General features: G+C 32.8%; 7 protein-coding genes and 2 long non-coding RNA genes across 13 annotated transcripts; 5 read left to right on the top strand and 4 right to left on the bottom strand.

Moving 5' to 3' along the window:
- The first annotated feature begins 21,199 nt into the window (after nucleotides 1–21,199).
- SSTLE1 (sesquiterpene synthase 1) lies at nucleotides 21,200–24,211 on the top strand. Its single transcript, NM_001247126.2, has 7 exons — nucleotides 21,200–21,323; nucleotides 21,409–21,682; nucleotides 21,768–22,149; nucleotides 22,232–22,450; nucleotides 22,600–22,738; nucleotides 22,922–23,173; nucleotides 23,738–24,211. The coding sequence occupies exons 1-7, from the start codon at nucleotides 21,237–21,239 to the stop codon at nucleotides 24,029–24,031; spliced, it is 1,647 nt and encodes a 548-aa protein (NP_001234055.1). The 5' UTR covers nucleotides 21,200–21,236; the 3' UTR covers nucleotides 24,032–24,211.
- A 7,027-nt stretch (nucleotides 24,212–31,238) lies between these two features.
- Nucleotides 31,239–33,531, bottom strand: LOC101268480 (uncharacterized). Its single transcript, XR_182880.5, has 2 exons — nucleotides 32,561–33,531; nucleotides 31,239–31,565 (listed from the first exon to the last, which is right to left on the bottom strand). It is a non-coding gene; the product is annotated as an uncharacterized lncRNA (long non-coding RNA).
- Nucleotides 33,532–34,645: 1,114 nt separating this feature from the next.
- On the top strand, nucleotides 34,646–37,575 carry LOC112941693 (uncharacterized). The gene is made up of 2 exons (XR_003247225.2): nucleotides 34,646–34,786; nucleotides 37,003–37,575. It is a non-coding gene; the product is annotated as an uncharacterized lncRNA (long non-coding RNA).
- A 3,369-nt stretch (nucleotides 37,576–40,944) lies between these two features.
- Nucleotides 40,945–43,672, top strand: LOC104648119 (terpene synthase). The gene is made up of 7 exons (XM_069299248.1): nucleotides 40,945–41,043; nucleotides 41,184–41,457; nucleotides 41,534–41,918; nucleotides 42,005–42,223; nucleotides 42,344–42,482; nucleotides 42,571–42,822; nucleotides 42,968–43,672. Exons 1-7 carry the CDS (start codon nucleotides 40,945–40,947, stop codon nucleotides 43,265–43,267), a joined length of 1,668 nt encoding a protein of 555 aa, XP_069155349.1. The 3' UTR covers nucleotides 43,268–43,672.
- A 6,341-nt stretch (nucleotides 43,673–50,013) lies between these two features.
- Nucleotides 50,014–61,255, top strand: TPS12 (caryophyllene/alpha-humulene synthase). Of its 2 annotated transcripts, XM_069298703.1 has the most exons (8): nucleotides 50,014–50,116; nucleotides 58,455–58,466; nucleotides 58,807–59,080; nucleotides 59,157–59,535; nucleotides 59,622–59,840; nucleotides 59,913–60,051; nucleotides 60,376–60,627; nucleotides 60,704–61,255. In XM_069298703.1, the coding sequence occupies exons 1-8, from the start codon at nucleotides 50,030–50,032 to the stop codon at nucleotides 60,998–61,000; spliced, it is 1,659 nt and encodes a 552-aa protein (XP_069154804.1). In that variant the 5' UTR covers nucleotides 50,014–50,029; the 3' UTR covers nucleotides 61,001–61,255. The 2 variants fall into 2 exon arrangements, with proteins under 2 accessions (XP_069154804.1, NP_001234766.1); NM_001247837.1 differs by lacking the exons at nucleotides 50,014–50,116; nucleotides 58,455–58,466 and adding an exon at nucleotides 58,626–58,712 and having other exon boundaries at nucleotides 60,704–61,000.
- Nucleotides 61,256–62,924: 1,669 nt separating this feature from the next.
- On the bottom strand, nucleotides 62,925–86,633 carry LOC101252999 (histone-lysine N-methyltransferase ASHH2-like). 2 transcript variants are annotated; one of them, XR_002027939.3, is made up of 19 exons: nucleotides 86,401–86,618; nucleotides 83,235–85,052; nucleotides 82,918–83,125; nucleotides 81,379–81,545; nucleotides 81,183–81,262; nucleotides 79,504–79,635; nucleotides 79,298–79,414; nucleotides 76,500–76,592; nucleotides 76,166–76,243; nucleotides 75,178–75,234; nucleotides 72,540–73,413; nucleotides 72,402–72,457; nucleotides 71,827–71,906; nucleotides 71,630–71,712; nucleotides 71,465–71,544; nucleotides 70,230–70,309; nucleotides 69,505–69,731; nucleotides 65,215–65,260; nucleotides 64,088–64,178 (listed from the first exon to the last, which is right to left on the bottom strand). XR_002027939.3 is itself a non-coding variant. In XM_010324640.4 (18 exons), exons 2-18 carry the CDS (start codon nucleotides 84,922–84,924, stop codon nucleotides 63,102–63,104), a joined length of 4,998 nt encoding a protein of 1,665 aa, XP_010322942.1. In that variant the 5' UTR covers nucleotides 84,925–85,052; nucleotides 86,401–86,633; the 3' UTR covers nucleotides 62,925–63,101. The 2 variants fall into 2 exon arrangements, 1 of the variants encoding a protein (XP_010322942.1); XM_010324640.4 differs by lacking the exon at nucleotides 69,505–69,731 and having other exon boundaries at nucleotides 62,925–64,178; nucleotides 86,401–86,633.
- Nucleotides 86,634–93,035: 6,402 nt separating this feature from the next.
- TPI (floral homeotic protein PISTILLATA-like) lies at nucleotides 93,036–96,156 on the bottom strand. The gene is made up of 7 exons (NM_001247146.2): nucleotides 95,882–96,156; nucleotides 95,734–95,800; nucleotides 94,636–94,697; nucleotides 94,447–94,546; nucleotides 94,315–94,344; nucleotides 94,147–94,191; nucleotides 93,036–93,416 (listed from the first exon to the last, which is right to left on the bottom strand). Exons 1-7 carry the CDS (start codon nucleotides 96,067–96,069, stop codon nucleotides 93,264–93,266), a joined length of 645 nt encoding a protein of 214 aa, NP_001234075.2. The 5' UTR covers nucleotides 96,070–96,156; the 3' UTR covers nucleotides 93,036–93,263.
- A 9,434-nt stretch (nucleotides 96,157–105,590) lies between these two features.
- Nucleotides 105,591–121,500, top strand: LOC101267715 (protein EMBRYO SAC DEVELOPMENT ARREST 30). Its single transcript, XM_004242002.5, has 10 exons — nucleotides 105,591–106,199; nucleotides 106,526–106,610; nucleotides 109,749–109,819; nucleotides 109,911–109,999; nucleotides 110,089–110,332; nucleotides 110,755–110,867; nucleotides 113,784–113,874; nucleotides 118,877–119,005; nucleotides 119,546–120,096; nucleotides 120,193–121,500. The coding sequence occupies exons 1-10, from the start codon at nucleotides 106,038–106,040 to the stop codon at nucleotides 120,617–120,619; spliced, it is 1,962 nt and encodes a 653-aa protein (XP_004242050.1). The 5' UTR covers nucleotides 105,591–106,037; the 3' UTR covers nucleotides 120,620–121,500.
- A 298-nt stretch (nucleotides 121,501–121,798) lies between these two features.
- LOC101267417 (cis-prenyltransferase 6) lies at nucleotides 121,799–123,419 on the bottom strand. Of its 3 annotated transcripts, none has more exons than NR_189164.1 (3): nucleotides 122,963–123,408; nucleotides 122,594–122,649; nucleotides 121,799–122,449 (listed from the first exon to the last, which is right to left on the bottom strand). NR_189164.1 is itself a non-coding variant. In NM_001425297.1 (3 exons), the coding sequence occupies exons 1-3, from the start codon at nucleotides 123,392–123,394 to the stop codon at nucleotides 122,002–122,004; spliced, it is 597 nt and encodes a 198-aa protein (NP_001412226.1). In that variant the 5' UTR covers nucleotides 123,395–123,419; the 3' UTR covers nucleotides 121,809–122,001. The 3 variants fall into 3 exon arrangements, 2 of the variants coding, with proteins under 2 accessions (NP_001412226.1, NP_001412225.1); NM_001425297.1 differs by having other exon boundaries at nucleotides 121,809–122,449; nucleotides 123,302–123,419; NM_001425296.1 differs by having other exon boundaries at nucleotides 121,809–122,449; nucleotides 123,041–123,419.
- Nucleotides 123,420–132,015: the final 8,596 nt, after the last annotated feature.

Here is a 132,015-nt window from a genome sequence, read left to right on the forward strand (position 1 = left end):
ATATTTTTAGCTTATAAGAATATTTTGTATCATTAGTTATGTTAGCTTGGGTGTATTCAATTTATTAATATTACTTTAAACACTTTTAACGAATTTGTACCAAAATTCATAATAGAAGTTAAGTACTTTGACCTTTGTACTTCAAATAAATGGAGACAAAAAAAAAGATATATCTTCCTCTATCCCTTTTAACTCAAATATAAATTATAACATTTTTTACTGCACATTAGCTCTTCGTGTTGGAGTTCTAAAAACGTGTAATCATAATCAATGTAGTACAAATTCTTTTTTTTTAAGTTTTCAAATTTAATATTAACTATTTGAACTATAATTCTTTTTTATAATTTAAATTATTGTATTTGAATATATATTATATTATATATTTTATATTATATTATTAAAAAAGTATTTTTTGAATTGTTCTCAAATTTAGGAATTTAAATTATAATAACTTATATTTTATAAATTAAAATCTTAAATAAAAAATAGATATATATCATCAATTAAAACAAATAATTACAAATATCAGCCTAAAAAAAAGATAGAATGCGAATTAGAAATTTAAAATGTCAATTGACAAAAAATTACATATATAAACAAGAAACGTGGTTGGTGAGAAAAAATAATTTATATAACTGCACATTATTTATTTAGTAGTAATTACAAAATATAAGACAAGTAATGTGGTTAGAAAAACAAATTTATACAATTCCACATTTATTTTATAAAAAATAAGATCCACTATTGGTACTTATGTTGATTTGAAATTAAAAATATTAAATTAATAAATATTAAATATCTTTATAGAATTACTTAAAATTAATGTAATATAACCATTTTATAATTTTTAAAATTTACATAAGATAAAAATTAAAAATTTTAATTTTAGTCTCTAATTTTACTTTAAAAACATCAAAAGATTAATTAAATTCAATTTTTTATTAAATAAATGACAAATGTCAACATAGAAATATATTTTATATTAAATTTCAAAATAGAAATTCTAATTTTTGTGGTTTTCAAGTTTTAGTCAAAGAAATTAAACTTCAAAAATACAAAAAATAAAAATAAAAAACACACACGGAAGTTTTATGTCTAAAATTTAGTTTTGTTTGGACATGCGATATGAAATTCTGGTGTTGTATATTGTCACGACCCAAATCTCGCCGCGACTGGCATCCACACTTACCCTCCTATGTGAGCGAACCAACCAATCTAATGAATGAATTAATGAAAACTCAATTAAATAAACTTCAAAAAAAAAACTCAACAACTATTATTCCCCAAAATCTGGAAGTCATCATCACAAGAACATCTATCCTCAAATTACTAAAGCTAAGAGTATCTAAGAAACTAAACATAAATAATAGCTAGTCTATGCCAGAACTTCAAGGCATCAAGACATGAAGAAGAAGATCCAGTCCAAGCTAGAAGATTTAGCTCACCCTGAAATCTGGTGTGACGAAGACTGGCTAGAGTTGCGGTTGAGTTGAAGATGACGGTACGTTTGCTGCATTCCACAATGAACAAAAAGAAAACATACAAGTAGGGGTCAGTACAAAACACAAGTACTGAGTAGATATCATCGGCCAACTCAAAATAGAAAACAGTATATATCAGATAATATCATAAAATCAACTACAATACTCAACATGCGGCATTTACAATTACCATAACCCTTGGTCACAACACCAAGCTCATCAATGAGGACTCACGCCTCCCCATCATACTCATTTGGGAATTAGGTTCATTAAATTGAGTATATTAACATATTTCAAGATTCATTTTCTTTGCTAATCCTGGTGCCGGAACGTGGCACTCCGATCCTCATATACTATCCTGGTACCGGAACGTGGCACCCGATCCATATACTATCCTGGTGTCGGAACGTGACACTCCGATCCTCATATACTATCCTGGTACCGGAACGTGGCACCCGATCCATATACTATCCTAGTGTCGGAACGTGACACTCCGATCCTCATATACTATCCTGGTACCAGAACGTGGCACCCGATCCATATACTATCCTGGTGTCGGAACGTGACACTCCGATCCTCATATACTATCCTGGTACCGAAACGTGGCACCCGATCCATATACTATCCTGGTGTCGGAACGTGACACTCCGATCCTCATATACTATCCTGGTACCGGAACGTGGCACCCGATCCCCTAATCTCACTACTTTCGTTCATCAAGCCTTCTTTTATACCAAGGCATCATCATTAACAAAGTAGATTAGGGTTTTTTTTTCAAGGTTTAGGATTCAATAGCTTCATCATGCTTATTTTATCACAATTATATAATCACAACATGCAAACACATAATTAAGCATATAGAAGGGTTTACAACACTACCCACTACATATCATTCGCTATTAAGAGTTTACTACGAATAGTATAAAAACCATAACCTACCTCCACAGAAAAATTTTGATCAAGCAAGCAAATTCCCCAAAGCTTTTGTTTTTCCTCTTCGTTCGTCTCTCTCAATCACTCGTTTCTCTCTCTCTTGTTCTTTCTATTTTTCCTATTCAAACCCTCTTTCTTTTACCCTAATAAGAATATAATTAAGTATAAAAGATGGCAATAATAACCCACAAATTAACTCAAGGTTACCTCTTTTAACCCCCCAGTAGTTAGACTTATTAACATTAACCCACTAACTTTATAATTAAAGCAGGAATAGTCCAAAACGCCCCTTAAATTACTTAACAGAAATCCGACCCAGCCTGGGATTACGCAGCCTGTGACGGGCTGTCGTGCCTGCGACGGTCCGTCCTGCTGCTCCGTCACAGAGTTCAGAGACTCCATTCCATTAAAGGGTCTGTGACGGTCCGTCGTACCCACGATGGTCCGTCCTGCCATTCCGTTACGAAGTTCAAAGAGTGGATTTCAGTACCCAATTTTCAGAATTCTAAGTATTTTGGAACGAGACACCCTCGACGGTCCGTCGTGCCCATGACGGTTCGTCGTGGGTTCTGTCGTCTCAGCCAGTTTTTTCCAGAAATAAAATCTGCTGCTCAAAATGACTAAATAGGTCGTTACAATAGATACCAATTTACCCATCGTTCGTCCCCGAACGATCGTAAGAAGAAAAACAAGGGCGAAGAGGAGTACCTGAATCTGTAAACAGGTGTGGGTATTTTTCTTGCATATCTACCTTCTTCTCCCAAATGGCTTCTTCGACTGGTCGATTCTTCCATTGAACTTTGATGGATGCAATCTCCCTTGACCTCAACTTGCGAACTTCTCTATCTAAAATAGCCACAGGCTCCTCCTCATAAGACAAATTTTCATCAAGCAGCACTGAATCCCAACGAATGATGTAGTTTCCATCCCCATGGTATCTTTTTAACATAGACACATGAAATACCGGATGTACGCCGGACAGCCCTGGGGGCAAGGCTAATTCATAAGCCACCTCCCCTACTCGCTTAAGTACTTCAAATGGTCCAATATACCTTGGGCTTAACTTACCTCTTTTTCCAAACCGCATCACCCCTTTCATGGGCGAAACCTTCAGCAAGACTTGCTCACCCTCCATAAACTCCAACTCTCTAACCTTTCGATCCACATATTCCTTTTGCCTACTTTGCGCCACTAAAAGCTTTTCTTGAATAGATTTCACTTTCTCTAATGAATCCCTCAAAAGATCAGTACCCCAAGGTCTAACCTCAAATGCATCAAACCAACCAATGGGAGACCTACATCTCCTCCTATACAATGCTTCGAAAGGAGCCATATCAATACTTGAGTGATAGCTATTGTTGTATGAGAACTCTGCTAAGGGTAAGAAGTTATCCCAATGTCCTCCAAATTCTATCACACATGCACGAAGCATATCCTCCAACACTTGAATTGTTCGCTCAGACTGACCATCGGTCTGAGGGTGAAATGCAGTACTAAGGTCCAACCTAGTACCTAATTCAGCATGCAATGTTCTCCAAAACTTAGAAGTAAACTGCGTACCTCTATCTGATATGATGGAAAGTGGAACTCCATGCCATCGAACAATTTCTGAGATGTATAGTCTGGCTAACTTCTCTACATTATAAGTCACCTTGACCGGAATGAAATGAGCAGACTTAGTTAATCTGTCCACAATTACCCAAATAGAGTCAAACTTCCCCAATGTCTTTGGAAGACCAACCACGAAGTCCATTGCAATTCTCTCCCACTTCCATTCAGGAATGGGTATTTTTTGAAGTGTCCCTCCAGGCCTCTGGTGTTCATACTTTACTTGCTGACAGTTTGGACATTTGGCAACAAAATCAACAATGTTGCGCTTCATTCTACTCCACCAAAAGTGTTGCTTTAGGTCACAGTACATCTTGGTTGCACCAGGATGTATAGAATATCCGGAACTATGAGCCTCTGTAAGAATAGTGTGGATCAAATCATCAACACGGGGCACACATACCCTTCCCTTAATTCTCAAAACACCTTCCTCATCCACTATTGCTTCTTTAGCCTCTCCTTGCAACACCATATCCCGAATCCGGCTTAGTTTCTCATCATCAAACTGTTTTCCCTTGATCTTGTCAAGAAAAGAAGATCTCGCCTCCACACAAGCCAACAATCCTCCCTTCTCATTTACTTCTAACCTCATAAAGTCGTTAGCCAGAATTTGAACCTCTCTAGCCAATGGACGTCTAGAAACTTGTAAGTGAGCTAGACTTCCCATGCTCCCTGCCTTTCTACTTAAGGCGTCTGCCACAACATTAGCCTTTCTCGGATGATACAAGATGGTAACATCATAATCCTTCAGTAGTTCCATCCATCTCCTCTGTCTCAAGTTCAAATCTTTCTGAGTAAAGACATACTATAGACTACAATGATCTGTATAGACTTCACACTTGACTCCATATAGATAATGTCTCCATTGCTTTAATGCAAACACTACCGCAACCAACTTCAAATCATGGGTCGGATAATTACGTTCGTGCACCTTTAATTGCCTTGAAGCATAAGCAATTACGTTCTTCTCTTGCATTAGAATTGCACCCAAACCCGAATAGGATGCATCACAATAGACAATGAAATTCTTACCTTCCACTGGTAAGGTAAGAATTGGTGCGGTAGTCAACAAGGTCTTGAGCTTCTGAAAGCTTTCTTCACACTCGTCCGACCATACAAATGGAACATTCTGTTTAGTCAAGTTCGTCAATTGGGAAGCAATGGAAGAGAATCCCTTGACAAATTGACGGTAATAGCTAGCTAAACCAACAAAGCTCCTTATTTCTGACACATTAGTAGGTCTTACCCAATTCTTTACTATCTCAATCTTAGAAGGATCCACCATCACCCCATCCTTAGAAACCACATGCCCCAAGAAGGACACTTCATCTAGCCAAAACTCACACTTGGAGAATTTGGCATAAAGCTTTTTCTCCCTCAACATTTCCAATACAATTCTCAAGTGCTTCTCATGTTCTTTCTTGCTCTTTGAGTGTACCAATATATCATCAATAAATACGATCATAAAGAGATCCAGATATGGCTTAAAAATCCCATTCATCAAGCTCATGAAAGCAGCAGGGGCATTCGTAAGCCCAAAAGACATTACTAAGAACTCATAATGCCCATACCTGGTCCGAAAAGCAGTCTTGGGCACATCAGCTGCCCGTATTTTCAATTGATGATAAGCAGATCTCAAGTCGATTTTTGAGAAGGTACAAACACCTTGTAACTGATCGAACAAATCATCAATGCGAGGAAGAGGATACTTGTTCTTAACCGTTACCTTATTTAGTTGTCTGTAGTCTATGCACATTCGAAAGCTTCCATCCTTCTTCTTCACAAACAAAACAGGAGCACCCCAAGGAGATGCACTTGGTCTAATGAAGCCTTTGCTCAACAACTCTTGAAGTTGGGCCTTTAACTCTCTTAACTTCGCGGGAGCCATTCTATAAGGAGGTATAGAAATGGGGCGAGTACCCGGTTCAAGATCAATGCAGAAGTCAATCCCTATCTGGTGGCATACCAGGAAGATCTGCAGGGAACACATCCAGAAACTCACGGACTACCGAAACCGACTCAATTGAAGGTACTTGGGTAGTGTCATCCCTGAGGTGTGCCAAGAAAGCTAAACACCCTTTACTAACCATTCTCTTAGTACGAAGAAAGGAGATGATACGAACCGGATTGGAAGTGTAGTCACCCTCCCACACTAACGGATCTTTCCCAGGCTTGGCTAACGTCACAGTTTTAGCATTACAATCCAAGATTGCAAAATTTGGGGAAAGCCAAGTCATACCCAGAATTACATCAAAGTCGACCATTTCTAAGATAACCAAGTCTACATAAGTATTGCTCTCCATAAAAGTCACAGGACAAGACCTATACACCTTCTCAACTATCACAGACTCACCCACCGTAGTAGAAACACGAATAGGCATGTCAAGCAATTCACAATTTAATTTAAGACCAGTAGCAAATGAGGAAGATACATATGAAAATGTGGATCCAGGGTCAAATAATACAAAAGCCATGCAATCACAAACCAAAAGATTACATGTGATGACAACATCTGATGTCTCCGCTTCTGACCGCCCAGGGAAAGCGTAACAATGGGCCCTATCACCTCTCTGCCCGTTGCCTCTACCAGGTTGCGCTGCAGTAGTTCCCATTTGTCCGTCACCCCGGCCGTTTTGGTGACCACCATTACCTCGGCCACCACGCCCTCCAGAATGACGGCCTCTTACATGACCACCTCTACCTCTGACTATTTGAGGTCTGTAACTCTATTTTGGACAATACCTCTTAATGTGTCCAGTCTCCCCACATCCATAACATTTCCTGGATTCAAGCATAGGTCTCTCAGAGAAGTGTTGATCGGTCTGAGGTGGACCCCCAACTACAGTCTGTAGTGATGACTGAATTGGTCGGACTGAGTAACCTCCTGAACCCTGTCCTCTAGAGTAAGAACCATTAAACTCACCTTCCTTTCGAAACCTTTTTGATGTCGATGCCATGGTGAAGTCATCTGGCTTCACTCCTTCCACCTCTATCACGAAGTCTACCACTTCTTGAAAGGATTTTGCCTTAGCCGCTACCTGTAAGGCTGAAATGCGCAATTCTGACCTCAACCCCTTCACAAAACGGCGAATCCGCTCTTGTGGACTGAAACAAAGTTGGGTGGCATACCTGGATAATGCATGAAACTTAGCCTCATATGCAGTAACCGACATCCTACCTTGCTCTAGGCTCAAGAACTCATCTCTTTTCCTATCCCTCAAAGTACGAGAATATACTTCTCCATAAACAAGCTAGAGAATGATGCCCAAGTCATAGGTGGTGCCTCTGTTGGTTGACACTCAACATGTGACCGCCACCACATTTTGGCGTTCCTTTGAAACTGATAAGTCACAAACTCAACACATAACCGTTCTACTATACCCATCTTATGTAGTAGCTCATGACAGTCAACCAGAAAATCATAGGCATCCTCAGATTCAGCACCCTTGAAGACTGGAGGTTTCAATTTCAAGAACTTACTGAAAAGTTCATGCTGATCATTTGTCATTATAGGCCCTGTAGTAAGACGAGGAAACGTGCCTATTTCCAATGAGGCATCCATGCGGGGAGCCACAGTAGCCGCATGTTGTACCTCCGGAACCTGAGGTGCTGGTGCAGAAAACACTGGAGGTGTCTGGCCCTGATCAGATAACCCGCTAAGATAAGCAAGAACCTGATTGATCATCTCTGGGGTAGGTTGGGGTGGCAATCCCTCATTCTGTACTTGTTCCTTCTCCCCTTCCTCACCCTCTCTTACCACTTCCTCAGTCGGTGGAGGAGTCACCGCCCTAATATCAGAGGGGCTAGGTGCTTGTCCTCTTCCTCTAGAGGACGTCCTCCCACGACCTCTTCCACGGCCTCTTGCCACTACTCCTCTTCGAGATACAGCCCCAGTGGCTGGATCAGATGCTTCTTGTCTTGCCGGTGTCGGTGTTGGCGCAGTCGTTGCTCTAGTTCTAACCATCTGCGAAATAGAGTGAAAATGGTCAGATACCAATTTGTATCACCTAGATACCAATTGGATCCAAGTAATAGCACGAAAGAAAGAAAGAATGGAATTTTCCTAAAGTCTTATAGCCTCTCAAAGAAAAGTAAAGGCGTCCCCCTACCGTTCCTTAAGACTCTACTAGACTCGTTCTTGTGTGATGAGACCAACGAACCCAATGCTCTGATACCAAGTTTGTCACGATCCAAATCGGGCCGCGACTGGCACCCACACTTACTCTCCTATGTGAGCGAACCAACCAATCTAACCCCAATCGTTTACCAATAATAACAGAAAATAATGCGGAAGACTTAAACTCATTAATGAAAATCAATTAAATAAACTTCAAAAAAAAACTCAACAACTATTATTTCCCAAAATCTGGAAGTCATCATCACAAGAACATCTATCCTCAAATTACTAAAGCTAAGAGTATCTAAGAAACTAAACATAAATAATAGCTAGTCTATGCCAGAACTTCAAGGCATCAAGACATGAAGAAGAAGATCCAGTCCAAGCTAGAAGATTTAGCTCACCCTGAAATCTGGTGTGACGAAGACTGGCTAGAGTTGCGGTTGAGTGGAAGATGACGGTATGTTTGCTGCACTCCACAATGAACAAAAAGAAAACATACAAGTAGGGGTCAGTACAAAACACAGGTACTGAGTAGATATCATCGGCCAACTCAAAATAGAAAACAATATATATCAGATAATATCATAAAATCAACTACAATACTCAACATGCGGCATTGAAAATTACCATAACCCTTGGTCACAACACCAAGCTCATCAATGAGGACTCACGCCTCCCCATCATGCTCATTTGGGAATTAGGTTCATTAAATTGAGCATATTAATATATTTCAAGATTCATTCTCTTTGCTAATCCTGGTGTCGGAACGTGGCACTCCGATCCTCATATACTATCCTGGTACCGAAACGTGGCACCCGATCCATATACTATCCTGGTGTCGGAACGTGACACTCCGATCCTCATATACTATCCTGGTACCGGAACGTGGCACCCGATCCATATACTATCCTGGTGTCGGAACGTGACACTCCGATCCTCATATACTATCCTGGTACCGGAACGTGGCACCCGATCCATATACTATCCTGGTGTCGGAACGTGACACTCCGATCCTCATATACTATCCTGGTACCGGAACGTGGCACCCGATCCCCTAATCTCACTACTTTCGTTCATCAAGCCTTCTTTTATACCAAGGCATCATCATTAACAAAGTAGATTAGGGTTTTTTTCAAGGTTTAGGATTCAATAGCTTCATCATGCTTATTTTATCACAATTATATAATCACAACATGCAAACACATAATTAAGAGTTTACTACGAATAGTATAAAAAACCATAACCTACCTCCACGGAAGAATTTTGATCAAGCAAGCAAATTCCCCAAAGCTTTTGTTTTTCCTCTTCGTTCGTCTCTCTCTATCAATCGTTTTTCTCTCTCTTGTTCTTTCTATTTTTCTTATTCAAACCCTCTTTCTTTTACCGTAATTAGCATATAATTAAGTATAAAAGATGGCAATAATAACCCACTAATTAACTCAAGGTTACCTCTTTTAACCCCCAAGTAGTTAGACTTATTAACATTAACCCACTAACTTTATAATTAAAGCAGGAATAGTCCAAAACGCCCCTTAAATTACTTAACAGAAATCCGACCCAGCCTGGGATTACACAGCCTGTGACGGGCCGTCGTGCCTGCGATACATATTTCTTAGTTTAAGAAGGGAAATTAATGATATTAATTTAAGGGAATGCTAAATTCAAAGTTCTAATTATGTTTGTAAGATTAGTTTCTCCCTTATCTATTTAATAGGAGAAAATGAAAAGGAAAGAAACTGAAAATGTTATTAACAGCAAATTACAATAAAAAAAGTTCTCTATTCGAAATTAATTTTATTAGTCAAAAATTTACATATACTCTCATATGGTTTCATTAATAACTTAAAAAATGCAAACTTTATATGTTTAATTAAAACAACAACAACGTAGTGTATTCTTACAAAGTGATATCGGGTGTGCTCAATTCGAATATAGCATTAAAAATATTCAATACTAAAAACATATTTATTTATTTTGTGATTGATTACTAATATACTAAACCATATCATATACTTGTAGAGACAAAAATATTCAGTAGATATTAAAAAAGTGTACCATAAGTGATATATCTTTAATTCAACCATGGAAAATCTAAAATATTAATTTTATATATATATATATATATATATATATATATATATATATACAAAAACAAAAATGTGCATCTTTTCATCTTCAACAACAACAATGAATGAAATAATCATTTTTTGTTCAAAATGAAGAAATAAAATAAAAGAGAACAAAATAATGTTAATTGAAATCAAAATAATAAAACAATGAATCTTCAAAATGTTTGAAAATCAATCAAACTTTTATACTACTACAACTCTCTATGCATGAATCTCCAAGATAATTAAATTTCTTTCTTCATTTTGTTGAACTTGATATCAACTAATATGTAAGGTCTTGATATCAACTAATATGTAAGGTCTCATATTTCTTAAATTCAAGCCTAAGGTTAAGTTTAACTTTCTCTAAATCTTAAATTCAAAATTAATTATATAAAATACATCTAATAATTAACTATCTATCTCAATATATCAAAAATTAAATTTATACCTACGAGAAACCAAACTTGCAGAATCTCAAAATACCTATGTGTACTATATCGCTGCATATACTTTCTAATATCTTAATATTTCCACATACAGAAATCATTTAAAATTTATTGTCTCATGATTTTACAATACTATTACCAACTCCATCAATTTATTTATTTTATCTACTAAAATTCTTAAGAACTCTAATTAGTAAATATATCTATATATTCGCTGCTAAACCAAATCTACGAACAAATAAAATCACTTTAAGTGTTAGGAATATAATGATTACACCTTTGAATAAAGAATTATAGTACATCAAATTCACAACCTAAATTTCTTATACAAATATAGAAATCCTTACCTGAAGCACCACAAATTTCTTTTTGTTTTGATTGAGTATTTGCTGTAGGTTTCGGTTCTTCGTAAACGAGTAATAATAATATCAAAACCACCCCTAATTTCAATTCAATATATGGTCCAAGTGAAAAAGGGTATTAAATTAATTATGGACTTGACCCACTAACTGTTAACTATATTAATTATTTAATAAATCTTTGTTAACAAATCTTAATTATTGAATAGTTTATAATTTTCATTCAAAATTTTACGGAAAGTGTTGAAATAGTCTTAGTTCTCAAAATGACCAAGTGGGTCGTTACATCATCTATCACTAGAAAAACATTCGTCCTCGAACTGAAAAAGAATAAAATGGTCTTGAATGCTAAAAACACGATAATATCTTATTATTCATGTCTTCCAAGTAGTTTTCTTCAATCAGATAATATTATCACTACACCCTTACTAAAGCAATTTCTTTCGACCTCAACTTTCGAATCTGATTATCCAAGATGGTTACACTCTAAAGTCAAATTCTTATCAAGTAATATTGAATCACATAGAACCACACAAGCACCTTCCTAATGATACTTGGTTACCATTGAAATATGAAACATAGGATGAACGTACGACAAACCAAGTGAAAAAACCAACTTGTAAGTTGCATCACAATACGCTAAATGAATAAAAATAATAATTATACCTTGGATTCAACTTGCGCTTCTCAAATCTTATCACACCCTTCATGGCTAAATCCTATAGTAGAACCTGCTCTCCCACCATGACTCTAAATCACAAATCTTTTAATATGCATAACTCTTTGGCCTACTCTAATTTCTAATCCATGTGAAAACCTATTATGAATTAATCAGACCTTGTCAAAGGAATATCTAGACAAAATTTCACCCCTGATCTAACCTAAAATGTCTCAAACTAACAAATCAGAGATTGACATTTCCTACCATACAATGCTTTAAATGATGTCATCTCAATTCTTGAAAGATAACTATTGTGGTATGCAACTCCCCTAAAAGCAAACAAATTATTCCAATGACCACCAAAATTTTGGTGTTTCTACTTCACTTACTAACAATTCTAACACCAAGATACAACTCTACTATGTGTCTCTTCATATGACACCACAAATAATGTTACTTCAAATCGCGATACATTTGGTATCCTAACTGACTAAAATATCTCAAATTATGGGCTCTTTCATGTTTGCTTTGATCAAATTATATGCATCACAAGTACATTTACATGTGACTACTTATTATCAAAACTTCCGCACCATCCAAAATCTCCTTCTTGGATTCTCCTTGTAATATCTTTCCTCAAATCTCAAATAAGTTTTCATCACCAAGTTGTCGGATCTGAATCTGCTCCAATAAGAATTTCCTCACCTTCCTGGAAGCCAAATTATACCAAATTTTGAAGTATCAAGTCTTACAAAGTTATTGGCTAAGGACTGGACATCCATAGCCAAGGGACACTCTCCCACATGTACCAAAAATAAACTACCTATACTCACTATCTTTCAAGCTAACGCCTCTACTATCACATTCACTTTGCCAAAACGATAAACGATAGTCATTCCATTGTTCTTGAGAAAGTCTAACCATCTCCATTGTCTTAAATTCAAATTCCTTTTATTAAATATTAGACTAAAACACCTCGCAATACAAACTATGAATATAATGCCTCTACAATTTTGATTCAACCACCACCACTGCCAAGTTTAATATATAACTAGAAAGTTCTTCTCATGAACTTTCAATTATCTCGAACATAAGCTATCACTTACCTTTCTAGATTAGTACCCAACCAATATCAATTCAAGATGCATTTTAATATGCAGTTTAATCCTCTCCCTACGAAGACAAAGTTCAAGTAGTAGTAAATGAATTATGCATCATTACAAGATCAGCGTTTTAAGGAATTACAAACATTTAGATTAGCTACGATATTATCATTGTTGAGCCCCAAGAAAATCCTTGGCCCAACTTACCTACTCAGCGGAACACTTTAAGCATTATTACAATGAACAAATTCATTTCTAATCAACTTTCCAATGAGATAACTCAGAATGTTTAAAGGTCAAACATTTAACTTGGCCAAAGTAGAAACTCAAGTCTTAACATAAAAAATTACAATATAAGATAACTGAACTACTGACTGTCTATGAAACTTCTAAAATAAGGAGGGATGTCAGGATAAGACCCCCGATCATTGTAACAAATGAAATACTAAAAGCAAATGATAACAAAAGAGCCTTCTGAAAAGCAAAGAGGCTCACCAACTGAATCTAAATGCTCAACTAGATCAACGAGGCGCTAGATGATGATCCTGGTTACCAGTGTCTTCATCATAAGGAGATGTAAGTGAAATGTCATCAGTACATAGAATGTACGACTATGCGAGGGAAATTCTAAAACAAGACATAAGCTTCAAAAGAACTAAAGAACTTACTTGGCCTAACTTACTAACTTACTGAGTAGAAAACTCTAAGTATTATTACAATGATCAAATGCATTTCTAATCAAGTGTTTAATGGGATAACTTAGAACGATTAAAGTTCAAACATCCAACTTGGCCAAAGTGGCAACTCAAGTCTTAACAGAAAAAATTACAATGTAAATATAACTAAACTATTAACTGTCTATGAAACCTCTAAAATAAGGAGGGATGTCGGAACAAGACCCCAGATCATTGTAACAAATGAAATACTAAAAGCAAATGATAACAAAGGAGCCTTCCGAAAAGCAAAGAGTCTCACCAACTGAATCTAAATGCTCAACGAGATCAACAAGGCGCTAGATGATGATCCTGGTTACCTATGTCTTCATCATAAGGAGATGTAAGTGAAATGTGCGAGGGGAATTCTAAAACAAGATATAAGCTTCAAAAGAACTGAAGAACTTACTTGTCCTAACTTACTTACTAAATAGAAGACTCTAAGTATTATTACAATGATGAAATGCATTTTTAATGAAGTGTTTAATGGGATAACATAGAACAATTAAAGGTCAAACATCCGACTTGGCTAAAGTGGCAACTCAAGTCTTAACATAAAAAATTAAAATGTAAATATAACTGAACTACTGACTGTCTATGAAACCGCTAAAATAAGGAGGGATGTCGGGACAAGACTTCCAATCATTGTAACAAATGAAATACTAAAAGCAAATGATAACAAAGGAGCCTTTCGGAAAGCAATGAGGCTGGCCAGCTAAATCTAAATGCTAAAATTTGAATCAACGAGACATTGGATGATGATCTTGGTTACCTGTGTCTGTATCATAAGAAGATGCGGGCCAAATGGAATTAGTATATGGAATGTACGAGTATGCGAGGGGAATTTTAAAACAAGACATAATCTTGAAAGAAACTGAAGAACTTACATAGCTCAACTCAAATTAACTGAACTCATTTCAATATAAAGCAGTATAAAACAACTGCAATATAAAGAAAAGCTTTTAAAACAATATGGACGTCAATTCTGTGTGTATGCAAAAATACAACATAATTCTAAAATGTATGTAAAAATACAAATAAACTATGTATATAAGAATACAAATACTTTTGTGGGAGTTTCTCTAACAGACAACCATCATGTAAGAGTTATTGTGATGATACAACATTTTTCCTCATGCTGTCAGAGTCATCCGATGTCTTGCCCAGTGTATAGTACCTGACTACTAAGTGAATCCACCAGTCTATGCTAAAAAAAACACTAAGAAATCATCTTAAAGTATGACCCTTTTCTATTCATGATGGCTACATGGTTTATGGGGCTGGGAGTTGTCTGAATCTCACCCATATTAGTGCTCACTACTACTCCCAAAATATATACTAGCTCTTGTTTACATCCCTACTCTACTCAAATAAGGCGAAACGTCGTGGTGACTCACAATAACCAATTAATTCAATTTTAAAAAAATTAAAGAATAAACGAATTTTAAAAGGAGTCGCCACCTAATTTTAGGAAAAACTAGCAAACTAATTAAATATCTACAAAACGATTAGATTCTAGGTAAGGGATCCAAGTTATTCCAAAAAGGGAAGGTGTTAGGCATCCTTAGATATCCACAACTATGGGTCTCAACTGAATTCATTTTTTTCAAATTGAGGAAGAAACAAAACAAAGAATTCTTCAGTCCAACTAAAGTACCAATGTTTGTCCTTGAATGAGTTCTAAATTTGACACGTGAAATAGACACGTTATATAAAGAGAAAGATACATACACAAACGCCAAAGGAAAACTTAAAAACATGATTAATTTAATACTAATTGAATGTGTCAAAATATAAATATTATGCTGAAGTTGCACCTTCATCATTCAAATATTCAGAGCAAAATAAGGCATATAATAAATTGAAGACCTTTAATATGCTACTCACAACATATGAGTTGTTAATTCCTGGGATGTTCGAATTAAACTATAATTATTTTTAATTAATTTATCAAGCAAAACTTTGGTTGGTTTGTCTTTTTTCTCTCATGTTAATTTTCAAAAAATATAACACTTGAGTTGTATTAAATCATGTTTTATTTCATTTCCAGCTTGTTAAGTTGGATGATTATATTGTCAATTATCATCACTTTATAATGTACTGTAATGGTATTGTATTTGTACTGTATTATTGTCATAATAGAATTTTAATAAAATATATCTTTGTTTCAATTCAATTACTTTTTTACTGTTGATGATGTATTGAGTGGTTCATTTCATGGTAGTTATTTGAGCGGTAGCTATTTGTCATTTTGGTGGGCTCTCTTGTTTCTCATTTTATGCTTTATTTTATGGGCAACTTTCACATATAGCAAAAATGAAATTTATGTTTGTATGTTATAGCAAAGTTTGTATAATTATGCTCCATGGCAAACTTATATATGTATAATTCGCTATACATACTCAATTGAAGCAAATTATATAAAATGAGAAAGAGAGAACTATATACAATTTGAATTGTATAAAACGAGAAAGAGAGAAAAGCAAAAAGAGACTTGTGCAGGGAATATACAATTGAATTGAATAGTATAAAATGAGAAAGAGAGAAATTATATACAATTTGAATTTGTATAAAACGAGAAAGGCAAAAGAGACTTGGGCAGGAAAATATTTCTATCGTATAATTATAAGTGTATAGGACGAAGATATATGTATTTGCATGTGTTTATACAATTTTCTCTCGCTTTATACAATTATAAACATAATTTATACAATTCTACCGTATAAAACGAGAGAGGCGAGCGACAGGAAGCGAGCGAGAGAGGGAGAGTGGCAAGCGAGAATATGAGGGAGAGAGGGACTAGCGAACACAAATAAATCAAAGGGTAGCTACTATATTAATTTTATACTATTAGTTTGTCATTCTATACCATTATCTCTTATTTTATTCTATTTGAGGAATACAAATATTGCTTGTATTTATTTTTAATTTTATTTTCATCACAAGAGACTCGTACACATGATAACTAGATTTTATAGGTGTTTTTGTTATTGGCTAGGTTAACCCCACTAAATTCACCCGATATGAATTTAAATGTAAATAAACTATAGTTCAGTTGACTTAGAAATTTTGATTATAGTTTAATGTTGATTTGTAGAAGTTAGTGTGTTTTTAATTATAGTTAGCTAATATTTACGAAAATTAAATTTTGATTATTAATTAAACACGTGGATAGGCTCACTCATTGAAGGGTGGGGGAAATGAAGGGAATCTTCACCGGTGAAAAACAAAGTCCAAGCTAAGCCCATAAAAGAAATAGTTAATGCTAAAGTATTGTAAAAACCTAGGGGGAGGGGAGGGGTTAAAAATTACATTTCTACACTATATATAATGTAAAAAAAATTATATTTCTTGTTGATTTGTAGGAGTTAGTCATGTTTTTAATAATACTTAGATTAATATTTGAGGAAATTAAATGAAAACCAATAATAATTGAACAACTGGATAGGTGTAAAACCAATAGTAAAATGTGTGTTTTTATTTTTTACAATTATATTTGAAAAAGAGAAACTCTCAAACAAGAAATCAAAGGGCTTGTTTTCATAATTTTTTTATACAATGTTATGTTCAAATATTCTTAACATGTAATGGGAAATATATGTGTGATGATACTTTGTGAAAACTGTAGGTCTTTGAATTTATTTTTTTTATTTTTTTAAAAGTTGATACAAAGAATATGTTACATGGTGATTAGAGTTCTTCCTTTAATTACCAAGATTAAATAGTAATGAAACATTAAGTTTATGTGTTTGCTTATACCTTCCTTCCTATCAGATGAATTTAATACAAGTTACTATGTATTTGATCGCTAATTTGATAATTTATATTAACTCTTCCAAACTGAGTAATATATGATTGGATCAATGTTACTAGAGTTCTGATTTTACTTGACATAAATTAGTAGTAGACTCTCCTTCTGAGTTAGGTTTGTATACATTTATGGAGTGAATCATCGGTTATTATATATGTATATAGTATGAATAGTTCTCCAATAGCATAAATTGGTTGTTCAAGATGCATGAATGTATATATGTATGTGATGATTTTTAATATAGATATTCAATGTTTACATGACAGCTTGTTTGATTTGATCTATTGTAACTATTAATTTAATCTCAAATTCAACATGTCTCCTTTTAATTCCCTTAGTACTGTTTTGGATCATAACAAACTTGAGGTCCTAACTATATTTATTAGAGGAGAAATCTTGACCTCGTGTTAACTCATGAAGAGTATAAGTTTGTACTCTATGAGGAATGTCTATTGAAATAAGAGGAACAATCTAGTGATGAGGATAAAGTAGTTTATCAGAAATGACGCAAAACTGATGAGATGACGTTGTGTTACATTATGGCTTCAATATTAAATGTGTGGCAACGTAACATCATCCGTAGTCAAAATTTGGAATTTTGGAAACTCTCAAACATATGTTTGGTGACTAGGGTCGATCAGATTAGTAGACTGCCATGAGACCTCTCATGAACACTAAGGTGGTTGAAGACACTCCTGTTAGAGACCATGTTCTAAACATGATAGGTCTTCCGAATGAACTAGAGGTTTTAAGGTCTTGGAGGATGAAATTGACAACGACTCTCAAGTTGAGATGATAATATAGTCTCTACTTGATAATTTTCAACAATTTTGTCAAAATTATAAAGTGAATAAGATGAATCTATTTTGTAAGTATTCTATTTTTTATTTCAAAATTTCAAAATTTAAGTTAATGCACATTTAATCAGTCGTTACTCTAAAAAGCATCATGACTCTTTAGAAAAGTGTAAAAATCAAGTTACTAATATAATACATATTCAGAGGATAACTCAATGAAATCGTTAATTTTTTAAATACATTTAATTCAATTTATCAGGTTAATCATTGATAAAAATATATATATTTATGAACCAATCAAATAAATTTAATTTAGCTTTTAATTTCTTTAGAATAGACTTTAAATAGTAAGAAGGAGATATAATGAAATTAAGAGGGGGGAAAATCAATTAAATAGATTTTACTAAAAGAATATTCACAACTTCTGAAATTTTTTTTTTCATTCGGTTAATCTTAAATTACTTTGTTTTACATACTAATAGTTTTCTAATTCAATTTTAAATTTAATAACAATTCTTTAAGTTAGAAATGAGAAGAGAACCTATAAATAAAATGAGCAATATAAATAAGAAGAATAAAAGATAAAAAAATATAAAAATTGTGACTAATAAATTTTAAAAAAGAAGTAACATAAAAAGAAAAATAAATAAAAATAATACTATTTTAAGTTGAATCCAAAAATATTGAGACCTTTAATTGGGTATTCTACATTCAAAACCTGAGCTGATCTCAACCTTTTCAAAGCAAAAACAAAAAGGTTAAAAAAATTTGATAAGCGAATCAAACTTAGGACATTCAAATCAACAATGAACCCCCTAGCCAATAAGTCACTCTCCTTAAACTAGAAATATACCTTATATAGTGTAATTTTTCAATGAAAAAGTTCGAATGAACTCAAAACGTCTGTCCCTGCCCTTAGTCAATATTTGAAAATAATAGTATTCCCTCTATGTCATCTCGTGTGAAGGTGAAACTGTTTTCTCCTTCATCTTAATATTTTTAGCTTATAAGAATATTTTGGATCATTAGTTATGTTGGCTTACAGTGTATTTCTTATAATTTCAAATTACTAACTTTACTTTAAAAACTTTTAACGAATTTGTACCAAAATTCGTAGTAGAAGTTTAAGTATTTTGACCTTTTGCACTTCAAATAAATTGAAAAAAAATTTATATCTTTGGTAAATTGTATTTATTTATTCTATCCCTCTTAACTCAAATATAAATAGAAAATTTGAAGTTGGACGGACTAGTTTGAGGGGTATTTCAAGTGATACAATAGCTATATATATATATATACACACACTCAATAATTACGATGACTTACTATAAATTCGATTTTAAGTTTGAACTCAAAAATTCTTAAAACTCTAATTCTACTTCTGTATTCATCTAGCCTCTTATCACACGTAAAAAAAAATACAATAAATAAATTGCCATAACTCAAATTATTTATATGTGACATAAAGAATCATGTGGCTCTAAAATTTTATTTCTTTGCGGTCCAATTAAAATTTTGATAATCCACCAAATTGAAGAGCCAAAATGCCTTATTGAGGTGCCAAATACTAATTAAGAAGAACACAAAACAAAATAAAAACACCTACTCATAAATTATTAACTGTATCTCATTGCTAATATGACATTTAATGGGAGAGTATGAAAATCGATAATTAGGATATATTGTTAATATATAATCAAACGTTTTATTTCTTCCTAGTGGTAGAGTAAGGTTCTAATCTAGAGCCCCTATCCCCTTACCATAACTGTTTAGTATTATGCAAGTTATTTTTTTTTACTTTGATCATCTCTAATATTTTTGCTGTCGTTATTTTTGTTTTTTTAATATAATTTTTGTCATATTTTTTGTTGTTACAATACTTTCAAATCATGTTTTGAAGAATGATTTCTTGATCTGAGGATCTATAGTAAACATTCTTTCTATCAAATAAAGATACGTATAACTTATAAGATCTGCATACATTCTATTCTTCTCAAACCCCACTTATATGAAATGATACCAGATGACTGAGTCAATATCTCAAAAGGTCACTCAAGTTTAAGAATATATCTACTAAAGTTATTAAACTTTCTTTACTATCAATAAAATCACTCAACTTAGATATGTGGATCAATAAAATCACTCAACTCAATTTATCATTAAAAAATTATCATAGATAAATAAATTTTTATGCCATGTAAATATGAACTCCATAAATTAATAAAATTAAAAAAAATCCATCAAGATTTTTTTATGAATAAACTTAATAATTTATTTGGATATTATTATATAATTCAAATGTATTATTACGAGCTATATTAAGAAAAAGTTAGGGTATTGTATGGTAAATAATTGGGGTACATGATTTTTATCATATAAAAATATATAGACGTTGGCTTAATAACTCGAACTCAGCAAATATTGCTCTGTTACGATCATTAAATTATAAAAATAAATTGACGTCTTATAATTATTTTTCGTTGCAATCATTAAGCCCTATGATGATATCAGTATAAAGTAATTGGTAAGGTAACATTCATTCTGATTCCAATTTTAAGTGCATAATAATATTATACTAATATTTATTTCACTAATTAAATTTATTCTTAAATATTTATATATATTTATTTTGCTATGTCAATTTTTTTTATAATAAAATTAGTTGAGCGATTTGATGGATACGAAGTCATAAATTGAATGACTTAACTAAATAAATTATTAAAGTTTGAATGATATTATTGATAAAAAGATATAAGTTAAATGATTCTATTGATATAAAATAAAGTTAAAATATTGTTACATAACTAACCATCCTTTTCAATTTTAATAAATTAACTCCTCTTTTATATCGTTCTAATGAAAATTTCTTCCAAACAACATAAATACTAAGTTCATCATTTATTGACTAATTCATATATATTATTTGAGTAATATCTATGCAATTTTTTACAATGTTTATATCATGTCATTTAAAAGATAAGGACAGATGCCAATAAGTGGTAGTAACTACATTATAAATAGGCCCATCCTATTAGCATAACTTAAACCCACAAATTAAGCTTGAAAAAAAGCAAACCTTAGAACAAACAAGCAATGGCTGCTTCTTCTGCTGATAAGTGTCGCCCCTTGGCTAATTTTCACCCATCTGTTTGGGGATATCATTTCCTTTCTTATACTCATGTCAGTCTTTTTTTCTTTTTCCATGTTTTAAGACGTAACATAATATTTGAATAATCAACATATGATGAGTATTTTTTGCATGTAGGAAATTACTAATCAAGAAAAAGTTGAAGTTGATGAGTACAAAGAGACAATTAGAAAAATGCTGGTGGAAACTTGCGACAATAGCACTCAAAAGCTTGTGTTGATAGACGCGATGCAACGATTGGGAGTGGCTTATCATTTCGATAATGAAATTGAAACATCCATTCAAAACATTTTTGATGCATCGTCCAAACAGAATGATAATGACAACAACCTTTACGTTGTGTCTCTTCGTTTTCGACTTGTGAGGCAACAAGGCCATTACATGTCTTCAGGTAAATCTATTCTATTACTTTTCTTTATTAATTATCAAGGTTAATTTTTTTGACTAACAATGAACATTCATGTCTAATTAACCAGATGTGTTCAAGCAATTCACCAACCAAGATGGGAAATTCAAGGAAACACTTACTAATGATGTCCAAGGATTATTGAGTTTGTATGAAGCATCACATCTGAGAGTGCGTAATGAGGAGATTCTTGAAGAAGCTCTTACATTTACCACCACTCATCTCGAGTCTATTGTCTCCAACTTGAGCAATAATAATAACTCTCTTAAGGTTGAAGTTGGTGAAGCCTTAACTCAGCCTATTCGCATGACTTTACCAAGGATGGGAGCTAGAAAATACATATCCATTTACGAAAACAATGATGCACACCACCATTTGCTTTTGAAATTTGCTAAATTGGATTTTAACATGCTGCAAAAGTTTCACCAAAGAGAGCTTAGTGATCTTACAAGGTAGAGTATTGTTTGATCTATATATTTTCTTAATTAATTACATGGAATGTTAATTTGGAATAAAAATAATGTATGTATGTAGGTGGTGGAAAGATTTGGATTTTGCAAATAAATATCCATATGCAAGAGACAGGTTGGTTGAGTGTTACTTCTGGATATTAGGAGTGTATTTTGAGCCAAAATATAGTCGTGCGAGAAAAATGATGACAAAAGTACTCAACCTGACCTCCATTATTGACGACACTTTTGATGCTTATGCAACCTTTGACGAACTTGTGACTTTCAATGATGCAATCCAGAGGTAAAACATCAAAATTTCACAATTATAAAATAATCCCTCACTAGTGAATATGAGTAAGTAAATATGTTTTCCTGTTGTTATTATGAAATCTATATGCATAAGACACAAGTAAGAGCTAATTAGCTTGTGGTTTTGATGATATATATTAGATGGGATGCTAATGCAATTGATTCAATACAACCATATATGAGACCTGCTTATCAAGCTCTTCTAGACATTTACAGTGAAATGGAACAAGTGTTGTCCAAAGAAGGTAAACTGGACCGTGTATACTATGCAAAAAATGAGGTAATTTTATTGTTTACTCAACCCACATAAATATATCAATTAAGTAAATTTTGATAATTGTTGTCTAGTTACATTTAATTTTATCTTATTAATTTGTGAGAATTTAATTTATATTCTCATATTATAATACCCTCCTTATTTGCTATGGAAACATTATCATTAAATTACTTGTTAATTTTTTAGATGAAAAAGTTGGTGAGAGCCTATTTTAAGGAAACCCAATGGTTGAATGATTGTGACCATATTCCAAAATATGAGGAACAAGTGGAGAATGCAATCGTAAGTGCTGGCTATATGATGATATCAACAACTTGCTTGGTCGGTATAGAAGAATTTATATCCCACGAGACTTTTGAATGGTTGATGAATGAGTCTGTGATTGTTCGAGCTTCCGCATTGATTGCCAGAGCAATGAACGATATTGTTGGACATGAAGTAAGTGCAATGATAATACTTCTCTATTTCCTTGCTTGTAAAGATAAGTATATACTAAATGATTGAGACCAGAAATATTAATTAAGATTCAAATTTTTATTAAATGTAAATAAATGAAGCTTAATAATGTCTCGACTCATAAAAAATAGTAGTACTTCTTATTGTTCACTTTGTGTAAGGGTCGAACTAACTACTCTTTGGTGTGATTTTTTTTAATTATATATATATATATATATATAAAGTTTCTGAAGAAAAAATCATTAAATAAACTCATTTAACTCTCTCAGTTGATTTGTCGAAGTGACTTAAAAGATTTTCTGTCCCTCCATTACAATGATGACAGCAAAATGATACTACTACTAATAATAAAGAGATAAAATGGTACACATAGAACTGCAAATAATTAACAATAATAAATAGAGAAAGAAAGAAAAAGGAACAAATATATTGTATGTATTGAATTTTCTTCAAAGTTAGTGAAGAAGCCTATAATATAATACCAAAAACTGTTTACAATGTGTAATAATATGTAGGGTTGGTATTGAAATCAATTATTTCATGTAGGATGAACAAGAAAGAGGACATGTAGCTTCACTTATTGAATGTTACATGAAAGATTATGGAGCTTCAAAGCAAGAGACTTACATTAAGTTCCTGAAAGAGGTCACCAATGCATGGAAGGACATAAACAAACAATTCTTCCGTCCAACTGAAGTACCAATGTTTGTCCTTGAACGAGTTCTAAATTTGACACGTGTGGCTGACACGTTATATAAAGAGAAAGATACATATACAAACGCCAAAGGAAAACTTAAAAACATGATTAATTCAATACTAATTGAATCTGTCAAAATATAAATATAATGCTGAAATTGCACCTTCATCATTCAACTATTCACAGCAAAATAAGGCATATAATAAATTGAAGACTCACAACATATGAGTTGTTAATTCCTGGGATGTTTGAAATAAACAATAATTGTTTTTATTTAATTTGCTAAGCAAAAGTGAAATATACAACACTTGAGTTGTATTAAATCATGTTTTATCTCATTTCCAGCTTGTGAGTTTGGATTATTATATTGTTAATTATCATCACTTTATAATGTACTGTAATCGTATTGTATTTGTATTGTAGTGTTGTCATAATAAAATTTGAATAAAATATATTTTTGTTTCAATTCAATAACTTTTTTATTGTTGATGATGTATTGAGTGGTCCATTTTATGGTAGTTATTTGTCATATTGGTGGGCCCTCTTATTTCTTATTTTATGCTTTATTTTATGGGCAACCTTCACATATAGCAAACATGAAATTCATATTTGTATGCTATAACAAAGTTTGCATAATTACGCTCCATAGCAAACTTATATATGTATAATTCGCTATACATATACAATTGAATCAAATTGTATAAAATGAGAAAGAAAGAAACTATATACAATTTGAATTGTATAAAACGAAAAAGAGAGAAAAGCAAAAAGAGACTTGTGCAAGGAATATACAATTTAATTGAATAGTATAAAATGAGAAAGAGAAATTATATACAATTTGAATTTGTATAAAACGAGAAAGGCAAAAGAGACTTGGACACGGAAAATTTTTTATCGTATAATTATAAGTGTATAGGACGAAAATATATGTATTTGCATGTGTTTATATAATTTTCTCTTGCTTTATACAATTATAAACATAATTTATACAATTCTACTGTATAAAACGAGAGAGGCGAGCGACAGGAAGGGAGCGAGAGAGGGAGAGTGGCGAGCGAGAATATGAGGGAGAGAGGGACTGACGAACAGTTTGCTATGAAACACAAATAAATCAAAGGGTAGCTATTATATTTATTTTATACTATTAGTTTGTCATTCTATACAATTATTCTTTATTTTATTTTATTTGAGGAATAAAATATTGCTTGTATTTATTTTTTAATTTTATTTTCATCACAAGAGACTTGTACACGTGACAACTAGATTTTGTAAGTGTTTTTGTTATTGGCTAGGTTAACCCCACTAAATTCACCCGATATGAATTTAAATGTAAATAAAGAATGGTTCAGTTAACTTGGAAATTTTCAGAATGTTTCATGAATACGATTGATATAAAAATTTTAAATACAAGTAATACAAGAGCCGAAGGAATATTAATACAAAAGTTTTTAATACCAGTGATACAAGATGCAATACATATGATATGTTTGATTCCCAAAAATGACTTACTCTTCACCAATCCTAAAATTTACACTAGCTATAATGATAATTAATGGGTTTAATTAACTTAAACATGGTATATTTGAGGAATCGAGTGAGTAAGTGCATGCATTTATAGACTTAGATAGAAATTGGAGAGAGAAAATAAAGAACGTTGCTATATTTAAGCCCCTAAAGACACCTAAAGTTTCTTGTTGACAAAATCAAATCACGTGTCCTTACACATTATTGAAAAAAACCTATGTAAAAAAAATCTTAAACCCCATGTATAGTCACGGAGAAAAAAACGATCAATAAAGTCTTAAACAACATTGATAGCGCCCCATAGAGAAACTGAATTTTATACATGTTGAAAAAAATGAATCAGTTACATCCATTACAAAGTATATATTCTACACTATAAAGCTGACGATTAACAATTAATATTTTCTAACTAACTACACTATATATAATGTAAAAAGAATTTATCTTTCTTGTTGATTAGTAGGAGTTAGTCATGTTTTTAATAATAGTTAGATTAATATTTGAGGAAATTAAATGAAAACCAATAATAATTGAACAACTGGATAGGTGTTACTCGGGAGAGTTGGCAAAATAGTCAGTCTCAAGACTTAATTGGACATTAAGTCATAAGTCTTGAAAAATTTGTGGTATACTCACTAATTATAACATAAGTCATGTGAACTACTTGGGACATACAAAAGCATCTTCTAAGTTTTAATATATACATGTTAGTCCCCCTATTTTCAAAAAGATATGAAATAATATGTGTATTTTTATTTTTTACAATTATATTTGAAAAAGAGAAACTCTCAAACAAGAAATCAAAATAGGGGCTTGTTTTCATAATTTTTTTTTAATACAATGTTATGTTCAAATATTCTTAACATGTAATGGGAAATATATGTGTGATGATACTTTGTGAAAACTGTAGGTCTTTGATTTTTATTTTTATTTTTTAAAGTTGATACAAAGAATATGTTATATAGTGATTAGAGTTCTTCCTTTTAGTTACCAAGATTAAATAGTAATGAAACATTAAGTTCATGTGTTTGCTTAGACCTTCCTCCCTATCATATGAATTTAATACAAGTCACTATATATTTGATAATTTGTATTAACTCTCCCAAACTGAGTAATATATGATTGGATCGATGTAACTAGAGTTCTGATTTTACTTGACATAAATTAATAGTAGACTCTCCTTCTGAGTTAGGTCTGTATACATTTATGGAGTGAATCATCGATCATTGTATATGTATATAGTGTTTGAATAGTTCTCCAGTTAATATAGATATTCAATGTTTATATGACTGCTCGTTTGATTTGACCTATTGTAACTATTAATTTTAATCTCAAATTCAGCATGTCTCCTTTTAATTCTCTTAGTACTATTTTGGATCATAACAAACTTGAGGTCCTAACTATGTTTATTGGAGGAGAAATCTTGACTTCGTGTTAACTCATGAAGAGTATAAGTTTGTACTCTATGAGGAATGTCTATTGAAATAAGAGGAACAATCTAGTGATGAGGATAATGTAGTTTATCATAAATGACGCAAAACTGATGAGATGACGTTGTGTTACATTATGGCTTCAACATCAAATGTGCGGCAATGTAACATCATCCGTAATCAAAATTTGGAATTTCGGAAACTATCAAACATATGTTTGGTGACTAGGGTCGGTCAGATTAGTAGACTGCCATGAGACCTCTCATGAACACTAAGGTGGTTGAAGACGCTCCTGTTAGAGACCATGTTCCGAACATGATAGGTCTTCTGAATGAACTAGAGGTTTTTAGGTTTTGGGGGATGAAATTGACAACGACTCTCAAGTTGAGATGATAATATAGTCTCTACTTGATAGTTTTCAACAATTTTGTCAAAATTATAAAGTGAATAATATGAATCTATGTTTGGCACAATTGTTGAATCATGAGTTGCAGATGGCAGAGACAATTGTAAAAACCGACATCATCTATGACACTATGTGTTAAGAAAGGTTTTACTTCTAAGCCGCGAGTTGAGTTCACCTTGGCCATTTGTAGCTTGGGGTATGGATGTCATCGGTTCGATAGAGTCAGGCGCTTCTAATGGACACAGATTTATTTTGGTTGCCATTGATTATTTCACCAAGTGGGTGGAAGCAACTTCTTACAAGTCGGTAATCAAGAAAGTTGTAGCTGATTTTGTTCACAACAATTTGATATGCAGATTTGGAATGCCAGTATCCATCATTACTGATAATGGTGCAAATCTCAACAATCACTTGATGAGAGATATATGTGAGCAATTTAAGATTACTCAACGAAACTCAACCGGTTATCGTCCTCAAATGAATAGAGCTGTAGAGGCCGCCAATAAGAACATCAAGAAGATTCTGAGGATAATGATCGACAATCATCGAGGTTGGCATGAGATGTTACCATATGCTTTGTTGGGGTACCAAAGGACTGTCTAAACATCGGTTGGATCACTCCTTACTTGCTAGTATATGGAACAAAAGCAGTCATACCTGCTGAAGTTGAAATACTGTCTTTGAGAATTATCCAAAAAGCTTAGTTAAGTAATGATGAATGAGTCAGCAAGAGTATCGATCAACTAACTTTTGATTAACGAGAAGAGAATGGTTGTCGTTTTTCATGGTCAATTGTATCGACAGAGAATGATTCGAGCTTTCCACAAGAGATTCAGAGCCAGAATTTTTGAAATCGGACAATTGGTACTTAAGCACATTTTTCCTCATCAAGACGAGTACAAAGGAAAATTCGCACCAAATTGACAAGGTCCTTACATGGTTCACAAAGTATTATGTGGAGGTGCTTTGGTCCTGTCGGAGATGGATGACAATGCATGGTCGAAATCGATCAACTCAGATGCTGTCAAAAAATACTACGTGTGAAGCTTCAGTTTACATTTCTGTTATTTCCTTGTAATTTTTTATCTGCTTGTAATTGTTTCGTTTAAAGTTATATCTCTTTTGTAATAAACTACGTCTGACCTGAATTCTCAAGTATGAGATTCGTAGGTGGCCTATATCAGCTTCAGTCACTCCTTTTATCCCCTTTAACATTTCTTTGTATTTGAACTGCGTCCGATCTGAATTCTCAAGAATGAGATACGTAGGCGGCCTATGTCGGCCTCGATCGATTTCTTTGTAAAGTTTCTTATTATTGTTAACCTTGAGGGGGAACTATGTTTGACCTGATTCCTGCCTCAACGGGATACGTAGGCGCCACAAGGGTTTGGTCATATCTCTCGTAAGATTTTTATTCCTCTTTACAGTAGAAACTGGGACATAATTTTTTAGAGGGTTTCAAAATTCTTGAGAATAAGATTTTTCCTCAACAAGTCAAGATTGAAGATATTTCGAGATTTGCAACTGGGACAGAAATTTTGAGAGGATCTTAAAAATTCCATGACTCACTTATTGACAATTAAAGATAAATCAAGACAGTTAACTGGGACGGAAATTTCGAAGATGGCCTCAAAATTTTAAACATGGGTTTATCGACAATGTAGAGTGACTTTGGATACTCCCCATCGAAAAACCAGATATATCTCCAAGCATCAGGATCAAAGAAGTTCACTAAGCCTGACGTCACATGACACTTGGCAGTGACTTTTTCTTTTCAATATACTATTTCTCAAAAATTTATTTCTCTTAAATTTTTATTTTTGTGTTTCATTTGTTTTGGAATAAAATATTTTGTCTTATCTATCAAGAGTTGGGAGATAAGAAGGTCAACCGGAGATAGCAGGACAAGGAGCAGACAACTGAAAAAATCGACACAGATCAGTCAGTTTTAAAACTAATAATTTTTCTGTGGGCGCAGGTCTATAGCTTTGCTCTGAAATCAGCAAATTCCTCTGATCGATGAATATGGAGGAGTCAAGGGGGGAGAAAGCTCTCCCAAAATTAACGGTGTTCCTGTAGACACAGGAATTATTTTATGATTGCTTTTACCGGAGACTTGGAAATATGAATAGTTTATTTCAGTCAATTTACAACAACATGAAGTCTATAAAAAAATGTCCAGCTGGATTCAAAGATGAATTAAGCAGAAATCTCAAGAAAGAGTTCATGATTTCCGTAAAGGACGTCATCTGCATCATAATATCATATATGATATTACTATTACCCAAAGGATCATTTATTTGTATTGTCGGTTAAGATGATACACTACCGAAGGGTCATTTATTTATATTGTCAATTGAGATGATATACCGCCCGGAGAGGTTATTTTATTTGTATTGTCAATCTAGATGATACAACTACTTGAAGGGTCATTTTATTGTATTGTCGGTCGAGACGATATCATTACCCAGAAGGTACCTAGAAGATAATTATATTGCTCGACTGAAGCATTATCTTTATTTGATACCAAGGATGGCATTAAGAGTTAATATTCATGCATCGCGAGAAGATATTCATGCCTCGCAGAAAGTTATGCATCGTGAGAAGAAGATCATGCATTGCGAGTCAATATTCATACATCGTGGAAGATCATGCATTGCAAGTCAATATTTATGCATCGCGGAAGATCATGCATCGCGAGTCAATATTCATGCATCTCGAAAGATCATGCATCGCGAGTCAATATTAATGCATCACGGAAGATCATGCATCGCGAGTTAATATTCATGCATCGCGAGTCAATATTCATGCATCACGGAAGATCATGCATCGCGAGTTAATATTCATGCACCGCAAGAAGATATTCATGCCTCGTAGAAAGTTATGCATCGCGAGAAGATATCATGCCTTGCAGAAAGTTGTGCATCGCGAGAAGATATTCATGTCTCATAGAAGTTTATACTTCGCAGGAAGATATTCATGCCCCGCAGAAGATCATGCATCGCAAGTTAATATTCATGCATCGCGGAAGATCATCATGAGTCAATATTCACGCATCGCGGGAAGATATTCATGCCCCGCAGAAATCATGCACTGCCAGAGAAAGAAATCGTGCATCTAAAGAGAAATATTTACCCATCGACATCGACTATATTCTTTTATTTTGACAAAAGTAAACATCAAGAAGAGCATCGAAGGCGACATCAAGAGAAAATATTAGCACACTGCATCAATTTTCATTTATGTTGACATCAAATGAAGAATACATTGAAGATTCCATTGCAATCATAAGACATGAGTTTAATTTGCCTTACGTCAAACCCAATCGAGTTGAAGTCAAATGTCGAAGAGAACAATTAAAAGTCAACACGGTAAGACACTGTCTCCCATTTAAATTGCATTTTTATGTTGACGAGTCTTATCTCAGTCTTTGTCGAGAGCATCCGAAAAGATGAATGTTTTATCAAAAAAATATTTTCGGAAGAGTTTATTAAGGTGTTTTCGACTTTTTAGGAGTCGTCACTTAATTTTTAAGGAAAATTAAGAAAACTAGTTTCTGAACAACCTAAAGAGAAAAAATTGTTTTATTTTAGGGGTTCGAAATTCCTATTAGTGTCTTAGGAAGGTGTCAGGCACCTAAGACACTCCGTTAAACACGATTTTCGGCGATTAACTTATTTGACTTCTTAAGATTTTATCTCAGAAAATTTTACAAATTTTTTTGGAATATTTATCTTGCAAATTTTCATTTTTAAGGTTAAAGCTCTTTAAATTCAAACGAACTTGTAGAATTTGAATTTTTGAACATATTAGAGTTTTAGACAAATTTACAAGTTGAAATATTTATCGCTTTTAAGGCTTAGTTTTTAAGTTTAGTAAAATAGAAAAGCGTCTCGGCGGGGTTTGAAATTTTCTAACCTTAGACTAACGGCATTTAAGTAAAAGCACGTAAACAAAGAGTAAAGTGGGAGAGAGAGAGAGGGAGAGAGATTCGGGTCCAAGTTACGAGTTCTGTTCGCCTTGACCGAAACTAGGACCCAACTATTTTTGGGTTTTAAACTCATTCACCTGTCCTAACTAGATATACAAAATATAGAAAGTAAAAACGACAAGAAGGCTTATGCCCATTACAAATAAAATAAAAATACATAACTAATAATAAAAAATGAGGAAATCTTCTACTCCATATTTTGGATCTTTCTTCAATCTCCCGGAATTTCAAACTTGTACACCTGTCTTGATGGACTGACTTGATAAAGTTTCCGAACCTTCGTGACTCTCTCGAAATGTGAGGAAGGAAACGGAGTCCAAAATGGACTTGAAAAGAGGTTCACATGCAAGCAAACGACATGAATTAGTGCATGAGGCAACATAGCAACGGAGCAAGCTATGAATTGAAACAACTTTACAAATCATTTAACGATAATTAATAACCGATTTAGTTTTAAAGGAAAACCAAGCAGTAAAATGACATCTTTAGACCTCAAAACAAAGAAAAGTAATAGGAAATAAACAATAGATGTGTATATTGTCGAAGTAGAATGGCAATCCAACCTAGAAAATGGCCAAAACTAATCTCGAACCAATGATAAGCATGATCATGAAAACGTCCAATAATGCTATGTATGTGTATTTCACTACCTAAACAATGCAAGATAAACACAAATATATAACCACTTTATGCCATCATACAAAGACTTGGACCAAGCAACTAGAAACTAGGATTTCTTTTTAGTGAAGACTCATAATAAGTCATACTAACGATTATCAAAACAGAGATCGAGCTAGGAAAACAGATGACTTCCAAAACAATTCCAAATGAGGCTAAGAAACAAAACAAGAATCCATAACAAGTAGATAGATGGCAGGATATCATACTCAACCCCACAACATAATCTCTACACACGAAAAACGCATCTAAGAAAATATCTCAACGATACAGATTTGGATATAAAACACACATCATCGTCATGACACTAGCACAAATACCATCCCTACGCAACTCTACAATCATATCCAAAACCGCAGAATAATTACTTACACCACCCATCAAGGTGTTCCAAGAAACCAAATTCCTCTTAGAAATTTCATCAAACAGTTTGTGTGCACAACGGATTCCCCCACAAACATAATAAAATTCAAAAGGGTATTCTTCAAATCAAGAAACAAATCAAACCCAGAACTTCCACAAAAGGCTAGGCTAATAGCAAGACTAGGCGAACAGCAAAACCAGAACTTCCACAAGCGACAACAATTCACTTTCGAAACAGAACAAACAGAAGACGAAGAAATAACATGGAGCACAGAATTACCTCTTCGAAAGCAGCGACTGGAACAACGACGAGCGAGGTAGCGAGAACGAACTCCCACACTGAAAGCGAAATACGAACCCCAACCGAGACGTTTCGAGAGACACCACAGTCGCACACGCTGCGACGAAACGGAATGTATTTATCGACTTCTCAACTCCCTGTGTTTATCTCTACATTCTTTCGAAGTAACCAGCGAAGGTAGAAGAAATTCCAACCTAAATTGCCAATACCCAAAATTCTAACCTTTGGAATTTGAACTCTTCTGAAACAGAACCAGAAAAGCCAAAGAAAATTTTCGTTTCGTCTTTTTTTTTCGGAAACAACAGAACAAACCAAGGATTTCGAAAATAGTTCCCCCTGAATTTCCTTCTGTTCTTCTACAACAGACAGGAAAAACCAGAATGTTATTTCTTCTTGAAAAATTTTTCCCAACCAAAAAATCCAACCCCGTTTTGAAGAGAGGTGGGGGTTTATATAGAAGACACTAGGGCTTCGATTCGAGGCGGGTAAAACGAATTCGACCCATTTCAAATTCGAAATTTGAAATCCTCTCCGAATCTGAGGGAATATGCCCTTTTGATGCCAAAACCTCCAACGGATTGAGGGCATATGTGGAGGGTCGAGATCAAACTCTCGTCCTCGGCAAACGACGTGGCTCGATCCTACGTCGCCAAGGACGAGCTCGCGTCGCCTAGCGTGCTGCGTTGCTGTACGACGAGGACAGGGTGGCAGGTTTCCGTTGCGGATTCTTTCGTCCACGCGTGATGGAGAGAGAGGAAGGAGAGAGCGTGGGGGGGGGACGCGTGGGTGAAGAGGTTTCTGGAAAACGCGTGGCTGTGTTCTCTGGGATTTTTTTTTTGTTTTCTGTTCTGGGGGTCGCGTGAGGAGCAGGGTGAAGAAGGGGGAAAGGGAAAAGGAAGGTGGGTTATTGGGTTTGGGTTTGGGTCAGGCTGGGGAAAACGGGTTGGGCTGGATGGGGAAGAGAATAGGTGGGCTGGGAGGTTAATTAAAGTGGGGGGGGGGGGGGGGGGGGGGAAGGAATTGGATTAATTTAACAAACAACCAATTAAAATGACGAATCAAAATCGTAAAAAGTGATTCAAAAGTATAACTATAATTTAAATTAAACTAGCTTAATAAAATATTTTAAATGTATATTTTGATGGTCTTTTTTTTTGAACAATCATTAGATATACTAATTATATACATACTTATGTAAGAAATATATTATCGAAAATTATGTTAAAACGTTTTCGAAGTAATATAAGGTTCATGTATTATATTATTATATTCATAAAATTTATAAAAATAATTAATTTGAATTATTTGGAAAATTTAAGAAGCTCGATAATTAATTTATACCGGCGCGGGTCAAAAATTGGGTGTCAACAACGAATTCTCTAAAACATACCACAGATGCGGACAACATCAAAAAGGATGCAGCACAACGTGGAACTTTCCCTTAGCAGCGAACTGGACATAGTCCAAAGAGGAGTGAAAAACTTTTAGGACGCGAGCAGAGGGAGCGACTTCCACCACAATCAAACCACACTCCTATCATAAGGCATGTGGATTTTTCTTTGGCTTTTGTCGGCTTTTAGTTTCTCATTTGGAATTTCGGTCTGCCGAAAGTAAGTCTGGCAGCGGAACCGTTAAATTCCGATTACCTGTTCGGTCCGTCCCAGTTCGATTCAAAACCGGTTCGGTATCGGTTAGTCCTGGTATAGACCGGTTTGGTCCAGTTCCCGGACAGGTAACGGGACGGAAACCGAGATTTACCGGTCCCTCCCGATTCCAAAAATTACCGGTCCGGTTCGGTTAATTTTTTATTTTATTTTTTTAAATCTATCTGTTTATAACCGTTGGGTAACGGCTAGTGGGCTCCCCCAACGGCTATTTGATCCAAATTTCATCCAATTACGCTCCCACCCCATTCCAAACTTTTTTAATACCCTAAAGTTTTAAAAATTACACTTTAACCCATTTTTTTACTTATAAATACCCCTAAATTTCATTCTTTTAAACCACAAAATCATCTATTCATCTTCTACTCTCTCAATTCTCTACTCTCTAATCTCTAATTCTCTAATATATAATAATCTTAAATTCCGGTGTTGCCTTATTTGGTCTTTGAAAATTTGATTTGAAGCTTCAAAATTCAACTTTCAACTTTTCACGTTCGGCTTTCGGCGGTCATAAACGTCTACTTTTTTAAGTAGACGTTCGGTACATTCTTTTCAACTTTTATTTTACATTTCATTTATATTTAAATAATTATTTATTTATTTTGTGATTATTTGCATTATATTTTTCGTATTATATATAATCTCACGTTTAATATTTTAATATGGATGTCGGTAAAAATATTATTCAAAAAGGAAAGGTTAAAATAAGTGCATTAGAGCGTGTAAAAAATATGTATAACTTTACATCCTCCGATAATGCAAAAATCGGTAGTTCTTCTAAATCAAAAACTAAAAAATCTACTATATTAAGAATATATACGGATGATTATACAGATGTTGATGATACTGTTTTTAATACTGATAGTAATTCAGGATTAGATCCTTATCATAAACATTTACAACGTCACTTTGGTAATTTAGATGAGGATTTGCCTAGTGATAATGATAATGATAATGATATTGATAATTATACTGATACACCTACTTTTTGATGATGATGGTGATGAAATTGAGCCACCTACGGCTACTAATACTCCTAGTCCCGCTCCCTTTCGTTGTCCTGCCCCTATTCCTCCCGTACATTCTAGGCCTAAAGTAGAACGTGCTAAAAAATTGGTTGTTAAGCAATTTATGGCACAAAATGAATAAAAACTACAAGCTATTTGTAATAAATGTAAACATAGATTAAATCATAAAACTGTTGGTAAATCTGGTGGGACGGGATATTTGAGTAGTCATTTAATGTATTGTTGTAAAAATGAATTTTTGCATGCTAAAGCTGTAGCGGAAGCAAAAAAAATGGTACCCTCCCCCATCCTAAAAATGTAGGAGTAGGCGGCTCTAACATGGTACAAACACAATTAAATCCGTCTAATATTTTCGGCTCTAGTTTACTACTTTCATATAATAGAGAAAAAGATCTTGCAGAACTAGCTAAAATGATATGTTTTATGGGTTTGCCATTTAGTTTTGCTGAAAATCTCGATTTTATACATTATATTCAAATTGTATATAATCCAAATTTTAAAGGTTTTGCTAGAAATACAATAAAAAAGGTTGTATTTGATTATCATGCATAACATTTTCAATATCTTCGTTGTTTATTTTATTATAATACTTGTAAAATAGCTATTACTTCTGATATGGGTCGTACTGTAAACGCTAACGATTATTTGACTGTTACTGCACATTGGATTGATGAAAATTGGTATATGCAAAAAAGAATTTTAGGTTATAAATGTTGTCAAATGCAACAATCGGTAGTTATATTGCTCAAACTATTTTAGATATTTTACAAAGTAAAGGAATATGTGATGAAATAAGTAGTATAACTTTAGATAATGCTTCAAGTAATAATGTTGCTGTTGAATATTTAAAACCTACACTTTGTCCTTTCTATGGTGATAATTATCATATTAGGTGTACTGCACATATATATAATTTGATGGTTAGAGATGGTGTACACGTGTATGATAACGGATGTACGAAAATTGAAAATGCATGTCATTTTTTATATAAATGTCAAGTTAAGTCTAGGCGTAAAGATTTTCAAAATTGATGTTTTGAAAATCCACCTAGAAAAATTCCAAAAACAGTGGCTACTAGATGGAATACTTTATATGAAATGCTTGTAGTCGCTTATGAATATAGAATACCCTTACAAATGGTTTGGAATGCTCATAATTCTGATATGACATATAAACTAGATGATAGTGATTGGCATGACATAAATGAATTTATAGATTTCCTAAAAGTTTTTTACTTAACTACAAAAAAAATATCTATATTTTATAGTCCATCAATTTGTACTGTTTTGCCTGATATTTGTACGATTTCTTCTAAGTTATATAAATTTAAAAAAAATCAAGATTTCGACAAACCATTGAAAAAATGATTCTAAAATTTAAAAAATATTATATTCCTATTCCTCAAATTTATTTAACTGCATGTTTGTTAAATCATTAGTACAAAGATGTAGGTGCATCAAAAATGGTTGAAAAAATGTATTTTAACTTAGATATTAATGATGTATTAGAAGAAATTCCTAGTTGTCAACAAGTTAAAGATAGCATAAAAATTGAAGCTAGAAAATTGTATGATTTATATAATGCTAATATAAATTTATCAAGTGAAAATGAACCTCAAAGCTCTAGGAGTAGATTTGATGAAGAGAATATTATGCTTATTTACAGGATTATCTTGAACTTTCTCACGATAATAGAAACGATTTTAATGCCTATGTTAATCAAAATACAGAACCTACTGAAGATATTCTAGCATGCTGGAGAAATCGCGGCAAAGGATTTCCAAAACTACAACCGATGGCTCGAGAATATATTAGCAATGCAAGCGTCGTCAGTAGCTTCGGAAGGCGTCTTTAGTGCAGCAAGGTTTCAACTTGGAGAACATAGACATTCATTAGCAGCCGACAGCTTGGATATATCGGTATTATTTTGAGCTTGGATTAATGCCGAGAGAAGAAATTTGAGTCGTGAACCACCACCGACCAAATTTCAAGATGACGTTGATGAAGTAATGTTGGATTATAGTGACGACGAGATTGAAGTAATGGAAAATCTTTCTATTCAACCAATTCCCGAACATGTTACTAAGGAAATGTTGAATGATTTACGAAGAGATTTATATGGTGGCACGAACTATTAGTAAAAGTATGATAATTCGAGATTTAATTCAAACAGAACCCTTCCTAGAAGGTGGCTGTGTAAATTAAATCTTTTAATACTCTACTAATATTTTTGTAAATGTAATTGTAATATCAAATAAATATTAATAAAAATATAGGCTATTCGCCTTAATTTATTTTTTAAATATTGTTGTATTAAATTTAATTTTTAATATTGTCAATTTTTAATTTTATAACTTTAAAGTTTGAATTTAAAAATTTCAAACTTTAGAGTTTGAAATTTAAATTTTATAACTTTAAAATTTGAATTTAAAATTTCCAAACTTTAAAAGTTTGAAATTTAAATTTTATAACTTTAAAGTTTGAATTTAAAATTTCCAATCATTAAAGTTTATAAAATTTAAATTTCAAACTTTTAGAGTTTAAAATTTAAATTTTATAACTTTAAAATTTTTAATTTTTAATTTTTAATTTTTTAAATTTTAAAATTTGAAATTTAAATTTTTAATTTTTTAATTATTATAATAAAAATTATATTTAATTAAAAAAATTAAATCTTTAAGTTTTAAATAATTTCTTTTTAATAACGGTCACCGTTACCGGTCCGGTATACTATCGGTTCCCTTTCGGAACGGGACGGAACACGAAATAATTTACCGGTTTACCGGTTCGGTCCGGTCCCAGTTTTGGAAAAGTACCGGTTCTCACAATATCGGTTCCGAAACTTACCGATCCGGTTCACTCGGTTTCAGTACCGCCGCTAGTCATAGCCGAAAGCAAGTTTCCAATCTGACTGACAATGCGCCAAGAGCTCTGGAAATTATGTCCGTGCAAGTTCTTTATTATGGGTGTGAAATGCACCACATTCATTGGTAAGAGATTGCAAGCCTCTTTTTCATATTCGACTGTATTTTTCGCTCGTCCAGAATCAAAGGTTATCTAGCATAATAGATTTTCTTTTCAACCGATCGAGTCGAACTACATGCATCCTGATTCCTGAAGTAAGGATATGTAGGTGAGCTCAACATTGAAAACTCGGCTATATTCCTACACTCGCTCTTAAGTCTTATTTCTGAGCATTTCGATACCTTCATAATTCGGTATCGAGATGACTTTTGAATTATTTCAAAATCGTGTGTTAAATCAAGCCCATCGAACTATAAATGGACGGAATTCTCATATAGCCTGAAATATGTATGAGACCTATTTTCGAGGTTCGGCCGTAATTCCTAAAATCGGTACCAAATTCCTTTTTTAAGAGATGAATATGTGATCGGTCAAAATTGTTTTGGTCAATTTAATTTTTCCTCGAATTTCTTGCATCAATCCAGGAAATGAGGGACAGTTGTTGACACCCAATTTTAACCTTCCCCGATATGAATTGATGTACGAGCTTCTCAAATTCCAAATGATTTAAAATAATTAATGTTTCACCAAACTCAAATATACTTTTAGGATTATATTCATATAATTTTGTCACTTTGGAAATTTCTAAATAATACATACATACATATGTGAGTTAATTATTTTATGACATCAAGATTAGGAAGCTCGTTGATGAAATTTACCTCGATTCCTCTTATTTATTTTTATTATAACCGATTTTGTTGGGGTCTTATTTATTCAATCCTTTCCAAACCCAATGTGAGGGATTTCTCACCTTTTTCTGCAATATAATGGCCCATCACAAAAGACTATAGGAATTCAACCCCAGCCAAGTTTTTCATCCTTCCAAAAGGGAAAATCAATTAGTACAACATATCAAAACCGAGCGACCCTTCCTAACGCATATCCGTATATCTTTCATATAGTATATTTTGCCTTATCACAAGTCTCTTGATACCTCACTTTTGCTTATTTTTTTGAGCTACATCTATTTGTTAAAGTTATTTTCATGGGAGTGTTTTTGTTCTCTTGCTCTAATAGAAATCAAGTATTGCTCTAATAGAAATCAATAATTGAATCAAATCCGTCAGTAATTTAGTTTATCAATTAGTACCAGTGATCTTAACATGGGGAATTACATAAGTGCTTAATGTGGAAGTTCGAAAAATAAATAGAGGAGTGTGATTGCGAATTTCTAGTGGAATGATTTATGATTTATTATGGTAAGGATAATTTAATTTAATCATTTGAAATTATTTCTGTAATAGGATGCCTCGGTAATTAATTATGTGATCTCTATCGTGCCCGTATTTAACTAGAACTCAGAATCCTACTTTCTAGTAGAAGAAGGAAAAGTAGCGTGCAATTTTTTTAAGAAAGAAAAGAAACGCGTGTTTCTGTAACACCCCGTATCATAACAGACAAAAAATCAGCTTTTCAGAAAAATCTACAAGTGCAACCAACGAAGCCATCGGCGAACCGTAGACTGACCCACGGTCCGTCCTGCAGATCCGTCAATGGGGTAAAAAAACCCCAAAATCTCAGCCCAGGAAAATTTAGTTAAGTCATGATCGACGGACGGACCTACGGTCCTTAGGTTAGACTACTGTTCGTAATTCGTGACTGTCGATCGACACCCCATTCACCCACTCTCTAAAAAGAGTCACAGATAACCTGTACGATCCGTATATGGACCTACGAACCATAGGTAGAATATTGAATTGCTGCCAAATATAGCTTATGTTAATTTTGGAGGAAATAGAAAAAAGGTGAAAATAAAATAGGAAAATTAATACCCCTAAGTAGCTAATGATGAAAAACAAAAACTCAAAGGAAAAAAAATGCAAGAAAATATTAACTTAAAAATAAAATAAAAATCCTAAGTAAAACAATTTAGGAGGAAAACTTTTTTCCCCAAAAATTTATCAATTTGAAGATTATAGTAATTTTAAAATTAAATAAAATATTATATATTTATTAGTTAAATGATGATTAGAGCTTTACTTTAAAAAATTTAATATTAATCGTTTATTTTAACCTATGGCATGTGTTATTAGTCATAGATAGAAATTTAAAGAAAATGAAAAGGAGCAGGATCTAGCAAAATGACGTATAGAATTTTTGATAGAGATTGAGGAATTGTCCAAGTGTCACGGTTGGTTGGGCTCATCTCTTTTATTTTTCAAAATAATAAAAAATCTTTTTATTTTATCATCATTGCAAAGATAATAAAAATAAAAATTATTTACTACATAAACTTAAACTAAGAAAATTAATATAGCTAATAAAATACGTGCTTATTTATTCAAACTTAATTTAGAAGGAAAACATTTTTTTTGGGATAAAATTTCTCTTTCTTTAAAAAAAAAAATTAAATGTCCACATAATATGCACTAGCAATGTGAAAAGATATACACAATCAAGACTTTCAAAGGATAATTAATTAGTCTTGACTTTTATTTAATAATGTAAAATAAATGGCAAATAATATTTAATTAAGCAGTCCATAACAAATAAATTGAGTCCTGAAAATTCAAATAATTTGAAGAGAGGAGTAATTACATGTATCTAACTCTAATTACTAATTCTTGACTTAAAATGAAATTCATTTGACTAAGGTACACTATAAATAGACCTATCCTATTACCACAACTTAAACCCACAAAGCAATGGCTTCTTCTTCTTCTACTAATAAGTCTCGTCCTTTGGCTAATTTTCACCCAACTGTTTGGGGTTATCATTTTCTTTCTTATACTCCACAATTCACTGTAAGTCACATTTTTTTATTTGTTTAATCTCTTTATTGTCATTTATACATTTTATTTTTCTATTATAATGAGGCGTTTAAGACGTAACATATATATATATATATAGCATTTGATTAATTAACATTGTTTTTTTGATGCAGGAAATTACTAATCAAGAAAAAGTTGAAGTTAATGAGTACAAAGAGAGAATCAGGAAAATGTTGGTGAAAGCTCCAGAGGGTAGTTTACAAAAGCTTGTGTTGATCGACGCGATGCAACGTTTGGGAGTGGCATATCATTTTGATAATGAAATTGAAACATCCATTCAAAACATTTTTGATGCATCCTCCAAACAGAATGATAATGACAACAACCTTTACGTTGTGTCTCTTCGTTTTCGACTTGTGAGGCAACAAGGTCATTACATGTCTTCAGGTAAATCTATTCTATTACTTTTCTTTATTAATTTCTTTTTTTTACTAACAATGAACATTCATGTTTAATTAACCAGATGTGTTCAAGCAATTCATCAACCAAGATGGGAAATTCAAGGAAACGCTTACTAATGATGTCCAAGGATTATTGAGTTTGTATGAAGCGTCACATCTGAGAGTGCGCGATGAGGAGATTCTTGAAGAAGCTCTTACCTTTACCACCACTCATCTCGAGTCTATTATTGTCTCCAACTTGAGCAATAATAATAACTCTCTTAAGGTTGAAGTTAGTGAAGCATTAACTCAGCCTATTCGCAAGACTTTACCAAGGGTGGGAGCAAGGAAATACATATCAATTTACGAAAACAATGTTGCACACAACCATGTGCTTTTGAAATTTGCTAAATTGGATTTTAATGTGCTGCAAAAGTTGCACCAAAGAGAGCTTAATGAGCTTACAAGGTACGTACAATATTATTTGGTCTATGTATCTTCTTTAATGATATGAATTTAAACCGTTATGTTGCTCTTGTGATGTATGTACGTAGGTGGTGGAAAGATTTGGATTTTGCTAATAAAATTCCATATGCAAGGGACAGACTGGTTGAGTGTTACTTTTGGATATTGGGAGTGTATTTTGAGCCAAAGTATAGTCGTGCTAGAAAAATGATGACAAAAGTACTCAAGATAACCTCAGTTATTGATGACACTTTTGATGCTTACGCAACCTATGACGAACTTGTGGCTTTCACTGATGCAATCCAGAGGTAAAACTAACATCAAAATTTCACAAGTAAAATAACCTTTTGACATTGAATGTTTTCCTCTAGTTATTATGACAAGGTATAAAAGTTCATTAATTTAGCCTGTGATTTTTGATATATTAGATGGGATGCTAGTGCAATCGATTCAATATCGCCATATATGAGGCCCCTATATCAAGCTCTTCTAGACATTTACAGTGAAATGGAACAAGTGTTGTCCAATGAAGGTAAACTGGACCGTGTATACTATGGAAAACATGAGGTAATACTGTTGTTTACCTAACCCACAAGAATATATATATATATATATTTAAATTCTCTAAGCTAAAATTACTTGTTATTGTTTTTAGATAAAAAAGATTGTGAGAGCCTATTTTAAGGAAGCCCAATGGTTGAATGATGCTAACTATATTCCAAAATATGAGGAGCACATGGAGATTTCACTCGTAACCGCTGGCTATATGATGGGAGCAACAAATTGCTTGGTGGGTGTGGAGGAATTTATATCCAAAGACACTTTTGAATGGTTAAAGAATGAGCCTTTGATAGTTCGAGCTGCTTCATTGATTAGTAGAGCAATGGACGATATTGTTGGACATGAAGTAAGTATTATAAATACACTTAATGATTGAGAGCCTTATGTTTCACTTTGCGTGAGGCCCAAACTAACTATTCTCCGGTATTAGAAAATCTTTATGTTTTTTTAAAATGTATAATTATTTATTGAAATCTATTGATTTCGTGTAGGATGAACAAAAAAGAGGACATGTAGCTTCAATTATTGAATGTTACATGAAAGAATATGGAGCTTCAAAGCAAGAGGCATACGCCAAATTCAAGAAAGAGGTCACCAACGTATGGAAGGACATAAACAAAGAATTCTTCCGTCCAACTGAAGTACCAATGTTTGTCCTTGAACGAGCTTTAAATTTTGCACGTGTGATAGACACGTTGTATCAAGAGGTAGATGGATACACAAACTCCAAAGGCTTACTTAAAGACTTGGTGAACTCTTTACTGATTGAATCTGTCAAAATATCAATATAATGATGAAATTGCATTTTCGTCATTCAAGTATTCAGAGCAGAATAAGACATATATTAAATTGAAGACCTTTAGTATTCAGGGCATCTTCCAGCGGCTGATCCGAAACCTCAGTTGGAAGACGCTTTTCGATTTCAAGGATGAACTACATCTTTCAAGTTGTCATGGGTTCTTTGGGTTTCTTGTTCATCTTTTTGGATACATTCACTAGTTTTAGCTTTATGATTAGTTTCGGGGTTGCATCCTCAGCTTGATTGTGTTAGAATTTTGGTTATGATTACTTTCAGCTCTTAGGAGTATTTCTGCATTGAATGTTTTTAGACTATTTGGGTTGAGTTTATGGGGACTCAATTCTTTAGTGATTAAACTGTTTTCTCATTTTATATGATAGATTTGGTTTTGCTTAAATTGTGTTGGATTAATTTCAGATTAGTTTGGTTCTTCTATTAGATATTTTTAGTGTGGTGCCACTTACGACAATCTGATTCGCGATATTTTTATAATTAGTGATCAAAATAAATTTCTAAAAAAAAAAAGTCAATTTCCTTTTTTAAGAGTCACAAAAAGCTTTATTTCATGTGTGGCCCATCAAACTCAATTGTTTCACTTCTTTTTGCTTGGAATCAATTTGTATTTGTTTGATTATAATGATAGGATAAAAAAAATTGAACCCTTCTTACTTTAAAATTTTAACTCTCCCTCAAAAGCTCAAACAACATATACCCTCCCCCTCATTGTATGTAATTAACTTAATTAAAGTTAGAGTTAATACAAGAAAAATCAATAAACAATTTGCAAGCAAAATAATCAATCGATTAAAGGAAACAATGGATCTAGTCTATTTTTATAATCATATGCGAAAGAGCAAATTGCAACAAGTGCTTATAACGATTACATGCTAAACTAAAGTGTCTATTACATTATTCATGCACAGAGGAACATTTTATAATAAGCAATTAGATTCATACCAATATTTTATAATAACCAAGGAAGGGAAAAGAAAATAATGTGGCCTTTGGGAAGAAAACTATCAGTAGCTTTATATAGGCTATAAATATTAGAAAGTACAAACAAACAATCAATACCTAAAAACCTTTGGCCTTTTCGAGACGCGGACATTCCCCATGCTACGGTTCCCCCAGGTTCGTTCCCAAGTTGGGTTAGGGAAACATTCGAGCGATTGCCTTCGCGGATTCAATCGAAAAATTAGTTGATACCAGAATTTAACCGAAATGTTTTCAACTCTTTAGTTAACCCGACCCGACTACTCAGATCCGCGCGAGTGACCCGTTTTAAATTCCGTTATATTCAAAATTTCCCGCCATGACTATGCTGAAAGGTTGCAACTTTCAGGAACAGTCAATACCATTTGAAAGTTTGCAACCTTTCATTAATGGTCGTGTCAATTCTTAAAGGTAGCAACCTTTCAGAATATATTATTCTTGCCTATAAATACCATTCAGTCTTCAGAATATTTCCTAACGAATTTTCTGATCTTCCTTCTTCTTAAAAACATATATATTTCTTCGTGTACTTTCCTGCTGTGGATTGATTCGCTGACAGTAGAGTTTTTGGTATCTATACTCTACTGATTAAGATCATTTTACCCTGGGAGATTATATTCCAAATCAAACCTCGGATACTAGAGGGGAATAATTTTCTTAAGGGGACACTGTGAATTCAGTGGACTTGATTTTCTTCCTGAATTTTTCAAAAAAGAGTATTCCAGATTCTGGTAAGTTTTACAGATTAAATTATTTTTTACAAATAAATTTATGTTCATCTTATTTACTGGTTCTAAAAATCTCAGTTACTTCGTGTTTCTGAATGATTTATTACAACCAGTAATTTCTGTTTTTCTTAACACAGATTGACAACAATCTTAAGGAAATTTTCTAAATCTGTGTTTCTGGTGGAGACAAAAATCTTTGTGATTTTATACTCCTTTAAGTCTGCAATTATAATTTATTGCTTACTTATATTGTATCAATCTTGTTTATCAGAAATGGAAAACACTGGTGTTACAGTGGCTGTTGCTGCACCAAACCGAACTCTTGTATCACAAGCAGAGAAATCGGGTAAATTCACAGGTGTGAATTTCAAAGGATGGCAGCAACGAGTATTTTTCTGGCTTACCACTCTTGGTCTGCAGAAATTTACAAGTGAAGATACTCCAGTACCTGCTGATGATATGCCAGACAGGGAAAAATTTATGATTGTTGAAGCATGGAAACAGTCAGACTTCCTATGTAAAGGTTACATTTTGAGTGCTTTAGAGGATGACTTATATAATGTCTATAGTGCAATAACAACTTCAAAAGAGTTGTGGAATGCACTTGAGAAGAAATATAAGACAGAAGATGCATGCTTGAAAAAATTTGTGGTCGCAAAGTTTTTAGATTATAAAATGGTAGATAGTAAAACTGTTGGATCACAAGTGCAGGAACTTCAACTTATTCTCCATGATCTGATTGCTGAAGATATGGTAGTAAATGAAGCTTTTCAAGTGGCTGCAATGATCGAGAAGTTGCATCCTTCGTGGAATGATTTCAAGAATTATCTAAAGCACAAGCGTAAAGAAATGAAGCTTGAAGATCTTGTGATTCATCTCAAGATTGAGGAAGATAACAGAAATGCCGAAAAGAAGTCGCGTAAGAGTTCAACAATTATTGGAGTTAATATTGTTGAAGAAGCTCCTACCAAAGACAAAAAGAGAAAGAAGTCCAACGGGCAGAAGTCAGAACAGGCCAAGAAGAAATTCAAAGGCAACTGTTATAATTGTGGCAAGGCTGTTCATAGATCTTCTGATTGTCATGCTCCAAGAAAGGACAAAAACAAAGGCAAAGGCAAAAGTCAAGCAAACATCGTGGAAAAGATGGAAGATGCAGACGACTTGTGTGCAATGATATCAGAATGTAACTTAGTTGGAAATCCCAAGGAGTGGTTTCTCGACTCAGGTGCTACTAGACATATTTGCTCTGCAAAAGAAGCCTTTGCAACATACACTCCTGTTGAGTACGATGAAGATTTATTCATGGGAAACACAGCAACAGCAAGGATTGCAGGAACTGGGAAAGTTATGTTGAAAATGACATCCGGCAAAGTGTTGACTTTAAACAATGTTCTGCATGTCCATACAATTAGGAAGAATTTAGTTTCTGTTGCACTACTCGTTAAGAATGGGTTTAAGTGTGTCCTAGTTAGTGATAAAGCTGTAATAAGTAATAATGAAATGTTTATAGGAAAGGACTACCTCAATGAGGGTCTTTTCAAACTAAATGTAATGGTTATTGACAATATTAATAAAAATTCTGCTTCTGTTTACTTATTGGAGTTAAGTGATTTATGGCATGCCTGTTTGGGACATGTAAATTACAAAGCCTTGCGAAAATTGGTTAATCTAGAAGTATTGCCTGATTTTAAATGCGATAAGTCGAAATGTGAAATTTGTGTGGAAAGTAAGTTTGTTAAACATCCTTACAAGTCTGTTGAAAAAAAATATAAAACTTTAGACTTAGTTCACACAGATATATGCGATATGAAGTCAACAACATCTCGTGGTGGGAAAAAGTATTTTATAACTTTTATTGATGACTGCACTCGATTTTGTTATGTATATTTGCTTAATAGTAAGGATGAAACAATTGATGCATTTAAGCAATACAAAAATGAAGTGGAAAACCAATTGAATCTAAAGATAAAAATGATTCGGAGTGATAGGGATGGAGAATATGAATCTCCTTTTGCAGAGATATGTTTGGAATATGGTATTATTCATCAAACTACTGCACCTTATACACCACAGTCAAATGGTTTGGCAGAACGGAAGAACAGAATATTAAAGGAAATGATGAATGCCTTAATGATCAATTCTGGTTCACCGCGAAATCTTTGGGGGGAAGTCATCCTTACAGCTAATAAAATACTCAATAGAGTACCCCATCGAAAAACACAATCAATTCCATATGAGTTGTGGAAAGGAAGAAAACCCAACTTGAAATATTTCAAAGTGTGGGGGTGTTTAGCCAAGGTAGAGGTTCCTTTACCTAAGAGGGTTAAAATTGGACCCAAACAATAGATTGTGTCTTTATTGGGTATGCTGTGAATAGTAAAACCTGTCGATTTTTGGTTCACAAATCTGATAATCCTGGGCCAAAAATTATTTTCAATAAATTAGTTGATACCAGAATTTAACCGAAATGTTTTCAACTCTTTAGTTAACCCGACCCGACTACTCGGATCCGCGCGAGTGACCCGTTTTAAATTCCGTTATATTCAAAATTTCCCGCCATGACTATTCTGAAAGGTTGCAACTTTCAGGAACAGTCAATACCATTTGAAAGTTTGCAACCTTTCATTAATGGTCGTGTCAATTCTGAAAGGTAGCAACCTTTCAGAATATATTATTCTTGCCTATAAATACCATTCAGTCTTCAGAATATTTCCTAACGAATTTTCTGATCTTCCTTCTTCTTAAAAACACATATATTTCTTCGTGTACTTTCCTGCTGTGGATTGATTCGCTGACAGTAGAGTTTTTGGTATCTATACTCTACTGATTAAGATCATTTTACCCTGGGAGGTTATATTCCAAATCAAACCTCGGATACTAGAGGGGAATAATTTCCTTAAGGGGACACTGTGAATTCAGTGGACTTGATTTTCTTCCTGAATTTTTCAAAAAAGAGTATTCCAGATTCTGGTAAGTTTTACAGATTAAAATATTTTTTACAAATAAATTTATGTTCATCTTATTTACTGGTTCTAAAAATCTCAGTTACTTCGTGTTTCTGAATAATTTATTACAACCAGCAATTTCTGTTTTTCTTAACACAGATTGGCAACATATAATGCATATATATATATATATCATAACTAGTAGAATTTTGAAAAAAGAATAATTAACCAATAATAAATAATATTTTTGAAATCTGTCCAATTAATTTTGTTTAAACAAGTCATGTGATCATATAAGGGTCCACAAAAATTGGAGGTGGTGATCAGAAATGTACGAGAAAGAGTTGTGTTTATACAATCAACATCCTTAGAACAATGTTAGAGAAATTGTAAGTATGGCCAGTAATTCAACATATAAGGCAAAGGTGACATTTATTTCTTTTCCGAAACCTACTACCTTGTTACCGTTATTCTCCTATTACACCTCCAGAACCTTTAGTCTTGGTATCATAATCATATAATCCAACAATATTTGGTTTTACACCTTTGTTTAGGGTATGTTTTAATTTTCAGCAGCAATAATGAAAAGGGACGGGGAAATATGATCACCTTGTTTGAGCCCTCGAGTGGAAGTGAAAAAAACATTTCTAGTACAATTTATAATAAAGGAATACCAAACATCAGAGATACTTGTAATGCCTCGAGGATATCCCTTGGACGTAATAGGAGATCTAGGATCACGAGCGATCCCAGGTTTCTCAAGCTAACTTTGAGCCTGACATATATCAAGCTATAAGACTAAGATAAGCAGAAGCATCACTAATAAATTAGTCAAAACTAACGGATTCCAAATGAAAATATATCTGAATATCTAGAGGAAATCAAACAATCCCAAAACACTTAACACTGCCTCCAAATTTGAATCTACTACTATTCTTAAAACTCTGTAACTGAAATGAGTTGTTGGAACATGCCCCTAACTAACTCTAACCAAACTGAAAACTTAAAGTAAACACTAAAATAAAAGGAATGTCTATTGTCCTTGAAGTATAAGCTCATCATTGAAGCTACTGAAGTTGAATCGAGAATCAATTTAAGCATGATTGGATATTGAGTGTCTGAACCTGCATCATGAAACGATGTAGCACAAAGTATGCATCAATACTTAGAATGTACTGAGCATGCAGGATATAGATATGTTAAGTTGCACAAAGTATATAAACTGAATAATCCATAATTGAGCAATGATATAATCTAAACAAGGGCATAGATATGTATTGAAGTATATCGCAAAACTGAACTGAATGCAATTATCAAGTACTAATCATGAAGATAACATGTTGAACTGTATACTGATGTAAATGTTGAAAACCTGGTCAATGCACTAAGAGTCTGGTTATGGGGAGCTACTATTAATCGACTTAAACCACGTGAGCTAAACGTGAAATCCGATGTATACGCCTCATCGAGAGAATTCAATAACATTCCATGGGTATAAAAGCATGATTGTGGCGTGATCACTAAAATCTGATGCCTAACAGAGGGGACTCTGAACCTATGTTGGCACGTAATTTTAAGACTTTGGGGGTATGCTGAAACTCTTGTCCAACTCGATGCTAAGTCTACTTCCAACTTGAATATTTTTTAAGCTAAGATGTACTTAATACTGAATAGCTCAAAAGTTGATATGCTAACTGAAAGTGCAATATTTATATACTGAGAATATAGAATTCGAAATCGAAAGCATGAATTTATGTCTGGTTAGCTAAGCAAGTATAATTCATGAACTAGATAATATATATGTGAAAGTAGTTGGTGTTTTTATCACCGAGTTTTTTGTTCAACCATCTAATCTACTCTGCATAGCCTTTATTTAGATCGGATCGGACTCACCTTGTTATTATGCAATAGTGTAAAAAGATTTGCACTTTTTAAAAGATTTTAAAATTATATGTAAGTAATTCTAATAATAAGCTAGCCTAGACTTATAGTGTTGACTTAAGCAACCAAATAACAAATTATAAATAGGTCCATCCTATTAGCATAACTTAAACCCACAAATTAAGCTTGAAAAAAAGCAAACAAGCAATGGCTGCTTCTTCTGCTAATAAGTGTCGTCCCTTGGCTAATTTTCACCCAACTGTTTGGGGATATCATTTCCTTTCTTATACTCATGTCAGTCTTTTTTTCTTTTTTCCACGTTAATTGTTTTAAGGCGTAACATAATATTTGATTAACTAACATATGATGAGTATTTTTTGCATGCAGGAAATTACTAACCAAGAAAAAGTTGAAGTTGATGAGTACAAAGAGACAATTAGAATTAAAATAATTAAAGGTATTAATTAAAGTAAAATATAGTTAAAAAATTAATTAATAAAGAAAAGAAAACAAAAATATATATTTTATGACATGATGTTAATGTAGCGTTGATGTGGCAGCGGGTGTAATACACCACATAATGTGAGAGTGATGTTAGTATACGTCTCAGGGGATAATAAAATCACTTTTGAATAGTAAAGGTGTGTAATAGGTCATGGTGATAGTTCAAGTCAGTACAGAGTAGTAAAGGTGTGTAATGGGTCATGATGATAGTTCAAGTCGGTAATAGAATAGTAAAAGTGTGTAATGGGTCATTATGATATTTCAAGCGTGTTACTGACTTTTCGGCTAAGTTCGGGGGAAATTTGTGTCTTTTCTCATACATATATTATGAGAAAGATTAATAACTACTATCTAGACAAGAAAATTACACCATCAATTTATTTTTAAAAACAATCATTTCTCTTAATTGAATTATGAGAACAATCCCCATTGATGAGTGTGAAAAACATATCTTGACATTGTTATTTGTGAAATGCTACACAACAATTAATTTGTGCAAGACGTAAAAATAAAGTTACAAGTACCTTGTAATTGATTTTGACACTTTAATTTTAGATGGGACATTAGTGTTATTGATTCACTACCACCATATATGAGACCTGCTTATCAATCTCTTATAGACATTTACAATGAAATGGAAAGATTATTGGCAAAAGAAGGTAACTCTTACCGTTTATACTATGGCACTACGCAAAATATGAGGTAATTAATATATATTCATTAACTTATATTAAAATTAATCATCACTCTCATTCCAAAAGACGACTAAATAGTACTTCTATCGTATTATTTATTTTTTACAATAACTATTTAGATGAAAAAGTTGATGAGAGCCTATTTTGAGGAAGCTCAATGGTTGGATGCTGGCTATACTCCAAAACTTGATCAATATGGATGAATATATAAGCCAAGAGACATTTGAATGGATGATAAATGAACCTTTGATAGTTCGTGCAGCATCGATTATTAACAAACGAATGGACGATATGAATTGAACATGAAGTAATAAAACAATATCTTATATAATACATAATTTCTTTTCTTTCTAATAATTGTAGCTACTTATTGTATATATATACGTGCGAAATAAAAGTAGAAAGCTATGTAACCTTTCTATACGAAGGGTTTATGTATACTCGATATATATATTATGTGTATGTAGAGGTCTATGCAAACCTTCAAGTTGAAGTAATAAAATGTTTTAAAATTTTCGCTAAAAATCGACTTATGAATGTGATGATGTAAGCTAAGAGGCTAGTCTTAATCCTCTAAGAGGACGCCGATGCCGGTTACATCTATGGGTAAACCCGGACGTGACACAAAGATATCTAAAATTTCTTGTTGACAATATTAAATCATGTGTTCTTATGAAAAAGTTACGTAAAAATTCTTAAACACCTTTGATAACTATAGAGAAAAAAACGTAATGTGAAAAAGTCTTAAACGCTATTGATAGCCATAAAGAAACTGAATTGTATACTTATTAGGAAAAATAAATTTGTTAGCTTGTACATCCACTACAAAGAATATATTCTACTCTATAAAGTTGACAATTAACAATTGATATTTTCTAATTAACTACATGTGTCTATCCATATCCCTAACAACTTCTACCAAAACATCTAGCTAAAATGTCCACTGTGCCCTCAACATCTGCTTCAATTTATTTCTATTTTATTATTTCTACTTAATCTTACCAAAAAGATATATATTTTTAGCGAGAATAAATATGCACTTTAACAGCAACCATTTTAAAAAATTCAAATCTATCTTTCTTGTTGATTTGCAGGAGCTGGTGTTTTTTTAATTATAGCTAGCTAATATTTAAGAAAATTAAATTTGAATTATTAATTAAACAAGTGGACAGGTGTTGCTTATTGAAGAGTGCAGTGGGGAAATGGAGGGGATCTTCACTAGAGGAAAAATTTAATGCTAAAGTATTGTAAAAACCTAGGGGGGAGGGGAGGGGTTGAAAATTACATGTCTACACTATGCAATAGTGTAAAAAAAGCAGTTTTCTTGTTGATTTCGAGGAGTTAGTCATGCTTTTAATTATAATTAGACTAATATTTAAGGAGATTAAATTTAAACCATTAAGACTATCACCAATTCACCGTTATTTTTTTCTATAATGGAGAGTAAAATAGAAAATGAGTTCTCCAATCACTATACTCAGACATTACTAAGGCATATTTGGATTTGTATCTATGTTAAAGATTTATCAATAATGCACCTACTAGAATATAATATTTATCTATAGATAGGGGTGTATATGACCGGGTTGGTTTAGATTTTTCAAATATTAAACCAAATCATTCGTGTAAAATTTTAAAATTATAAATCAAATCAAACCAATAAAGTTTTGATTTTTTCAGTTTTTCAATCTCGGGTTGATTCGGGTTTTTCAAATACCAAACCAAATCATTGTGTTGAATTTTAAATTTTATCAAATCAAACTAATAAACTTCGGGGTTTCCAGATTTAGATTTTTCGGTAAAGCTTGCATACAAACATATTATTAACTTGTGCTCCAAATATTTCTTATTACAACCAAAATACAATTATCTAAGGTGTTTCTTAAAAAAGTAACACAAAATATGAGATGAGTATTGATGATACAAAAATATTCAATAAAAGATAATGATGAAATCATCGTATAAAACAAATATTGTAAAGTCATAATGAAAATAATCATAATTTAAAATACTAAATCATGCTTAAATAAGTTTAATAAGTAATAGTTACAATAAAAAGTTAAATTAGATTATGTATTTATTTGTCTAATCCAATGTAATTCTAAAGAACAAATATTCAATATTATTGTCATTCTTAGTGTTGAATTGATTTTCTTTGTGCATTAGTATTAATTTGATTTTGATTTAAGTTTTATTATAATTATCAACGTTTATGAACTATAATCTTTATTGGACATTCCCAATTCTAAGTTTTAAACTTGAACTAATACATTAAAAGATCAAAACTATGAAATAGTAAAAGAAATATTTTAAAATGATTTCAAAGTAAATATTTTTATGTATGAAATAAATTTTTAAAATTACATATATAATGTCGGGTTGGTTTGATTTCGCGTTTTTTTGTTTGTTTGTTTAAATCAACCCAATTCAAATATAGTTGAGTTTTTTTTCCTATACCAAACTACTAGTCGAAATTTTCTTTTTGATTTACGGTTCAGTTCAATTTTCTACATCCCTATCTACAGACCATAACTAGTAGGACTTTTTGAAAAAGAGAATGAGTAATCAATAATAAATTATGTTTTTGAAATCCAATTAAACTAGTTTAAATAACTCATGTGATAATGTAAAGATCCACATAAATTGAAGGAAGGGGGGAGGGGGGAGGTATTTAAGACGTACGAGAAAGAATTGTGGTTATACAATCACCATATTTAATTAGGACAATTTTGAAAAAGCATAAATATGTGGCCAGTAATTCAACATATAAGGCAGAGGTGACATTTATTTCTTTTGCAAAACCTACTACCTTGTTACCTTTGCTGTCTCTTATTACACCTCCAGAACCTTTAGTCTTGGTATTATAATCATATCATCCAATGATATTTAGTTTTCTTCTTTTGTTTATGGTATGTTTTGATTTTCAGCAGCAATAATGAAAAGGGACGGCGAAATAGGATGATCTTGTTTGATCCCCCAAGTGGAAGCTAAGTGAAAAAAAAAACCATGTCTAGTACCAATTATAATGATGGAATACCAAACATAAGCGATAGTTGACACGCTCCAAGGCTATCCCTAGACGTAATAGGAGACTCAGGATCACGAGTGACTTCAAGTTAACGTTGAGTCTAGTATATATCAAGCATGTTGATAATATAACTAAGATAAGAAGAAGCATAACTAATAAACGACTCAAAACTAAAGGACTCCAAATGAAAATATATCTTAATATCTGGAGGAGACAATCTCATAACACTTAACACTGACTATAAGTCTGAATTTGCTGCTATGTGTGAAAAGCCTCTAAGTGAAATGAGTTTTTGAGACATGCCCCCAAGCTAATTCTAATGAAACTGAAAGTAAAGACTAAAACAAAAAGCATGTCTAGTGTCCTCAAAGTATGAGGGCTTACCACTAGTGAAATCTCATATACCTAATGATGAAATTTACGGATAAGTCCTTTGAATTTCGGGGTTGAACTTTGAAGAACACCTCTACTTGTTCTTGAAAGGAACTAGCGACTTCTTCTTTTCTTTTCACTCTAAGTTGGGTGATTTTAAGAGAATGATGGTTTTGGATGGGTTGTGACTAGACTGAGTAAAACTACATAGTTTTGACATCACACGATGTAGTTTAAGTGTCTAATGCACAGACCCTGATGTAGTTTATAAACAAGTCATCCTATTAAGCACAACACTATATGCAATAGTGTAAAAAAATTGCACTATACTCTTGTGAACCCTTTTGTGTTTCTACACCTGTGAAGAGTCTATTCTAGTTGAGCTAATATCGTGATTGTGTTATTTTCATCAATCACAAAAACATCGTGGTTGATTTAATTGAGTTAGACATGATATATTTTGAAGTCATTTTAGGTATGGACTGGTTTCATGCCTTTTATGTCTCCATTGATTGTAGAACTCAGGTTGTCAAGTTTCAGTAAGGAATCTTATGTGAAAACTTAATCAGTAAGGAAGTTTTAAACTCAACTTTGTGCTAGGGGATTCTTGTACCTTAATTCATATCCAAATTTATTCAAACATTAAAGAATTGATCTTTACACACATGAACAATTTAACAATCACCCAAATAAGACTTTATATGTAAATAAAGAATGATTTATGCCTTAGCTTAGAAATATCCAGAGTATTACATGAATACAAGTGGTGTAAAATTTTTAAATATATGTGATAGAAGATAGAATGAATATTAATGAAAAAGTTTTGAATATAGGTGATTCAAGAGATATAGAATACAAATGATATGTTTATTTCCCAAAATTAATGGGCATGTATGAACAACCACAACAATAACATATTCAGTGTAATTTTATAAATAAAACTTAGAGAAGATAAATACATTTTAAATCTTTGTGAAATAGAAAACTTATTTTCGACTACTTGTAGTAAAATCATGGTAATTAATGGGCTTAATTAACGTCAAACATGCTACATTTGATGAATCAAGTAATAAGTGCATGCATTTATAGACTTGGAAATGGGAGAGAGATAAATAGAGCACGCTTCTATATTTGAGCAACCAAAGACACCTAAAATTTCTTGTTACAAAATTAAATCACGTATTATTACATTATTGGGAAAAAAAACTATATAAAGAATTTTAAACACCATAGATAACCATAGAGAAAAAACACAATGTAAAAAAGTCTTAAACACTATTGATAGCCATAGAGAAACTGAATTGTATACTTGTTGGGAAAAATAAATTAGTTAGCTTGAACATCCACCACAAAAAATATATATATCCTTCTCTATAAAGCTGAAAATTAACAATTGATATTTTCTAATTAACTACAAGTGTATATCCCTAACAATTTCTACCAAAATATCTTGCTAGTATTGTCCACTTTTCCCTCAACATCTGCTTCAAACTTATTACTATTTTGTCATTCCCACTTTAGTCTCAGAAAGATAACTACTTTTAGCGACAATAAATATGCACACTAATTAATATTGTATTTACTAGAATATGAATTTATCTATAGACCATAACTAGTAGGATTTTTGAAAAAAAGAATAAGTAATCAATAATAAATTATATTTTTAAAATCTATCCAATTAAACTAGTTTAAACAAGTCATGTGATAATGTAAGGATCCACATAAATCGAATGGCAATTAAAGATGTATGGGAAAGAGCTGTGGTTATACATTAATCAACATCCTTAGGAAATATTTGAGAAAGCATAAATAAGTGGCTAGTAATTTTCAACATATTGTTGGATTTTATTTGCCCTAAATTTCTTACCATAAATAGGTTTTCCTTTTAAGAAAAAGTTTTGGATTGACTAATTATTTTTCTGGTAGGAAATGATTTAGGACTCTATAAATAGAGGAATGTTCCTTCTAACTTAATCAGCATTCACAATGTAGTCTTAAAGGCTTTGAGAGTTTTGGTTAAGGGGGAGAACTTATGGGTCACAAGATTGATACATTATCACTTGTGTGAACCTCCCATGTATTCTGAGTGAATTGATTAAGGTTGTTTCTCTCTGTATTTTGTACTCTTATATTTATAGTGGATTGATCATCTCCTTTGTGGACGTAGGTCGACTGACCGAACCACGTTAAATCTTTGTGTCTTTTGGTATATTTCTCGTTGTCTTCTTACTCGTGATCTTTTAACATTTGCTTTGCTAGTTTCCGCATTTACACCTGCTTATTTTCGGTCCTAACAAGTGGTATTAGAGCTAGATTTAACGACGGAGTCAGGTTCAGTGGTTTGATAATCGATGATTGAATCAGGTTAGAAAGATGTGTTCAACTTGACGGGTGTAGTTCTAGTCGCAACCTTTTTGACAGTAATGAAGATTTTGTTGGAGAATTGTTTCAGAGAGGTTCTCTGTGTTGAGACATAAGTTTTGCAAAGAAGATTATGGAGAGGAGAAGCAAGTTGTTGAAGATTAAGTAAAGAAGGTGGACAAATTTATTTGTCAGAAATTCAGGCCAAGGGGAGATTTGTTGGATTTTATTTGCCCTAAATTTCTTACCATAAATAGGTTTCCTTTTAGGAAAAGGTTTTGGATTGACTAATTATTTTTCTGGTAGGAAATGGTTTAGGACTCTATAAATAGAGGAATGTTCCTTCAAACTTAATCAGCATTCACAATGTAGTCTTAAGGGCTTTGAGAGTTTTGGTTAAGGGGGAGAATTTATGGGTCACAAGATCGATACATTATCACTTGTGTGAACCTCCCATGTATTCTGAGTGAATTGGTTGAGGTTGTTTCTGTCTATATTTTGTACTCTCATATTTATAGTGGATTGCTCATCTCCTTTGTGGACGTAGGTCTACTGACCGAACCACGTAAATCTTTGTGTCTTTTGGTATATTTTTGTTTGTCTTCTTACTCATGATCTTTCGAGGTTTGCTTTGCTAGCTTCCGCATTTACACCTGCTTATATAAGACAGAGGTGACATTTATTTCTTTTGTTGTCTCTTATTACACCTCTAGAACCTTCAGTCTTGGTATTACAATCATATCATCCAACGACATTTAGTTTCCTTCTTTTGTTCATGGTATGTTTTGATTTTCAGCAGCAATAATGAAAAGGGACGGCGAAATAGGATGACCTTGTTTGATCCCCCAAGTGGAAGCTTAGTAAAAAAAGAAACATGTCTAATACCAATTATAATGATTGAATACCAAACATTAGAGATACTTGTCATACTCCAAGGATATTCCTAGACGCAATAGGAGACCCAGGATCACGAATGACTTCAAGCTAACGCTGAGTCTAGTATATATCAAGCATGTTGATAATATAACTAAGATAAGCACAAGCATAACTAATAAATGACTCAAAACTAAAGGACTGCAAATGAAAATATATCTGAATATCTAAAGGAGACAATTCCATAACACTTAACACTGACTCTAAGTTTGAACTTGCTACCATGTGTGAAAAAGCCTCTAACTGAAATGAGTTTTTGAGACATGCCCCCAAGCTAACTTTAATGAAATTGAAAATAAAGACTAAAACAAAAGGCATGTCTAGTGTCCTCGAAGTATGAGGGTTCACTACTAGGGAAATCTCATATACCTAATGAATTAGATGAAATCTACGGATAAATTCTTTGGATTTCGGAGTTGAACTTCGAAGAACACTTCTACTTGTTCTTGAAAGGAACTAGCGACTTCTTCTTTTCTTTTCGCTCTAAGTTGGGTGATTTTAAGAGAATGAGGGTTTTGGATAGGTTGTGACTAGATTATTAGGTTTAGACCGAGAAAAACTACATAGTTTTGACATTAAACGATGTAGTTTAAGTGTCTAACGCACAGGAAAAAAGACCAAAATGACCCTGATGTAGTTTATAAACAAGTCATCATGTTAATCACAACACTATATGCAATAGTGTGAAAAAAAATTGCTGTTTTTTAAAGATAATATGTAACTAATTCTAATTAATAAGCCTAGACTTATAGTGTTATCTTAAGCAACCAAATAACAAATTAATTGAATCCCAATAATTCGATTCAAAGGAGTAAGGTACATTATAAATAGGCCCATCCTATTAGCATAACTTAAACCCACAAATTAAGCTTGAAAAACAGCAAGAGAAAAAAAAACCTTTGAACAAGCAATGGCTTCTTCTTCTGCTAATAAGTGTCGTCCCTTGGCTAATTTTCACCCAACTGTTTGGGGATATCATTTCCTTTCTTATACTCATGTCAGTCTTTTTTTCTTTTTTTCCATGTTAAATGTTTTCAGACGTAACATAATATTTTATTAATTAACATATGATGAGTATTTTTTGCATGCAGGAAATTACTAACCAAGAAAAAGTTGAAGTTGATGAGTACAAAGAAACAATTAGAAAAATGCTGGTGGAAGCTCCTGAAGGTAGTGAACAAAAACTTGTGTTGATAGACGCGATGCAACGATTGGGAGTGGCATATCATTTTGATAATGAAATTGAAACATCCATTCAAAACATTTTTGATGCATCGTCCAAACAGAATGATAATGACAACAACCTTTACGTTGTGTCTCTTCGTTTTCGACTTGTGAGGCAACAAGGCCATTACATGTCTTCAGGTAAATCTATTCTATTACTTTTCTTTATTAATTTCTTTTTTTTACTAACAATGAACATTCATGTTTAATTAACCAGATGTGTTCAAGCAATTCATCAACCAAGATGGGAAATTCAAGGAAACGCTTACTAATGATGTCCAAGGATTATTGAGTTTGTATGAAGCGTCACATCTGAGAGTGCGCGATGAGGAGATTCTTGAAGAAGCTCTTACCTTTACCACCACTCATCTCGAGTCTACTGTCTCCAACTTGAGCAATAATAACTCTCTTAAGGCTGAAGTAACTGAAGCCTTTAGTCAGCCTATTCGCATGACTTTACCAAGGGTGGGAGCAAGGAAATACATATCCATTTACGAAAACAATGATGCACACAACCATTTGCTTTTGAAATTTGCTAAATTGGATTTCAACATGCTGCAAAAGTTGCACCAAAGAGAGCTTAGTGACCTTACAAGGTACGTACATACGTACAATATTATTTGATCTACTTTAATTACATGAATTAAATTAAAATCGTTGCTCTTGTGATGTATGTATGTAGGTGGTGGAAAGATTTGGATTTTGCAAATAAATATCCATATGCAAGAGACAGGTTGGTTGAGTGTTACTTCTGGATATTAGGAGTGTATTTTGAGCCAAAGTATAGTCGTGCGAGAAAAATGATGACAAAAGTAATCCAAATGGCCTCCTTCTTTGATGACACTTTTGATGCTTATGCAACCTTTGACGAACTAGAACCTTTCAACAATGCAATCCAGAGGTAAAACATCACTTTCATAAGTAATTAATCATTTTCGCTGATGAATATGATTTAAATCTTGATATTTATTAGATGGGATATTAATGCAATCGATTCAGTACCGCCATATCTGAGACATGCTTATCAAGCTCTTCTAGACATATACAGTGAAATGGAACAAGCGTTGGCCAAAGAATTTAAATCAGATCGTGTATACTATGCAAAATATGAGGTAATATTAGTTCAATTGGTTGATTGTTTGAATGAGAATTCAATCCCCAACTTTATAATCTCCTCCTCATTCTATTTTCCCTTCCCCTTATATTCAATAAAAAAAATTAAGAAATGAAAACTTTGGCAACAAGGAAACATTAACAACAACATACATAGTGACATCTCAGCGGGATCTGAGGATTGTAGAGTTTACACAAACCTTATAGAGATACAAAGATTGTTTCCAAAAGACAACGAGGAGATGTTTTCATTCCAAAGGAAAAAAAAAAGATATTATAATTCATCTTTATCTAGCTAAAATTACCTCTTATATTGTTTTTAGATGAAAAAGTTGGTGAGAGCCTATTTTAAGGAAGCCCAATGGTTAAACAATGATAATCATATTCCAAAATATGAGGAACACATGGAGAATGCGATGGTAAGTGCTGGCTATATGATGGGAGCAACAACTTGCTTGGTTGGTGTGGAGGAATTTATATCCAAAGAGACTTTTGAATGGATGATAAATGAACCTTTGATAGTTCGAGCTTCCTCATTGATTGCCAGAGCAATGGACGATATTGTTGGACATGAAGTAAGTACATATGATTTATATCAAGTTTTTTTTCGAAGTTTATATATTGAAAATATTGAAATCTGTTCCATGTTAGGTTGAACAACAAAGAGAACATGGAGCTTCACTTATTGAATGCTACATGAAAGATTATGGAGTTTCAAAGCAAGAGGCTTACGTTAAATTCCAGAAAGAAGTCACCAATGGATGGATGGACATAAACAGAGAATTCTTCTGTCCAGACGTAGAAGTACCAAAGTTTGTCCTTGAACGAGTGCTAAATTTCACACGCGTGATAAACACGTTATATAAAGAGAAGGATGAGTACACAAACTCCAAAGGAAAATTTAAAAATATGATAATTTCGTTACTGGTTGAGTCTGTCGAAATATGAAGATGATAAGGAAATTGCACCGTCAACAATTTCAAATGTGATTCATAATATATGAACCGTTAATTCCTCCGGAATATTTCAAATAATCAAGTTGTTTTTTAGGAGTAATTTATTAAGGAAAGATCTTCATTCATTCATTCAATAAATATACAACACTAGAGTTGTATTAAATCCTCTTTTATTTCATGTCCAGCTTGTTTGGATGTATCGTAATTGTAATTGTATTGTATTAATGTGATTATGGAGTTTGATAAACTGTCTTTGATGCAGTTCAATATCATTTTATTGCTTAGTTGGATTGTATTGTTGTAGCCATTGAAATTTTGTGCGTTCAATTCAACGGACTCTACAAATTGTGTTCAACTTAAACTATGATTCTTGGAGGCTACTCAATCCTAACCCCTAGTTTACCCTTATATAAAGGATACTAAATTCCTCTTCAAAATCTAGAATACTCCGCAAATTGATGGATTAACAGAATCATCCTAGTTCTGAAATACGCCACTAAGGCCCCCGAATCATGGATAAATCTTAGGAGAGTAAAATTAGGGGATCAACAAAATTGTACCCGCAATATTTATCAATAAAATCATGTTTCTTCAAATTTTATTTGTGTAGTTTATTTATTTTCCATATGTTAAACATTTGTTGCAAACAAACCTCTCATTCATACTTTTTTATAGCCCATACTTTTTGGTAGATGCCAATTTCACAAAATATACAAACAATTATACAGTATAATGGTTCTTCCCATCCAAAACCATCTAATTTTTTCTTTGCATGTATCAAAGCTAGGTGCACTATTTTTTTAATCAATAACTTCAAAGTATTACTCATCTTTTCATCAATTTCTTTCAAAACTTTTCTTTCAACCGAAAATGAAGATTGTGATGAAGAATTATTAGGAGTTCCATCATTTTTGTCATAAACAATTAAGATATAGGTATAACTTGGACTCCAATCATAAACTCATGTTGTAGTACAATCTTCAATGTTTTTGGCCCTTACAAATTAAATTCTCATAATTCTAATCATGAATACTATTTTTTCACATCTTGAGTTCTTCTTGATGGAACACCCAGAGATATTATTACAACAATAGTTCTTGACAAAAATAAATACAACCCAAAAAAATTGTTAATATAAGAAAATACTAGTAAAGATTATGAAAGCACTAATTTAAGAAGAAAAAAATTGGTGTTTGACTGGAAAAAAAGAGGAAGAAAGATTGTACAAAAAGAGAAAGAGCAAGTCGCATAATGTGTGAGAGAGAGTCGACATGATTTTTTTATAGCGTATTAAATATTAAATGTTGTTGAGACTATCCTACAAATCTGATCTTTTCAGATTCACTCAAAGGCTTTTTGAAAAAGAAACAAATGAATTTAGTGAGCTGAATCTAAATGATTAAGATTCAGACCTAAAAATCAAACGAATTTAATGGACTGAATCTGGATGATTAAAATTTAGACCTTCGGTGCAGGCCTTAATTTGTAGGAGAAGGATATTTTGATTACACGTGGATACATTTTTCTTCCAGTTTTGCAGAATTGTTATCACATGACATAACACATATGATACAGTTGAGTTGGTCATAACTCATATTTCACCTCAGCCTCAGCCTTGGTTACTTACAATGCTAATAATTGCTCGAATGGTAGAATCTCCAAATTTAGCAAGTGACCATCATCGCAAATCATACTGATGAAGAATGTTGAGCAACTTCTAAGAAGGAGTAAGGATGATCTCGATGAGTACCAACTAATTAGCACATTATTAGGCAAAGACTTAGTGAAAAGTGAAAACCCCATGCATGTGATATATGCAGATTGACATAACCCAAATGCCCATTGAAGAATTAATTTATGTCAATGCATAAGTGAGTAACAACCACGTCATAAGCAAGTGGACAACATGCACATAATTGAGGCCAGCAAGTTTTTTAATGTTCAATTAATGGCCGAAAGAATTGAGTCGTTTACCTCTTTTGAGGCATGCTATAAATTAGAGTGTAACTTTGGTCCTAAACCTAAAAATTGTGAAAGAATCAAATTTACAAAACAAAAAAGTGCGAAAGTACAATTGCTGATATAAGGTATGTCTAATACCTATGGAAAGTATTAGGTCGTAGAGCATGACCCAAATTCTGCATCCCAAGGTGGTTATTATGTGTACTCCTAAACTCATTTTCCCTGCTTGCTCCTGGAATGCACATGCTATTCCCTGTGTATTCCCAGCCACTTCTTATCCGAAGCCAGGGAGGTACTAACTTGGAATTATTGAACTTTTGCTTCCTAAAGTTTTTCCTTCCCAAGTTATGAGACTCACTGGCTCTTTCACAACCAAGTTGGTTTCCATTGCCATCCTGAGGCTGGTCTGCTCCAGATACGCTTGGAGGATTTTGAGCCAAGTGACTAGGTGAACAAGCACCCCAATCTTCTCCAGCATTTTGAGGCAGCTCACTAGCAGTAGGCACAAAACCTCTTCTATCACAGGGATATGGAGGTAAAGGAGGAAAGGGATGGAAAGGTATTCCAGGGGAAACAGTCCAGGCATCAAATCTTCCCTTTTGATGAGAGCCAAATTGCTGCACCTCGGAAAATGGAATTCCATAAGACACGGGCAACCTTGAAACAAACCGCTGCTGCAAGTGCCCCATAACAACTGGCTGTGGATGTTCTCCCCAATTACCTTCTTCGGTACTGTAAATAGCTGTTGAAGAATCATCAGATAAAACCTTACAAGCCTTAATGGGGACTGAAAATCCAGGAGGAAATTCATAACCAGGAGGAACATCATCATCTAGGACCTGCTTCTGGTCCTCAGCTACATCACTCTCATTTCTTGGATCTGACTTTGCTTCAGCCTCTTGATCCCATCGACTTTTACGCTTACGTTTCTTTGCCATACACGCTTCCCCAATATCAGAACATGAAGCAGAGGAGCCATCAAGCACACCACCATCTGCTTGAACAGATGCAACTGTTGAATGGCAGGTATAATCAGCTCCTTCTGAAGTTTTACAACCCAAATCGCACCATTGATTTTGTGATGCTAAACACCTATTGTACTGTGAACCGGAATGTGTGTTGATACGGCAATCATCTTTATCAATACAAATTCTTTTCCTGAGAGGTCTGAGTATCCTATCTCTAAAGTTCCTTGCAATTTGATGAACCTGACATACAGTAAATCACATATAATTTGTCACCTAATCCTCTGAATAAGAAAATTTTGAAACAAAGTAATTAACTGAAAAAATATCCCTACAATCACATTATGGATATAACTCGAAACATAGATCAACAGCAAAAACATAACAAGCATGAGAACAATCTGCTTTGTAAAATTAAGGGAGTCAGTGGCATACACAGAGATTCAAGATCAGGCAGTAACAGAGTATCGTGCACACAACCTTTATCAGTGTATGCTAATTCCTAGCCCAATCGCTAAGATCAGCATAAATAGGACATCCCTTAACAGGATGTTCTATCTTCGTTTAACCAAAGCTTCATCTTTCCTTCCTATCTTGCAAGGATAATTGAGATGCTGGTCTCTTACTCACCATCATCTTTAAATGTAGTTGATTTGAGATTGGATAATCAGTAGCCTTAATCATTTATGCAAAGGAACAAGGTCAAAGATAACAGGAAATAATCTTGTACCAGTCTAAGACATCAGAGATCGATTTAACTTCCCTCATAGCAACAAAGGTGAGCCCACGCTTATGAATGCTTCACCAGAATTTTGCATCTGTATTCTGTAACCATTGTTTTGGTACTTGTATAGGCCTTGTCCATTAGTTACTTGCAAGTGGACATTTGCTCTACTTTTCATTTACGTTTCACTTCATTTTTGATATATTAGATCTTTGGCGAAGTATGGTTATGAACTTTTTTTTTAGAAGGAAAGTATGGTTATGAACTTTTTTTTGAGAAGGAAAGTATGGTTATGAATTAGTTGAGACTTGAGACTTAAAAGAGACCAGTCTTCCTCATACATGCACAAAAACCTCAAGCAACAAGCACAAACAGAATCGCAAGATAACTAAGGAAAAGTTCAATCTCATACCAATACGATATCTCAAGTTCTCAACTGATCCAAGTATCAATTCAATGCAGATATTATGCTGGAAAAATTAAAAGGAAAGGAACGTGGTTCTAGAACTACTTGATGGAAACAAAAGACCTGCTTAGTAAATCAGAAAGCAGTACCTGTTTGTCTTCGTGCTCTGTCAATCCCAAAATTGAGCTCCTAAGGCTGCAAAGAGGAAAAACAACTCTTTCAGAAGTAATTTCAAATCTGGATATCACTTTAAAAGGCATAGACAAAAGTGAATTTTAGAGAATTATAACAAGCAAATGTGGGAATATTTGATAGGCACCACATAAGATGGAAGATGGAAGATAAAAGACACAAATCTAGAGTAGTCAACATTTGGAGAGATGTTATTGCCATAATGGTCAGAAAGTATGTGGCACAGCTGTCATCAGTGTCAGCAACCATGTGTGTAGTATATTGTTCAAGGGCAAGATATGAACTAAGAACGCATGCAGGAAAGGTAGATACAAAAATGGATATGGTGTAGGAAAGTGTAAAAATTATGAAGTTTGAAATTGTCTAGCATTGAACTAAAAAAAATGGGGTCGTTAGGTTGACAGACAAGTGTGAAATAGATGGTAGGAAATACAGAGAAATCCCACAGCCGTGGGATACACTAGGAATCTGCAGGACGAGATCCCACAACTGTCGTAAGAATTTGCTCTTTATCTAATTATGGAACTAACAAATTGTATACAGGACAAGATCACATGGTGTATGTTATTCATAGACAATATTGTGTTAGTGCCAAACTTAATTTGTGTATGCTATTCATAGACGATATTATGTTAGTGTCAAAATTAATAAGGATGTCAACCAAAGGCTATAACAGGGAGCACTCCAGAAATAAAATATTTTAAGAACGTGCAAATAAAACAAATTATTCGTTGAAAGTTTGTCCAACAGAATAAGAACGAAGATTGAATGAGAGATGAATATCCAACAGGTCAAATCAGAGGGGAAAATGGAGGAGAGCCACAAGAACATACGCAATCATAGGGGATATTCAGCAAAGAAAACGGCAAGTTTTATAGAACAACTTTTAAGGAAAACAATGTTATACAGGAGGGAGTGTTAGGTCTCTGAGACCCAACATATCCACAAGATGCATGCTGCAGACATGTGTGAATGTAGGTAAATGTGCAGTTTCATAAGGTGAAAAAAGATTTTTTTTTAAAAATCGCAAACAACAGAAGATGCAATCAAGGCACTTCTATGATTAAATTAGAGAAAGTTGACTAAGATGATGTCATCATGATTCTAGTCCTACATAGACCTCCAAATACACCCAACTTCAAATGTGAATGGTGATACAGGAGGGAGTGCTAGGTCTCTTAAGACCCAACATATCCACAAGATGCATGCTGCAGATATGTGTGAATGTAGGTGAATATGCGGGGTTTCATAAGGTGAAAAAAGATCGCAAACAACAGAAGATGCAATCAAGGCACGTACATGATTAAATTAGAGAAGGTTGACTAAGATGATGTCATCATGATTCTAGTCCTACATAGGCCTCCTAATACACCCAACTTCAAATGTGAATGGCGAGTGGGAGTATTACAAGGGGAAAGATAGGCCTAAAAAACACATGGAAAGTATTTCTAAAAGACCAGCAATATCTCAGAATCAACGCAATCTTCTTTTGAGATATGGGAATCCATGCAATCTTAATGTAAAGAACATGAAAAAAAGTAAAAAATTTACATGAGCACGTACCAGCTAGTTGAGATTCAGGTTCAGTTATGACGAATAAATTTACATTAGGTTCAGTATTTGCTAAGAATCTTTCTAGTCCATTTAGAAACGTGTCGGTAAAAACTGTAAAGAACATCAAGATCTGAAGTGTTAAAGAATGATGAAAGTCCATAAGATAGGTGCACTCCTTATAAGGCTTGGCAATCCTCCTCCTTTGAGCTAGCTTTTGGGTGGTGAGTCAGGCCTAAGACCGAACATAACATGGTATCAGAGCAGGGTCCGTCTCACCCGATGTTAGGGCCCCCAAAATCAAAATTGTCCACGCACCAGATGCTAAGCACTGGGCTTGAGGTGGGGTGTTAAAGAATAACAAAAGTCCACATTGGTAGTTAATGAGATGGGTGGACTCCTTATAAGGCTTGGGCAATCCTCCTCCCTTTGAGCTAGTTTTTCGGATTGATTTAGGCCTAAGAACTAATTTAACAGTAATTGAATGCAGGAATTAAATTGGTTCAAAGCAACGATGTGGATAGCAAAAATTCATAGAGAATCCCAAAGAGGATGAAATCAAGGTGTAGTACTAGTTACGGTCTACGTTCATCAACATTTCCTCTTTTATTTATTTTTTATTTGTATAATGTCCCACATCGGTATATAACAGCATTTTAAGAGGATTAATATGGATATTGAGCTACTCCATCAACTGTTTTGTAATTTGGGTTAAATTCTCATATTCTTCTAACTTGGTATCAAAGCTAACATTTGGTAAGGCTTGTTCTTACACTTGTAACCTCATGCTGAAGTTCCTGTGTTGACCGTAAGATCAAATCACATATGACGAGTTTAAAAATCAAGTTACAAGTGCTCAAGCATGTTAGAGAAGCAGTATGTATCACAAGTATAACTGCATTGAAATAGGTAGCAAGCCATGGACTACTACACATAAAATTTAGATTTTGGGTTGGATGTTCAAATTCTCTTAATAATATTCAACTATGTGAATGTTGTATCTAAAAGCTTAAACATCTAAAGAGCGAACACTTTTATAGTCTTATATATTTATTTATTTATTTATCATTTATTTGTTTGTTTATTTATTTATTTTAGGTCTAAAGCACACCCCTAAAGTGTGGGGACGGAAAACTCTTGGTCAAAATATGTGAAAGTGTTTTTTAGATGAAGAATATCACTTAACAAGAGCACTAACTAGCCCGTATACCAAATGTACTCTAAAAAGTAGAAAATCTTACAAAATGTGAAAATATTCTTTTTGGATGGCAATGAAACCGAATTGAGGATCTCAGCTATTTTGGTGTCATGATTGTGTATACCCACTCATTTAAAAGCTAAGCTGCCAAAGAGGAGGTACTTGTATGGTATAGTTCAGGACTACAATCAGACAAGAAAGGGAATTGAATAGATGATAAGCAAATAAAGGTGAAGATATGGCACGTGGCGCATAAAATATAGAAATAACCAAACTCGTCAGCATTAATAAGCACATTATTGCCTGCAGTTCTAAGAAACAAACAGCTTAGTTCTCTAGAACTTCAACAAGAATTGGCATATTTGATATCAACATATACTAATTTGGTGAACAATTTGGAGAGAGAGGAACCAAAGGTGTTTTGAAGACAAGAGCATCTCTTTCCAGAAGTTGAAATGTATTGTTTAGTGCTTTTCTATTTTTGGTGTATCCATGAGTACCCTCAAGAGGCAGCGGACATAATTAATGTTTTAGACACTTTATGAGGGATCTATGTGGTAGGATTTGCTCGTTTTACTACTACTGTAATACTGTAATTACTACTTTAGTACACTTTGGTGTAGTTCCTTGTTTACAATAGTTATGTTAACTGATTCAAAAAAAAAAAAAAGAAAGAAAGAACTTCAAGAAGAAGATCAAGGGGATTATAAAAGTTCATCTTTTATCAGAAAATAGGAAAATACTATTATTAACGAAAGACATTGCACCAACTGATACAGCAGGAGTCTCCAGAAGACACGCAAGAAAAAGGACAACAGAAGATCTTCAAAGATATACCATATTTAAATACCATGAAGGATGGAAAGACACAATAAACTGCAAAGGCTCTCTGAACCTTCCGACAGAGTCTTCTAAATGTCACAAAGTATGAGATGTTTGATGTGCCTAAGAGTTTTAGAAAGAAAGAGAAAGACTTTTGGAATTTTGTCAGGTATAAAACATGCTAGACATTTATGTGGCTAAAAAATCATGTCATCGAGGTAAAACTAGCAAATTTATGGCTTATTGTTGCTATATGTAGAAACGCGTAGTGTTTTGGACGTTGAAAGGTGATAAAAGGCGACAAGGGTCTGCCTCGCCACGAGGCGAGGCGAACGGCGAGGTGCTCGCCTTTTTGAAGTGCGGCACCCTTTAATACCAAAAAATTAAAATATTTAATTGCATATGTAAATAATCAAACAATAACATATTAGCAATTTTTTCAATTCAAAAAGTAAAAATAGATAGTACATACTAAAAGTCTAGAACTTGAATGAGAAAGAAAAGAACAAAAGTCAAAACAAAGGTAGAAGTGACTCAAGCCTGAAGAAGAAAAGAAGAAATATTTACTATGTTAACTTTCTCAAAAAAAGAAGAAATATGTATTGGTTAGACTTTGGAGTCACCGGAAAAACCTGGCTAGTTGCCGGAGGAGTCTAGTCAAAAATCCTAAAATTACCTTTTAACTTTTAAAACCCTAGATTGGTCGCCTTTTTTTAAGAAAATACAAAAGGCGACACCTTTCTAGCCTTTCTCGCCCCTTGCCTCTAGCCTTTTGTCGTCATAGCGTCGCCTTTTGAAGATCGCCTCGCCACAAAGCTAAAAGGCGATGAAGGGTCGCCTCGCCTTGCCTCTTGCCATTGGCGACGAGGCGATCGCCTTTCACAACACTGGAAAGGCGTCATCCTTGTTCAAACATAATAAAGGAATGTGTCACATAAAATGGGACATAGGACTAGTAGTCATGAACATCATAAAAGTTCATCGCTAATAAAACATATGTAACATACTAATCATATAACATACTCCTCATACATGGAGACGAGATGATATTCTAGTAGCTCTCCCTGATTTAGAAATTTAAACAAAATCAAGATTCAACTCCAACAATTTGGAACTTCTAATATAGTGGCATATAAATATGGTAGTTGTGAAACCTTTGTTTCTGCTACCATTTTCTTTAATGTAAACAGTTGCACTTCTGTAGTTTCTAGTTTAGCACTCGCATTTTAAGGGTACACCGTAATTCATATTTGGGTTTGACATTTGAGTTGCTTTTTAGATCATTATCACTGCACGAAAAAAAAAAGGAAACTCTACCCAAATATCATATGCAGGCATGAATTCCACACAAACAATCAGAAAAGAAGTTAGAAATATTTTATATAAGTAACATCTGCTAACCTCTGAACTCCAGCTCTAGATGTGCCTCCGTTGATGTGCTCAGGAGAAAGGATGTCTCTTACAGCTAGATGCTCTAAGACCTGTTAAAGTAAGTTGACATATTGTGAAACCCAAAGCTTGGTATGATAGAAATGACAAATAACAGATCTGCTATGCAAATCAAGAGAACCCTCTGTGACCTAAGAAGCCACTAAGACATTGCCCGATTACATATTGACGTATCTCTCACTCAAGTTTCATGCTACACCATCGTAATGACAAGAAAGACAATCTTCTTACGCATTCAGGCCACCACCCATATTGCTGATTTTGTTAATATGCTTGTGTTAGTTAAAGAAGAGATCTTGGAAGGAAAAACTGCTACCTCTTTAATTCTAAGGAGACTTGGTGAAAAAATTGAATCTCCAAAGCCGGAAAGGACGAAGAGAAGATTACTACTCCCTCCATCCCAATTTAAGTGTCTTCCCATTTAGTCTGTCCCAGCAAGACTGCCTCTTTCAATATTTAATAAGTTCTCCAATTCCAACATTATACATGGAAAGTTTTGAGACCACAAGATTTAAAGGACTACACACATCTTTAATTGAAGACCACAAGATTCAAAGTCTCCCTTTATTTCTTAAACTTTGTGTCCAATCGAACTAAAACACTTAAATTGGGACGGAGGGAGTAATTGATTAGATATGTGACATTGGGCTTATGCTCTTCTTACTAGTGATGGTAACCACTTCACATTGTTTTTATCTATCTAACTATTCAATGATTTAAATATATTGTTTCTGATGTTAGAATGGGCAAAACACAGGAAGTGTGTATATATATATATATATATATATATATATATATATATATATATATATGGTATTCCATGTTTATTTGTAAATTACATTTATATTATCCTACCCGTTCAGTGACTAAATGCCTTTTTATTTTTTATTTTGTTAGCATACTGAACTACAGTGATCATTGCATTGCTTTGTTGAATAGTTGAGAACTTCCATAAGCTGCTAGCTATTTGATTTATGTTTATCTGCACATATGTTAAGAGTGACATCTTAAGAAGCTGCGACGGAAATAAATAATTTGTCAGTAACATAACTTCTATCTCAAGCACATTCAGACCATGAACTGGTGCTAAAGCTCATATATCCGTATAGCCTTTCAAATTCTCATACTTCCAACCTAACTACTCAAATCAGCAGAGCAGAAGTATAGGTTACAGAATACTACATTACCTTCAGCAACTTTCTAAGAATTGGAATCTTATTGAACTCCCTCCTGTATCGCTTCATTATGTTGTGTAACATCTGTAAACCTAACAAGCAAAAACAAGAATAGATTCAACAATCAGTATATTTGAAAATAGAAAAAGCCAATGCATAGTAAGCACCATTTATTACCATTTTTGTTTATAATATCCATCAAAACTGTGCGTGACTTAGTTTTCAAGATTGCATCAAGGATCATAGAAAGGTCCCGGTTGCTGCAAACAAATAAATGCATAAATAAATTAACAATTATGTAAATAAGAAGTAGCACCAGCTAAGAATGCAACTCTAAGTACTACAAAGAGTTAAAAAGGCAAGCCATGTGTTACCTCTGGATAGCTTCACCATTACAGCCATCCCCTGAAGCAGCAGTTAAAAGGAGGAGCTTCAGGTAGCACCTGGACGCATCCTGCTCCAAGAAAAGAGAAATGTAATAATAGAAAGAAAATTGTAGATTACTGTGGATTAGGCATGCATGCATTTACACATATGGCAGAAGTTCAAAAACAGGAATGCTTTCAGAATATTATAGAAGGACCATGAAAATCTAGATGAAGAGGTTACTAAGTAAAGGCTTGGTTAAGAAACTGGAAATGCCTTAGAAGATCAAAATAGGACCATGAAAATCTAAATGGAGAGGCTACTAAGTCGAGATAACACTACGTGGCCAACAATGATGAATGATGATCCCTCATCACCACCCACTATATGAACACCTTCCACCCCTCCCTTTCAACAACTTTTTGGCCTATTCCCCTCGATGAATTACACCAAAGAGTCTGCACCAAAGTGCAGCACAAGCAGAAGAAAGGACCATTCACATAAGAAACAACAATGATTAATCACAAATCACTCAGCAAGAAAAAGTAGTACAGAGTACATCATCTAGCTTTTAAAAACTCACCTTGCGTTTGCTTATTCCACCATCATGATCCAACAACTCATTAAGTTTCTCTTCAACTGCAAATTCAGGTAAGAAAAGATAATGTAACAATACTCCACAACCTGCGGATTCCAAAACAAAATTATAACAATGATATACCTGCTTCAAAATGACCATGTAAGGAGCCATCTGGAGGTTTCTTCAATTTAGGTTGTGGAACTTGCAATTTACTGTCCACATCAGGCGATGATCTGGAATTCACAGCGTAATTCCTCTGTTTCCCCTTCTTCACTAAAGAAGATTCACGCGAAGTTTTCACAAACAGACATGATTCGGGTGTCTCTTTCCCATTGCTGGATTTTGACTTCTTTAAAGACTTGCTAACCACTGCATCAGGAGAAGTTATATCCAATGCCTGTGCGGAAGAGATAGAGTACTTCGCAACATCTCCAGCTACTGTGAACCCTTTTCTCACTCCAGATACAGTTTCACATGTATCTTTCAATGACAAGGAAGTCTCAACAGGTTCAGTAGAAGAATGAGACAGACACTCTGAGGCTTTAAATGTCGCACATGTTTCTGCCTTTAAAGCTGATGCAGGAGATACACCAGGGAAGTTCTCGCTTTCCTCTCTAACATTCAAGCTAACAACAGCAACAGAGTTGCCCAAATTAACTTTTTCTTGACCCACAAAACTGTTGATATCTGTTTGACAGGAAGTCTCCTGATTTTCAGCAATTAATCCATCCAGTGTGTTTTTCTTATTAGGTCGTTTCCGTTGGATTTTAATTTTAGCACACTTAATAGAACTTGTAGCACATGTAATGTTGTCTTCTTTTTGATCCATTTTGGCATACTTGGGCAGCAAGACAGGCTCAGGATACTCATCATCTGAATCCTCCTGAACAATCACTTCCGCATCCAGCGGGTCACCACCTATATAACCCCGACAATTAGGTGAACCACAGACACACTTTTTTACTGCAGCCCCAAAGATTCGGACAAAATTGTAGTCAAATGTCACCTCTTCACCCTGATAATAGGATCCAAAGCATATAACAGTTGGAAACATAATAGAAACAAACCAAAAGCACATATAGCTAGTATTAAGACGGAAATTATTCCAAGAGAGGATTCAAACAAGTATAGACTATAGTAACCATGCCTACATAGAAAACAACTGAAGAAGCAAAGAAGTCCAGATAATCTGTGGGATAACCATGTCTTAAATTCCTCTACTGATGAAAACACCTTCATTCCCTCAACAAGCTTGTTCTTCTACAACAGCTCCGCCCCCAAAAAAAAACAAAAAACAGGAGAAGGAAACCAAAACGCAATACAATAAATATTTCTCTCACAGATGGTTATGTTGTTAACAAATACCCCTCGTCTAGAAAGCAGACACTAGGTTTAATTTATGAAGTTTGTCAAGTATTTTTCCACATAACAGGATACCCTTTGTTTCCTGCATGAGTCCAATCAAAATTTTCTCAACACCAAATTAGACAGCTTTGTCCCCTACACTCCCCCTACCAGAAACAACAGAAGTTCAGAGAAGCAGGCTGAAAGCAGAAAATGACAATTGTGTCCTCAATGGCCAGATCACTAACTCTCCTGTAAAGGAGAAACCCTTTGAAGGTAACTGTTGCATCCAAGATCAGCATGAAAGAGAAGTCAAGGTGTTTTAACTCTAATATACAAGTGGTATATTTTGCTTTTGCAACACTGGACATACTATCCGAGAGTTCAGCATTCATGACTATTGTATTCTGATTCAACATAGCTGAGATCTATTTCATAAGAGTTCGACTAATCATGTCAATCAATTTAGTAGTGATGTTTAAGATAAAAGAATTGGAGTGTAGAAGTACAACCAGACTTCTGGACTTACAATTACATCCCTCCAGTGGACTTCTTCCACCGGAATACCATCTTCTTTCTTCTCTACCTCTCCTTTCTCCTCCATTATCCCTTCATTTTATCTCTCTGCGCTTCTCTTTTTAGATGTTACAAGAGAGTACATTTCAGATCTCGGGGGATCTGACGACATCACGGAGCCAAGATCAAAAGCTGAAGTTAAGAATAATTGGGTTGAAAGTGCTAGGCACCATATAGGAGAACGGTTCTTAGCAGGGGAACTCTTGGTTGGATATGCAAGAGGCTAGTGTCCAATGTACATACTCATTCTTTTGCACTGAATACGTCCAATGGAACTGATGGATTCCTTTGACTACTCTAGTGGCTCATGACTGGACTAGTTCTTTTGGTTACTTTATATATACGTTGACATCCCCGAAGTTGAGGACTTCTATTCTCATGTTGATGTCATGGTCTTATGTGAAAGTTGTTTTTAAGCTTTTCTAATAAACGTTGAATGATGGTGTGGACTTCCCAGGGTCTTTTTGCATGTTATGTGACGGAATGGGAACATCCTGATCCATATTTATTTACTGAAGTCTTCTCAATTATGAGAGGTTGTCTTGTTCAGCAGGGTAGTCGAGTGCCGGTCACGTGACCCTGGATTTGGGGCGTGCCAGTACTTATCATAAATTTAGGGCTTGATTATTGCAACAAAAACACCCATTACAAGTTTTTTCAATCTGTTATGCTGATGTTTGCAGCTTATTAGATGTTAAAGAGCTCTGAACTACTTGTATACTTGTTGGAAAAACATAAAACTAGAACAGAGTAAGGGCTACTAGAGGACACATTTTCTTTTTGTTATATGCAGGTCATTTAGGATCCTGTGAATGGTCAAAACCAAGTAAGTTGGACTAAATAAAAAAACAGACGTTACCTTCTTTATGTCCCTAATAGCAAAGAGTCCTATGCAGACCTCTCCATTCACAATCCACTGTTCAGAAAATGAAAGGAAGTTGAGTCAAAACATTAATACTATTGAAACAAACACCCAATACTTCCATGTAAACAATTGAAACATGCTCCCGTGATTGTCTATTGAAACATGCACACAAAAATGGCTATGGAGATTCAACTTAGAAGACCACATAATCTGGAGAAAGTTCATCACCCATAAGTGTGGTACGTCAAGCCAATGGACAATAGAAGTAGTCAGATCCACCAACGGTACCAGTTTATGGAAAACAATCAGGAATTATTTGGCCAGGTTTCAACAATAGCATCTGCATCAAGATTGGGGATGTCCTGAAAACTGATTTTCGGGATGATATTTGGACAGGTCAGAGCTCTTTGAAGAACCTTTTCACTAAACTTTACTCTATCAGCTTAAAACAACAAACAACGGTTAATCAGATTTTGGAGGAACAAGGATGGATTCTGAATTTTAAGAGATCTCCTAATGACTGGGAAATTAAGAAAGTAACAAACTTGCTACAGACTCTAGAACCATTGAAGATCACCCCTGAACTACAAGACAAACCAAGTCGGAAGCTAAATAGCAAGAAAATCTTCTTACAAAATTACTTGGTGGCTTCAGAATTGACTATATTTGTAGCAAGTTAGGAGCTAACAATATGTACGCTCCAACTTGGAGGGGACTGTTAATAATTAGAAAATTTTATATGCCAAGAACTCATTCCTTGCATATATAGGAAATGTTTGTACTTGTGTATATTGGAATAGGATTACCAGTAATTTCTTTCCTTTCCTTTTAGTATTACTTGAATACTTTCCTTTACTTTCTTTTTTTTGGATTACTTGAACACACTATATAAACCAAACATGCTTGAGGGAATAATCAAGCAATTCATTCTCATCTGCTTTTACAGAATTAAATGCAGGGTGCAGTTGCCAAGCATATTCACCTTTTCGGTACGACAATTAGGATCACAGCTATGATTGATGAAACGGCCCAAATTCCCCTTAGCACATGCATCAATTACCTGAAACAAGAGGCATAAGGTGAAAGAAAACAGAAAATTACTGAGCAGGTCATTACAAATTTAAACATATTGACCGTAGAATGAAAACGGTTCAAAATAGATATACATGCCAAAGTTTATTTCCTTCACACTATAAATCCATCAATAGATACATATACCAAAATATCTATATCCTTTATATTACAAATCAATCTATATTTGACACTTAACAACATTAATATCTGTTAATTAGAGATATCAAGGTGAACTGTTATACCTCGCTGCCGTTAAGTGTCATGAAATAAAAATGCTTATGACACTTCAACGCATACTCCTTTTGCCGAGCCTCGTAAACATGCATATCAAGCACCTAGGAATTTGTAAAATTTAAAGCTATAAGTCAATAATATTTCAGCAACACAAAGCAAATCATGCATGAATACATATCATACATATGAAGAGGAAACCTCTAGAAATCAAATAAGAAATTCTAGACAATCTTTTGATGAAAATAAAACACGCATCAATGACATCAATGGTAAGATGATGTGAATTTGGATCAAACTTACACCCAAGGAATTGAAAAGAATTCACAGTTGGAGCAAGCGCTGGGCGCTGATGAAAATAGGAGAAGAGATGGAATTTATATGAAAGCGAAAAATAGAAGGAGATATTCCTTCTTCAGGGAAAGAATAGACAACCTAGAAGTACCAGAGTATCAATAAACGTCGTGGCAGAGATTTGGGAGGAACTAATGGTTTAGCTGATTTCTGAATGAAATATCTTGGAAATGCCCCTTCACCTCTGACCATGATATTGGAAGTTCAAGTACCAAGGAGATAAGTGGGGATCTCCTGGGTGAGGCTCTTAGGAAGTGAGACTTACCATGTCACAAAAAAATAAATTTCTGAATGAGCTAATCACCACCATGATTGATGAGGAGAAGTGGAGAACAGAGTAGTAGCAACTGCCAAATGAAAAATAAGTATTTGGGATTGATATAAAAACTAATTGTACACAAAAGCAGGAAGGCCAAAGAATCAGAGGTCTGCCGGCCACCGATAGAGATGCCCATTGGCAAGAAGATCTTCAGTCATTTGCACTATTAGTGAAAGAGGAAAACATCAAATCCAAATATGGATTGTGCAATCAGAAGAAGAAGCTATGAGGAAGTCCCAACCAGCCTTAAGATAGATCATGGGTGAGTTAGACAGATAGGAAAATAGCCAGAAACAGTTGAAGACTCAGCCTCTAAAACACTCCTTGAATCATATATTATTGGAGTTCAATGCTGGGAAAATCAGAGAACTCTCCAGTTAGAATATGCAACACTGTTTGAATATTGAATCAAATAGGATAAAGCTAAAAATTATAAAGTAAATAAATTAATAATTTGAGTAGGAAAGCGCCTAGGTTAGTTTTCCTCTCTCTTTCCGAATACAATAGTGTACAAGAGTTTGATAAGGTTCAAAAACAGAATACATAAAAAGCCATAATATCTGAAGGGATGAAGGCAGCATCATTTAAGGGTGCCCTTATAACTGGAAAGACGGCAAAACGAAAAAAATAATGCAAAGACGAATATAGGGAAGGGTGTGCATAAAGATTGGGGAAATCGGAAGATGATCTTAGCTCTCAAAAAGCTAAAACAATTTAGGAGCAGCACAGGAGTAGGATTAAAGAATGGAATAATTACAGTCCAGTGCCATTAGGTGATCCGTGATCCAGTTTATAAAATATCCCCCATATGCAAAGGTTTTGTAATTTAAGTAAAAATATACATTATGCATATAATGTACATAATCAGTGTTTCAGCTAGCGCCGCAATTAAGGTCGGGCGAAGGTACATATGGGTAAGTATCCCTTTTTAAAGAACTATCATGACATTAATCATGACAGCTATGAAGGAATATGTCTGGGCCCAAAGATGTACTGACACAAAAAAAGAGAAAGCTATGTCAATACATCTTTGGGCCCAGATATTCCTTCACAGCTGTTATTGACACAAAAAAGAGAAAGCTTGGGAGATTTTCATCAATAAGGGGCATAAGTTGGTCTATGCCAGGAAACATGAAGGATTCTTTCGCATGTTGGAAGCAGGATGGAAATCAGTCATGGCACAGGGAGAGATGGAAGATTGTCCCAGCCTGCATTTGATGGACTATTTGGCTGGAAAGGAATCAGAGATGTTCAGAGAACAGGAGCTGCTCTATGGAGAAGATGAAGCTGAATTGTTTAGCTCTTTTCTATTTTTGGTGTAAACATGAATATCCTCGTGAAGATGAGGATATCCCTAGTACCTTAGAATACTTTATGAGTTCATAGGAAAACAGCAACAGTTTTGTATTTCTGATTGTTAGTATTACAGTAATACGTCCTGAGTATTCCTTTGTTTATAATACAAGTTACCTCCCCCCCCCCAAAAAAAAAAAGTAGCTTTAAATGACGAAAGGTAGCTCCATAAGGAGGGGCACTGAGGGGAAATCGTTGGGGAAATCATCGTGATTAGATAAAGCAAGATCCATTATCCAGGAGCCTAATATGACAATCAACAGACATTAGCAAGCACATTGTGATAAAGAGAACTCTAAAGGAAGAAAAAGGAAGTTCCAAGGCCATACTTGAACACAAAAGAATTGAAATTTGGGGTGATTTATGATACTAGAAAGTCCAAGACTAGAGTTCTGAACTAAGTTGAAGGAAATGAATACATATAAAAGGACGCAAAGGGGTTCTGTTTTCTGCAAAAGAAATAAGGGTGTTGATTTGTTTTCCATGAAAACAGGTTATGATGTCATTTTGAAGCTGATGGGTTTACCACCGCAAATTGGTGATTTTCCCCAAAAAAAACAATTTAGTTACTAATAGCATGGTCATCTCTTAACTTTCACAATCTCTTTTCTAGGGAAGGGGTACCCACCCAGGGGAGGGGGGTTGAGATAAACATAGTAAAGTTTTGGTATCTTTAGGGTTAACATAAAAAAAACGACATATGATTCCAAATATTGCACTACTGTGTCCAATTCCAATAATTCCCATAACTGTCTCCAAAATTCTGTAGAGAAGATATCTCACCTCTCCAACATATTCAATAAGAAACTGCCCTTCAGATACATTTTCGAGAAGCTGTAGGCCATAACCCTTCTTTCCATATTTAAAGCACTTCAGTTTAGCATAATTGCGTTTCTGAAACTGCAAGCAGTATATGATAGAGATGATACAACCTGCAGGATAAAGCAATATACAAAAAAAAAAGAGTAACCCTTTGCAAGTTAAAGAACCTGTTGATTTGAACAGAATTCTCCACAAGGACAAGTCCCTTTAGCACACTCTATATTGAGAATCCGGTTCAGGCATCCGTCTCCACAGCCCATTCGACCATCTGCAGGTGGCTTGCAAAGGCAAACCATGATCTAATAGGAAAGGACAACAGAATGAAATAGAAATTATTGAAAGCACATCAGAAATCATAAGTTGATTGGAGATGAACATGCAAATACATTTTGGAAAAAGGTAGGTACAAGATGATCATGCAGATACTCAAATAAGCAGCAGTTCACAAAGAAATAAGTAGGGATAATGGAAGGTGTATGTTCCTTAGGAGATGTTAGCCCAAACATAGAGCCAGCCAAGGGCATGAGGTGTGTCATATAAGTTATTTCATGCAAAACAAGATCAAAAAAAAAAATCATGTCAGTCTTGTAAACATTGTATATCACTTGATATTTAGTTCTACAAATGATATTTAGTTCTACAAACATTGTATATCACTAGAGGTTGCTGAAGAATCTTCTCAACCCAACTTCTATCAATTGAGTGTTGAAACTATATTTTCCTCACTCATCTCAAAATGCTTTAGTTAATGTAAGTTCATTTCTTTACTTTAGAATTTATCCAACTGCTCTAAATATGAGAAGAGAAGATGTAGACCTATTATCATGATAATGGACAAGAACCCCTTCTAAAAGACATCATTTGAATGAACCCCAGAAGAACCGCATGGTACTTCCTTCTCAGATAATCATTTCCTTTCATTTTACCGCAGAAATCTACTTCACATAAACCATACTCCACATAGTATCATAGCCGGGTGGAAAATATCAACTCAGAACATCGTAACCAGAGCGGACAACAAATTACCAAGATTTACACAAGAAAGACTCATAGTATACACACCACTTAGTTGTTTAGAGGACCAAGAGTTACTCATATACGGCATTTCTTTAAACGGATGTACCTGAATGTCTCATTGTAGCCAATAATACACCAATGCCCACACAAAGTCACCGCCAAGAAAAAGGAAAGGAACAGGAAAAAGATGCATCAATTAGAGGCCAGAAATAACAGAATTTATGAATTTTCGGAAGTTTCATTTGGAAAAAAATCTCAGGACTTAAATAGCAGAAACCCATGAGTTTGGCCTAGTTATGTAATACGCGTAGGTACATTTAACTACCAGATCATATCTCAAGAAATAGGTAAAATCAAGCCTAAATCCCTCCCAAAAGAAAAAAAATTAAGTCCAGAAAGTTAACAACAGTAATATCCATAACTAAATTGCAGTACCATAATCGCTGAAACTCACTTTCTTATTGTCAAAATCAAATAATAAATTACTATCCAGGAAGTAAGATGATTCAAATATGAGAAATGGTCACCTACGACACGAAAAAATGTGATTTTATTTGTAAATCAACCTTTCTGATGAATTCCTTCTTTAAGGCAATAGTCTTCTGCTAAGAATAAGTCACAACTCACACGTTAATTTTTGATAAACCAAGACACTTGGGTAATAAAACTTTAAGAGTTTTTCTTTTCTGATGATTTTTAAAATTCAGAGACAAACTTTGTCTAAAAACACTGAAATTCTAATATGCCTTTATGCTCTTCTATAATTTATTCTTCAAATGAATGCCACAGTGCATATGAGGCAATAATGCAGACTCGATCAGACATCTACCTCATCAATAGGTTGATTTTTGCGGTGGCGATGCAGAAACAAGTTTGACTTGATCCGATTCCAAGATGATTGATGAGCCCCTGCAACAAACATAAAGAAGGAAAATAATCAGATTAGTGCAAGTTTACTCTGAGATCATGTGCCCAAAGACAATACCAGTGCCATTTCATAAGTACAATTGCTAGATAGTTGATACCAAGTAGATTCTTCTGTCCTGATCCATTCAAACTCAAGTGTGCACGAGAAACATCTTCCTCACCAGAGACATCTGATATTTCCAGCTCGGCATTGATTTCTGAATTTGACTTCTCTTGGGGAAATGAGCAATCAGCAAAAGCTCTATCCAGATTGTCCTTACAAATCCTTCAAAATTGGTAGGAGACTACAAGCCATTAACTCTTGAAACCAAACAAAATATATCATGCTTTGGCAATCACAAGTGCTTCCATCCATTAGTGAAACCTCAATTATTAAATCAAGATTATCAACCTCCCCACCCCACCCCCGTTCCGAGAAATTGCTTATTACCCTGACTAAAGGAGCTAATAGTCATCTGATGCTTAGTTTTAATAAATCCACTTAATTCTGCTGAACAATATGAAACCATCACACCTGTGTTACGGCAGCAAATAGCCAGCAATGCAGAAGAATTTTGGATGCACTCAAATTATAAGTTTTTATAAGTCAATAAACAAGAGAAGGGAAATTTTTCCAATATTAATAAATAACATTAGCTTATCAAAAAGAATAAGTAAAAGAACAAAAGAAAGGAAAGTAAGAGAGACATAATAAGTTGCCTATTTGGGAAAAAACAGTTTGATAAGCAATGCCACCTCAGGATTTTGTTTTCAATAATATAGCATGCCATCAGTTACAATGATCAATATTCTCTACAAACTTAACTTTACATATAAGGCAAATTCTCTCGGCAGTAGCTTAAACAAGTGAGTGAGTGCAATGCCCCTTCGTCAAGAATAAAATGGTGTAATTGTTTACGCTAATGGATTGAATCCTTACAACTTGTGTAAGAATAAAACGCTGTTAATTGTTTAGCTCTTTATTATTTTTGGTGTAAATAGGAAGTGCTAGCACAAACAGAAGATATTTTGATGTTTTAGATTATTTGTTTAAAGAAGAGTACAAACAGACACTCTAGTGGTAAGTTGTAATACTTTTGGAGGGGGATTACAATTCTGATGTAGTATACCTGTGGATATACAGTTGAAAAGTTACCATTCTCCAAAAAAATGGAAATGAAGAAGTATCACTGTAACGGTGCTTTACAATGAAAAGAGCAGATATACAACAAGGCTCCTACAGCTTTAACCGAAAAGCGACCTCTAAGTAAACCCCACAAATTTACAGAAAATACAAAAACTAACATATAAGAGATATAGTGCCTATACCAATAAAAATCTAATTGATTTTTTCAATCTAAGCATGCATAGTTCTAGAACACATAGAATCAGCATAGCATCTAATCACACAAAGGAAGGATGACTGTTATGGTGACCCACAGAAGCTAGGGAATGGATCTTACTAGTTTGAATTACAGCAGGGAAATATAACGCGTGCATAGACAAATAACAAACATATGCGAGTGAGCGCACACGTGACACATAATTGGGAAGTGTGATCTAGCCATAGTCCACCAAGAAAAAAACCAACTGGAAACAGAAGAGTATACTATTGGCACATCTGTGATCTGGAGACTATGTGAGCATATATCACATACCATCTGCAATTTGTTTCTTCAATTTGATCAGCAAGCAAGGAAGGTATACGCCTCCATTTGAGGCAATCATCACACTGCACCCAAGCATTTCTTGGTGGCAAGAGACGCTCACCTATCTCACTCTGCAGAATGTCCATGTTCGAAATGCCTCCATCTAAACTTCTCTTTTCAGAGACAACTTGTCCAAGCTCAGATGCTATTCCATTCTCTACAACATTAGTTAATATAGTCACTGAATACTACAATGTACCAACATTAGCTTACATAATTGAACTTTAGAAGCTCAATTTTATTATTACCGAATCATCTGACAATACCTGTTACTGAGTGCTGTATCCCTTCACCTAAACATTTAACAGGGTCACTTTTGTGCTTCATGTCATGCATGATGTCTTCCTTTTCTTTGTTCCCCTTCTTTTTACTACCTCTTCCTTTTGACAAATTTGGGACTTCTGGCCTGCACTTTCCTGATTCCTTTGGTCTCCCCTCTTTAGACACATTTTGCTCATCATGAGAGGATACCAATTTCTCTGACAACCCTGACTCGGGAGACTCAGTGCCAACACTGGCACAATGATTTCCCTCTGGATCACTTTCAGGATTTGAGGAAGCACACGACATTCCCAAGCTTGACACACCTGAACAACGAAGCAGTTCTCCTGAAAATATCACAGTGCTGAACATGTTGCCCGTCCCATTTCCAGCAGTAGTTAAAACAGAAGTATCAGAACAAAACAAACCATTCCTTTGTTTTTCTCCGTGCATGAGATCCCCAAATACTTCTGTATTGCTCATACTTTCTGGAGTAGGCAAATCTTTCACCCCAGAATTGGGAATCTTTGGGAGCCTCTCTTTTTTCCTTCCTTTTTTACAGCTCTTCTCATGCATCCTCAAAATTGAAGCATCCACAGGAACAGCACATGGCTTAGACAAAGTCAAATCATGGAACTCTTCTGGAACATCGATTGGAGTATCAGGAATTAGGTTGATGACTTCAGAATCAGGTGAAGTTCCAGGATCCGAGAACCTGTTATTGATCGATCTTCCATCCTGGGAAGGTGACTCAACATGACAAACTAAAGTCTTTGCAGCTAGATCTTGAACTGCGCTTTTTCCAGGTTGGCATCCTTCTGATAAAGAAACATGGTCATTATCCAAATTTCCATTGCAACCATGGAACTGCACACTTAATACCTCCTCTCCAATCCTATTATCAACTTCACTGGCAACTTTGGTCATTTCTTTCAATTCTTCTCTAGCATTACTGTTTTTGTTAGTATCATTATCAATAACAGGAATACCATCCATCAGACAATGTGAACCGAATTTCACCTTCAAGGAAATTGGGCCTCTTGGAATGGAGCTTTTACCCTTTGATTTCCGTGGCTTTCGATCAATCTGCTTCTTACCATGTTTCTCATTTCGGCTACCCCCTTTTTTTGCTATTCTTAAGTTTTTCTGCTTCCCCAAAGCTATCTCAAGCCTGACATTATGTTCTAAATATTGCACCGTATTTTCTAACAAACCCCAGGCCGAAGAACGAGCTTGTTTACTGAAATAGCTTCTCCTCTTTCTAGTAATCTGCAAAGAACTAAAATCTATGGATGTTTTTTTAATGGCTATTCTCCTGCCCTTTCTTGCTGGTACTGTAGCCAAACTCTGGCTTAACTTGCTGTTGCGCCCACTCCTTCTCCGAGGAGCAATGCATGCATTGTCAGGGTATTCACTTTCGGAAGCATTATCAGTTTCTACAGTATCTTTGCCTTTATCATCCTCCTTTTGTGACAACTCAGTTATGCTAATTGAGTCAGAAACATTCTCCAGAACATCAGTCCCTGAAACATCAAGTGTGGCCGCTCTCTGAGACACATCAGCAGATCTTATCTCAAAGGGTTGAGGTGATTGCAAAGAGACAGATAAGTTTTCAGTTGAGCAATTGGGATCCATGGCATATGTACTCTGCCCAAAATCGCAGACATTGTCTGCTCTTGATATCTGGGAAAGCATCACAACAGTTTTACAGCAATGTACAAAGAAAGCATAGGCCCAAATGTAATTCCTCCTTATACCAGTACAAGGTCAAGAACTAACTGCCATGCAAACATATGCTTGCATCAGAAATTCACTGAAGTGATCTGTAAGAGAAAATGATAGTTATATTAATTAGAAAAGCATTCATAATCTTCATCAAACAAGTCTTGAAGCAATCATACACAGAGAAATGATGGGAATTGTAAATAGAGAGAAATTCCCACCAAATTAAGGGGGGGGGAGGGGGGTGCTATAATATGGACAAGAAACCCACCACCATAAACAATAAAGATGTCACAAAACATAGATATGATGTCAAGGTCTCAAGGACATAATCAAGTTACCAGGTATGAGAAGGAAGAGTGAGCTATTCTGTTTTCTTTCTTAAATAGTAGTAGGTGACCATTCCATTCCACCACTAGGCCTCACCCTTGAGGGCAAGTCAATCACCTACTACTACATTGCATGTTTGCAGTAGAATTATGGCTCTAGTCTACTCCATGAGGTGAGTTCGATGAAAGCAGTTGGATTTAGAAAGAGAAGAGTTGTGGAAGATTGTTCAACTTTTAGTTTTCGACTGATTAGGAGAAAGAAAAAGAGAATCTTTTAGGATACAAAAACTCCCTACTGAAAAGCTAATTGTTTTTGTTTCTCCAATTATTCTTCTGGTCCAGAAAGTATGTTTCCGATATCATATAATGATTTAATCTCGTGGAGTCTGATCTAACAGCGTACTTTGGTAATGTATCATTATCTTGTTTCTGACATTAATGAAATATTTTGAATTAACAGAGAACCCGGTGCATACACATGCTAAAGGAAGCTTCAGCAATTAAACAGTGCATAACCCAATTCTTACAGATCTGCTTCTCTTTCCAACATTCACCAAACCTAAAAAACTGTTGAAACATCTTGCACAAGCACATATATATATATATATATATATATACAGCTTCAATTTTAATAAGTTTTTGTCCGGCACTTATTTTTTGTGCCTAGTGGGACTAAGACCTAGCAGAGTCAAATAATCTAGGTGTTCTCCAATCTGCATAACCCGTGGCAGCAGAGTAGTTACTCACTGCCTCTACGGACTAGAGGGTGATCACCAAGCCCATTAAAATTGAGATGATCACTTACTACATTGAGCTTGATAACCAGAACACCGGAAAACCAAAAAAATGCTTAGTTCTAGTAAACAGAAGCTTAATGCCGGCACAGATAACAAAGCGTATGTACAGGGAAAACTGAAAAGTAACACACAGCCTTGTTTTTTCCCCAGAAAATCCCGAAAGCGAGAGTGAAGATACAGCAATAAAAGCAAACCCTAAGCAGCTAACATCAAAATCCCTAAAATCAAAGCGCCAACACCAATGCAGATACATACATATACCTAACTGCCATAAAATCAAAAAAAAATACAGAAAAAGGAAGAATCAACAATAAAGATCATACCTGGTGAATTTGAAGAAGCTCTTGAGGAACAGTAACAAGGCCAATTTCAGCAATTAAGCATACAAGTGTCTCTCTAGGTTTTTAGAGAGAGAATGGATATTTATTGTAGCGTTTTCTAGAGAGAGAAAGAGGAATCACTTTGGGTCAGCAAACGGTTTTTAAGAGTTGGCGAAAGAGAGAAAGGGCTCCGGCGGAACTCCTTTCAGCTTTTCTTCACTTTTTTTTTTAAGTTTATATATTATATTTATCCAACTATTATTATTTATTAATAATTAATAATATTGGGCTCTAAATACTGAGTAATTATTTTCTGAAACACAAAGTCAACTTTATTAGTTTTATGTTTTTCAATATAAAATATCAGATAATTAAAAAACTACTAATCCTATAAAATTATACATTCTAATATACTTTTATAGTCTAAAATATTTTCAAAAATATCAAAAGACAAAGGCAAATTAGTAATACATTCATGCACCGATAACAATAACTAGTAAAACTTTCTTTCAATGATTTTTTTAATTTAAAATTAAAAATACATTAAACGCGATAATTCTATTCATAATATACATTCGATAATATTATATTTTTCTCCAATAAAATGACAAAATATGAAATTAAATTATAGTAATAAGTTGCTTTGAATTTTGACTTTCTGTAAAATTAAATAATAAATGTATTGAGATAATAATTATTTAATTTTTTTATTTTTAATTACAAATTTTAAAGTATAAAGTCTTTAAATATAAAAACTACATATTAAAAGTGCTACTATTAACATTTAACAAGGTCAATGAACACACATGCAAATTCGTATTTAGATATATTATAATATGGATATCGACTAAAGATGAAAGAAATGTATAAATTTGTGTTTAAATATATTATATTTATATCGAATAAAGATGAAAAAAATATATATTTATATTCAAACATATTATATTTATATTGAATACAAGATGAAAGAAATTATAAAGTTATATTTAGATATATTATATGAATATCGGATATAGATGAAAGAAAAAATTGTATAAAAACGACATATGGAGTTTTTTTTAGTACAATAATTTTTCTGTTTGTACTTATTTTAGCATATGGGTGATTTAATCACACGTGTCATATTTAGGGATTGTAATTATCTTTGCCACTTTTTTGTTTTTTTTTTCTTTTTTTGTTTTAGTTTTGACCGGTAGCCAGAAAAGGTTTTGATTTAAAGGTGTGTTTGGTATAATGAAACTATATTTCATTAAAAATAAATTTAAAAAGTAAATTTTTATTTATTTATAATATTTTATTTATTGGAATAAAGAGATATAATTCTCAAAGTTATTTATATTTTATTTAGCGAAATAATATGAAATAAAGAGCGGAGCTGGAGAGTAGCCCGGATGGGATGATCAAAGGATGGGGATTGGGTAGGTAAGAAATGTGAATAAATTTAAAACGAAACTTATATAACTGGTGTTTCTTTAATTTCTCTCTAAAAATTATTCAAATATAAAGAGAAATTGAAAAATACTTTTTTACGTACAAAATACACCCTTAAGTAATTAATAGTTGCTTATACTATTTTCTGGAGTTTAATAATGAAATCTATTCACAGCTTTAATCGAAGGCTCATTTGGTGTGAGGGATAATCATAAATAGTTTTGGAATTAAAAAAATAGTTCGAAAATAAAATTTAATATCTTAACTCATTTAGTTGGCATGTTTGGGATAATTTGTTTCACCATTTATAGTATAGTAATAGAATAACTAACCTCAATGTAATTAATCGTAAAATAACTAGTTTCCAATCAATGACTCATTTGTCATTATTGGATTTACAAGCTTTAAAATGGAAAGATAATATGGCGGGATAGATTAAATTAACATCTAATTATAAATTATGCATTAAATTTTAAAAAAATTATCTATGTATATATATTTATATGGTCATAAAATCAATTAAAATTAAATTTTTAAATATTTAAGTTTTCAAAAACTTAATTAAACTACTTTTGGATTTTTAAGGTTTATTACTCATAAAAGCTATTTTAAAACAATAATTGAGTAAGATGCATATTGAAATACAATTTTAAATTTCAAAAATCACAACTCTAACGATTAAATTTTTAACTTTAAAATCTCTAACAAAATGAAAACGAGTTTTTGACTATCTATCCTATTTGAATTTAATATTCTTTTGCTTAGCTGATCCCTATTTAATCCCACTTTAATTTGCTTAGACCCTATTCTGAAATTAATTAATTTTTTCTTCCTGCATTCTTCATTATTTGACCACGTAAAAGTTTATACAATTCTTAAATCAACCAAAATCTTAATTACTTGGGAAAAAAATCATTTTCTCGTGAATTAAGTCAACAGGCAAATATTTACTTTTTAAATAAATAAATATAATTAAATCTTCAAAATAATTAATTGACAAAATAATATTTTCCAAATTTCATCATATAAAATATATAATTAGAATTATTTTCAAGTTGACAAACTCTTTGAGTGCATGAATTTGTTTCAATAAATTGAGCACAAGCAGTGAGGAGAAAAAACATAAAATGAAGTAAAATATAAACTTCAAACAAGGAAGAAATATTTATAAAACAAAATATATTTCAAATAAATTATCGTTAGTTATTTCCTATTTTTTTTATTCAAATATCTCCCTCAGTATGCTATTTTATATATGGATTTATTTGTTTTAAACTACTAACTTAATAGTAGTCATTTCAAAAAAATTATATAACTACAGGGCCACTCTTCATTTTCTAAATCCTACACTAACCAAAAAGTTTAATTTTGGGTGATTGGATAGTACTTTCAACGTTTTTATTTGTACGCCGTTCTTCCTAATAATAAATGTTTCTTAATAAAGAATTTGTCTTTTCATAAAATTAATATGTAAATAATACTTCCTCCGTCATATTTTAAGTGACATTATTTTCTTTTTGATCAGTCCCAAAAAATTATGTCACATTTCCTTATATGGTAAGTTTTTAAAGGTATAATTTTTTTTTTATCTTTATTGGTCTTACTTAATTTTCTAATACATTTATGAAGAGAGAGAAAAATGAATTACTTTTTTGAAGGGCAATTTGGTAAACATTTCAAAGTTTTCATTATTTCTTAAACTCCGTGCCCGGTCAAATTTACCGCATAAAATGGGACGGAGGAAGTATTATTTTTTCTACTTTACCCTTAAGAGTTATTAATCTTGAAAATATAAGTTTGACTGACATATGAAAATTAAATGATTAATTAATGTTCATTGGTCAATCTAATTAATCAAAATAAATTAATTTATGTTCACTTATTAAAAATGTATAATACATAAACGTGTCTTTTAACTTGGCCTCATTTTACATTTACACTCTCAAACTTTGTGTGTGCACCAGTATGCACTTTAACTTGTATAAAATTTAACAAGGAGACACATGAGTCCTGCATGGCATAATACGTGTAGGACACCATGTAGGACAAAAAATGTCATGTAGAATGTTATATGGGACATGTGTGTTAATATATTTAATTTTATACAAATTTAAGTGTCCAGTTGTGCAGATCCAGAGTTGGAGGACATATATATGTGATTTGAGGCCAAGTTTAAAAGGCATATTTATGTATTATGTTTATTGGAAACTTGACTTCAAGAAAACACTATATAAAAATACAATATAATGGTACCCTTATATACTCTCTCCGTTCATTTTTATTTGTCATTGTTTGATTTGATACATTTATTAAAACAAAAAAGGGTCTAATATAACACTTTACATTGCAATTTAGAGTTGATATATTAATGTTACATAAATGACTCACATATCCCTACCGTTACAAAATTGACTCGCATATATGCCTTACCGTTATAAAAATGGTTCATATATACCCCTAGCGTTATAAAAATGATAAAATTAATTATAAATTATTTTTTTGATTTTCAATATTTCAAAAAATCACGTATTTGATGTTTTTTCGCACATGAATTGTTTTTTGGCTTCTGATTATTCTTATTTGAGTCTGTTATTCTTATTTTATTTTTTTCTTTCATTTTTTGGTGTAAGACATGAGATTTTATTTTATCTATATTATAATTTATTTTTTATATATGTAAATTTTTTTAGGACATTTATGATAAATTTTATAAGAAAATAAGTGAAAAGAATAAATTTGATCATCAAAATAATAAATTCAACTTAATTGTTGAATTAAAAAGTAAAAATAAATCATTTGAAAAAAATTAAATACACCCCAACATTGATTTTTTAAAAATAAAACTAATATTTCAAAATTATATTTTTTAACTTCAATTAAGAAAAAAAAAAGAGTATATGAGAGTTATTTATAAAATAATAGGAATACATATGAGTAACTTTCAAAAGCGGTAGATATATCAGCTCTAAATGGAGTAAAGTTATTATCCTTTTTTTCTTAAAAGTAATTATTGATATAAGTATTTTGCTACCAAACTATCCCGATTAAATGATGTTTAGTACTCTATTGAATCTTGAAAAATAATGTGGAGAAAGATTTTTTAATGTTCAAGGTAAAACTTAGAAAAATATAGCAGTTTCTTTTCTTGACATGTCAAAAGTGATAAATAAAAATGAAAATCTATATTAGGAATAAATAACAAGTAGAAGTGAACAGAAACAATAATATCTTAAAGGACGCGAAATTTGAACTCCTCACATATAAATAGAAACAGAGGAAGTAATTTTTTAATGGTTGTTAGAAGATTTGATTAAATACTCTCCACCCCTTCCGTTCACTTTTACTTGTCAATTATTCTTAAAATAAATTTTATTTTTACTTGTCACTTTTGACATAGCAAGAAAAAAAATTCTCATGTTTTACTCAAAAGTCTCAACATTAAATATTTATTGTCCAAATTCAATTTTTAAGTCAATATCTAATAGCAAATATTCTCTCTATCCCTAAATATTTATTTATTTTTGAATTGACACACCTATTAAGAAAACAATAATTGACATACTAAGTTTATCAATTTACCCCTATTAATTATGAAGTTGATGAATTAAAAAATTTAGATTTTCAAGAAATTTCACCTTTTTTCAGAGTAATTAATCGAAAATATAATAGGTAAAAAAATTGATCCATTCTTGATTTATCAAACTGGACAAGTAAAAAAAGAAAAATAGACAAATAATTAGGGACATAATGAGTAGTTTGGTAAAATACTTTTATCAGTAATTATCTTTTAGGTGTGTTAAATCAAAACCTGACAAGTCAAAGTAAACGTAAGGAATCACATTTTTTTTTATCGAAGTAAGTCATTATTTAAATCATTTACCACAATAGTACGTTTTTTTGAAATTTTATAGAACTAGAACCAACATATTTGACAGTAACATTTTAGGTATTATTTATTAAAGAAAATCTATGGTAAAAAGACAAATATCTAACAGAATAAACAAACATACAACGATATTTTCAAATATGTTTTATTAATCCATCAGTCACTAATACATTTTAAGACAAAAACATTGCTAACAGTAATGACTCTTTAATAACACAAGAAAAGTTTAAGTCTCAAAACCAACTAGGTTTATAAATAGAGTAATTAGTAGAAAAAATAAAGAACTGAATAATAACGCTAAAATAACATACTATTTTTACCTGTAAAATGCAGAAAGTAACGGAAAAAGAATAAACACATATTTACTTGAAGATTTAGACCAAAAAATTTTCAAAGGCAAGCTAAGGCTGGTGTGAAAAATATAAATCTTGGTCATTCTAATCGTTAATTTTGACTAGATAAAAATTAAAAATCTAATAAGAACTTGGAAGAGGAATAAGTTCTTGGTAAATACAAGAGATAATTTAATAATAAAGTGAATTATATTGTGGTCAATAATCAATGGAGTGAAAATTGTCAATACAATTGGTAACTTTTTATCCTTATAAGGTGTGCACGATTGAATTTTAGAAAATCGTTACTGTTGATGATGTGTTAGCCTAAAAAAAATGTGTGTGAATAATCAATTAATAAAACGAATTTAATAATAACATTTTATAATTGATTATCTGTTGTCCCTTTGTCTTTTCGCCATTGATATTATATATTATTTTAATAAATTAATTTGAATAATAACTTACTTTGATTAAAAAAAAATTGAAATATCACAATTTGAAAGCTCAATCAAGAAAAGCCTTACTGACTATAAACATTTCGTAATTGGCATATCAAAACCTTTTGTGATTGGCATATAGACTACAACTTACTCCCTCCGCTCATCTTTACTTGTATCATATAACAAAATTAGTTATTTAATTTTACTTGTCTAGTTTAAAAAACTAAAAGATGATTTATCATTTTGTGTCCATTTTCTTTGCTATTAATTACTATACTATTCATTTTTCAATATAATTGATGACTCAAAATTAATAGGGGTGATATAGTAAAATTAAGCATCCATTTATATATATATTTTTAATAGGTGTGTCAAGTTAAACATAGACTTTGGACAAATAAAAATAGACGAAAAGATTTATATAAGTTCATGACGCTAGAATAAATAGTTCAATATTGTAGTACAAACCCTAGATATATAAACAAGTAGATTCACTACTAGTTTTCAGAATCCATCTAGACCAAAATCAAATTGAAAAAAATGTAGTAGCTAGGTAAGTAGAACAATTCATATAAATATGTCACTACATTTCAGTACTTAATTAAAACCATGGGAAGAGCCCATAAAATTAGGTAATAATTCCAACATGAAACAAAGTCTTAGCTAATACTCATTACATATAACTAGAATTGATTAATTAGTGTTTCTAGCTATAGTAGAAACCCAAATTAAAATTATTAGAGTTCTTAATTTAAAGTGGGAATTAATATAATTTTACATTCTTTCATGTAGATTTGGCTGCATTGGCTGAACTCGTAGGCCAAATGGCATTTGGTACTCATAATCCCTTTCTCTTTGATGATACACTTCTTCATGAATTCCTCTCATATTTCCACTTCCACCAATGGCTCCCATCTCCTTTTGGTGCTTTAGGAATCCAAAAACATACAATTTGAAGAGACAAAATAGTTAACCAAACATCTATTTTTAATTTGTCACTATCACTCGAAGAAAACTATGAATAATATGGAGATTTTCGTAGAAATTAGTATGAAAATTCGCATGAAACTTATTTTCCTGTAAATTTTCATACTAATCCCCGAGAAAACCTCCAAGCAATTCACACTTTTCTGATAGTGTATGTACATTCAGATAACAAGTAAACTGGAGCAAGTACTTTTAGAGTTTTAATAGACTTGACAACTAATATGAGACAAAGGGAGTAACATACATAAAATATTCGAATTTTTAACTACACACAACTTAGTACTTGAGGGGTTTATATATAGTCCACTTTTAAAGGTTTAGGGGTAATAGAACTTCCGTAAAGTATTTGTGTGTAGTTAGAAATTCGATAATAGACTGGTGTTTGGTGATTTAGTTTTTTTTTCTCGAGTAACATATAAAAACATTGTATAATTGTTTTTACTATATAAGCAGTGTGAAAATTGAAAACCTTGTATTCTTCACATGCGTGTACATAACATATAATATATATATTGGCATATGGTGAAAGAGTTCTCACAATTAATTAAAATTAAGAAAGAGAGAATAAATGCACAAGAATTATATATTATAGTGATAATATTATTGTTGATAGTTTCTAATGTTTGTAATTGTGGCAAATTAATTAAGTTATGAAATAATTATGACTTACCAAAGCATATTGAAGTTGCTTATTTTCCTCCTCCAGAATTTGATCCTGAATTATTTCCCACAAATAAATAAATAGATATTAGTAATTTATCCCGCAAATTTCTCATTTTCGATGTCGCATTCATGTTGAATTATTCAAAAATATATTACTTATTATTTGCACACTTACATTTTTCCTGACCATCCTCAAGATTTCAGACTGTCCAAGAGTAAATATGAAAACAAAAAAAAGGATATCAAAATCAAAGTATAATTAATTAAGATATGATAAAAATTAGGGAAAATTAATTAATTAGTTAACCTGCTTGGCACTGATACTAGAAAGTCCATTTTGTAAGGCTTCTTCCATAATTATAAGCTCTTTATGGGTAAGTTGATTGATATCTTCTCCTTTGAGGTGCCTGTACACATACATAATCTTGTACATCAATAAAATAATATAAAAAGGAGAAAAATTAATTAATTAATTAAAAATAGTGAAATTAATTACCTGAGCTTAACCTGCATACTGTCATTCTCTTTCTTGATTCTATCAATTTCATTACTCAAATTCTGTATTATTAAAGCATTTCCATTTATTCAAAAAAAAAAAGAAGAAAAAAGCACAATTGTAAATTGTTATATGCAAATTAATTATAGTAATATCGCAACTCATTTAGTTGAGAATAAATTACTTGATGATTAGTTATTTTAGATACACAGATTTTATTTTTAACTAATCGAGATCGAGTGATAATTTTCGAAAAACACTTGAACAAATTATCCAATCAAAATTTGTCCTTTTTTTTTTACTAAATATTTACCAAAAGAATTAACAGTACAAAGAAATTGCATGAAAAAGGAAAAAAAGAAGAAAAGCACAAGCTTAAATTGTTATATGCAAATTAATTATAGTAATATCACAACTCGTTTAGTTGAGAATAAATTTCTCGATGATTAGTTATTTTAGATACACAGATCTTATTCCTAACTAGTCGAGATCGAGTGATAGTTTCCAAAAAACACATGAACAAATTATCCAATCAAAATTTGTTCTTTTTTACTAAATATTTTTACCAAAAAAATTAACAGTACAAAGAAATTGCATGAAAAAAGAAAAACAAAAAAGAAAAGTACAAGCTTAAATTGTTATATGCAAATTAATTATAGTTATCACAACTCGTTTGGTTGAGAATAAATTACTCAATAATTAGTTATTTTAGATACACAGATCTTAACCCTAACTAGTCGAGATCGAGTGGTAATTTTCGAAAAACACTTGAACAGATTATCCAATCAAAATTTGTTCTTTTTTACTAAACATTTACCAAAAAAAATTAACAGTACAAAGAAATTGCATGAAAAAAGAAAAAGAAAAAGACAGATCATATGATTTTGTGTTATTTTTTTTCCAGATCTATTGATAGATGTAACATTTCATACAGAATTTCTGCTCCTTAAATAAGCATTCATAATATTCAGTAAAAATAGGGATCTACAAAGCTACATAAACATCCTATTTGTAGATCTACTCCTATATTTCATTTTTCAACTCATTTAACATAATTTTAGCAAAAAAAATAAAATAAAATAAATAAAAATATTATACCTCATGCTTAGCATCCCATAGTCTCCTCCCAGAAGCTTTTTGATAACCATCCAACATATCACTTATCCTTAATATTATTTAAAGAAAAATAGAAATCAACAAACTAACAAATCATTAAAAAGTTAAATAAAATAAAAAATTGACTTACGTAGTAGAAGGGCTACAATATTCATGCATCTTTCCAGAACTAGCAAAGATTATAAGTGAAACCTTAGCTTCACAAAGAACAGTAATTTCTTTAGCTTTCTTTATTATACCATTTCTTCTTTTTGAATAAGTTACTTGCCTGTTGTTTGTGTTTTCTATTCTCTTTATCTCTATTTTACCTCTCCCCATGATGATCACTTACTAGTAATTTTTCTTCTTGAAATTGAATAAGTTTGAAGATTTTTTTTTATAGAGGAAAATAATGAATGGTATTTTCTATTAGAGGTTTGGTAGACCACAAACTTTATATCTTCTCAGCAAAGTAGGGTTTTTTATGGGCATTTGACAATGCCAAACCACTGATTAATATCTTGTCCTTTTGATACTACCTTTTATTGGATTGTTAAAATTATACATTAAAAAACATCTTACCCCTATGTTACACTTTTTTATCCTTAGGTCTTTCCTTTTCCATTTTCTAATGAATTTACAAACTAATTATTATTAAGATTATAATAGTTGAATTGAATACTCATTTAAGATGTTCGTAAGATTTAGATCATCTGAATCTAGATATATATAAAAAAAAAAGAATCTTTAAATTTATACGACGATTGATAATGGTGATGACTAGGGATGATGTGTAGTAGTTGTGGGTGTTGATTGAGAATGGTATGGGCTAATGGTGTTGTGAGTATTGGGCTGTGGTGATGACATCTAACAGTTGGTTGATGGTTGTTTAGTTGGTGGTGGTGACTGATAACTGTGCTAGATTATATTGTGAAAATTAATAACATTGGTGATTGACGATATATAGTCGTAATAAATGATGATGATTGATGTAGCTATTGTGTGGTAATGGTGGTGATAATGATTTTTAAAAAATGATAGACTAGTGTGTTAATGACTAATTGTAGTGATTAACAATATCAATTGTAACTCAAGATAATCGTTATAGGTGATGATAATTGATATTGTCTATTGTAATGATTCGACAATAGTTGATAATGATAGAAAATGATGGAAGGCGTAAATGGATGTAATTAGTGAATCATATTTATATCTTTGCATAAATTCTTAAATAAAAAACTTAATGATATTACAACTTTGTTACACAAATCTATTTAGGCTTACCAAGGGGTTGAATGACATAAAAAAAAACACAAATGCACATGATTAAGATATAAAATAACATATTAAGATTCATATATAAAAAGCAAATAGATTAAATTGACTTTTTAATTAAGTGCAAATAAGTAAGGATTAAACATTGACATAGTTGTTTTTAACAAACACTTTGAAATAGTCATCTTAAAATTATTTTTTCTTCTCTTCCTATTGATCACGGTATTGATAAAGACCCAAAAAAAACCTAATTGGTCATTAATTAGAAGACATAATACCACTTCTTACAACCTAAGCCTAAACGAGTACTTCCTCCGTTTCAATTTAATCATCTTATTCTTTTTATCCATTTAAAATTTAATTTTTTTTCTATACTTAATAAGTTGACAATCCAAACATTCTACATGTAAGTTTAAAATTACAAGATTCAAAGAACATTTCATTACATTACACACACATTTTAAAGTAATAAAGAATTGTAAGATTATAAAATCTCTTTGTTATTTTTTAAATTACGTGTTATCGTGTTCAATGAAACTAAGATACTTAAATTGAAACGAAAGGAATATTGTAACCTAGTTTGAGTTGAACGTGTTAAAGGGTCTAGTCATATCAAAAGGACATAGTGTAAAGATTGTGGAATATATGTAAGTTGGAATTTGATCGACAACTTTAGTATAAATTTTGAATATAGCGTAGACCTTGCAAGAGTCTTGTCTAGGTGCCTTGAATAAATGAAATTAATCCAATCTAAACCATCAAATCAAAATCAAAATGTTTTTTGTTTTGTAATAATAGTAATAGGTTTGAAAGGGTCAATGAGGGGAAATTTTCTTAAAATGTCTATTATCCATCAAATGAAGGAAAATTCTGAGATAAAAAATCAAACAAAAGACCAAGAATATAAGTAGTAGACCTAGGTTTAGGTTTTGATTGACGTTCTAATGTTTAATTGCATTGGGTTTTAGGCAAAAACTCAATCATTTGCCTTGTGGACAATTTTATGTGTGTTGGTCCAAAAATTGTAGTCTGGACAAACAAGTTCTTTAGCTTCTTGGAAAATCAAATAGTGCATGAAGTTCTTTTTTTTTTTTTTTATTTCAAAGAGTTATAAAAATGTAAAACAAAACAAGATATTGTTTTTGTTTCTAAAAGAATATTGTAAGCTAATCAATAATATGTTTATTTATATTTTAAATAAAAGATACTGAAGTTTTATTCTTTTCCTAACTAATATATTAGTGGGGTGTATAATATGCGGAAAAAATACCTTATATGGATGTAACGACCTGTTTAGTCGTTTTGAGCAGCAGATCTTATTTCTGGAAAAACAGGCTGAGATGACGGAACCCACGACGGACCGTCATGGGCACGACGGACCGTCGAGGGGTCTCGTTTCAAAACACTTAGAAATTCTGAAATTTGGGTACTAAAATCGACTCTCTGAACTTCGTGACGAAAATGCAGGACGGACCGTCACAGGCGTGACGGACCGTTACAGACTCTTCAGAGAATTGAGTCTCTGAACTCTGTGACGGAGCAGCAGGACGAACCGTCGCAGGCACGACGGCCCGTCACAGGCTGCGTAATCCCAGACTGGGTCGGATTTCTGTTAAGTAATTTAAGGGGCGTTTTGGACTATTCCGGCTTTAATTATAAAGTTAGTGGGTTTATGTTAATAAGTCTAATTACTTGGGGGTTAAAAGAGGTAACCTTGAGTAAATTAGTGGGTTATTATTGCCATCTTTTATTCTTAATTATATGCTAATTAGGGTAAAAGAAAGAGGGTTTGAATAAGAAAAAGAAGATAATAGAAAGAGAGAGAAGGAGAATCGATAGAGAGAGACGAACGAAGAGGAAAAACACAAGGCTTTGGGAAATTCTTGCTTGATCACTAGTCTTTGGTGGAGGTAGGTTATGGTTTCTCTTACGATATTCGTAGTAAACTCTTAATAGCGAATGATATGTATTGATAATATTGTAAACCCTGCTATGTGCTTAATTGTATGCTTGCATGAATGTAATTATATAATTATGATTATATAAGCATGATGAAGTTATTGAATCCCAAATCTTGCAAAACCCTAATCTCTTTGTTAATGATGAGGCCTTGGTATAAAAGAAGGCGTGATGAACTAAAATAATGAGATTGATGATGCCTTGGTAAGAAAGAAGGCTTGATGAACGAAAGTAGTGAGATTAGGGGATCGGGTGCCACGTTCTGGTACCAGGATAGTATATGAGGATCGGAGTGTCACGTTCCGACACCAGGATAGAATATGGATCGGGTGCCACGTTCCGGTACCAGGATAGTATATGAGGATCGGAGTGTCACGTTCCGACACCAGGATATAATATGGATCGGGTGTCACGTTCCGGTACCAGGATAGAATATGGATCGGGTGTCACGTTCCGACACCAGGATAGAATGAGGATCAGAGTGTCACGTTCCGACACCAGGATAATATATGGATCGGATGCCACGTTCCGGTACCAGGATAGAATATGGATCGGGTGTCACGTTCCGACACCAGGATAGAATGAGGATCGGAGTGTCACGTTCCGACACCAGGATAGTATATTGAGGAGCGGAGTGTCACGTACCGACACGAGAGGAATAAAGATAATGAATCTTGAAAGATGTTAATATATTCAATCTAATGAACCTAATTCCCAAATGAGTATGATGAGGAGACGTGAGTCCTCATTGATGAGCTTGGTGTTGTAACCAAGGGTTATGGTAATTGTAAATGCTACATGTTGAGTATCATAGTTGCTTTTATGATATTACTTGGTATATATTGATTTCTATTTTGAGTTGGCCGATGATATCTACTCAGTACCCGTGTTTTGTACTGACCCCTACTTTTATGTTTTCTTCTTGTTTAATTGTGGAGTGCAGCAAACGTGCCGTCATCTTCGACTCAACAGTAACTCTAGCCAGTCTTCATTACTCCGGATAGCAGGGTGAGCTAATGCTTCTAGCTTGGACTGGATCTTCCTCTTCATGTCTTGATGCCTTGAAGTTCCGGCATGGACTAACTTTTATGTATTTTTAGCTTCTTAGAAACTCTTAGATTTAGTAATTTGAAGTAGATGTTCTTGTGATGATGACTTCCAGATTTTGGGAAATAATAGTTATTGAATTGGTTTTTATTAATGAGTTTAAGTCTTCCGCATTACTTTATGTTGATAGTACATTGAAATGCTAAGGTGTAGATTGGTTGGTTCGCTCACATAGGAGGGTAAGTGTGGGTGTCAGTCGCGGCCCGATTTGGGTCGTGACAATGGGTGGTTGTCAATTATGATTGTTCATGGCTATGGTTAAAAAATAAAATTGAATCACAATCCAAACCAAACTGATTTAGGAACTTGGTTAGATTTGGTTTTAAAACGTTAAAAATCGATACTATTGATTTGATTTTAATTTTACAATAAAACAACCGCAAAATAATTAAACCAAACCAATAAATTAGATATATAAATTTTATAATTATTTATATATTATTCGTAAATAAAATATGTATATTTTGTTAAACTTTAGTTAACTCGAGTCTTTAATTTTATGGTGTTCACACGCTCAACACTACAATTTTAGCCCAATTATTACAATCCTAGGTCCAAGCCCATCAAAATCTTTTACTTTAGTCTTTACTTGCCCCATCTCACATAAGATAGTCATATTTTTTCTTAATTGACCAATTTATTCGTGTAATAATAACTTTAATATTGCTTATTTAAATCGATAATAGCTTTCGCGTGAATTAATAATGTACTAAGTATTTGTGTTTATCGAAACACATAAGTCATAAAAAAATTATTACTTTTAAATCGAAAGAAAGAAGAAAAAGGGTAGATGAATTATTACAGTTTGTAGTGCATGAATAATACTATTTTTTTTTATAATATTGATACATTACATAACTATTTATATAATATTGACATATTACATATACATCCATGCAATCATTTTTATTGTATTTTTCAAAGGAAAAACTATATAACTGGACATACTTCACTACCATATATATTATCATTATCTATACTTTCACAATATTACATATTTTATCACTAATTAAGAGTTTTATATCACATATTGAGTAAAATGTTGCATTTTTGCTATCAAATACACAAAAATAGAGAGAGATACGAGCAAGATTGTGGAGGGAGGCAAGCGAGTTTTGTGTGTATCCAGATAAATGAGAATCAAACTAGATACACACTAGATATAGTTTGACTCACATGTATCAGAGATACCAAATATACGGGAGGCGAGCGAGATTTGTTATGTATCTCAGATACATGTGAATCCACTTGAATATAATGTATCTAGAATAAATTACACCTAATTTTGACCCATATATCCAAAAAATATATATCTGAATATATCTAGAAATATTAAAATCTAATAAAATACGTAATATTATAAATTTTATGTATATTTAAGTAACTGATATCTAAAACTAGTAATATTTAGTAAATTTTCCTCTTCCCTTTTTATCACTTACAAAATTATATAAGAAGCCTTCTTTTTTGAAAAATGAAAATTGGATATAACTAATGTAAACAATTCTCTTGAATCGTTCATTTGTGTAAGCCATATGAAACTTCAAGCAAAAAGTTAGATTTGACTTTGGCAAGGCTAGCTTCACACATCACGTAAGTTATTTTGAGACAGATATAAAATATTATCTTTTAATTTTGTGATTTAGAGAGAATATATTTTTATAATCTGATCAAAATTTAACCGCTGTTATAGTTAGTCTGCATTTCAATGATTTAGACATCAAATGCTAGCTTATTCGATAATTTTTTTTTATCACCACTACAAAATGATAATTGAATAAAAGAGGGATCGTTTTTCTCTCAATTGGATAGGGTCTAAAGGGGTAAAAAGATGGTTAAGGTGATTTTTTAGGTCACGTGATATTTTTAAAATATAAAAAATTAATATTAAGATTTTTTTCAAGATGGGCCAAAATAATTTTAAGTTTTGTTTATTAGTTAACTTTGTCCTTCATTATACTATTTGATTTATTTTTTTTAATTTAGTAAAAATTAGTTTGTTAAGAAAAAGGATATATATGCAATAGTTGTTAGACAATAAGGACATATATACACATCATTTTATTAATACGGGATAGATCAATTTTAAAAAATAAAATTAGGGATATATTTACCTTATTTTCTTTTTTAAAATTAGATATTCAAATATAAATTGAATGACAAGAAACAGATCTCGAGAGTCATGAGGTCCATCGATCCTAGTCCATTTGGTTTAAACAACTTGTTTGACCTAATAAATAGATTATTATCACTTATCAGTGTAATCACTATTGCTTAGTTATTACTTTATCTTTGCTTGATTTACTCTTAAGCAAACTAGATGGAAGATAGTAGACTTTACCGGTGGGGATCATAGGGTAGAAATTTAAAATTTTAAATATCATAATTTAGATCTTATGGTATTTGATATATGAAATTTTAAACAAGTTTGATATTTAAAATAATATTTATCATTTATCATTTTTCTTTATCAAAATGTTGAATAATGTACGGTGTATATAATTATTTGTAAAATTTACTTACGCACACACATTCACGTACATACATCCATATGTATTGTAGATACATAAATTATATTAGATCAAATTCATATAACATTTAAATTAAATTTATGTTCATTTAGGCTGAATGATTAATTTGGGATTTACAAATAAATAAGTTCATATTATTAAATTAAAATTCAAGGTTCATTTCACCTTAAAGTCCAAACTCATGTCACGTGTCACAATGACTAGGTATCCAAGACCAATAAGGAGAAACAACGTGTCCAAATGAGGTGATAGTCCTAGTCAAATGCAAGAACCAATCACAATCTGCCAAGTGTCAAAATGGCATCCTTTGGTCTATTATAAGCAACCTCGTCCACCCCTTATAACTATAAATAGGGGATGGACATGACATTCAGGAGGAATCAAAGAAAAATCTTCAACAAGCTACAACATCAACTACATAACTCTTCGAAGGAGTGATCGACGGAGTTCTTTTCGAAGATCGACTTGAAACAACGAACTGCTTTCTGACGTTCTCGGAGATCGACAACATCTCAAGGAGGTCTACATCATCCAACAATTCGAGAAGTACACTATTGAAGCCCCTCGAATCTTGGAGAAGCTTAGGAGAGAGAATCAAGAGAACGCTTAACAAGCATTCTACAATTGGAGAAAGCTACAACATCAACTAAATAACTCTTCGAAAGAGTGATCAACTGAGTTCTTTTCGGAGATTGACTTGAAACGACGAAGTGCTTTCGGACGTTTTCGGAGATCAAATACATCTCAAGAAGGTCTACATCTTCCTATGTTTGAAAAATACGCTATTGAAGGCTCTCAAATCTTGAAGAAGATTAAGAGAGAAGAATCAAGAGAACAACATAATTGTACTCACAAGATTCATTAATAAAATAACAGTTTCTTTCATTTATTTTGCTTGCAGTTAATTTTCAGCGGTTACAAAAATTTGTTGCAAACACATATATATTAGCAAATATTTAAAATAGTAACAACTAATTATTTAGATGTTGAAACTTTCACTTCTCTATCGTTATTCAAATATTTGTTTTGGGTCATTAATTAACGAAGAGAAATTGTTTTTACTTTATTTTAATTTTTTTTATATGTCCAAGATATTAATATGATATAATTGAAATATTTGTTGAAAAGCCAAAAATCAAAATTTTTGTTATACGAATATAAGGAAGTTAAAGTTGATCAAACTATTAATTTACCGTATCACAAAATATTAAAACAGAACTTTAAAATGTCAAATTATAATAAATTAATTTTGATATCACAATAATTTAGTATTTTAAAAAGTAAACCAGGACTACTTGTTATGTTATTCAGAATATGGTGCTCCAAAGTAATCCGGTAGCAGAATTGACACTTCCAATCCTATGTGATTTCGCTTAAATAACTAATATTAAAAAGAACAACTTTCACATATAGCAAATACAAAATTTATATTTATATGCTATAACAAAGATTGCATAATTGTGTTCTATAGCAAACATAAATATGTGTAAATCATTATATATATACAAAGAAACCAATTGTATAATTCGCTATACATATACAAAAGAAAACAGTTACATACAAATCAATTATATAATTTGTGTATGTATAAAACGAGAAGAGATAAAGAAGAATATTTGTATTGTATAATTATAAGTGCATAAGAAGAAAATATATGTATTTGCAAGTGTATATACAATTTTCTTTCAATTTATACAAATAGAAACGCAATTTATGCATTTCGTTTCTATTTGTATAAGCGATAGAGACGAGGGTGGCGAGCGAGATATGGGAATGACGAGCGAGAACTGAGAGAGGGGAATAAAAATATATGTATATATAATTTTTTCTCGCTTTGTACAAACAGAAACACATTTTTACACACTTGTGTTTTGTATAAAAGTAAGAGGAGCGAGCGATAGATGGAGCGAGAGAGGGAGAGTGGCGAGAGAGAGTTTGAGGGAGAGTGGTGACTGACAAACAGTTTGCTACAGGGTACTATTAAACTAAAGTATGATTATATCATTTAATTTGACTTATTAGTTTGCTATTATATACAATTTTTCTTATTAAAAACTACTCTCTCAGCTCCTATTTAGTGGTAAACTTATTACTGTTTTTTATTTTTTATTTTTTCAAAGTTAAGTTATCTATAAATGAACATGAGTTAATTTATTTTAATTAATTGATTTGATCAATAAATATGAGTAAATTAGTTAATTTTTTTTACTGGACAAATTAATATTTTCAAGACTAATAAATCTCAAAAATAAATATTATTTATGTATTAATTTTGTAAAATGACAAATATCAAAAAAAATTATTTTTTCATGAAGACAAAATTTAGATAAACGCAAGGAAATATTATAAAAGGAAAAGAATTTTTTAATTATAATTGTTTGTCTGTCAGTGCTATTTTGTTTGTTCTTCTAAAATAAATAAACATAAATATTAGTTTGACACATTGGAAGTTGTTCTTAAATCTGAACTCACCTGCTAGCGGCTGGCTCCAAAAACAGGCCAATTCACGAGAATAAGTGGGTTAAAGTCAAAATTTTAAAAGAAGAATTATGTTTATTTAATTTTTCTTAATATAAATTTAATTTTACTTGTAATTATTTTTTTATTAATTGAATAGTATAACTTTTTTGTAATATTTTGTGCGATAATAACAAATATTTATAAATTATCATACATTATATAACAAATTATAGTTTTGATTTTCCTGTTCCAATAGAATCAATTATTAATATTAACTATTAAATTATAATTGAAGTGTTTCAAAAAATGAAATTAAGACTTTACTTCGTTAAATTAAAATTATAATTTTTTTATTTATATAATATTTTGTAGTATTTTTAATTATAAAAACCAATATTATAGTAATTTTAACGTAGAAATATTCAAAATTAACATAATATTTTTTTTAAAAATTAATTATTTGATAATTTAAAAATCTCTCAAAGAATTAAAGTCAATATTAAAATATGATTAATTCTAATAAAAAATATGTGTATTTTTTTTTAATTATAATTACATGAACAATAGAATTAGAAAGAGATTTAATTTTTAAAAATGGTTACTTCCAAGTGTTAATTCGGTGCTTAACCCTGTCTCCTTTCATCTGGTTTTGTCTGTTCGTTCAATTTTGAAAAATCGATTTGATTTCGTGTTTGATCGAACTGAATTTGGTATGTTTTGGAGAGAAGATGAGAGGTCTACTATGTTGCTATACATTCATTCATGGGAGAAGATGAAAGCTGTATTCACCTCGTCGTCCCAATCGCTAAATCCGCTTAAACCCTTTACTCTCAATTTCTCCTCGATCTATTCAGAATCACTTCCGATCTAATTCCGTCAATTCTCTCAGCTGAATCATTTCTCAAACTTGTGTCAATAAAATTGAGTTTGCAGATTTGCTGTATTATTATTATTATTGTTGTTGTTGTTGATGAGATGAAATCTAAAATAAAATGGGCAGCATTAGGAGGCTTGGTGTTATCATTTGCTTCATTGATTGTTCACTTGTTTCTTGCAAAGTCCAGTGCTGATCTTGTACAATACACTGCAATTACAGTTTTTACTGAGGATTTAACTCCAACTTTAGCTATTAGAAAGGTAATCCACTCTTTCTACTCCATTAAGACTCAATATAATGCTAAATCTGTTGAATTGATTTGCTTGCCTATGCTTAATTGCTTATGTTTTGATAAAAGCTGATGATTTTAATTGAAGGTTGGGGAAGACCCATGTAGAAAATATTACAAATTATCTATAAATAGCACCATTTATCGGTACTGATCAAAACTTCAAAGAGTTCAAAATGTAAAATGTTTGGAAACTTTGTTATATATTGTTTCTAGTACTAATAATCTGGATATCTATTGTTTTTGTTGTTAAAGAGTTTATATATGTTTTGACAATATGATGCTACATCTTTTTAGAGTCCTGCATTTCGTAAGTTGTGGAGAAATGTGAAGTCATTGGAGCCCTTGCACCCTTATCCAAATCCAAGAAGTACATATCCTGGTAATCCTTGCAATTCTTTAGTTACTAGATTCACCGCACATGCGTTGCACGTATTAGCCTAGTGATGAAATTCATATACCGTTGAAACAATATTGGTTCTATATTTGCCCCAATATAACCGTGGAATAATCTCCGTACTCTATTTGACATATTTTATCCGTGCAATGCTGTGCACTTTATTTCTTAGATTCATCGCATATGCAATTATGCTATATTTTAAGCATGGTTTGGTTATAATCTAAATGAAGTGAACACATGTTTCCGGCTCACTGAAGTTAAGTTTGCAAATAGTACTCCATTACGCCCTATTGACTGGCTGCCTTACTTTTTTTTGTATTTTGTTACTGGAAAGTCACGTTGAACAGCTTTTACAAAGTTCCTTGTTAGTTCAGCAAATAATTTGTTGCCAAATTTTCTGATTAATTCTAAGTAAGTAATTGCGCTTGAATCAGCATTTGGAACCCGTAACTCTACACAATAGTGTTGTGGCCTTTCGACGTTGCATGGTGATTGCCATCTCGTCTCTCATTCAACCGAACCTGTGAATAGTGAATACAACCAATGAAAGTTTCATTAGTGTCATGTAACATTCTGTAAATAGTAATGGGCTGTTGTGGAAAGTTGTAGAGTTGGTTAGAAGGTACTTGTGTATCAGCCAACAACCCATCCATTGTAATATCTAACAACTTTCTGTAGATTTTTATTACCTTACTTGGTGTTATTGTAATATCTTTCTTTTCGGCCTTTATGACTTCACACCCTCCATTTCTGATGAAATTAGTTACTCTGCAACATAAATATGTGAAGGGCTTTGGTTTTGTAATTTTGTGGATTGAAACTTGAGAGGACTGGTGCTATATAAAATTTCCCCCCAAAAGGTAGCTTGCCTACCTTGTTTAAGTATAGTTCTAATATTAGTTGTGGCAGTGAGGTTAAATAAATAATGTTGAACATATAAAACATGGATTGTACCAGGAGCGCAAGTCTAGTGCTTTTTGAAACATTGTATGGATCTGCAAACTACTCATGGGAAGAGTTGAAATCCTAAAAGCCCCTATTTGGAAAGAGCATATTAAGTGAGGAATCAACAAATATACTCTAAATATATTCTATAAGAACATACTGGAGGCTGTCTGATACCTCTATAGATTGAGACTCGCACGTCACAATACATAAGCCTAGAATAGGTTGATCAACATAAGTGAATGTGTCAATGATATTACCTCGTTGTCAACCAAGATTATCATTTGAAAAATGCTCTCGTGCCTTGAATTCTTGTATGAAATTACCAAACCCTTTCAAATTACTAATACTCTCATCACCCAAACAACGGACTGTTTCCCTATCTTGTTTATCGGAACACTCTGCTTTGATAGTTCAGTTTCAGTTGCTATGTTTGCTGAATCTAGATGGTTGGAGGTACAGAGGGAATAGGGAGTAACAATGGAACTTCGGGCGTTTTTGTGTCTTAGTAGGAATTAAAAAGAATCATAAAGTACATTTAATCAATTTCATAAGCCCAATAACAGTGTGCTGCAAGTAGTTCTGTTAAATTTAGTGGAACATGTGAAACGGTTTACAGTATAAAGGGTCCGAATATCACTATGTTGAGAGAGCGTATGTTATAACCTGTGTGAAGCGGCAAAAGTTAGCATTCTTGGAAACTTAAAGATAGTGGAACTATATACAGGGGATGGCATGCGATGAAAAATGTTTGGTTGCGTCCAGAATTCCAGCGCCAAAAATAACAGTCCATAATCAATTCGAATGTTGATTTATAGAGTGTTGGATATTTGAGAGCGGTGTATCTGGAGTGGATGGAATATAGGTGTAGGAATAGATGTGATTTGCCGATAAATATGAGGATGAAAAAAAGAGGGTGGAACTTAGTCACTTACAACTGTTAAAGGTGGCTGGAATTCAAAGCAAATTCCAATATTTGATTGTCTTTTCCTGGAGCTGGAACAATGTTGGCCTGAAGCGCATAATTGTAAGTCGAATAATAAAGTGCAGATGAGGGCGTGCGAAATAAAGGCAGAAAGTTGGTGTTAGAAGATGAAACATGCTACCTTTTCGTTTTCTTCAGAAGTTGGAATCGTAATGGGAGGCGACGTTTGGCGTTTGGTGGGTATAAATGGAGGAAGGAGGGAGAAGTGACGAGTTGCATTTGTTGGGGATTATTTGAAAGTTATTAATGGTTCAGATTGTGGGCGTTGGAATAGGCAATGTTTCTCGGTGGAGTTTGCAGCATGATGAAGTAGTGTGAAGGTTGAGCTGTTTTTAGTTAGGTGCTTTTAAGTTAGGGGTATTTTTATGTAATTTAAACGTTCAATTTAGGGAGTTCATGCTTTTAAAGTAAAATAGATTTATATTTCTTAATAAGTTACACATACCTGACTAGATTATGTATTTTTATGAATCCCTCTTTTATGCTCTTCTTTTACTTCACTTGCAAATATTTAATGATAAATTGCATAAGTTGGAAACTCAATGAATATACTGCAACATAATGTGTTTTGTATAAAGCAAGAAATGAAGGCATTGGAGAGATGATCTTATGGTATCTAATGATGGTGATGGAGAAAATAGTTTCTTCAGGAAACATTTTTGAACAAAAAGAGAAGATACTCCCTCCATTATTCGACAAATTGATGGTATTTGATCGGGCATGGAGTTTAGGAAAGAAACAAAGGTGTTAAGCAGAAAATGCATAACATACCATAAGTACTCTTAGTACAATGTTACCTAATATAGAACGATTTAAATCCTTTTGGGACTAATAGGAAATGAAAGAATAACATATAAAATGGAATGGAGGGAATGTGCGCGCAAGTTGGCCTGGACATCACGGTTCTCAAAAAGGAAAAAAGGAATGGAGGGAGTACCATATTTTACTTAAGTTTAATGTGCTGTTGCTTTCTAGGTTACAGAGGTATATAGTTTACACTTGGCAGTTATGGTCTACACTTCTAGTTACTTATAGATTGGAGACTCTGGTCCAGGCTATCTAGGAATTGAAATTGACTTGCTGCCTTTGCCATTTTAAAGTTATTTGTATTTTTTGTAACAACAATGTTAAGTACCTCCATTATTGGTTGGAATGATTCTCTCTTTTCACCTATTTTGTCATGGTTTCAGTGGCTGTTGAGCAGAACAATGGCTTCATCTATGCAAAAATATCTGGTAGTTTTGAGAAGATCAGGAACTCGGTATGCTCATTTTATTGTTGAAAAGACTTCTACCCTTTTTGCACCAAATTTTTGAGTGAAGAGTTCCTAACAGGTTATCCTTTTCTCATAGATTGTTGATCTGGTTGCCATATCAAGACTTTTAAATGCCACACTGGTAATTCCAGAGATTCAAGAAAGTGCTCGTTCTAAAGGCATCAGGTCCTGGTTAATTTCACCTAAAAATAAGGAGGATTTTTGTGATGCTTTATTTACATTCCTGAATTTTAAATTATATCTAACTTTCGCAGTTCCAATTTCAAGAGTTTCTCATACCTCTATAATGAGGATCAGTTTATAGCAGCCTTAGCAAATGATGTCACAATTGTGAAGAGTCTGCCACCTATCTTAATGGAGGCTAGGAGACGGAAAGAGTACCAAATTTTTAAGCCCAAAAGTTCTGCTTCTCCAAGATTTTATACGTCTGAAGTTTTACCTAGATTGAAGAAAGCAAAGGTCATTGGACTAATATTGACAGATGGAGGATGTCTACAGGTATGATTTTTGAGCCCAGTTTCAGGGCTTAAGCACACTGTTGACAACACTGCTTCACTCATCATCTTTACATCTAGGGACAAGTATATCTGGAGGTCGACGCTGAACATGAACAAACTATCTCAAGCGACCTTCCATTTCATTCTTACTATGTACCACGTGCATTATTTGGATAATGTTGTCATTTTTAATCTTGTATGACTTCACATCCATTTTAGCATTCACATGTCTGCATTCATTTAAATTAGCTGCCCAACATTCACTCGCATAACCTCCGGATTAAGAATATTTCATGCTTATTTTCTTAAGAGGAGAGTTTAACATGATCATTACTGATAATACCCTATTTAATTTTTATGTGCCTAATGCTGAGTTTGTATTGGCCTAAAATGACCAGCTAATCAAGTTCTATTTCTTCTCAGTCTGCCCTTCCTTCTAGCATGGTTGAGTATCAAAGGCTTAGATGTCGCGTGTCATTTCATGCCCTTCAATTTCGCCCAGAAATTGAAGCTCTTGGAAAGCTCATGGTGGAAAGGTAAGGAATTGAAATTTTTGTACTCTGTATTTGCAATCTTTTTTCCTTATCAAGATATTTGCCATCTTAGTTATTATCATCTTAGGACTTAGTGTTTTTTGAACTAAAAGGGTTTGTATCTGGTAATTGGTAGCTAATATTTGATTTTGTTCTCATTTTTTTTTCCAGTTCATAAAAAAATATTGTTTTAAAAAATTTGTAACTTACGCACCCAATGGTGTGGCCTAGTATGAAGTGGTTAAGAGCCATGAGGTCTCAAGTTCAAATTCCAGTGGAGAGAAAAAACAATAGATGGTTCTTCCCATCTGTCCTGGCTTTGGTGGATAGAGTTACTTGCTACTTCTTGTTGGTGGGATGTGAAAAGTATGTTGTGGAATTAGTCGAGGTGCGTGGAAGCTGGTCCGGACACCATGATCATCAAAACAAAACAAAAAATGATTTATAACTTACCACCATATCTGAAGAATGTCTAAGCTTATACTTTTAAGGTTAAAATGACATGTCTGGTGAAAGTGTAACTTTTTCATTCCTTAAAGATCACAATGTCCTGGAAGATGAATCTTACTGATATGTTTGTTTAGATTAAGTTGCAGTAAGGGTTGAAGAACATAGCATGTAATGTTTTCAAAAGCAAAATCTAAGAGAAAATGAAGATGCATAAAAGTTTTAGAGAAAAGGGAGAAGCGATGTTCATGTCCACCCATTTCTTAAATGAAATGCACAATCTATCGGAAATACGAACCCCCAGGCTTTGGTGTAGTGGTTAGAGCACCATGCATGATATGTAGGTTTGGTGCACGTCACAGGTTCGTTTCCTGCTGCAGACAGAAGTCTGGTATTTTAGTAGAGAAGGGTAGAGGGGTAGGTCCTTTATCCACCGAATTTCGAACCATGAGCCTCTGGTCCTCTGGGATTTCTCAGTTATCTGGAAAAAGAAGTTTTATCGGAAAATATAAAAAAAAAAACTAATATATGAATTTGGTACTGATAATATCAAAATGCAATTAAAACTTGTATGCTTAACTCCTCAACTCTAACATCATTTAATCTATTTTCAAGATGGCCACAGAAAGACAACTTTCATTACAAAATTGACTCTCAAGATACAAATGATCAACCAAAAAGTGGATAACTTCAATTGGAAATTGATGGGCACCTTATAATTGATAAACCATAAAACAGATGAATATGTAATCTTCAGTGTCATATTAAGTCCTCGAGTAATTTACTAACTACATTTACAGAGCGAAAGAGAAAAGCAATAGGAAGCCTCGAATCAATAGTTGCAGGAGAAAATGACCACATACTAGAAGATAAAGAAAGATTCATTGTTTGAGATGAAAAAAGAATCTTATTAAAGGAGGTTCATTATGGAAGTACATTGGGTCACAAATTCGAGAAGAAAAAGAAGATAATGATGAGAAAGAGGACGCCAAAGCACAGATGGAGTGGAGCTCTACTATTTAGCACTCAAGATCCTTAACTTTTATTCCATTTTCTCTTTTCGTCTTTTCCTACTCTAAAACCAGATTGAATGCCTATGTTAGGTCCACTTTATGTCTCATTAAAGTATGAAGGCAATAACTATTTAGCACTCAAAATCCTTAAATTTATACCCCCCTTTTTCTCTTTTCGTCTTTTCCTACTCTAAAATCAGATTGAATGCCCATGTTAGGTCCAGTTTGTGTCTCATTGAAGTATGAAGGCAATAACTATTTGCTTCACATGACTGTGTCACTTTGAACACTGAGCTGATACTTTTAATAATACTAGTCTTATTGACGCTGCAAAGGTTGAAGCCATTATTATGTTAAGTAAGGCCAGGTGATGACCTTTAGTACACTAATCATACTAATACTGAGAAGGTTGAAGTCGTTATAATATTTACGGTGAAATTTTTTTTTGGTGAATGTATGGACTTATTTGGTGGGACCATACATTTTTCTTATTGCATAAACATGTTGGTATATAGTGTGGAGTTCGATTCTCACAGAAGACAATCTGAGGAGGAGGAAGTAGATTGTTATGAATTCACATTGCAGATGCAAAAAAGATGAAGAATGTGCAGATCACTAACTGTTGCATTGTAGAGCGACTTCACAAGTATGGGCAGTGGTATTCTTCATAATATATCAATTGGTTCTACTTAATAGTGTGCTACTCAGTTGAAGAATAAGGAAGTACAGTGACTGAAAGGAAAGCAGTGTGGAAAGCTAGTCCACGGTGCATTTTTTGAACTTTTGGTATGAAAGGAATAGGAAGTTGGTTCAACACTACGAAGAAGAGCTCAAGACATGAAAAAGGAACTTGCTTTTTCATATATTTTAATTTGAGGAAAGAATATCTTTCATGTAGATAGTTGGATAGACTTGACAGAACATCAAGTCTAGCCTACGTACTCACCTTATATTTTTAGATGTGTGCCCTTGGTTTAACAAAGAACAAATTTGTATGGTACTGGTGAAAGATATAGCTAAACAAGTTAGTTCAACTTAGCACCATATTTCTGATTTGATTCAATTACTAATTACCAGTACAAAAAAAGGCTATATATTTTCATATGGACTAGGCAGTTGAGAGTTCTGCTTGGCTTGCTCAAAAATTACCCACTTAGACTTAAATACACACATTTTCGCTGGTTTTTGGTTGCAGCATGGTAGGTACACATGAAGTGGATACTTTGATAGACTTCTCCGCATCATTACATGTGCTGTAAACAAATTGAGTATTTGTATCTTCCCTAATGCAAATTTTTAGCACTTGGTGCTGGTCAGTGAACAAAATGAAATTACATCTGAAATGAAAGTTTATTGATCAACTTCTTGCCTCTTTCTTTTACCTTTTCTTTTTGGGTTGCATGGAGAGTTTTTGTTTCTCTTGTCAACAGATCATAAAAATATTTATTCCTCTCTGCAGGTTACGAGCTTCAGGTCAATCTTACCTTGCCTATCATCCTGGGCTTAAGAGAGATGCCCTAGCCTATCATGGTTGTGCTGAAATATTTCAGGTTCCTAACTTTTTCTTTATCTATGTACTCTCTCAACCTGATTGGGGTTATATCCTACTTAAAATGTCTAATCAGTACATCTCCGCTGGAAAATGGAATAATTTTGGTATATTCTGGTGACTTGTTCTGGAAATTAGCACAACAAAGATATTCGTCTTCAAATAGTGGCGTGGGTGCCAATGCTGAAAACAGGGGGATGATACATGACAAAACAAGGTTATTCGGTTCACATGTGTAAATATAAGTTAGCTTAAGTTTCATGGGCTTTCTTTTATCTTGTAGTATCAACTCTAGCTTATGTTCTTGAATTCCCTTCCGTTCTTGTGTTCTTGGGAAATGCAAGAATTGTGCATGAGGATCTGATGGTCCTAAAGATTCCACAAACAGTTACAATTGCCAAGACCACTCTACATTGCTGAGAATCTGGGATTAGAATCAGCAGCATATTCTTATTCCCTACATAATATGTTTGGTTCAAACAAGTCTTCAAATCAAAAAGGTTTGATTGAACCAATGGGAGGGGAAGAGAAAGGGGGAAGGAACCTGTTAAGTTTACTTAAAAAGAAGGATTTATCATTGCCACTTTCTTTTTGGCATGACAAGAGCAAGTGGATGAGAATTGAGATTTACTTCTTTCTTTTTGTCCAATTCTGGAGGTATTTCTCCTTTCTTTGCTTCATTACTTCATAACCATACTAAGAAATTGATCCGAGTTTTGCCCAGCCCCAAATGATCAATCAAATAGAGAAACTAAGGCAAAAGGACTAATCGGATGCAAGTGTAGCAAAGGGAAAGCATCCCAAGTGTTGAATCCCACAGAGAATAAGCACAAATATCTCCTAATAGGATTATCACCCTACTTCCTAAAACCAAACAAGAAACAAGGATGGAATGAGAACTTAAATAAAAACAAATGAAACAATAATTTAAATGGATTTACGTATGAAGCAAAAGGCAATCTAGTTAAATTGGGGAGTGTTTACTACAGAGAAAAGAGCAGTCAGAATCTGGGTCAAGGATTTGAGGGCTCAATCTTTAAGCTTGCAGCACCAGTGGCTTTGGAGATTCATTATGGAAGATGGGGCTTTGTTGAAGGAAGTTATTATTATGACATATGAGCTTCTCAATCCCTGAATTGCCAAGCAATCACAGTTTTTTAGTATTTTTGGCATCTGGAAACATTTGAGAGCATAAGTGAACTCCTTTTGGCATCACACTTCTGAAGCTGTTGGCAATGGCATAAAAGCGAGTTTTTTGGATAGACACATGGCCTGGTCAATAACCTCAAAAGAAGCAATATCCACTTTTTTTCACTGTGGTGCAAGACCATGAAGCCACAATTTCAAATTACAGATCAGACCACGGATGAAAAATCATTTTTGGCAGCATATCACTGATTGAGAAATAATCTCGCACACTAATTTCCAATGCCCCTCCTTCAACCTTCCTTTTCTTCCACAAAATCATAATGTCAGTTATTAACTCATTAAGGGGGAGTGTTCTGAATTATTCCTTCCATTCTATTTACTGATGCTTCTGATATTGTGGCCTCACATGCTATATTTGGATAATCTTTCATTTCTCAACCTGTCTTTTCAAGTATAGGTGTGGCTAATTGTCATTCATTTGAATTAATTGAGAAAAACTGAAAATGAAAGAAAGTGATTATGACTGTAGTTCTGGACCGGGAAGTGAGTTAATCATGCTAATACAAAAGAGAAGGAAAAAGAAAAAAAAGAAGGGCAGAGAAAAGAGGCAATATTAGCAGTGTGAAGCACGGAGAGCAGTTAATCTGTTGAGCCTAACTGGTCTAATGAACCTAATGATGCCTTTTTCTTTTTAAAGAACAATTGATATCAGGGGGTACTTTTACATGGAGAAAAGGAGACAGGCAAGACGTAGCAGCAAAACTGGATAGGTTCCTATCTCATAAGAATGGGAAGTATCCTTCAAGAAAATAAAGCAAACTATTATGCCTAGAGTCACTTCTGATCACAATTTGCTGTTGCTAGAATGTGGAAACTGGGAGAGGTCATTATCATATCTTAAATTCGAAAGTTGGTGGTTGCAAACTGAGAAATTCAATGCAAGAGTTAAGGGCTGGTGGAATTCTGAATCTTATACAGGAAGACCAGATTACATTCTAGTTTGCAAGTTGAAAGCCCTCAAAGTGAAGTTGAAAGAATGGAGCAGAACTGTTCAAGGCAACCTAGGTCTACAGAAACAGAGCATTTTGAATTAACTTTCTGATTTTGATGTGATCCAGGATCGAAGATGCTTATCTGATGATGAGTCTTTTCTAAGAGCTGTTCTAACAGTAGAATTGGAAAAGGTGGCAAAAAGGGAGGAAGTGGCATGGAGACAAAGATCCAGGTCTGTATGGTTGAAAGAGGGGGGATAAAAACACAAGTTTTTTCACAAAACAGCAAATTGTCGCAAAGATACAACAACATTGATAGTATTTGACCAATGAGACTACTGTATCTGAGCCAGCAGTGATCAGGGAGGAGATCATAGGTTTCTTCCAAAACCTTTATAGAGAGAATGAGCACTGGAGACCTCAGTTCAACCCCAGAGATCAAGCTATGTTGAATGAGGAAGATAACTTATTGTTGCAAAGTCAATTGGTGAACAGGAGATCAAAGAATGTGTGTTTGCTTGTTGCAGGAGATAAGGCCCCTGGCCCAGATGGTTTTACTATGGCATTTTTTTATACATTGTTGGGAGGCGGTGAAGACAAATGTTATAGCAGCCATTCAGAATTTCCATGGTCAAGGTTACTTTGAAAAAAAGCTTACATGCTACTTTCATAGCTTTGATCCCTAAATAGATGGGTGTCTCAGAATTGAAAGATTTTAGGCTCATTAGTCTGATTGGCAGCATCTATAAAATCATATCCAAGATCCTAACAGAAAGGCTTAAGAAAGTGATGTTTAAGTTGGTGGATAACATCAACTAGCTTTCATTAAGTCTAGGCAGCATATCATGGATGTTATTCTTATTGCCAATGAAATGTGTGGATGTGAGGAAGTCAACAAAGTCCTTGGGATCCTATGTAAGTTGGATATAGAAAAGGCTTTTGATCATCTCAACTGGAACACAATTGAGAGGATGGGTTTTGGAAATAGGTGGATAAAATGGTTAAAATACTCTGTGGGATAGATACTCTTTCCCCTTTCCTTTTTATACTTGCTATGGGAGGATTGAGTGATATGTTGAAAACAGCACAATCAAATCAAGGGCGTCTGGATGAATGATAATGATATTCTGGGCTTAAATATCTCCCACTACTTACAGTATGCAGATGACACTTTAGTGTTCTGTGGTGCAGAGAAGAGCAACTAAAGCATCTAAGGGTCATTTTTATTCTTTTCGAAGCTATTTCCAGATTACACATAAACTGGGGCAAAAGTTTTGTCTATCTAGTGAATGAAGTTCCAGATATCAATAGTCTAGCTAGTATCCTTGGAGATAAAGTAGGAGAACTACCTATTACCTATCTAGGGATGCCTCTGAGAGCAAAAAGTAGATCCAAGAATATATGGAATGCTGTGGTGGAAAAATGTGAAATGAAGTTGGTAAATCGAAGAAGCCAATACTATCTTTGGGTGAAGATTGACTTCAATCAATAGTGTGCTTGATGCTATTCCAACTCACATGATGTCATTATTTCTTTGCCAGGATGTGTCTTAAAGAAGTTAGACTCCATCCGGAGGAACAATTTATGGCAAGGAAATGGAGAGGGGGAAAAGAAGCATCACTTGGTGAAATGGGATGCTATCATCAACAACAAAAAATGAGGTGGAATGGCTATAAAGCACCTCAGAGTACATAACCAGAGTCTTCTCTCGAAGTGGCTATGGGGGTCTGTCTCTGGAGAACAGAGTTTGTGGAAAGAAGTTATAGCTTCCAGATATACAATGAAGGACCTATGGATTACTAAGGAAGCTACAAGCCCTTATGTGGTAGGTTTATGGAAAACAGTCAAGATCTGGTGGCCTAAAATAAGGAGAAATTCAAGGATTCAAATAGAAAACGGAAGGAGGGCATCATTATGGAATGATGTGTTGGTTGATCAATACCCCTTGAAACAGCTGGACCCTGTGATCTACAATCTGAACCAACAGAAGGAGGCAACAGTATCAGATGTCAGGGACAATCAAGGATGGAACCTCTCTTTCAGGAGAAGGTTGAATGACTGGGAAAGAGAAAACCTTACAGTTCTCTTCAATTCTTTGGACATACCAATAATCTTGACACAAATGAAGACGGTCTACAATGGTTGAGAGCTAAAAATGGGAAATTCACAGTAAAATCAGCTTACAAACACCTTGATTGGTCACCTGTAATGCTCTTATCATGGCCTTGAAGAAAAGATACTCCACAAGGTGGCTTGTTTCACCTGGTTGGTAGCCAGGCAAGTAGTACTAACTCAAGACAATCTAATGAAAAGGGGAAGGGAATTATGTCCCAGGTGCTTTTTTTGTGAAAGAGAAACAGATACAACAAACCATCTCTTCATTTGCTGTAGAGTGACACTGAAATTGTGGCATGTGTTTTTTAACTTGAGGGGTATCAGTTGGTCCATGCCAAGGCATACATCAGAAGCCCTAACAGGATGGAATAGAGAAAGAAACATGTCAGGCCATAAGGAGAAATGGAAGATTGTCCCTGCTTGCATCTGGTGGACAATATGGAAGGAAAAGGAACCAGAGATGTTTTGAAAACAAGAGCATCCCTTTCCACTTGAAACTGAATTGCCTTATAAACTTTTATTTTTGGTGCAACTACTCCCCAGAAAGGTGGAGGATATTACTCACTTTTTAGATAGTTTAGGAGGAGTAAAGGTGATAGACATATTTGGTTTTGATAACTTTAACTCCTGATGTAATTACTACTGAAATACACTATTGGTGTGTTTTGTTTATAAAATGTTGAACTTTCTCAAAAACAACAACTGATATCATGACACCTGTAAATATATTGCTTTCTCTTGGTGTAGGATGTTCACACAGAACTTATACAATACAGGAGGGCCCAGATGATTAAACAAGGAATTATCAGTGAAGAACTTAATGTTGACTCACATGCTCGGAAGAGAAATGGATCGTGCCCACTCATGCCAGAAGAGGTACTTTTTGAGTTCTCTTTAAATCTTCATCAGAAGTTTATTCATCTGGCTCAAAGTACAGTTTTTATAAGTAGCTTTATACAATATATTACATTTTAAGCTACTTTTTGATGCAGAGACTTTTAGATAGCATCCATGCAGAGTGCACATTTTTTCTTCTTTTTTTGCAAATTATTTCATTTTGTTACCATCTCATAGTTTAATCCCCAGTTCAAACTTCTTTAAATACAGTATAAGGGTCTTCGTGTTCCTAGATTTACTTTATGCTCTAGATTCTTTTCTCACAACTAGGAAGAAATTTTGCGAGTTCCTTATTTGCTTGCCACTTGATGCAAAGATGAGATTTTGCATGTTCTGTTCTTTCTCAAAAGAAAAAAGAGAGTTAAATACCTCAAAACCCTGTTAATTATTCACATTTTGTTAGTTTAATACTTAAACCATTGGGTGTTGCTGTTACCCCTAGAACTATAACATTTCCTATGTGAAACCTCCCTGCAGTCGTTTTATTTCGTAACTCTTCGTACATTTTTGCAAATTTAGGTTGGCCTTCTGCTTCGAGCCATGGGTTATCCACCTAGGACAAGAATATTCCTATCAGGTTCTGAAACCTTTGGCGGACAACGGGTTATGATACCTTTACGCGCCATGTACACCAATTTAGTTGATCGTACTTCATTGTGCAGCAAAACAGAGCTAGCTAATTTAGTTGGCCCTGAAACCCCCCTTATTCCTGATCCTGATCAGCTTTTACCAGTAAAAAGTCCAAATCAACTAAAATCAGAATGGGACAAGTCTGGGCCCCGCCCAAGGCCTCTACCACCTCCTCCTGATCGACCTATTTATCGACATGAAAAAGAAGGCTGGTATGGGTGGGTTGCAGAGAAAGATAAGGAACCAGAACCTTCTCTCAATGATCAGAGGGAGCAAGCACACCGACTGCTATGGGATGCTCTTGATTACATAGTTTCGGTGGACGCTGAAGTTTTTTTCCCTGGTTTTGACAATGATGGTAGTGGGCCTGATTTTGCTAGCTTGGTGATGGGACACCGACTTTATGAGATGGCATCTGCAAGAACATTTCGGCCAAACAGGTAAAACTAACAACACTCCTGGTCCTTTTTTTGTTTGGTGTTTTACTATTTCTTTTTATTTACCATCACTTTCTAAAATGTATCATGTATATGCAGGAAATATCTTGCAGAGCTCTTTAATACTACCGTCGATCATCTTTATTATCCACCTCGTAATTGGACTTTTGCTGTCAGAGAACATCTCAACAAAAGCCTGGCAGAAGAGGGCCTTTTGAAGGAATCTAATCTATCAAAAACAAAGTTTTTCCTCTCTCACCCTATTCCAGAATGCTCATGTTCAACTGTCAAGGCTACTGATATTGTGCATTCAGGAAAGAACAACAATCTCCATCTGTTGTTTGAAGGGCAGGACGAGTGCCCCAAATGGATGCAACAACTAAGAACTCAAGAGGCTAATGCTGATGAAGTTGATTCTCAAGAAGATGAGACTGATTTAGAGGGGCAGTCAGAATCCGAAGGATACAATGGAGCTGATGCAATTCCATCCCTGGAACAGGATGAGGAAATGGATCCTGATGATTAAGATTTGATGTAGATATCTTGCCTTCATTTTCTTGTTCATTTCCCTCTATGCCACCGACGTCAAGCCTCACTCTGGATTAACCTTTTCTAAGAGAGTTAAAAACTTACAGCAGCAGCATGCTGCTTTTGGAATGTCTGGAAGCACTCCAATTTTTTTGGGGCCAAATTAACTGCAAGCGCAGTTCTTCAAATGTGCTTTAGAAGAATCCGTGCAGTCTGCTTAGAGTTCATTGCTTGGCATCTGGACTCCATTGGTCTCTTCCATAGAACTCTCCCCCTCTCTCTCCTTCAAGCTGGACAAGTTTTCTCATCTTCTACAGGTATACAGCATAGAAAAGATGTCTAAATCTTAGTACTTTGCAACTGCACAAAGCAAAAGTGACACTGTGAAGCCATATATAGTTAAACAACGATTCTTTGATTTTCGTTTCACATCTTAAATGTTTTTAAAGTAGATGTTCGAACCTTTTGGCTGTTGAGTAGTTTTGAATCCAACTAGCTTTACAGTATTATTGGAATTGTGTCTAGAGGAGTCAAGACCTAGTTGGAGATCTAGTAGTGGAGGACCTGCAGAATAATGGTGCCTATTCCATAAGCTGAAATTTCTTGAAGCTACTCACATGGTGCAAGTCCCGTTGGCCTTGTTCAAGCTCCAAAGTTGTATGGCTAAACAATACATACGGGATACAACAATTACTTCTCAAAATGGTGCTGACACTTGTTGGCTGCTGCCTAGAATTTGCAGAGCCAGTTGTGGTGTATTCATGTTGGGATCATATTTTTTTAGTGATTTTCTTTTTGGAAATTGTAAGCATGGCGATCATGATTATAGTAGAAAATAGTACTACTATCTTGGAGAAGCAGATTTAGAATTGCCATTGAGGTCGCTTTAGCTCCTTTTGACCTATATAACTAAATCTTGCATTAGGGTAGGCTGTCCACGTCAGGGTGTTGTCCTTAAGGCGAGCGGGATGCTTTGTGCACCTAGCAAACCTTTTAATGAGGTTGCTTCAGCAGTTGTTCATCTCCATATACTATGCCCATTATCTACACACGTCAAAGGTCAAGTGAAATTCCATCATGTGTGGATGTACGCGGAGGGAGAGGGTGTTTACAAAAGACTCTCGATTCAAGCAAATCAAAACAGTAATTAAAAGAAAAATGATAGTGGAGAAAAACATGACAACTAATAACAAAGCAATTTGGAACATATATGCAACGAACTATTACAACAACAACAACAAGGTGTTGATCACTTAAACACACACTAAACAACAGATGATATCATGTACCCAAATCCAACGACTAGATGAATAGGCTAATACCCACAACTATATATTTGTCTTATAGGTTTAATGAAACACACAAAATAAGAGTAATGTTTCAATATGTGTGTCCACCAAAACGTCTATGTCTTCGTTGAAAGGAAAATATGGCGTCCATGAGAGCTTCTTCTCCAAAGTCAGGAAAGAGTGTATTTGTGAAATACAATTCAGAGTAAGCTAGCTGCCACAACAAAAAGTTACTGATTCTTTGTTCACCTCCAGTCCTTATGAGTAAATCAGGTTTTGGGAATTTAGCACACTTGGTGGTAAGTTCTTGTTCAAATAATGTGTAGTCAATATCCTCTAATTTTATAAGACCATCCTTCACTTTACTTGCAATGTTTTTTGTTGCTTGTAACATGTCATACTGTCCTCCATAGTTTAATGCCATCATAAGATGAAGTCCTTCATTGCTTTTAGTCACCTCTTCTGTTAACTCTATCACTTGCTGTAATTTTGTCGGAAGTTTTGATTTACCTCCAATAAGAGACACACGTACCCCAAGCCTGTTGAGCATTTATATTTTAAGAGAATCAAATCCACAACCTCGATATTATATTGAAACGTGTGACAAATTTATAGATCTAACCGTTAGAGAAGAGGTACACGTTTTTATTGTATTATGATTTAAACAAATAAATATATATTACCTCATAAATTCTTCAAAGAACTCTTCGAATAGTCGCATCAAGAAATCAACCTCCTCCTGTTCAAAGTCAAATTGTTATTCTTGAACAACAGTGAAAGAAAATTATTCAAAATCACATAAAAACAAGTCGCAAAATCCAACGTTAAATTGCAAATGAAGAATAAATTACTCTCGAGTATTATAATGCGATTTGGCTAAACTTAATAATTTTAGTTCAAACGTTATATTTATTTTAAAGATTTATACATAAAAATTGTTATCTTAGCAATTTAAAAAGATTAGAATCCACCATTCACAAACCTTCAATTGATCTTAGCCTCCACCTCTTAGTATTATAAAACTAAACAATTATACTAACGTGTGCACTTACTTTTGCATGCGTTTAGCTTACTTTTTGATGCGAATCAAAGGATAAATTATGAATAATTTTAAATTCTAAATCCGTAACCTCGGAACGATTCCAGTTTTCCGTAGAGAAAGCAAAAGCAGTGATAACTTGTATTCCTAGTTTGGAAGAAATGTTACAAATATTCTTTAGATTAGGGGCAAGAAATTTGTGACCCTCTTGCACTGGTAAACCTCTAGCCTTAGCCCATCTCCTGTTCCCATCCATTATTATAGCAACATGTTTTGGTATAAGCTCTGAATTACGAATTATTTCGATACGAGTACGACGATGATCATCATAAAGGCTTAGTGAGTTTGAAACCTTGAAGAAATGACCACCACATATTGATGATGGAAGAGTATATACATTATAAGAGCTCTTAACTATTGGCCTCCCTACAAACAAAGAGTTCATTTCCTCGACTTTTGTTTTTGCTTCTAAGTAGTGTAGAGTTTAGCAAGTATATATAGGTCTCAATGGAACTAATCAATGCATTCATTATATGTTTCAATATATAAATAGGGTATGGATATGGATGTGAGTTAAAAGCACATAGCACTAATTATATCCTCGTATTTATGGTTATCTATTTCTTTTTAATTGTAAACAACGACAATATATTAATAAAACTTAATATGCATCAGTCACTATAATAACGAAAAAGGGCCAAAAAATACTCTCTATCCATCTTTTGATCTCAAAATAGTCTTCTAATCAGAGTCCGGAGCATAAAGGGTATAAAATATTAACAAAAATTTCAAACGGTATATAAAATTTTATACCCTTTAGTTCCGGACTCCTTCTAATTATATTCACCTTTTTGCTCATTTATACCCTTGCAACTAACAACCCTCTTTTTTTTTTTAAAAAAAAATTATATTTATTATGCGTCATTTTCTTATTGAATGAAATAAATATCCACCTTTATTAATTTTTCCCCATAATTTAGATGGATGAAGGGTATTTCTAAACCTTTCTTGTTGTTCAAGGGTGTTTTTGACTCTTTTCCGATTTAAGTTCAGTTGATTTCCTATCATTAGTTCAAAGTGGACTGTTTTCGTTCCAATTCATGGGACATATAATCTGTTTGGATAAACTTATTAAAAGTAACTAAATATACACATTAGGGGCCGAAAATCACTTTTAGGTGATGAAACTACTCTTATAAATAAAAAATAGTTACATTTTCTGATAGAAATGTACTAAAGATAATATATAGTGTATTTATTGATTAAAAAATTGTTACTCTCTCAATTTAGATTTGTTTGTCTTACTTTTCTTTTTTAGTCTATTTTAAAGAAAAAATAAGTCTCCCAACAACTCTGATTTTAATTTCAATTTTCCCACGTAATATATTTTACCAAATGGATAAATAAGCTAATTTGACAAGCTTATTACGAGCCTAGCCAAATATTTTCAAAGTTTAATTTAACACAGGTAAAAAAAGAAAATAAGTTTTTCGAGACTTGTGAAAATAAACCTGCCATAATGTTTGTGGGTCTAAAAACCTTCTCATCGAAGGAATGAAAATTTTTAAATTAAAAGTTAAATGCTTACTAATTTAGGAATTGTGGGGGGATTTTAATTAGTATACGTCTGGCTTGTGATTGATTTTAACAGAATAAATAAAATATATTATGGTAAAAATTAAAGTCATATAAATTTGTTCATGACTTAGTGTATTATGTAGGACCTGTTTGGCCTAAGAATATTTGGGAAAAATTTGGAAAAGTGGTGTTTGGTTATATAATTTGACAAATATATATTCGTCAAGTTCCTAAATACTAGAAAAAAGTTAGTATTTTGAACCAAGTTATAATACTCGTGAATTTTAAAAAGTTCAAAAAAATTATCTCAAACTTTTTTATTTTATAAGAAATACCTATTATTTTATAATTCCTACTAATATTTGTTACTATCTAATCGAAAAAATTTGAGTTTTAATTTGAGTATAAAATTGAGAAAAAGAACAATTTATGTTTAATGTGTTATAATTATAACTGAATCAATGATAAACTTTAGTATGCGATTAATGTATTGTCTTGCTTATATTATTATTTTATTATTATCAATTATTATCAATTTCATTATAAAATGATAATATAAATTTATGAATACTTTTAATAATTCTTAGAACTTATAAATATAAATTATATATTTTGCAATAGTCAAATTTGAAAAATTTTGGGGTCAAGCAGGTGAAACTTCACCAAAAACTTCATTCAATATAATTTACCAAGAATATTTGAGAACTTAAAAACCGAACACTAGCTTAATAAAATAAATAAAATGAAGATGATATCGATCAAGTCACTATCATGATTTCTTATTAACCCAATAGTACTCCCTCCATTATGTAGCACTATTTCTTTTTTGATCAGACTTAAAAAGAATGTCACTTTTTGATAATTATTTAAAGGTATAATTTCTTTTTTATCGCTGTTGGTTTCACTTAATTTTCAGGATAGTACTCAAATATATTTATGAAGAAAGAAAAAAATGAATTTACTTTTTAATTTTTTTAAAGGGCAATTTGATAAACATTTCAAAGTCTTCAATCATTTCTTAAACTCCATTTTCGATCAAATGTTGCCATATAAAAAGAGTCGGAGAAAGTATTAAGTCATACCAATCCTCTAAGTGACTTTGTGAACAATCAAGTCATATCAATCATATAGTATCAAATAGCATCAAAATCTATTATTATTTAATTTGTGAACTATATATTTCATCATAGCTTGGTCATTCATACGTAGTATTGTATAATTGCTAAATATATTAGCAGTTTGATCATCAAATGATGTCTATATATGGATAGTAGTAAAGCATCGTTTTATACTTACTATTTATAGATTTTTCAGTTTATTGGGAGTGATCGTGTATATAATTTTTGTTTGTCCTATATTCCTTCCGCATCATTTTTGTTATCATTATATTAAAAATAAATAATCTTAATAATAAATAAAAATTAATTAATATAGAAATCTAAATGAAAGCACATAAACATATTCTAATATTATAATTACATAGAGTAACTCTTCTTTTTATTTTTTTGAAGAGAGAATAAGGAAAAATATTTATTACGGAGAGATTCTGTAATGACTCGGACCCGAAAGTTATTTTTTTTCTAAATTACTTATGTTATTAAAATTAGCACTCCTTATTAACCTATATTAATATTTCAGACTTGACCCATTATTATTAAAAATAACTAAATTACCCCCAAATTAATTAATATAGTTAAACGACTATTCAAAAGTAATTTTGAAAGTGCTGAAACATAGTTTTTGTATAAGTATAAGATTGTAGTCGAAAATTCGGTAATAAATTAGAAAGGTATTTATCTATTTTCTCCTAATAATTATAATGATACATAGATATTGATCGGCAAATATTTTGAATTTAAGACCAGTCATATTCATTTCCCAAAAATATAAATCCTCTTAATGTTATAAAACAAAACAAAACAAAATAGAGGCTGCAAAACAAAAACCTAGTACTGAAGTTGTTAATTATTTTTTAAAATTTAACCTAGTACTCAGAAAGTTGTTAATTATATTATTAAATGTTTATTTATTTAAATAAATGAGATTTTATATAAAAAAAAAATTCTAGTGTTTTTTTAATTATTTAATAGAAAAAAATTCAGAAAAAGGTCAAAGTACTCCTGAACTATGCGAAATAGATAATTTATATGCTTAGTAATATTTTGAGATAAAAAATGTCCCTGTCGTTATCCTAAGAGATCATAAATACACTCAAGAGTTAACACCCCAAATTTTTAGTGACTTAAAAATTCACAAGTCCACGTGTGGACTAATCCTTTCACCTAAGTATTGCCAACTAGAATCACTACAAATAACTAAATCTTTAGCAACGACAACAATTATCAATAAGCTCATAATATCATCACTAAAGGTTCTTAATAATAAATTCTGATTTTGTGTTCTTTTTCTTTATTTTTTTAAAAAAATAAAAAATAATATCAATTAAGGACGAATTTGAAGACATTATATGTTTTGTTTTTATGTCATATGTGAATGAATAAAATTACAATGATGCATTAATTTGAATCAAGAAGTAATTTTGATGATTTTCATAATAATATTAGATGTTTTTAATATTGATTGCAAGTTATTAATTTTAGAAAATAAGGTTGCAACCGTGAAAATTAGTTATCACATTTTTTTTGGGTTGAAAAATAGGTTTTTACTAGCGAATGGTTGTTGCAGTCTTAGTCGCCACTAAAAATCACTCATTATCTTTAGTGGCAATATTTCGGGATATCATGGCGACTTTGTCACCGCTAAAAGTCAAATTCTTTTGTAGTGAATCCTAGTTGACAACACTTAGGTGGAGAGATAAGTCCTATGTGGCTTACCACTACACTAAAATTTTGGATGTTAACTCTTATTATTTGTAATCTCCTGGATAGCGGTGAGACAATTTATTTCAAATATATAATAAAAGATATAAGTGATCTATTTCGCATATTTTAAAAATATTGTTGACCTTTTTCTGAAAATAAATTAGTGAAAACACTTTTTCTTTTAGAGAATGATAAAAGAATGTGATTGAGAAAAAATCATAATGATATAATATGAAAAAAACAAAAATATTTAAGTTGAAGCACCTGATATTATTTAGTGGTCGGTCCCTTGTTAAATGGATGATGTTAATTACAAACTTTCTTCAATCTAATTTTCCACTTTCGGAGCCACTTAATTAGCATTTCCAAAACTCTTTTCAGATATCATTACATAAACAAATATGTGTATTTGAAATTATTTTTATTTGTTCTCATTTATTTAAATTTATTAGTAATAAAAATACGTGGAGTGAATGATTATGATGGTTGTAATTGACAATATACATCTTATTTATATATGCTCTTTATTTTAATAATATAAAGTGCAATTCACAATAATTGGTGTGACAATGTGTTATTTTAATGCTCATTATTTAATACTACATATTATTTGATCAAGTGCAATGAACACTATATTATATATAATATGATGTACGCACTGAAACAATATTCTATTTTTGTTGATTATGATAATTATGTGTAATGGCCAATGATGGTAACCATGTACAATAAAATATTTTCCTTGTATGGAGTAGTGACTATAAATTATGATAACTATATTCATTACCTAATCAAATACGTGTACTTGATATTATTTTTATTTGTTCTCAATATTTATTTAAATTTATTAGTAAGAAAAATATGTGGAGTGGATGATTATGATGATTGTAATTGACAACCAGATATCAGGTGCATGCGCGTATGTTATTTGTTTTTTTTTTTCAATTTATGTGACACAAATGAAATTTGAAAAATATGAACTAAATTTTTTATATGTATTTTTCTTTTAAAATTCAAATTATGAATTTATGTATCTTTTGTGTCATTTTCGAATAATATATGTTACTATATCTCTTTTATTTTATGTGATACAAGTGATATTAAAAAAGTCAATTATAAGATTCTCACATATTTTTAATTGTCATTTTACTGTGATTCATAGTACTTTTTAGTTCTTACGTTATTTTCAAACAATATATGTAACTTTTTTTTTGTTTCGACAAAAATAAGGGAGTCAATCAAATTTTATCATGTTTTTTAAACTATGTTTTACTAAAAATATCTTAAATTGTTACATTTCATTTTTTGATTTTTTTTTATGTAATTTTCAAATATGTAACAAATTAGAAGTTAAAACGAAGAAATTAAAGTTTTCAAATCATTATATTGCTATATTAAAATATTCAAATCTTTAAAACTCCACATATATGCACAAATTAATAGAAAATAGCCAAGCAATTTTCTTAAAAAGTAATATATGAAAGCTCATTTTAATAATAACACATGTATATTTCATTTTAATATATGAATCGCTCCTTTTCGATTTATATGAAGTTATTGTTTTATCTTATTTTAAAAAGAAAATTAACTTCTGAATTTTAATTTTTTTATATAGCATATTTAAAATCAAAAAATTAAATATACATATAAATTTTAATTTTTATTGTGATTGATTCCACCTAATATGATACTTGATATATAATTATTAAGAGCTAAGCGTAATCAATATTTATTTACTTTCATATAATAAACAGATATCACAATAACTCATAAAAAATGATGAAAATACAAAAGCAAGGTACTACTAATAATAATAACTAAATATGTTTCTAGAACTATTTGATTTTGTTGTTATCATTCGTCGTAGATTTTTGCTTGCATGAAATTACATTTTTACCTTTGATCATCAATCACTTCATATATATAAAGATGTTTCTAGAATTATTTATTTTTGTTAGAATGAAATTATATTTTTAGTCGTCTTTAATACAAATGTATCATCCTATTCATTTTTATTTGTAAAGTTACTTTTCAACATCTTTTTTTTTTAATTCCAATCAAATATATATTATTGATTTGATCACACTTATTTATTTTCAAGTATATTATTAGAGCCAAAATAAAGATGAAAATAATTAATTTATGATAAATTTTTATATAAAAAGTAGGCATTTTTATAAACACAATGAATAAAAAAATATTAAGAATTAAATTAAAGTAATAGTAAAATAGATATCATAATAACTCATAAAAGAAAAGAAAGTAAAGTAATAACAAAATAAGTTAATGATAATAATAATAACTTAAGATGTTTCTAGAATTAATTGTTCTCATATACTTGATATTATTTTTATTTGTTCTCAATATTTATTTAAATTTATTAGTAATAAAAATATGTGGAGTGGATGATTACGATGATTGTAATTGACAAAATACATCTTATTTGTATATGCTCATTATTTTAATAATGCAAAGTGCAATTCACAATAATTGGTGTGACTGTGTTTTATTTTTATGCTCATTATTTAATACTCCATATTATTCCATCAAGTGCAATGAACACTATATTAGTATATAATATGATGACACGCACTGAAACAACATTCTATTTTTGTTGATTATGATAATTATGTGTAATGGCCATTTATGGTAACCATGTATAATAAAATATTTTCCTTGTATGGAGTAGTGATTATAAATTATGATAACTATATTACGATAATACACGCACAAACAGATATTTAAAACAAAAAAATGTATATTATTATTATTATTAAATAATCACAGATAATTATATTTATTAGTGTGCGATAAAAATAATAATATATCTAGTAAATTTCAGAAAAGAAGTTAAGGAAGAACATAATGTATGTAAATTTTATCCTTGTAAAGGTGAAAAATTGTTTATGCAAGATCGTCGACTATAATGAAATAAAATAAAATAGTAAAAAAAGAAAAAGAAAAAATTGTGGTAGAAAAAACCATGGCGACTAATAGGAAAACAATGTAGCGCAAATAACCAAAGAATAATAACATCAACAAAATAGTGAAATTACATGATCATTATAGACAACATATGATAACAAATAACAAAAGCGAGAAACTATATGAATAAGATTATTACTGTGAAAGACATCGTGCCCAGACTACCACAAGCCTAATCCCCTAAAAAGAGTAAGTAATATTTAATCACCTACTAATTTTCTATCATAATCAACGATCGAGTCCCATCCAGCGGTAATCCTTCATCATTTCCAATTTCTTAGCCGATAGGCGAACCATTGAGTCTTGGTTCAGCTTCTTTTTAACTTCACTTAACGAGTCAATGATTGCTGTTGAGCCCATTCATATTTTTTATTTAAAGCTATATGTAGTCCTTAGAAAATTAAATTGTGTTTGTCGTATATTCTAATCATCCCGCCCACTCCCCCTCCCACTCGTACTTTTTTGGTTTAGCTCTCTGCCTCTCCTCGTACCTACTATATTTGATCTCTCACACCTCCTCACTAGGGCATACAGACTGCTCTTCTTCACATGCCCGATTCAAGCAATTCAATGAACTCTTTCTTTATCTTGTTCACCACCAAGATCACTTTCATGTTGTGTAGAATATCGTCATTATCAATCTTATTACTCTTATTATATACACACATTTATCTCAACATCTTCATTTCGATAACTTTATATCTTCTAAATATATGCATTATTGGTTAATAATTCATATGGTTAATTTGTCATTTGATAAGTTCAGTGTTTCTCACTAAAAATGTGAATTTTTAAAACTTTCTTCACTGTTAATGGCAATTAAGGGATGTCCTCCTGATCATTTTAGTTGTCATATTTTTGGTTTACATGCTAGTTAAAAAAATATGTATTTTAATTATCATATTTTATTTAGAGAATGGAGTCCGAAAATTGTTGTTATGATATTTGTGCTTACGTGGATAACTAAAATGTGACAATAGGAATTTGAACTCAGGCTGCCTGGAAAAATGGAATATTCTTCGCCACTCAATCAAGGGTCACACTTACGATAGTGAGTCAAAAGTTAATATATGCATATAAAATTTTAAAATCGATCAAATATATATATATACGATGTTATTTTTCAACTAAATGAGTTCATATAAACCCACTTGAGGTTCGCTCATGTATATACTTTTAAATTACACTATTAAATAGTACAGAGGATAAAAGGTCCTCTATAAAGTTTGATATCGTAACAACAATTTCGATCAAAGTTGATATTTTACTGACTTGTTTTCCTGTTATTTATTATAGAGATAATCATAAAAAATACACATAAATTATCTTTTTTTTTCATTTCATGCCTAAATTATTGACTATTAAGAGTGTTAATTTCATACCTAAATTATTACTTATGAGTTTGAGAAACACACCTAATGATATGTGTAATACACTTTTTTTTATTTGAAAAAACCCTTGTCACATGAAATTTCACTTGAATAAAATACTTTCACCTTTGCAAAAATTAAATAATAAAGTATTTATATTAATTAAAAATTAAAGTATTATTATTGCCAAAAGATATAATTTAAACAATAAAATTTATTTTTCTTACCCACCTCCTTAATCTCTCCATCCTTTTATTTTTTTTAAATTTCTTTGTAAAATATTTTAAAAAATTCATACTTCACTCTCCTTC

The sequence above is a fragment of the Solanum lycopersicum genome, chromosome 6, assembly GCF_036512215.1.
Source record: "Solanum lycopersicum chromosome 6, SLM_r2.1".
NCBI lineage: Eukaryota > Viridiplantae > Streptophyta > Magnoliopsida > Solanales > Solanaceae > Solanum > Solanum lycopersicum.

Bases quoted from the DNA above. Each gene is read 5' to 3' on its own strand.
- TPI (NM_001247146.2), bottom strand. From the start codon at position 96,069: ATGGGGAGAGGTAAAATAGAGATAAAGAGAATAGAAAACACAAACAAC. The intron at 95,801-95,881 runs GTAAGTCAATTT...AATAATATTAAG, and splicing joins TATTGTAGCCCTTCTACTAC to GATAAGTGATATGTTGGATG. The intron at 94,192-94,314 runs GTAAGTGTGCAA...GAAATAATTCAG, and splicing joins TGAGGATGGTCAGGAAAAAT to GATCAAATTCTGGAGGAGGA.
- SSTLE1 (NM_001247126.2), top strand. From the start codon at position 21,237: ATGGCTGCTTCTTCTGCTGATAAGTGTCGCCCCTTGGCTAATTTTCAC. The intron at 21,683-21,767 runs GTAAATCTATTC...CTAATTAACCAG, and splicing joins AGGCCATTACATGTCTTCAG to ATGTGTTCAAGCAATTCACC. The intron at 22,451-22,599 runs GTAAAACATCAA...GATATATATTAG, and splicing joins TTCAATGATGCAATCCAGAG to ATGGGATGCTAATGCAATTG.
- LOC101252999 (XM_010324640.4), bottom strand. From the start codon at position 84,924: ATGCTTTCCCAGATATCAAGAGCAGACAATGTCTGCGATTTTGGGCAG. The intron at 83,126-83,234 runs GTATTGTCAGAT...CTAATGTTGTAG, and splicing joins GATACAGCACTCAGTAACAG to AGAATGGAATAGCATCTGAG. The intron at 81,263-81,378 runs GTATCAACTATC...TGTTTGTTGCAG, and splicing joins AGGACAGAAGAATCTACTTG to GGGCTCATCAATCATCTTGG.
- LOC104648119 (XM_069299248.1), top strand. From the start codon at position 40,945: ATGGCTTCTTCTTCTTCTACTAATAAGTCTCGTCCTTTGGCTAATTTT. The intron at 41,044-41,183 runs GTAAGTCACATT...TTTTTGATGCAG, and splicing joins CTTATACTCCACAATTCACT to GAAATTACTAATCAAGAAAA. The intron at 41,919-42,004 runs GTACGTACAATA...GTATGTACGTAG, and splicing joins GAGCTTAATGAGCTTACAAG to GTGGTGGAAAGATTTGGATT.
- TPS12 (XM_069298703.1), top strand. From the start codon at position 50,030: ATGGCTGCTTCTTCTGCTAATAAGTGTCGTCCCTTGGCTAATTTTCAC. The intron at 60,052-60,375 runs GTAATATTAGTT...TATTGTTTTTAG, and splicing joins TATACTATGCAAAATATGAG to ATGAAAAAGTTGGTGAGAGC. The intron at 60,628-60,703 runs GTAAGTACATAT...GTTCCATGTTAG, and splicing joins ACGATATTGTTGGACATGAA to GTTGAACAACAAAGAGAACA.
- LOC101267417 (NM_001425296.1), bottom strand. From the start codon at position 123,394: ATGAACTCTTTGTTTGTAGGGAGGCCAATAGTTAAGAGCTCTTATAAT. The intron at 122,650-123,040 runs GTTACGGATTTA...GACTTTGAACAG, and splicing joins AAAACTGGAATCGTTCCGAG to GAGGAGGTTGATTTCTTGAT. The intron at 122,450-122,593 runs GTAATATATATT...AATGCTCAACAG, and splicing joins TTCTTTGAAGAATTTATGAG to GCTTGGGGTACGTGTGTCTC.
- LOC101267715 (XM_004242002.5), top strand. From the start codon at position 106,038: ATGAAATCTAAAATAAAATGGGCAGCATTAGGAGGCTTGGTGTTATCA. The intron at 106,611-109,748 runs GTAATCCTTGCA...TCATGGTTTCAG, and splicing joins TCCAAGAAGTACATATCCTG to TGGCTGTTGAGCAGAACAAT. The intron at 110,000-110,088 runs GTCCTGGTTAAT...TAACTTTCGCAG, and splicing joins GCTCGTTCTAAAGGCATCAG to TTCCAATTTCAAGAGTTTCT.